General features: G+C 38.5%; 2 protein-coding genes across 2 annotated transcripts; one reads left to right on the forward strand and one right to left on the reverse strand.

Moving 5' to 3' along the window:
- The first annotated feature begins 690 nt into the window (after window positions 1–690).
- On the forward strand, window positions 691–66,150 carry TSPAN12 (tetraspanin 12). The gene is made up of 8 exons (XM_089917466.1): window positions 691–1,400; window positions 2,366–2,501; window positions 16,558–16,640; window positions 18,312–18,447; window positions 38,762–38,836; window positions 42,452–42,559; window positions 47,050–47,193; window positions 64,570–66,150. Exons 2-8 carry the CDS (start codon window positions 2,436–2,438, stop codon window positions 64,873–64,875), a joined length of 918 nt encoding a protein of 305 aa, XP_089773592.1. The 5' UTR covers window positions 691–1,400; window positions 2,366–2,435; the 3' UTR covers window positions 64,876–66,150.
- Window positions 66,151–98,266: 32,116 nt separating this feature from the next.
- LOC111179169 (A-type voltage-gated potassium channel KCND2) lies at window positions 98,267–111,616 on the reverse strand. The gene is made up of 6 exons (XM_089917078.1): window positions 111,546–111,616; window positions 110,053–110,215; window positions 104,453–104,548; window positions 103,277–103,369; window positions 100,108–100,355; window positions 98,267–98,444 (listed from the first exon to the last, which is right to left on the reverse strand). Exons 1-6 carry the CDS (start codon window positions 111,614–111,616, stop codon window positions 98,267–98,269), a joined length of 849 nt encoding a protein of 282 aa, XP_089773204.1.
- Between the last annotated feature and the right edge of the window lie 32,563 nt (window positions 111,617–144,179).

The following is a 144,179-nucleotide window of genomic DNA, read 5'->3' on the forward strand; positions in this document are numbered from 1 at the left end:
TTGGAGTTGATGGCTTTCGTGCTCTTTGGAGCTTGCTGCCTTACACACAGCTTAGTGACTTGCTTGCCAAGACTTTTCCTCCCATAACCCAGGACACTCAAGTTCTCTTTAGGTCTTAATTTTACTTCTCTCCACATGAGAGTGTGTGTTTCTTCGTCACCCTGGTCTTGTAGCAACTGACTCTAGATAGGCGGTGATGGACACAGGACTCCATTTTATTCCCCACCCCCCAAGGAAATTTAAGGAGGACTCCTATTATTAGGTTTTCTCAAAGATGTTTATATTTCAAGTAATTCACATTTGTTAGTGAAGTTTTATTTGCCACACAATGCACACAGAAGTAGTCATAAATGTGGACTATCACAAGGCATAAAACATCAAAATTCCACCATATTTTATGTCTGAAATTTCTTACTTTCAAAAGGGAAGGTACTTTTAGAAGTATAGTCTCCTACTATGAATACTTCCTGAATTTTGTTTAAAAAATTCAAAACCCATTACCATATACACAATTCAAGATAAATTACCCTGTTAAAGCTCAAACAATCCTATTGGGAGAAAATTTTTGAAACTTTGCATTACTTGTGAAAGAGTTAAACATGTTCTTCCTATTCTGGCCGTCAGATCTCCACATGTCTACCCTGGGGTGTAAGTAAATGCTATTAGTGCACCATGGAAGTGGGAAAGAACTGTTTTTTTTTAAATCAGGGAGGGCAACAAAGAAATAAGAAGGAGCACAGGGCACCATGTTAGTGACAAATCGCAGGAGGTGGTTCTAGAAAGGTTGTGAAAACTAGTTTCTCATTGCAGGAATCGGGTTGGGCCACTCCTTCACCCCCCTTCTCAAACACAAATATTTTCATATAATAAAAGCCTGTTCCCTATGGTTATAACCCAGCCTCCCCTCCTCCGACACCACCATTTTTAAGGGGCTTGCTGCACGGACTTCTCCAAAGTCCCTAGGTTTTTTCTCCCTCTGGCCCTTGTAGAGGTGAGGCGTCCCTTCGGGGACTCACGCCGCGTGAGGGGACCAGAAACACCCATTAGGATCCAACCCGGGCAGCCGGCGGCCCGAGCATGCGCTGAGAGTTCGTGCAGCTGGCCCTGGCTGCCGCCGCTGCCTCGTCCGGACTTGGCGAGGACTTGGGAGGGACAGCGGCGCTGGGAGGTGGCTTAGCAGAGACTTTCCAGCAACTGCTGCCCAGGACTTTTTTTTTCCCCCTTTTCCCAGGAGGCGGCGACGGCGGCGGCGGGGGGAGAGGAAGAGAAGGAAGCTTCTCCAGTTTGAGTCAATGCAGCCCTGCGGCTTTCCAGGAGGAGCGTCGCTGCCCCGATGAGCCCCCGCAGTGCGTCCCCGACTGTCCCCCGGCGGGATCGGGGCGCGGAGCCCAGCGCCGACGGTGAGTGGCCGCGCGTCTCTCGTCCTTCCTGCCCGCTGTCCCGCCAGCCCGCCGGCGGCGGCTGCCCCCGGCGCTGTGTGCTAAACTACTTAGAGTGCTGGCTTCGGGGCTCCCCGCCGCCGGCGCTTCCCCGCGCGCCCTGCCGGGGGCGCGCGCCCGGGTGGCGGGGCGGCTGACCGCGCTCGGCTTTGTGCTCCTCGGGCGGCTGGGCGAGCCGGGTCGCGGCCGGGGCCGGGGCCGGGGGAGGGGGACGTGAATGACTAACCCGGCGTCTGCACAGCTGCACCGGCCCTAATTCCCGTGCGCCCCTCCCCGCTCCCCGCCCGCCGCCCCCGGCTAATCCATCATTCCGGGGCCCAAACATCATTTCTCGTGTTCTCCCGGAGAAACCCTAGTCGCCGGGCGGAATCCCAGCTCAGCGCTGCGCCCCCTCCAGTGCCCCGCGTTCACACCCGAGCTGCGGGATGGCGAAGGGGGTTCGGAGGTGGGGTGCCCAGGAACTGTCCCAGTGAGAGGAACACTCTCACCTTCGGTGTCGCCCGCGGCGTCTGTGACATCTCCGGGGGGGGGTGGCGGGAGTGTGGTTTCCAGCCTTCGGGACAGTTCGGAGCAGAGCTCTCCCCGAGGAGGGGCGTGGACTGAGGGAGGTTTTAAAGAGCGTCTCATCAGAATTCAGAGGACACCGCCGCGTGTCCCCTGAGAACCCGAGTTTACTGCGCGCCTTCGTTCATCCGGGGAGACAATCTTTTCTCTTCCCAGCAGGTGTTATCTGAAGCCTGTTTGGAACTTTGGGGAGTTTAGGTTACTATTATAACTTTAACAAATGATTTTCGATGAAGCGATGTCTCGAATGAACTAGGCTTCGGACCAGACCTGCACCCAGCTGAGGGCTGGCAGAGGAGGGATGGGCTGGGGGTGAGGAGCGCGGTGGTGAGAAGTCCCCTGTTATCCCCCGCCCTCTGCAGATCGCTGCTGTTTTGCCCGTGGGGGTAGGATGTGGTGAAAGGATGGGGCTTCTCCCTCCCGGGGCTCACAATGGCCAGAGAAGATTCTGTGAAGTGTTTGCGCTGCCTGCTCTACGCGCTCAATCTGCTCTTTTGGGTAAGTCAAGCAGTCCACTGCACCAACAGGTGGGGACGGCTGGACTCGGTTTCCTATAGCCACCACATAATGCGCCAAAGGGCATGGCTAAGCATTAATTAATTACATGGGATCACACCCTCTATTTTTCAGAGAAGTAAATTTTGACCTTAAAATGCCTTTGATCTAGCTCAAGTTCCATTTGTAATTAGAAAAAAGAAATCCACCGCTGGATACTAGTGGCAGTAAAATTAGACTTGAAGTTAATCTGGGGATATAAATAAATGCACGTGCTTGTGCTTGTAGATAAGAAAATTTTGACACACTACTTAGGGAACTGCTTGTTTTCAGGAATTTCAGATAACTGTGCAAGCCATAAATTGTTTCCTTACGTCATCCTATAAAATCTGGTGGGGGCAGAAGTCTTACTATGTTTCTGTAGGAATTCATACCCAGATATCCTATCAAAACACTAAGTAGATTTTTCTGGGAGATTCCATATAGTCTGAAAAGGTGGTTTCCGTGTAACTATTTCTAAGTTGGCAAAGCTTTAAGGAATTTTGTGTATGCTTTTGGAAAATCCCATAACCATTTAAGGAAATAAAATACATAAAATTTAACAAGCTCATGGAAATCTTTATGCCCTGTGAGTTTGTGACTTTTTATGCATTGCACCCAGGCATAAATTTTCATTAAGTGTTATTAATAATCACATTGTTATTTACAAAACTTTTGAGGAAACTCTAAAAATTTAAACGTTGAATGTTGCTTCAGGAAGCTGTCCTGCTTAAGCAGTTAGTTTTTTTCCCCCAAATTTGTGTTCTATTAATAATTTATATTCAAAACATTCTGTTACAGTTTTTAATGAGTAATTTATTTATTTGGCTGACTAGCTGGCATTTACCAGCTTTTTTTTTGTAGGGTTATGACATGTGGTCTCTAGAGAATGACATTTTGGTTGAACTACTCCTTATGGATGGCTCCATTTTAAGGAGACAAATTAAGCCTTACGTCAGGAAGTAATCTGAAAGCTATCTAAACTGGCAACTTTTTTTCTCAACATGAAACTTAAAGCATTGAGTTGTTATATTCACCACTTGGAAATATAAAATACCTAACTGATCTTATTGCAGTTTTTAATTCTAAAAATGTACAAATTAAATGTACATTTAATTTAAATGTACAAACTTAATTTAATTAAGGTCATTAAATTACCTGCTTAGCTATAGGGTATTAAGATTTTGAACTTTGTTCCTTTAAAATGTGTGATAATTGTCACTTCTGTTTATTAGTTTTTCACTTTTCTACTTTATTGTTTTTAATTACAGAATCATCACATTTTTATAACTAAAAGGGGATTTAAGATGATCTGGTCGAACTTCCTTACTTTGGGAATGAGAAAACTAAGTGTAGGTTAGTGACGGGAAGCCAAAGGTCAGATGGCCCAATGGTGACAGTGCCGGGAGCAGAACTCAGCTTTCTTGCCCCTAGACAGTGCCTTAACATGGACGATTACTGTGTTCGAACCTTGGAATTACTAGGACTTTTTTTGTGCAACATAGAATAATGTTTTGGAAATTTTCTCAATAACTTGTATTATGTGTGTGTGTGGAGGGGAACCCAAATCACTTAACAAAAATATTACTCTTCTGAGTAATGACATTTGCTTAAAAATGCCTATTCCTTAAACTCCTCCAGGGCTCTTTGTGTCCCCAAAGAATGTAAAATGTTATTTCTTTGTTGTTATCCTGTGCTTCAACACTCTCACTTTCTGTGTGTTCTGATTTATTAAAATTGCTTCCCCCTTTCTCCAGCCCTCCTCTTCTCCAAATATCATCTCCCCACCAACAAAATAATCCGAGTTTACTGCCTACTCAGCATCCCTCTGTATTTTTCTTTATTTTATTATTATTATTTTTTTTTTTTTTATTTTGCTGTACGCGGGCCTCTCACTGTTGTGGCCTCTCCCGTTGCGGAGCACAGGCTCCGGACGCGCAGGCTCAGCGGCCATGGCTCACAGGGCCAACCGCTCCGCGGCATGTGGGATCCTCCTGGACTGGGGCACGAACCCGTGTCCCCTGCATCGGCAGGTGGACTCTCAACCACTGCGCCACCAGGGAAGGCCTATTTTTCTTTATTTCATACAAAGATGTATTTACTCATACCTGTCCACGTATACCCATTCATGTACATTCATATAGACATTCATGACATTTTTCGTTAGGTTGTTTTTCTCATTTGGTTAGAGTTGCAGGAGCGGGATTGCTATGTCAGAGGATATGTAATGATGACAACAAAATAGCGAACATTTATGTAGTTCTTACTATGTTTGCCAGGCACGTTTAAGTGTCTCAGTTTCCTATTCTGCAAAATAGGAATGGTAGTTCCTATTTTTTAGAGTATTTTAGAGTTGTTGGGGGATTAGACTCAATATATGTGAAGTGCTTGAACAGTGGCACTTAATAAGCACTATCTATGTCGTAGCGGTAGCAATAGTAGCTGTAGTACCCGCAGTCGTTACTACTACTAAAATAATGATGCTCACGAATAGTTTACTGTAATAAGTAGATTACCAGGAGATGGATTGATGAGTCAAAGGAATCCTTGTAGTAGTAATGGTTATTGTTGTGATTAATACTGCTACTATTGCTACCACTCCTCCATTCCTTTGACCCAGTAATCCTGTCCTGGGAATCTATCCCCTAGAAATAGAAGCACCAATATACCTCATTATATGTACATCATATACATATAATGTTGCTGCCATCTTATGAAACTTTAAAATTTTTACCAATCTAAGAGGTTTAAAGTGTTATTTCACTGTTACTTTATTCTTTACCTCCCCCACTATCACTGAGCTTGAGCATCACTTTATATAAACAAATTTTTATATTTTTTTGGTAGAATTTTTCTCTAGAATTTTATATAATCTTTTTTTATTCTTCTGTTCTTTTAAAGCACCTGCCTTTCTTGTCTTGATTAAGGTTTCTTTTTCTTTGAGATTATTTTATAAAATTAAAATATCTGTCAGGAGTTTTTTGGAATTATATGAAATGTATATGCTAACTTTGGGGACATTGGTGTTATTCTTTCAATGTTAAAGCAGTGTTTGCATATCCTATATTTCCTTACTTGTGCCTCACACATTCCTGGGCATCCTTACACTACTCTTTCATCTAATTCTCATTTTCCGCCTGGAAAATGGCGGGTGGTGGTAAAGAGAAGTTACTCAGTGAAGCTCATTAACTTGCCAGTAAGTAGCAGAACAGGGATTCAAAGTCCAATTTTTTTTTCTCTAAGTGCGGCAGAAGTTGTACTATTGGAAACGGTGCTGAATTTATTTGCAGCAGAGAAATAAACATCTTCAGTAGGAAGGGATTAGCTGTCCACCTGCTCATTCCAAGTCCCCTAGAGCAGTGCTTCTCAAACCTCCACGTGCATACAGATCACCTGGGCATCTCGTTAAAATGCAAATTCTGATTCAGTATGTCTGGGGCTGGGCCTGAGAGTCTGCATTTCTCAAAAGCCCTTCTGTGACACTGTTGCTGCTGGTCTGAGTGCCCCATCTGGAGGAGCAAGGCTTTAGTCCTTGCTTTTAGTTCTCATTGGAATTAGAAGGAGAACAAACTAGTGTGGCGTGAACCTGAGCTCATCCTGAGTGTGGAGAGGGCGACTGTACTGGCCTCTAGTTTTGTGGGATTGAGATACCTGCACTCATTAATTGCAGGATCAAAAGCTGTATCCTTTTACTCTTCTCCTAGCATCCGAAATAGACTTTTTCTTATCTATTTCTACTATACTGGTACCCTCTCCCCTTCTCTACCCAACAAAGATTTTAGGGAAAGAAAAATAAATCTTATTTGGAAAAACACTGAGGACTTATACAATTTTGTTTTTCTGTTCTGGGAGTTGAATATCAAACAGTGATTTTTTTTTTTTCAGTAAAAACGTGTATCTTGCATATTTAATTTTTTTAAGTGGGAGGTATAGACCTGTCTAAGAGGAAACAATCCACAGAATATTCAAGATCACAGATGCACTGCATTCTTTCATTGCTGTGGATCCAGTCACCTTGATTTGCCATCTGTTGAAGTGGCTCTTTCACTTGTAAAGAAGCATGATCCCAGTTCAGCTCTACTGGGGCTGGCAGACAGATACTGGACCTTCGAGGTTTGTCATGAGTTTTGTGGATTTGTAATGGAAAAAGGCACATGAGACACAGTGCACGTGAGTAAACTGCCCTGAGAGCTCTTTGGAGACCATGATTCACATTCTGGCCACGATAGAGCAAGGAAATGGGTTATTTTTACTTCAAATGTATCACACTTACTTTTTAAATGCCATAGTATTTCATAAATGAAAGCTTTCCTCCATTTTAAAGACAACTTCTGTGGCTTTATGATGTGAGTGTTTGCCATTCTTAGATGATAATTTTCTGCTGATGGAAAAATGGATACATATGGTTCTTTTTGGAAATTCTTGAAATTGGTGAACACTTAACATTCATCACGTTTGTTTATTATTTTCTAAAAGTATAATATCCCACCTGTAGTTTTAAACTCTCTTTTCTCACCAGCAGATAAGAGCCATTGTCTTTCACTTACCATTACCAAAGAGTAGCAAGAGAGAGGAACTACCCTCGGCAAAATATGAAAAGAAGCTTATAAAAGAAAGCCTAAAAAGCAGACAGGAAATCTGGTTCACACTTTTGGGACATATGCAAGCTAGATGAAGAAAACAGAAGACTCAATGTTCTGTTTCTTTTTCTCCGGTTTTCTATAGTGAACCTTAGGTGTCTGACTCCCGTAGACCCTGAAGAGATTCTTGGCAAGTGGGTATTTGCATTCACACAGCATTTATATACTCATGTTAAAATACTACTTTTTAAATTGTTGCTCTCCACCCCCCCCACAATTTTGTACTATGAAAGGCATTCCAGTTTACTTTAACTCTTCCTAAGGAATAAAGGAGAGCCCTTCGAGAAATGTTAGTGCTTTTTAAAAATAAACATTAAATAAGCTTTAGTCTCAGGGGCAAAGCTAATACACTTTTCTTAATGCGGTTGGCTCAGCTGAGCAAAGACAGGCCACTGCATGCTTCTTAAGGAAGCATTTCGAGAAGGAGAAGGGCGTGGAGGCTTCCTTGGGGCCCAGCTTTGCTGCCAACTGGACTCACAGGCCCCTCAGGCATCGTTCCCCACTCAGAACAGTCACAGGCTGGGCCATTGGACTGCACAGAAACTACGGTGTAGAATGAGGCCTTTCACCCTTCTTTTGCCTGCATTGCCTATAGGGTGACCAGATCATTTATTGTGGAAATCAGGACAATTTTGAGAGTGAAGTTATAAGGGGTTGTCTCTATTAATAATGATGACAGGACAACAGAGGCTTAAAGTGGAACCATCCTGGTCAGAGCCGGATGTATGGTCACCCTGTCTGCAGGACAACACGATCTATAAAAACTATTAGTCAGCACAGCTCCAAGGTGCTATTGATTTATTCATCCTTAATTAGTAGATGTTCGTGCTTAAATGATACCCACAAGGAATCTTCGGAACTTGTTTCAGCCATCATTTACAGTGCCCGTGCTTTCAGGCAAATAGTCTGATCTGTTTGCTTTTTTCTGCTGCTCCCGGCTCCCCCCCCCCAGACCCCCAGAAGGGAAGCTGGTTGAGGCATGAACTGATTAAAAGGTGGATGGGAGCAGGCTTGGGAACTGAGACAGACATGTTCCTGGGAAGTACTTGCCTTGGGCTGCTAGCCTCCAAATTATCAAAAATTGATTTACCGGGCTTCCTTGGTGGCGCAGTGGTTGAGAGTCCGCCCGCCGATGCAGGGGACACGGGTCCGTGCCCCGGTCCGGGAAGATCCCACATGCCGCGGAGCGGCTGGACCCGTGAGCCATGGCCGCTGAGCCTGCGTGTCCGGAGCCTGTGCTCCGCAACGGGAGAGGGCACGACAGTGAGAGGCCTGCGTACCGCAAAAAAACAAAAAACATTGATTTACCTTTACATTTTAATAAATAATAATTGGAATCCTTTTGTTTTTAAGAAAAAAAGGGAATTTTAAAAGCATCTAGTTCAATTTTTCCATTTTCATCATGAGCGAAAAGAGTTTCTAAAAGTTTGAATTACTCGTCCAAGTTCTCTGTAGAGACAGAAATGTAACTAAGTTCCTGGTCTCTCTTCCACATTCTGCTCTTTGCTAACAGATTTGACATAAAAAGAAAAGTTTAGGTGGCTGGCTTTAGACATCTGTCTGCCTTGAGCAGAAATGATTAGTGTTACTGTCACCTTATATAAGACTATATATTATATATGCCAGACAGTTGAAGGATGTAAATGTCTATTTTTTGACTGCAACCTTACTTCCTGGAAACTATAGGTATACATTTCATAATAAATTCTGATATAGGAAACAACTTGATTCTTGTTATTTTTTTTACATGATTAAATTCAAGCAAAACCAGAATAGATCTGCAACACAGCAAATTTCATTTTTATAAATATTTGTTGAGAGCTAGCATTTTCTGAACGTTTTTTGCAAGACAGAAGGTGGCAGAGGTCCTGCCAAGTAGTATATTAAATATATTTCTCTAAAGTAATCTTTGTGTTATTTTCTAAATATTTCCTTGAACTACAGATAATATTTTGCAATACTGGAGAAGATGTAAGGAGCTATAAACCTAGTTACATGTGATAACTACAGTGTCCTAATAATTTAATCATCATGAATGACAGTTGAAGAATTATTTTATTTTAATTTGGAAAGTTAGTAGAAAATACCATTATTTGTATGGAGTCCTGAATTGGTTGCATAATTTGTCCTTCTAGATTTAATAGCATTAGGATTAGTTATTGAAGTGACCTTGTCTCATTTTAGCTTAGTTCCTTGCTATAGCATGCACTGTATTTGTTGTTACTGTTATTATTTTCTCAACAGTAAGTAAAATCACTCTTTGAGAATTGAACTGTTCTCAGCCATTTAATGCGGCTAGAAATAAGGTCATAATAAAAAGCAGTGTATTTTCAGAATTGCTTGTTTACTGCGAGATAAAGCTTTGTGTTGATATTATTTATTTCTACTGATGTTCTCTGCACAGCTACAATGCTTCGGTGACTACAGTGAAAAAAACAGCGGGGCTAAGTAGAATGCAACATTTGTAGTTTAAAAGACTTTTGAGAACACTTAAGCCAGCTTCTGACCTGATATATAAATTTTTCATCATGTAATTCAGCAAGCATCTCTCTACTGGAAAACTTCCAGTGATAGAAAGCTCAGTTCTACTTAAAGCATCTCCTCATTTTGCTAAAGTTCTCCAATAGTTAGCTTATCTGGCAAGTTGAAATCATCTTTCTTTAATTATTTTCTCATTCATTCATCTAATATGTATCAGGTCTTACTACTGGGCCTGGTACTCTACTGTGAGATGGGGCTAGAGGCAGTGGTCTGTGTCCTCTAGTGGAATGAGATGGGTGGGTAAAAATAGGAGACGGTAGATAACTGCTCTGTGAAGTCTAGACAAGAGTGTTGACTCTGGGTAAGGAGGGAGCTGGGAGGAAAACTTTACATTCTAGCTGATGTTTGAGCTGGTCTTTAAGGATAAGGTTGCTCTGCTCATGATATGGAAAGGCTGGGGCAGGATTGCATTCCAGGCAGAGGGAACTGCATGGGCAAAGCCATAGGTTTGGGAGGTCTGTGTGGTGCATATCAGAGAAGCACAAGCAGGACTTTTGTCATCCAAGGACAGAATGTGTGTGGGAAGGAGTTGGCAGGAAATAAGTTGAAGAGATAGGTCAAAGGGTGACTGAAGAGGGCCTGTGTGTCCTGCTGTAGAGTTTAAACTTATTCTCTAAGAGAGAGTTGGGGGAAGTGGAAGTGAGAGATGGGGAGGGGCAGCTATTAGAGCTTTATAAGCAGAATCGCTCGATCTGTGTTTTATAAAGCTAACTGAAGGGTGAATTTGAGGTGGAATCTGTGAGCTGGAGAGTTGTATTATAAGGTGATTATAATTGCCTGGCAAGAGACTGAGGGCTTGAACTAGCCAGAATGGCAGGAAAGGGGGAAGAATTTATCAGGTGTGTTGCAGGAACAATCCGTTGGACTTGAAAGCAATTAGATGTAGGACTGAGGAAGAGGGAGAGGTTCAGGCTGCTTGCCAAGGTGCCAGTGGATGTGACTGAAGCATTGATTATACCATATACCGAGACAGGAAAAACAGCGGGAGGGACACACAGGTTTCGAGAAGAATGAAAATGAGTTCAGTTTTAGAGATGTCAAAAATAAGAATGGCTATGGAAGTCCAATAGACAGTTCTATCCAGAGCGGCCTTTCCCGTCCATTTGTTAGACCTTCAAATATCCGAAGATTACATCTATGAACTGATTTAAGAGTTGTCTCCTAAACTGAGAAAGGTTAAGAGAAAGGCCTGAGGTCAAAAGGAATAGGTAACATGTATAAGATAGTAACAGGGAATATGCGTAAGAATCCTACGCTTTTTTCATCCTGTGAATGCTCTATGAAGTTGGACTTGCTATTATAACATTTTATATAGGAGGAAACTGAAGCTTAGGAAAGATTAAATGACATACCTGAAGTCATATAGATGAAAAGGAGCAGAGCTGGAATTCAAATTCAAACCAAGCCTTTTTTTTTTTTTTTTTTTTTTTGCGGTACGCGGGCCTCCCACTGCTGCGGCCTCTCCTGCTGCGGAGCACAGGCTCCGGACGCGCAGGCTCAGCGGCCATGGCCCACGGGCCCAGTCGCTCCGCGGCATGTGGGATCCTCCCGGACCGGGGCACGAACCCGCTTCCCCCGCATCGGCAGGCGGACTCCCAACCACTGCGCCACCAGGGAAGCCCAAACCAAGGCTTTTTGATACAATGGCTTCTTATGGTCATTGTGGTCAAGACCATATGCCTCACGATGACCTCTAAGACCATGTGCTCTGACCCCTGCCTGGCTTTCCATTCTTGCTCCCTGCCGGTTTCCCTTCCTTGCACATATCATGCTGCCTTCCACCCCGGGGCCTTTGCTGTTCTTTCTGACTGGAATGTTATTTTCAACCTCCCTTTCCCTAATGAACTTGATAATTATCTTTCAGATCTTAGCTGTCTGGAGAAGTCCCCTTGACCCCATGGAATAGGTCAGTCACCCCAAAAGGATTTTGTTTTAATATTTATTATTTTTTTTAAATTGATTTATTTATTTGGCTGAGCTGGGTCTTAGTTGCAGCACGCGGGGTCTTCATGGCATGTGTGGGATCTTCGTTGTGGCATGCGGGATCTTTTAGTTGCATCATAAGGGATCTAGTTCCCTGACCAGGGATAGAACCTGGGCCCCCTGCATTGGGAGCATGGAGTCTTAGCCACTGGACCACCAGGGAAGTCCCCCAAAAGAAGTTCTTACAGCAACTTGTATTATTCCTTCCTAGTACTTATTACACTTTGCAGTTACACATTTGTGTCTCTGATGAGTTGACTAACATGTGATCTCTTCACTTAGTAAATTTCATCATAGAATCGAGCTGGTGCCTGTTATTGCCGATTAGTATATATCTCTAGCACATTGCACAGTACCTGACAAAGAGCAGCTGATCGATACATATTTTTTGAAAGAAAGAATAACTTTCTTTTCAGAAACCCATGGGTTTTCAGAATCCATGCTCTTAACTGTTTTACAGTACTAGAAATGTTTTGGAATATGCCGTTTTAAAAAATGACATTTTTGTTATGAATGGAAGTACTGTGTATATAATGACAACCACTGATACTATATCATGCAAAATGAAGAATCTGATAATTTATTGATAGCTGTCTTAGAGCTATGATATTGAAAATTGGCTAAACAGCCTGCGAGAAATTAAAGGATGGAGAAATCAAGATCGGTTATTATTTCGAAGAATGATAAAGAGAGGGGAGAATTATTTATAACTGCAAAAGAATTAAGGTAATTAAATAAAATGGCACATTAGTAGACTTTCCCGTTCCCCTGAAACATATAAGGTATTTGAAGACCCACATATAGCCAAGTAGAGGGAGACCACTTAGCCTCAGATTTAATCAAGCAGTCCATGGTCCCCTGCTAGCCCTGTGTGTTGTAATAGGTACTGTGATTATTGAGGTTTGGTAAGATCGACAGATCAGGAGACAGCTGCCATTGAAAAGATAGTCCATTACACTCACAGATCCTAAGAGATAGAGTACAGGTCTCCTCATGGTGGGGTCCATAGCGAGGCAGGGAGAGAGGGAGACTGAGCAAGTGCTTTCATTGGGGCTTCTTCAAGGAGGAACTGGCAAGGCAGGATAAGTAGGTTTTGCCTAGTTTGAATAATTTCAGCAGCCTCTGTCCCTAGTTGTCTGGCATCTGGACCTTGCGGTGACTCGGGCATGTGTAGGGTGGCCTGGAATGAGAGAGCTCAATAAAGGGGTGGTTGGGAGTGTGGGCTCCGGATTGGTTGGTTTGTATTTGAAAATGAAAACTGTGGGCCCTGAAGAAGGACTTCTCACAAGGGCGGGTGGAAGGTGGCCAAGGCAAGGTGACTCAGGCATATTATCAGTTTGTCCAGACCAAGGTGTGTCCAGCATAAGCATGTAGAACAGATGTTAAAGCATCAAGTTTACGAAGCTAGAAGCATGTTTAATACACTGTGGCTGATCCACTGGGTAACTTTTATGAGGTTTACAATCTGTTCTTCATTCCCAACAGGAATGAGGATAGTAATAAGTGGCCTAATTCTCCTCTGAACTGTGATCCCAGGGTTCTTAACCTGTTTTAAGCCATTGAGCCCTGAGCCCTCGTTCAGCAAAGAAAGTAGTTCAGACATTCAGACTGAGCCTGACCCCTACAGAGGACCTCCCCCTGCAACCCCACCCCTCCCTTGTTTTAAGATGCTATGCAGGTGCATCTCCTCGCTGTTTGGGGAATATAAGGCTCGTTTCTAAACTTGGAAGGCATTTAGTGACTAACCCTGAAGCTTCAAAGATGAAGGCCTGGATTTGAATCCAGCCCTGCCATTTAGAATCTGCAAGACCTTGAACAGGTTACTTCACTTTTCCGTGCTTCATGTCACTTTTTACAGTCTGTCATTATCTGGTTTACATATTTATTCCTTGTGTTCTGTAAGAAGCCCCACAAAGGCTGACATCTTGCTTCTTTTATGCATTATTGGGTCTGTGACTCTAGCACAGACAGTACAAGGCAGATGGTTGGGGCTGAGTAAATGCAGTAGTTCCCCTTATCCTCGCTTTCACTTTCTGTAGTTTCAGTTACCCACGGTCAACAGTGTTCCAAAAATATAAAATGGAAAATTCCAGAAATCAACAATTCATAAGTTTTATATTGTGTGCGGTTCTGAGAAGCGTGATGAAACCTCCCACTGTCAGGCCCAGGATGTGAATCATCCCTTTGTCCACTGTATCCAAGGTGTAGATGCTACCCGCCCATTATTATAGAAAAAAACATTAGTATATATAGGGTTTGGTACTCTCTAAGGTTTCAGGCATCCAGTGGGGTTCTTGGAAAATATCCCCCTCGTATAAGGCGGGGATCTACTATATTTGCAACTGGATGAAAGATGCGTGAATTCGCTAGCTGCTTTTCCAAGCAGGTGGCCATGCTTCACTGTACAAGAGGTCACAGGGCTCCACGTGCTCTGCTGACCTAGGAGCCCTTATCCAGAAAGCATGTTTACAGCCACTCCTTGAGTCAGTAAAGACTCATTCCTATCTTGTATGTTCATTATTTCAGCATTTACAGAAAACCTGTAACATAATGGTAATCAATGTTCATTAAGATGCCAGAAATTATTAAAAATCAAATTAAGCTGAAATTCATTATACTGCACTTAAGAAGATAAGTATAAGGCACAATTTGAGAAAAATTTCCATCAAAATAGGAAAGGCCTTCAGAACTTAGGGTTAACCTTCAGCTTTTAGAAAAGCCTCCCAGGAAGACTCATTTTGAATGTGTTCTAGATAGTTGCTGTTTAAAAAAAAATCTTTTTTAAAATTATGGACAATTAAAAACATACAGAAGTAGAAAGCATAGTATAATTAATCCCCAGTTACCAACACAGCCTCCACTTCTCACTTAACCCCCATGCATCGTGATTGTTCATTAAACCATTCAGCATGTATCTGTAAAAGGTAAGGATTCTTAAAAAAATATAATACTATTGTCATATCTAAAATAATAAACAATAATTTATTTTATGATATCAATGTTTTTTATTTTATTTATTTTTTTATACAGCAAGTTCTTATTAGTTATCTATTTTATACATATTAGTGTATATATGTCAATCCCAATCTCCCAATTCATTCCACCACCCCCTCCCCACCGCTTTCCTCCCTTGGTGTCCATATGTTTGTTCTCAACATCTGTGTCTATTTCTGCCTTGCAAACCGGTTCATCTGTACCATTTTTCTAGATTCCACATATATGCATTAATATATGATATTTGTTTTTCTCTTTCTGACTTACTTCACTCTGTATGACAGTCTCTAGGTCCATCCACATCTCTACAAATGACCCATTTTTGTTCCTTTTTATGTCTGAGTAATATTCCATTGTATATATGTACCACATCTTCTTTATCCATTCGTCTGTCAATGGGCATTTAGGCTGCTTCCATGACCTGGCTATTGTAAATATTTTCAAATATCCAATATCGCCAGTCTTCTCATAAATGGCTCTTTGTGGTTGGTTCATTTAAATCAGGATCCAAACCAAGATCCTGACATTGCCTTGGACAATCTCTTAAATCTCTTTTAATTTATAACAGTTTCTCCTTCCTTCTTTTTGTTCCACCTGCCAGCTTTTTAAATTGAAGAAACCAGATCATTTGTTCTGTAAAATTTCTTATATTCTTGATTTTGTTGATTGCATCTGTATGGTGACATTTAACAAGTTTAAATCTGTTCCCTGTATTTCCTATAAACTGATAGAGCTGGAGGCTTGATTAGATTCAGGTTTGACTTTTTGGTTAAATTAACCTCAAAGGTATCTCTGAGTACTTCTGATTGCATCATTTTGGGGACATTATTATATCCAGTTGCCTCTTTTTATGATACTAAGATTGATCAGGGCATCTGGTATTTTATGTCAACCTTATCTCTCCATTCTAAAAGTCCCCATCAGCCTTTCACTTAATGCAGTAGTTCTCAGCCCTTACTACCCATTAGAATATCTGTGGAGCCTTTATCCACTTTTGATGCCCAGACCCCACTTCCAAGAATTGATTCAGGGTGGATCTGGGCTCAGTAATTTTTTTAAGAGTCCTGGTTGATTCTGATGTACAGACAGGACTGAGAGCCACTGACTTGATAATTTTGGCAGTCGTTGAGGATCTTTGCCAAGAGAGCCATTATTTCAGAAAAGATTATCCAATAGTAACATTCTGTCATGCTTTCTGTACTTATTAGCAGACATTCTCCCATTAAAAACTTTCATTAAGTCTTTGGTTCTTTTCTTTAGTTCGTATAGGAAAGATTGGATAAATATTGGATTCTTATCAGTTTTCTGAATAATGAGTTGAATATCCAACATCCTCCAAAGCTGGCTAATGAGTTTTGTTTAACTATTATTGTGAATTCATAGATTTTAGCATATTGGATGTTTTAAACCGTTGCATTTATTATTATTATTATGACTATTATTTTCACGCTCAAATTGTTTAACTTTAGCCAGTGGAAGTCCTTTGAGGTTAGCTCCTGTGATGTTTTTGGACAACATCAGTAGTATTTGATTGCTCCCTTGCTTTTACATATGGCGTGTTTTAGGCTTATGTTGTACATTGGATAATTCAGTTGTTCTGTACAATTCCTGTCCTGAACTACCGTATCTAACAGTTCCGCTGTCTGTATACTGTTTAGTGACATTCTATTTAGCAGCTGTGACATGATCACAAAACAGAATGGCAGATATTTGTAGTAATAGTAAATTTCAACAGGTGGTAAATGGTAATTAGGAAAAAACATAATGATTATGTAAATAAAATCCTTAATTTTTTATTATGAGTCCTGCAGAGCATGGTGCATAAATCCTTCGTCACCAGTCTGTATTTTTTTTCCCCCCAGTTAATGTCCATCAGCGTGTTGGCAGTTTCCGCTTGGATGAGGGACTACCTAAATAATGTTCTGACTTTAACTGCAGAAACAAGGTAGGTTTTATGATTAATGATTGATTTTTAGGGCTTCCCTGGTGGCGCAGCTGTTGAGAGTCCGCCTGCCGATGCAGGGGACAGGGGTTCGTGCCCCGGTCTGGGAAAATCCCACATGCCGCGGAGCGGCTAGCTTCGTGAGCCGTGGCTGCTGAGCCTGCGCGTCCGGAGCCTGTGCTCCACAACGGGAGAGGCCACAACAGTGAGAGGCCTACGTACCGCAAAAAAAAAAAAAAAAAAAAAGATTGATTTCTTTCATCAGGGTTTCCTCAGACACTAGTTTCTAAGTAACATTGCCTTAGGGTGTTTAGACGGTAGTGCTCATCCACGATCGTTTGGAAAGTTTTTCCTGCCCATGGCAACACTTGCATTTTCTAGCATCTCATTAAGGTGTGCCACTGGTTCTAGAGGACACTTCTGGTTATGGTAATACCGCTCGCCTGTCCTTCTGACAGTGTGCCAGCCGTGTCATATTTGTGTATAAAGGACGACACAGCTACTTTTCCTTAAGAAAATGATCGCCAACTTCTTCTTGCCTTCATATTCCTGAGCTAATGAAAACCAAACCCCAAATGTCATTTTCTTACCCAGTTTCAAGGATTGACTCACTAACATCTCAAAGGGCAAATTACTTAACTTCTCTGAGCCTCAGTTTCTTCATTTCTGAATGGGGATTGTATTAAATACCACTCTGAATTTTCCTAAGGACTAACTGTGATACATTTCTATAAAGTCCTTAACACGATGGAGCTTAGTAAGCACTTTGTAATGGTCGTTTTTTGTTATCTTAATTATTACTCGTACTGTTATGGCTCTAGTTAATAATTTTTTCATAGTCTTAGCAGAAAGCATTTTCCTCCCTTCCTTTTAATTCAGACCAATTTCCCTTCCCTAGCAGTGTTTCACATCTTTGGGAAAGGTCATTTGTTGGGGAGAAAGTGCACACTGCCTATGGAGTCCCAGACCAGAGAAGAGTAGGGGGAGTCTTCTCGGTTAAGAAATGTTGAAAAGGGTTTTCCTGGTGGCACGGTGGTTAAGAATCCGCCTGCCAGTGCAGGGGCATGGGTTTGAGCCCTGGTCCAGGAAGATCCCACATGCCACAGAGCAACTAAGCCTGTGTGCCACAACTACGGAAGCCCACACACCTATAGCCTGTGCTCCGCAACAAGAGAAGCCACCAAAATGAGAAGCCACCAAAATGAGAAGCCCGTGCACCGCAACGAAGAGTAGTCCCTGTTTGCCGCAACTAGAGAAAGCCCGTGCGCAACAACAAAGACCCAGTGCAGCCAAAAATAAATAAATAGATAAATAAATAAATAAATTTATAAACAAAAAAAGAAATAGTGAAAAGTCTCATGTGGTTTCCTCAGGTTAAGGCTTCAGAGCTAATATTAGATCGACTTTTTACTGACAACCTCTATCTTATATTTTAAATGAGCTGAGGTAGGAAGGCTACCACTTGTATAAAAAACTAAACCAAACAAGACAAAAAATAAAACAAGCAAGCAAATTGGTGATTGTTCAGTGATTCTGAAATAGAAATCCAGTCTTCAGCTTTGAGGCATGATGATTTAAAGATTATTAACACAAGTCAGTTGTGTCTTGTACTATGTCTTGGGTGCATTTTGGTTATATTTTATTTATAATATGACATTATTGTTCTTCTTTCAGGGTAGAGGAGGCTGTCATCTTGACTTATTTTCCTGTGGTTCATCCGGTCATGATTGCTGTTTGCTGTTTCCTGATCATCGTGGGGATGTTAGGATACTGTGGAACAGTAAAAAGAAATCTCTTGCTTCTTGCATGGGTACGGTGTTTATATCTATTCTTTATTGTGGTTAAAAAGACCAACCAGTAATGTATAATTGGTTCATCAGTGCACAAGATTACATGCTTAGGGAACTGTGATAGCGGTTCCCTAATCTGTGCTCATTGTTCAACATCCTGTGAGAAGGGAAGCGTTCTTTCCATGAGAGACGATTTCAGTACAAGTATTTGCTGTACTCAGAAGATGAGGTGCGGAAATATGTACACTATTTAATTATTTCACTCAGGCAATGTGTTGACATTTTCATTTGAAAGTACAAATTTTTTCTAGTGTCACAGGCCTTATTACCACTCCAACAGGCCCCTCGGGACTAGAACTGAGACGTCATAATGGAACTCTGTTTCTTTCTCTCTTTTCTTGTTTTAAGCAAACCCGCCACTTAAACCCATGTGGAAATTCAGGTGGTGAGGTAGCAAACAAACATCATAATCCTGGCACTGCCTTTACATAGGTTAATGGATATGAGTCTCAGTTTCTATAGTTTTAGTGTTTTGTTTTTTTAAAAATTCTGGAACAGTTGGACTAAATTACTTCTTAAATTCCCTTCAGCACTCAAGCTCTATGATTCCAAAATCTATGATTATGCCTTTAATTCAAAAATTAGCAAACCCTCTTTTAACATTAAAAACTTGAGTCAATTAAAAATACAGTTTACAGATAGAGTTTTGAAGCTCATTGATTGTATAAAATATTATATGTTAACGGCCCCAGGGGGTTGAGGCTGCTAACATGTAATTGCAGACATATCAGATTCCTAAAAAGTAATTCATTGAGTATATTCCTTTCTTTGCCGTAGTTCTCAATGGTATCTGTGCACTCATTTCTTGTAGGGAACTTAAAAAAAGGTTTTTTTATGGTGTGCTGATAAGCTGGATATCTGAGCAGAAAAAAAGCCCTGATTTGTAGCATTTGAAGATTTCTGTGATGTAAATACTCCCAGCATGGTCGATTTCAGGCTACCAACTTGCCATTACTGAATGCAGGGCTGGGGAGAGATGAGCACAGATTGGCTCTCAGGAGACAGCTCCCGCACGCCAGGGCTTGACTAGCTCCCGTCCCAAGCCCATTAAAACAGACTCTTAGTGTGAAGCTGAACTAAAGCTTTGCATTTCACAAGAACAACCCGTGTTAATGTATTACTTGGCTTCGTGGAGGATAACTCATTAGGTCCATGATTGGAAAACAGAAAATGCTGCAGAGAAAGGGGACATGCCCATTGCCTCACTTCTGTTCACTTTGGTATACAATGCTTTTGACTGTATTTTATTTATAATATGTCATTAATTTTCTTCTCTCAGGGGAGAGGAGGTGGAAGGGTTTGGAACCTATGTTGCAATTCAAGAAATTTGGACAATAATTTAAACAAACTAAAGTACTTACTTTATATGAAACTTACAGTTTAAGGGATGGATAAGGTATTGAAACTCAAAAAAAAACCCTCAGAATCCTTTTTTAAAACCACAATCTTACAACGATGTCCTATGTATACAACCAATTTAAATATAGCTGCTGTTCTTCCTCCTCCCAACTGGTATGATTCTGGATGGTCCCTGGACTGTAGAGGTGGGGTGGGGTAGGATAGCGTATTTCATGGAACTTCAAAGACTTTTAGGAACATATTTTGAAAACCATTTACGCATTCCATTAGATCGCTTGAATGCAAGTAAAACAATTTGACAAATAACGAGGTAATTTGGGCTCTCCTTGGGGCAGGATGAGTCATAGAGACTTGTGCATGGGAGCTAGTTTGTGATGTTGGAAAGAACCTTATGCTGCACAGGTGACGTGGAGGACTGAGGTTCTAAGGGCCAGAAACTTGTTCATTCATTCATTCTTCAAACATTTATGGAGAATATAGGCACTATTAGCCTTTGCCATCAGACCAGTGTATACACAGTGGATAGGCAATTTCACTACTGTCTGACAAGACCTCTAATAAGATTTACTCTGAGTACTGAGGCTAGAGAAGAGCTCCAAGCTCAGTCCCAAGGGGTCAGCCTCTCCTCCAGGAGGATGACTGGCGTAGATTGATCCTGCTTTATCCCATCCCGCCCCTTTTGGTGGATGTACTCTTGTCCACAAAGCAGCTTTTGGTGCATTGCTGTTCCACATGTCCCTGGCTGCCGTCAGCTCTTGGTTGTTCCTTCCTGTTGACTATCTGTGGCAGTTTATTCCCCATTCCCATCGGGCTGCCTGTCTCCTCTTAGCAAGTTCCTAGATGTTACTCTGTCTAAACCCAGCACAGCCTTTCCTTTGCTTGAAGAATGATTTGTGGTCTCAGCTCCCAATTACCTGTTGCTCGTAACTGATCTGCATCTGATCTGCTTCTCAGGCAGTTTTTTCTCTGCCTTTCTTTCCATAGCCTCCTTCTCTAAACAGTTGTCAAATCCTGTAGGTTCTAGTTTTACAATCTCAGGATCCCGTCCCTTCTTTTCTTATTTGGAATGCCCAGGTTCAGGCTCTCCTGACTTTTTTTATTTTACTTATTTTTAAATTTTTGGCTACGTTGAGTCTTCGTTGCTGCACACAGGCTTTCTCTAGTTGCCGTGAGTGGGGGCTACTCTTCATTGCAGTGCGCAAGGTTCTCATCGCAGTGGCTTCTCTTGTTGCGGAGCACGAGCTCTAGGTGCGCGGGCTTCAGCAGTTATGGCTCGCGGGTTCCAGAGCGCAGGCTCAGTAGTTGTTACACACGGGCTTAGTTGCTCTGCGGCATGTGGGATCTTCCTGGACCAGGGATTGAACCCGTGTCCCCGGCACTGGCAGGCGGATTCTTAACCATTGTGCCACCAGGGAGGTCCCTCTCCTGACTTCTTGCTGAAACAGTGCAGAGCCCCCTAACTAAACTTCCTGCCTCTGTTGTCTCCTAATTTACCCCAAACCAGTACTCCCCGTTAATACAATGCAACAGTGATCACATTACTCCTCTGTTCCGAAACCTTGAAAGACTTCTGGTTGGGTAATGAAGTGTTTAGAGACACTTCAATCTTGCAACAAGCTCTTCTGCAATCAAACCTTCATCTGCCATTTTTAGCTCTCTTACCTACTTCATTTTCTGACTGTTCTTTCCTGCTCTTACTCCTGCTGTCCCTTAGCTGGGAATTTCTTCTTAATGCTTTTGTTTCAGTACTACCAGCACATTACAATTTGCCTGAAATACTACCTCCTGAAATTGTAATAATGACAAAGATGATGATGATAATCAAAGTAGTTAACATTTCTCATGTGTTGACAAACTGTAATGCTTTCAGATTCATAGAGGTTTAAATGAAATTTTTATATGAAGGGCTTTACATTAATTAATCAATTTCGAGACAGATACTATAATTATTCCCATAATATAGATGAGGAAAGGAAGCACAGGTTGGCTCAGTGATTTGCCTGTTTGCATAGCTAGTAAATGGAGTATATGGTATTCAGATCATCACAGTCTAGTTCGAACAACATGTTTGCAACAACTTCACTATTTTACTCTGTAATTGCTGCCTTTTCTTAAATGCTTAAGTATCTTAGTATTATATAATTATTAATACTTAGTATATCTTAAGGATTAGGCATCTCACATTGTATAAAACATTTTCCCTATGATCTTTCATTTTAAACTCAACAACAATCATCTAAGAGAGATGACTACAAATGAGGTTCAGAGAGGTTCAGTAATATGTCCAAGGTCACTCAGCACTAGCAGGTAAAGCTTTGATTCAGACCTCTGTGTTTCTGACTGCCAAGCCCATTCTCATTGGGCCTTTACCGATGTCTCCAACAGATATGTCTCAACTTTTGAAGTCCAGTGCGTTTCTCCTATTATAAATTTCCCTTTTTTTATAACCAGCCCAAACTGCCGGACTACAAACAACTTGATAATATGAACCATTCATCTTGCCTATTGCTTTAATAACTTTTTATGAAATCGAGTAATAGACAGGAAATTAAAACAGTGTGAGTCGAAGTGGCCAGCACATCAGATAGGGAGGATGGTGTCTGGAAGGCAGTGAAGAGGGTGAGATTTTAAGGGAGGAGCCTGGCTGTTACATAGGTTTTGACAACAGTGGCCTGTTAAAGGGGTGAGCACTAACGCAGGATATGACAGGATGTTAGGTCTTTGGCAAATATTTGCAACGAAACTCACGTGATTTCTTCCTTTATGTCCTTTAGCTTTTTTTTTTTGTGGTATGCGGGCCTCTTATCCTTTAGCTTTTTATCCTAATTTTTTTTTTTTTTACTTAGGAGTTTCCTTAATTTTGGATGCAAATGTTTAAATAAGCCCAATGCATTCAATCCAACTTGTCCATTTCCTTGTACTCAAAATTGTGCTTCACTTTTAAGACCTGTAAAACCAGATTAGAGAAAAAGGCTTTTTTTTTTTTTTTTAAAAAAAAAAAAGACCACCAGTATCTCTGAGAGCTGCCACAGCTCTTGAATGATTACTAAGAAAAGGTCTGGCAACTGGGCTATGGTGCTGTTTAAGCAAAAGTCAAAATGCCATTATTCATCAGACTGATCAAGAAAAAGTGAGAGAGGCTCAAAACAGATCTTTATAACCGACCTGCCTTCCCACGCTCACCCCTCCAACAAAACAACTGCAGGCTAAGAGACCACCTGTAGGAAAACATTTCTGGTGAACCTTGGTCATGAAGTCGACCCTTTTATTGAATTATAGATGCAGATTGCTAAAACACCCTAATTTAAGTTTCCTAAATAAACTACAGGACATCCAATAAAACTTGTATTTCAGATAGATGACAAATAATAGTTTCGTATAAGTTTGTCCCATGCAATATTTAGGATATACATCTACTAAAACATTATTTTTTGTCTGAAACTCAGATATAAATGAGCATCTTGTATTTTTACTTGCTGAATTTGGCAACCCTACTCTAACCAGATTTGTTCTTAATAAGTATGAAACTGTCACAGAACAGCAACTTTTATATACATATAGGAGGATATTACAAGTAATTAAATTCTAATTATATTGGGAAAACAAGCCAAAATGAATAGGAAGATAAGCTTGAATGTGCCATGACTTTCAAAGTAATTTCGGTAACAGAAATTCCTTTTCTCTTTACAAGAGAAATTAAAGCTAAATGGAAATTCGTTTCAAGCTTTAGATGGGTACTTCCCAAGGCTTTTAGCTGTAGACTAAATGAAATTCATTTGTTATTGCAGTTCTACCTTGCTATTAACAGAGGCATTAGGAAAGCAGTGCCAGCTCAGGGGGAATGTAAACAGATTGAACAGACATGTTTACAATATCGACAACAGCTGAATGTCACCGTCAGGAGATCGTCATTTGTCAGAGAGTAATATATGCTCAGAGAGTATATATTGTCAGAGAGTAATATATGCTCGGCTGTCAGCAAACCACAACTTGTCAGCCACTGGTCAGAAATTAAGTTGCCTGCGCCTTACATGTTTAAGATCAGTACCTTGTATTTAAAAGGGAAGGTTTTCTTTTCTTTTTTTTCACTTTTATTATCCCAGAGAATTTGCACATAGCTAGTGATTGTGTGGAAGCACTTTTAAAGCTTTCTTAAAATATCCAGTGGTTGAACCAGATTTGAAATGATTCTCTTAAGAGAAATCAAGTACGTTTTTAATGGCCATGGAGAAATTAACCATCCTCAGTTTTCTGTTATTTAAAATCATAATGCAAAACAGGAATATCTTTAAATAGTAGTTAATTTTCTACTAACTCTGTTTAAGTCTTTCTTTTAAGTAGTTATACATTTAATACTTATACAGCTCCTTATAACCCATTAAGTTAAAATTAAATTATTAAGTTAAATATCTTTATTATTTGCTATTTATAGTTTTGGTTGATAGCCTAGCACCTTTATTTCTAAATCAAAGTCCATCATATCATTGATTGCATGTTCAGCATCTACCCAGAGTTTCACTCTGTTTTCTCAGAAAACACTTATAGCAACTTTATATGGTTAGACTTATTTTACACCTGAGGGGAAGTAGGATGCCTGAAGATACACACTGCTAGCTTATTTCATTAGCATTCAGATTCAACTTATGCTCTGTGTCTATACGTGTTTCATTCCAACACCCAGTGACTGGAATACATTTAATTAATTACTGGCACTATTTCTATAAAACTTAAATATGCTTCATCTGTAATCCAAGGTATTCAGTAGTCATTCAACTTTTAAAAATATAATCTTTTAATGTCCTTATTAAGGAAGGAACTCTAAAAATTCGACCATCATTCTCCCTTATCCTGTCCAAGAATCAAACAACTTCTCTTTCCCTTTCTGCCCTCTGTCCTTCCCCTCTCTTTCCTTTTTCCCTCTGTAAACATATACTGAGTACTCAGTCTGTGATAGACATGAGATACAAAGATGAAATGGGCGACTGCAAAGAAAATATCACAGCATGATACAGTATTAAGGTTATAAATAAATTAGTGTGGGAACCCTGAACAAGGAGCGGTTGGAGATTTCCAGTAGGTTTGGCAGGAGAGTCTTTATTTGAGCTGGATGTTGAAAATGTGTAAGAGTTTTCTGGTGGAGGAGGGAAGCCACATGAAGAGTATGTGCAAAGATACAGAAGAGTGAAAGAACATGGCAAGTTTAGGCAAAACTTAGAAGTTCCGTGTAACTATGGTGTCAGTGAAAAGCGCATGAAGTAGTCCAACCATGAAGGTCTTTGTAGGAGAGTCTGATGTTATCCCTTGGACTATAGAGAGTCAATGGGTGTTTCCAGCATTTAATGAAATGGTAACATTAAGGGCTGGAGGCATTGGGAAGGCTGGTTAGTGGTTATACCCTAGTCTTTGGAAGCCATGCACGGGGTCTAGACTAAGACTAGAGTTTGAGGACTGAGTGGAAGGCAGCTGAATTCGGCAGACTTTGCTGAGATAGAATTTTTGCACATGATAGTAATGTTTGTATTACTTGACATGAGGAAACGGGGTATTATTCAATATGTATGCGTTTTTCATCTAATAGAAACATATCCCTTCAATATATGCATTTTATTTTGACATGTTAACTAGAATTCTTTTAGAGCTATAGCTTTAAAATTTAGTTGTTAAACTCACAAAAATTTCAATCAGAGGAAACTGAAGATGATGTAGGCATTTCTGCATCCGGAGGCTCAGCTTGCACATCTCGGTTTTGTATGCACACAAAGCCCAGGACAGAGTTCCATTAACCTTTCTGTTTCTTCAGTGATGTTGGTTTGACTGTCTCTAATTATACCCCAGAAAAGCACACAAGCAGACGTCTCTAAAAGGAAATGTCATGATATTCATGCCCTTAGTGGTGGGTCTTTGTGACAGGATCTTGAGTGTTCTTTGGACTTTTTGCTTCCTTTAGGGTTTGAAGTATGAATGGCTCAAGGTTTTGTATTTCTGACTTTGGTATAATTTAGGTATACTCTGTCATGGTACGCATTTTAAGCTTTGTTATATATTGTTTCTTATTATATATATTTGCGATAGCTTTGGTTAAATATAAGCCATATAAATCTATACCCATTGATTTGGTGAATATCCCTAGTCTGTTCAGAGTTCAGTGACAGATATTTCTCAGGCAGCACGTGCTCTGAAGGGGTGATTCTACTGTGGATGCTGGTTACAGGTTCAGCAAATGCTACCTTGAGGTTAATTCAGCAATTGTGTAGAGTTTTTGCTTTCACATCTGGGTCCAACACCTATTGACTTCCTTTGGCCAAGGTAAAACAGTAGCTATTCATTCAAAATCATATCAGTGTCTAGATGACTCAGGAAACAGAGTTAAATCAATAGACAAGCAAATGACACATGTAGAAGACGAGAGAATTAAGTCGCTTAAGCTATAATGAGGAAAGTAGCTTTCAGAAAACCTGTATAGAAAAATGATGTTGAATATTTACTTAATATGCAATATCTGATGAATTTGATGACTAAATAATAGCTTATGAATTAAAGGTTTTTTTCATGAAATTTCCTAAATTAAAAACACCTACTTTTTCAGAATTGTGATCCATATATTTCCCCCTTTATTCATAGCAGGGATTTTTTTTTTTTTGGCCTCGCTGCGTGGCATGTGGGATCTTAGTTCCCTGACCAGGGATTGAACCTGTGCCCCCTGCAGTGGAAGCATGGAGTCTTAACCACTGGACCAACAGGGAAGTCCCCATTTCCCCCTTTATTCAGATAAAGGGTTATTACAGGCTCCAATTATGTGCTCAGATTAAGATGAATCTTCTCAGCTCACATGACAGAAACACTAATTTAAATTTTATTTAAAATGTATAAACACTGTAGTTGTATCACTTAGTATTCCTCTTAAGCACTATATTTGAATTATTCAGAAATAAGTGATTATCCCTGAACTTTCTTTAGGTTACCATTATTTTAGTTTTAAATCTTTAAAATTTGGAATCTACAAATTTCCGCAATATGGTTACAACCATGAAGACATTTTAGAAACATCTTTAAGAAAGTTGGAATTTTATTAGATGATACGTGCCAATGTAAGAATTGTTGCTAGTTAAGTAAAAATATGAATCTTTTCAGTGCCTCTTCTAGGAAACAAGCATTTAAAATATTATAAATTTTCAGGTTCTGTGCAGGGTTTACACAGCCGAGTTGAAGACACAGACTGATAACTTTTAACAAGTTTGCCTTTTGTAATTAAAATATTTTAATTCTAAAAGTTCTCTTTTGTGTTATTAAAGTACTTTAAAAGAACTGTAAGGAACAATAGATAGCCTTGTTCTACCAAGAGCATTTAATAAAATGACATGAGGAATCATTTGAACTGAGATCTGAGGGGGAGGGCAGAATTTGGGTGGCTGGTGATTCATGGGCAGAGGTGGGAGAAGGGCCTTTGCAGGGGAAGCAAGGGACTTTGAGGAATTGAAAGGCTAGTGGAGGGAGCAGTTGTGAAAAGACTCAGAAGCTCATGGAGTGCTTGGCAAAGGACATGTGTAGGTCATTGGATAGACGTGTGCCAGTCTTACAAGGCTGAGACTTGGCTGTGTGACCTAGGGCCAAATTATGGAGATGTCTTGAATATATCTTGTGCACATACTCTGCAGTGTGAAGTTTTGGGAGCTGCAGAGTGATGGGATATCTCTTTTGCTACATAACCCAGGAAGCAGTGTCTGTTCTTGCTTTCTTCTGGGCCTTTTTCTCATTTACCTGGGAGAAGATAGCTACCTGATCCTGCCATTCTGGGCTAAGGGGGCTTCACATTTAGAGAACCCTTTTTAATGATGGAAGAGAGAATGGAAGACGTATTTTATTCTAACAATGTGCCTTTACTGATGAAGGAATAAAGGTTTTCAGGTGGGGCAGTCTAGCTAATGCTTTAGAATTTTTTTCCCAGATGTACATTGTAAACAAAATTTTATTAATCTGGATGTATTTAATTCAGGTTTAATAGCAAAATTATAGTTAGTAAGCTAAAGTAGGCACCAGGAAACTGGGTGTGGGGCTAGGATGCCCTTAGGGAGACCAGCCAGCCAAGGGCTCTTGTGGAATGGTTAGAACGGCAGTTCTTTGGAATGCTGCCACAACTTCCCAGGCTCAGGGGAAAAAAACGTTCCATAAACAATTGACTAGTAGCAGAGGATTGTTGTAGAACCGCTTAACTTGTTTGAGAACAAACTTTTTAAGCATGTTAGAAGCACTTACCTACAGATAATGGATATGCTCCTTTCAAATCATCATTAATCTGTTTATAAAAGCAGGTCTTTAAGGATCTGCTTATCAATTTTCAATATTCTTATAGCTAAAATATTTGTTGTAACAAGCAAGCATTTCTCTAAAATTGATCTGTAATTCATGCTATTTAATTCAAATTGTTCCTTCTACCAATTAGACTGAATTACTGATGTTTGGGCAACTTTGGTGACAATTTAGTGATTTTATCATTATTCACATATGGTTTTCTTTCTTTGAACATTAAGCATGACTGTGGATCAGCTTGTGTTCTTCTACTTTATTATTTTAAAAAAGAAAATACATATTTTTGGTTCAGGAAGAAAGTGTTTTTGCTGGAATAGATTTATCAAGAAGAAAAAAAAGAATGAACCTCTTCACTTATAATAAATATTTGTATTCGTGGATTTATAAAATTTAATGGAAAGATTTCCCTTTAATACTCTTTTAACAAATAGGTTTGAGGTTTTTCTGGAGAATGTACAAAGGTAAGTTAAAATGTATATCTTGTCTGAAAATAAAGGTAAAACAAAAGAAAGTGATTTAGAAGATACTTTCACAAATATAGTTATAGAATGATTCAAAAGTTATTGCAGATATTAAAGTATGAATTCCCTTCCTACCTAATAAAATCCTTTAAAATTTCCAATTTCCTAATCTGTTGTCTTGTAAATGATGTTGTCCTAAAGACGCCGGTGGTAATGAACTCACTCCTCTTGTGTTTGTGAGGTATCTGGCCGCGTTTGCGTCTGAGAGGCATGAGTTGGATCAAAATTGAGTCTGGTGTTCTTTGACTGTGTTGCTTAGGGTACTTCCTCTGTACTTTCCTGCCGAGGTTCTGGTGATGGGGACTCCTGTCTTGCGTTCTGAGGAATAGCCCAGTAACACATAGAAACAACCTCTTCCGAGACCAGAAACACCCTGTAAATCTTTTGCAATGGGGCCGAGCATGCAGACTTTAGCTGACCTGGCTTACAAAGCAACAGAAGCTTTATACGTGGTGACCTGTCTAGCGTGTCCAGTTGCTTTATTGCCTTACCCTTCACGTGTTACCTGTCACAATATACATCTCTGCCCCCGAGAACCCGTGGCCCCTGGCTAAGTCCCTCTGATGTTGACATAATACGTTTCTCTGTCTCAGAGTTTGAACAGCGTGTGAAGTAAAAGCTTATTAATCTGAACTTCACCAACATCTTTGATAGAGAAACTAGCTCAACAAATTACCAGTGTAAATAAATTGGAAAAGGGGAGTAAATTAAGATACATTATTACAAAGATGCTTCTATGTATTTATTCAAATGTAAGCATGAACAAAGGACCACAGCATACCGATACTTTCTTACTTTAGCTCACCTTTCTGCATGGGCTCAGGAATGCCAAGACTTTGTTTCTTCAAAAACTGGTTTATAGTTCTAGCTTTTTCTAAATTAGACTGAACTCATCTCATTTATAATTCTTAAATGAAAGGAAATTTAATGCTGCCTTTTCTTGGAAAATTTTGTAAAGACACACAGAACATGATGAATAGTTGGCCTTCAGAAAGTACCAAGCCTGTGTCTGCTATGACATCGTTTTGAGACTTGGCTAAAACAGAGGCTTTGTGTGGACGTGTGTTCTAAGCACAAGTGCTCTTGGACTGTTAGTAGTTTAGTCCCGGTGGATTCTTAACAGAATGTCAGCCGTTCCATTATCTTGTACAAATATTTGGCACTGGAATTCTCTTATTTACTAACTTTAAGTAATATAATATTTTTAAACCTCCAATCACTGGGAAAGGAAAAATAAACAACTGACATAGAGATACTTAGCACTGAAAGCTTGCAGAGTTTAGCATTTGACAGGGTAGAGACTGGAGTTTATCATTTATCATTTAGTGAATGCAGGCCTTTCATCAAACTTTTTGTTTATTAAAAGAGTTGGTTATGTAGCACGTAGGTAGGAGTCAAAAGGCACCGTGTTTTGAAAATATTCAAATGTCCAGTAAAGTATGTTATATTTTGAAATAGTTTTTATTTGTGGAGAGGTGAGTCTCAGGTTGTATTAATGTTCCAAGATAAGCAAATCTGACTTTTGTGGTTTTAAATTATGTTGAATGTTACTTATGAGAAAACAATCTGAGTTTTTAGTTATGAATTAAGAGACTAGCAGATTAAAATAACTTTTACAGTGTTTATACTTTTTACTTCTCACCCAGTGAAATATATTCTCACTGAGGAGGTTCTGTGATATGTGGTTTATTATCTGCTTTGCTCACACAGAGAAATTTATATATGTAAGTGTTTCGTGGAAGACATTACAATTTTGTGTTAATGTAAAAATTCTTTTCCAGTTGGCATTTATACAGGAAAACAGTTTGGAGAATAACTGTTTTGTCTATTTATCGTAGGTTGGATATAGGATTTTTTGTTTCCTTTAGATAGTATATATCGCAGAGTCCTCTATCCATAAGACTGGATATGATGAGGATAAGTTTTATATCAATAGAACATAGTTCCTATTAAAAAGCTCTTAGTAATTGAAAGTATCTTTTCCTATACTTCTCAACTGCTTATAAAGTTTAATATTCTCAATAAATTGATTGGCTTTGTTAGGGCAGATTGCTTTCTTCTTTTCATTAGATTGATAGAAGTTAGAAAGGAAAAATTTTAAATAAATCTATTTTCCCCAAAGTGAAAATTATTTGAAATATTTTGTACAAAACAAACATTACTTTCTTTGAAATTTTATTAAATCAATTATTAACAGTACATAAGTAATACTTATTTCATTTATTAGTGTTTTTATGAAAGTTCAATTTAATGAACTGTTAAGCACTCATTGGCTATATGACATTATATTTCATTATGAAAATTGTAAGATATGAATAAGAACAAAAGTTAATTTTACTATTAACTTTAAAAGAAGCTGATCTGACTGATTTAATGTAAGGTCAAAACATAAAAAGAGCTGGAATTACTGAGATAAAGTGTCAAGGAATTTGATATAGTAGTTAAAGCAGCATTTGTGCCTTTAATTAGGCATTATTTGGAGGAGGGAAAAAGGAATTTTTTTGCCATCCTTAAAATTTTGATATTACTGGTAGTCTTTTTTTGTTTTTTTCCCTACTGGAAAAGGTCAGAGATGGGAATGTAGGTGTTTTAATTCAAAGACAAGAAAGGTTTTGTAAATACCTGTGTGAACATGTACTTGTGTGCATTTGTGTTCAGTAGTGGGGGAGTCTATAGATGATGGATCGTGAGGTATTGCTAACACCACTGCCAACATCCGTGATATAATAGGTACTATGTGCCAGCCACTATTGTATGTGCTTTATGTGTATTGGATCATTAAATTCTCCCAACTATACTATAAGGTTGCCACGATTGTTATCTCCACTTTATAGATGACGACACGGAGACACAGAAAGGTTAAGTGATTTGCCCAACTACGAAGTGGTAGAGCTGGGATCTGAATCCAGGAACTATGCGCTGACAAACTTAGTGTTCTGTTGCCTCTCAATGTACCTAGCTCCATTTTCTCTTTTCAAACATACAGCTAATGATATTTTTGTAATATGTTTTGGGGAATAACTTACACAATGTATATATATACCTTTGACCTAATAAATGTACATACATACATTTGCACATACACATATATACCTATAAGAATACTTGATTTTTACATACTTTTTATATACTTTTAATTTTGTATACTCACAATACTTGATTATATATACAAACACGTGTGTTTCTTGAGCAAATAAACTAAATCCAAGCCTCCCTCCTTGAACGAAATTGCCCATAACATAGAGTTCTAAACTTCAAAATTTTGTGACTGAAGTGAATTCTCCAAGTTGGAAAATAATCCAGCTCACATTGATTTGAGCAGACTGCCTGTGTAGTTTTATGAGCAATATTGCAAGAGACATTCAAATTTCCAAATAGGGTCTAGTGAAAGAGACCTCTGGGGTGGGGGTGGGGGGCGGGTCTGTAAATCACATTTAAATACAAACTTTTTGCATTTTGTTACGGAATCCCTATTTCCAGCTACTGAAGGTACATTTAGGAAAAGGATGACAGCACCTGAGTATAAGTTTCCAATTGCCACCCCCTCCTTTACTCCCAATAACCATGAAGTGTAATTGGGCTACTTATAACTTTCAGCCTTTTTGAATAACCTCTTCTGTGTAAAACATATAAAATCCTCCAGCTACCAGCGTCTTCCTCTTGATTGTCGAGTCTTCGGGGCAGGGCTATTGTTTGTTTTAATTTTATTTTTACTTTTATCAGAGTGCTTCATACACAAAATGTAGAGTAAATTTAATTCCAAAATACTTCTTATGAAAAATAGTAGTCCTCTACCTTTATCATTTTCCACTGCTAAGAAAGAGGCAACTGCTTTCAATTTTTGTTTTTTGCAGATTCCCTTGGAATTTACTTCCATATCTCTAAATCACATATTTATCTAACTCTTCTCATTCTTTTAGTTTTAAGCCCTATCCATTGACGTCTGTGCAAGATCAGGAACTGGTATCTTTTCCTGCCCTCAGTGCCGCACCACCCTCCAGCCCCTCCCCATGCATACTTCCTCTCTCAGCTCGACACAGATATATTATCATTTTGGTTAGAACAGTGTTTACATGCTCATGACTATGTAAATGTTATTCACAGATGGGCCAGGTAAATTACCAGGTTTACTTTTTTCTTTCTGGAATAATACTTTGGGTTTTTTTTTTTTTGGAATTCGTAAGTCTCCTTGTTTTCTATGTTTTTCTGTCTAAATCAACTCTAAACTTCCCCTGATGTACGTTTTCTCTTCATATATTCAAATACTTGGGGTATTCTATCGATGTTTTTTTTTTTTTTTAAGAAATCTCTCAGCACGTTCTAGACCCACTCCAGTCTAGACTGCTGAAGTTGCTGCCGTCACGCGATATCCCCTTTACTACCATTCTGAGATTTCCTTTGCCTCCCTTTTGTTTTAGATCCCTTGTTTCCTGGAATCCAAGTCATTGTCCTACTCTGTTTAGTCTCTCATTTGAGGTCGCATATCTTCCAGTAGTTTCCTGAAAAACATACATAGGAAATACATTTTTTAAAAAGCCTGCATGCCTAAAAATGGCTTTAAATACCCTTACAGGTTAATTCCTTTTTTTAAAAAAATTTAATCTTATTGGAGTATAGTTGATTTACAATGTTGTGTTCGTTTCAGGTGTACAGCAAAGTGATTCCTTTCTACATATACATATATTCATTCTTTTTCAGATTCTTTTCTCATGCAGGTTATCACAGAATATTGAGTAGAGTTCCCTGTGCTATACAGTAAGTCCTTGTTGGTTATCCATCTTATATATAAGTAGTGTATTTATTTTTGAATTTTATTTTATTTCTTTATTTTTTATACAGCAGGTTCTTATTAGTTATCTATTTTATACATATTAGCGTATATATGTGTATGTTAATCTCAAGCTCCTGATTTACCCCTTCACCCCACATTTCCCGTTGGGCAGCCATAAGCTTGTTTTCAATATCTGCAAGTCTGTTTCTGTTTTCTAAATAAGTTCATTTGTGTCGTTTCTTAAAAATTAGATTCCGCATAGGAGTGATATCATACATGTCTTTCTCTGTCTGACTTAACTTCACTTAGTAAGATAATCTCCGGGTCCATCCATGTTAATTCTAATGGCTATAGAGTTATAGGTTGGAAATCATTTTTTTTCCTCAGAATTTTGAAGACATCCTCCTGCTGCCTCTAGCTTCCAATATTTTATTGAGAAATCCAATGCTCTTTTGGTTTTGAACCTCTGCGGAAAAGGTATTTAAATTTGAACTCCAATTCTGTTTCCCATATTCTGCTTTATCCTCGACTATACCTAGTGTCCCCAGCCCTGAGACTGTTTTACTGGTTCCACAGAATAACCCCTAACTTCTTTACTGGTAGGGGTGGATAGTACCCAGCTACGTAGTGTAGGGGAGGGGACCTGAGGGCTCTAACTTCTTCCTAAACAAGTTTTCAACAAATCATCCTTTTTTTAGCCCTACTTTCATCCACTTCTGCAAGTATCCAGGGCTTCCAGCACCTAAGCATTTGGAGGGACTCTGTATGTGAATCAGGTTGTTCCCTACTTTCTCCACTACCGATTAAGCATTCAGCTTTTGGGGGACTGCTGAGAAATTTGCTACTCAACTGTTTGTTTTGTACCTTCCCAAATATACTTGCTATTGTCTTCTTTCCCTTTTCCTTTATCTCTGGGTTTATGTCTTTTAAAATATCCCTTTATTGTTTTAGTGAAACTTCAACAGGGAGAAGGGATAAGGGCGTGTGTTTAATCTACTTTCTTTAGTGGGAGATCCTGGGGAGTGGGGGAGGTGTCAGGGAAGCAGCTCATTTTTATAAATGAATGTTTCTTTCAGAAAAGACCTCCTGGAGATTTTATTCTTTTGTCTGTACACATATAATGAGATGAAATAATCTTTAATACGGGAAATGAATCCCCCTTATTTCTACTGGAGGATGCATTGACTCACAAGTCACCAAGGGTTAAATAGGAAGGTGGGATTTCATGCCTTTACGTTCCTCCTCAAATACATCCAGGGGACAAAGGGACTAGTTAAACTGTGCCATTCTTGCCATTCTGTGGCCAACGCTTTATTTAAAATAACAGACGAATTGATTTCAGTATTTTTAAAAAAGAATTTGGTTTCCCACCCTCCACGCCCTTCCTGCCCTCGTTTCCTAATAAAGATCTTTTGAAAAATACCAGCTATTTTCTCACTGGACAGGGATTTTACTAAAGATTTTACCAAATAACTTGTGGGTTTAGAAGACTCTTTAGAGTGAGTGACACTAACAGTCTTTAGGAGGAAATGAACAGTTTTACTTGTTGTCATCCTCCAGTCATAGTTACATCCATTCAAGAAATATTCACTGAGTACATGTTCTATGCCAGGCAGTATGTTAAGTATTTAAAACATAATATCTCTTGTACTCATGGAGTTTATATTCTAATAGATACTACAATATGGTTAATAGTGGCTACCCTTTAGGTAATGCTTCCTGTGGGACAGCACTCTACCTGGTTGAATCCTTAGTGCAACACTGCAAGGTAATTTTAACACTCTCATTTGACAGATGAGGAAATTGAGGCTTAGTGGTTTGCTCAAGGTCATCCAACTGGTATGTAAAGGAGCCAGAATCTGAAGCCAGGTCTATTTTATTTCAAAGCTCATGTTCTTCCATTTGTATAGTTGAAAAAAGTCAACAAAGCAATTTCACCTACAGTGTTTTATCTAACCTTCTGTTATCTAAATCAGTAAGGACACTCATTTCTGAACTGAAAGGTAATTATTCTCGGCTTGAGAGATTTGGTGAAAAAAAATCACTAATTAATTGCATCATTTTGAGGGTATATCTTATTATCAGCTTGCCTTACTTGATGCAGTTTTTGCATGAACATATATTTAGGGATAAAACTTATTCATAGAACACAAATTTTAGTTTAATTACAGTAGAAGAACTTAGCTGTTTTAAGAAAGTCTGTATCAACTAATTTTTAAAGCAAATAAAATAGTTTGTTAATGCAAATAATTGCATTCTAAGTCCCTTGTATAAACACTTTCTCAGGCTTTATTTATTTAAAATGTTCAGTTGATAGTAGCTCAGGAAAGATGGGGAGAGTCTGCATATGGTTCCTTAACTATGTAAATTGTCTTATATGTTTAAAGGCACACTGGACTATCATACTATAATCCTCCAGAAAGACACACAGTAAAACAGAGAGGCAATGTAGTACAGAAATGTGTAAGCAAAGTCAAGGGGAGTCAAATGTTAACAAGAAACTCAGAGCTCAAATTAGTCAGAGAAATTCAGGGAAACCTGAAATTGGTTTTTTCAGTTGGTAAGCTGATCATTATTTCCACTGACATTTATTAAATACCTGCTGTGTGACAGGTCCTGCTTCGGCACTGGGAATAAAATAATGTTTACGAACAAGATCCCTGCCAGCCAGAACCGATGGTCTGACAGGTTAGTGAGCGCAGTGAATTGTGGGTGAGGCAGCCGACTGGTTTAAAAGCTGAAGCCTCTGAAGCTTGATACACAGGAGACAGAGATACCCTGACACACAAGGGGAAGGAGAAGGGTAAAATGGTAAAGAACAAGAGATGAGATACTGGAAAACAATGATGAAGAAGAAACTGCGGCACACTGTAGGGAATGAAGGTCAAATCCAGGAAGAAAGGGCAAGTCCATATTGAATTGTATTTCACAAATGAGTTCAGAATTGCATTTGTATAATGCTTTACAAATTCAAAATTTTAAATTTTCCGAAACAATTTCCCATGTGTCAAATCAGCCTAGATGATAACAGTGAAGAAGACTTTATTTTTATCTTCATCAGACAGATGAGCAAACTGAAGTCAGGGCAGTTTAATGATTTTCCAGAGATCACAGTGTGTTACTTCAGTCGGCTGACTCCAAATTCAGAGCTCTTTCCACTGTTCTAGGACAGCACTCATGGAGGAGAGGGGTGAGTTGCCCTGCAGACTAGCTTGGTACAGACCATCTCAGCAAACCACGTGTGTTGGGAAAGTAAGGACTTGACAGACACATACTGACGTCATTAGGAGAGATATACACGTGTTTCAATAATGCTGAGGACAGCAGACGGTTTTGTAGTGAAATGTGATATGTATGTACCCTACCTGCCATAACAGAGCTCAACGGGAGTTGTTGCTTAATTCTTCGCTGGCTTTGTTTTATTTAAACTGTGGATTAACACCAAGTTTTATAGATGCCTCACTCAGATCCAGCTCTTAAACTAGTGACTGAGTGATTCTCTGTGCAGTGATCAACACGAGGGTGACTAGGACTCAGAGCTCCCTGAAAAAGAAAATGTAGGCGTAGGGCTTCCCTGGTGGCGCAGTGGTTGAGGGTCCGCCTGCTGATGCAGGGGACACGGGTTCGTGCCCCGGTCCGGGAAGATCCCACATGCCGCGGAGCGGCTGAGCCTATGTGTCCGGAGCCTGTGCTCCGCAACGGGAGAGGCCACAACAGTGAGAGCCCCGCGTACTGCACAAAAAAAAAAAAAAAAAAAAAAATGGAGGCCTTTCCTGATCACCCAGTCCAAGGCAGCTCCCAGTCTCTTTCCACTGTATCACTCTGCTTTTTTTTTAATTTTTTTTATTGAAATATAGTTGATTTACAGTGTTGTGTTAGTTTCAGGTGTACAGCAAAGTGATTCAGTTATACATATATATGTATATATAGCTATCCTTTTTCAGATTCTTTTCCCTTATAGGTTATTGCAAAATATTGAGTAGAGTTCCCTGTGCTATATAGTAGGTCCTTGTTGGTTATCTATTTTATATATAGTAGTATGTATATTTTAACTCCAAACTCCTAATTTATCCCTCCCTCCCTTTCCTCTTTGGTACCCATATGTTTGTTTTCTATGTCTCTAAGTCTAGTTCTGTTTTGCAAATAAGTTCATTTGTATCATTTTTTTTTTAGAATCCACATATAAGCATATGATATTTGTCTTTAGACAAATGCTTCACTTCTGACTTACTTCACTTAGTATGATAATCTCTAGGTCCACTCATGTTGCTGCAAGTGTAATTATTTCATTCTCTTTTGTGGCTAATGTTCCATTGTATTATATATCACATTTCTTTATCCATTTATCTGTTGATGGCAGGTTAGGTTACTTCCATGTCTTGGCTGTTGTAAATAGTACTGCTATGAACTTTGGGGTGCATGTACCATTTCAAATTATGGTTTTCTCCAGATATGTGCCCAGGAATGGGATTGCAGGATCATATGGCAACTCTATTTTTAGTTTTTGAAGGAGCCTCCATACTGCTCTCCATAGTGGCTGCACCAATTTACATTCCCACAACAGTGTAGGAGGGTTCCTTTTTCTCCACACCACATTCTGCTTTGCTTTCATATATTCTTATCTATTCATATATTATGTAAAAAAAATGTATTGAGCCCCTACTTTGTGACAAGGAACACGGTAAATTTCTGCCCTTGATAGAGCTGTCATTCCAGTGAAGAGGAATAATCGATAATCATCACTACCCGAGCCTTCCACCCTGACTGGCACCATAAATGGAGCGGAGGATTCATGACAGCAGTGGAGTTGTTTTAATTCTGCTGGAATTAGTGAACTTTCAGAGAACCTATTCTTTCTCACCCTTTTACTGTTTACTTCTGTAAAGTGACCTCCGCAACTGGAGAAGTGGCAAGGAAGAGCACAAAGAACATGGCTGCAGTGGTCCCTTTAGGGCTCCAAAATTTATTTTATTATGCACGTTCTTGAGCAAGTCCTATTGTATACTTTTCACATTAATTTCTTCATTTGTAAAATGAGGTAGTCTTATCCATTGAGTGAATTAATTATGAAAGCATTTGATAAATGAAGCACCATCCAAACGACCCACTTAGGTGAGTATTGAATGCCGTCTGCCAATGTCTCAAAATTTGCTGAAATTTTCCCCATCTGCTCCCAAGGGAGGGAGCTTCTTGAACATGTGCCTCCGTTTTCTTGTCCTTTGAATAAACAACACTGAATAATATTTAGCTTGTCTCTGATGACCATATTTTACTTTGATTCTATCCTAATAGCATTCATTTTCTGTTCTTCTACAGTATTTTGGAAGTTTACTTGTCATTTTCTGTGTAGAACTGGCTTGTGGTGTTTGGACATATGAGCAGGAAATTATGGTGAGTTCAAAATGGAATATAACCACAGTCTGAAACAATATTCGTTCAGCCTTTTAAATCAGATACTCTGGAGTTGTTAGGCACATGACTATTAATTTGAATGTTCATGCTATCTGGTAACAATGAATACTCCCAATACTTCTGAAATGTAGCATTTTCTTTTCTGTGTCTAAAGCATAGTTCCAAAGCATAATTTGTAATTTTTCATTTCCTCTATTCCTATATATATCTTTAATTCCACAGATTGCTTAAACATGGATATAATAGACTGAAAATTATATATGTTCTAAAATAATTTTACCATCTTCTGAGTGTATAATAGGAAATATTCACATTTGCAACAGGACTTGAGAAAAGTTGAAAATCTACATGAAAACCTTATAAAATGCTGACTGCAGCTGTACACTGATGGCTAGGAAACATGTACCTTCTGTTTGCAGCAAGCCAAACCATCTTCCAAATTAAGAAGTGTGTGTTAGAATGAATGAGAATAAGAGTTTCTTAACCTTAAGATTTTACCAGTCATGTTCGGTATACCACTCACACTTCAGCTCTGCTCTATTGGGCATTATTACTTATTTAATGTTTGCTCACTTCATTGGTGAAAATTGGTGCATTGATTATCAATGAGGTTGAGCACCTTTGCATGTCTGTGAAGTCTGGCTGTTTTTGTGGTGGCAGGTCAGATTCTTCCACTGTGAGCTTTGTAGAGTAATCCTGTTTCAGGAAGATGATGTTTTTTTTCCCCCAACATGTAGTCTTTGGACTGTCTACAGCAGGAGTCCACCAGGGTGATTCTTTAAAATGCACATTATAGGGCTCTAGGCCAAAGCTGCTAGATCGGAATAGAGGAAAAGGCAGCGACTGAGTATTTGCATTTGTGGCAAGTTCCCCAGGTCAGTCTTCAACATTTTAAAATTTAAGAGCTCTTAAGAAGCGAAGCAGATTCTTTTTTTTTTAATTTAATTTTATTTATTTTTTATACAGCAGGTTCTTATTAGTTATCTATTTTATACATAGTAGTGTATATATGTCAATCAAAATCTCCCAATTCATCACATCACCACCACCCATGAAGCAGATTCTTTTACATTTGTTTCTGAGAGGCATTTTGGCAGTTGTGTAAGAAAATTGAAGACATCTCTGCTACTGATGCAGTTATTAAAGATTCTATGGTAAATCTGCTCCTGTACTGTGACACTGTTTTGAATGCTAAGTGGTAATTACAGACTAGTGGGTACTCTACATGCTTCAATCTACATGTAAACGATGCTTTGGCACTGCTACACAGCTGAACCCCTCTGAAAACACTCATGCTTTCAATGTGTGACAACTCTCAGTAAGAAGAGAGAATTTCTGGTTATTTTTTTCTCTATTAAAAATTGAAAAGTCAGGGCAGGTTCTAACTAGTTTAATATAAAGTTAAACACTATCTTCAAAACAAAATCTCCTCTTACAATAGGAATGCTCTTGTTGTCTTTGAGAATCATATTTTCACACCATCCCTAGAAACTTGGTATATTAAGGGAATGAAAAAGTGATTGATTCCAGGGACCCAGTTTTGGTGTCTTACTAATTTTTTCTAATTTCAAAAAACACATGGATCTCCTTAACATTCAAGCAATGAGTAGTAAATTGTATAATTAATTCTTGATCTCCTCATCTCAGCTTTTGTGTTCTTTTTGGTAATTAAAAGGTTTTTAAAAATGAGTTTACTTTCTAGTGGATTTAAAAAAATGGCTTGAACAGTGTTTATATCATACTAATATTTGATAAATTTCCTAAATTATAACAAGTTTGAAATGAATTAATTTAAGGTATTTGAAAGGAAATATTTTGACTCTAGTATAATTCTAAGGAACTTGAGGAAACAGAAAGGAATTGATACTTTTTAGATACTTGCTTCTATTCTGTGAAGGGGCCATCTGCAAGTATTTTTTTAGTATCACAATGGTACTAGATGGGTGCACACTGCCGTGCCCGCTGAAGGCATACATCACTGTTTTGCTTGTGTAAATCTTCCCCCATTAAGTCACCAGGATAAAACAAGGGCTGTTTAAAAGTGAAATGTGGAAAGTAGTCCTTTAGGAAAAACGTTTGTCAGAATTTTTTTTTTTTTATTATTGCCTTTGCACTAATAGCAACGTGAATGAAAAGTGCCGTTAAAGTTTATGAGCTGCGAAATTTTGCAGAACCCAGACTTTGTATAGAATGGGCTTTGTGCTCTTCTCTGTTCCATACAAGGAGCCAATACATGTGTGTTTTCCTTTATGGCCAGAGCACTGTATTTTGTGCCCGAACCTCAGTGACCGCCTGTGTTTCTTGCTATATTTGGTTTCAGATCAATTGTGGTCACAAGTGGGAAACAACTTATATTTATTTTGGAAAATAACTTAAAAATAAGACTGTTCTAATAACCAAATCAAGAGATTGGGCATCAGGCAGCCTATTTTCCCATTATTTCTGTTTTTTGTATACATGTTCACCTCCCATTCATCATTCCTTCTCTAGATGAAATCTGTCAATCATGTTAACTGTTTCAGATTATAAATTTCTAGAGAGTTTATTTCACTTCTATTTATTTTATGTTCAAAAGGATATGAGATAATAAGAATTTATAGTGCATAGCTTGAACTTTGGTTAGTTCTCTGAACTTTGTTGGAACCAGATGAACACACAGTATACCCAGTCAGCCCATTATTTAGGGAACAAAGTTGTGTGCCCAGGTGTTGGGGCGTTTTCTTTTGTATTGTACATTTCCAAGTAATAAAAAAGAAAATTAACAAAGGAACAAAATGAAGACTTTCTGTGGCCAGGAATTTTTAAACTACTATTGATATTGCTTTTTTTTTTTTTTTGCGGTACGCGGGCCTCTCACTGATGTGGTCTCTCCCGTTGTGGAGCACAGGCTCCGGACGCGCAGGCCCAGCGGCCATGGCTCACGGGCCCAGCCGCTCCGTGGCATGTGGGATCTTCCCGGACCGGGGCACGAACCTGTGTCCCCTGCATGGGCAGGCGGACTCTCAATCACTGCGCCACCAGGGAAGCCCTAAAATCCACTTTTTGAAAAGTTTACAGACTTATTCTAGAGTGAGGCTTGGCTTGAGCTGAACTCTTTCCCTTAATTCTTCTCCCTTTATTTTAGTACCATAGTCTGCAGTCACTTCAAAGAACCATTTCATAGCATTACGAACTCAAATGAAAAGGCATTTTGCAGCAGGGACCACTTGTTATGAGGAGCTCAGGTGTATCTACAGAACATATAGGTGTATCTACAGAACATACAGCTTTACTTGTTGTGATTTCCTTGAACTTGATATCGGCATTAAGTGATTTCACATTATTTTGCTTAATATGAAGTACTTCCTCATTTAGTACAAAAATCTACAAGTAGAGATTGTTTGATAAGTATTTAATAACGCTGAGCTTAATTTAAGCCACAAACAAATACAAATTTAAGGCAGTGTTTGGCAATGGCAGTACATTCCAAGTAAGTGTGAGTATGTGGGTGAGTCTATGAGTGATTGTGTTTGTGTGAATCTGTGAATGTATGTGTGTCTGAATGTGGCTGTTTGCGCGTTACAGTTGTTGATACTTTGTCTTTTCTATCGCTAGGTTCCAGTACAGTGGTCAGACATGGTCACTTTGAAAGCCAGAATGACAAATTATGGCTTACCGAGATACCGCTGGCTTACTCATGCTTGGAATTTTTTTCAGAGAGAGGTAAGTGCTACCTTTTCTGAGGTAGAGGGTATGGAATAAATGGCACACTTTCAAAACAAGTGTTCAAAGCTTTGGCTTTGGTCATTTTCCCTGTGCTGAAAAGTTAAGCCGATGATTCAGTTACCACTGGTGTAATTTTTTATTGAGAAATACTTTAAGTAGCTCTATGCCCTGCTTTTCTTCCACCATTTCCGCTTCATTTCCCACGGTTCACATATATTTTAGAATCTTTTAAAAGCCCTTTTGCTAAAGTAAATTTTCCTTTTTTAATGAGAATTCCTTGATAATTACCCAAGCTCTATTTGAATGGATAATTTTTCATGATTTTTAGAGCTATCTGTAATTTAAACATCATTTGAAAATTTAAAATAATGGGTCTTATTTGGAAATTAGGACTCAGCATATCATTAAAAGCACGAACTTTCTAGTCAGAATGACCTTCGTTCAAATTCTGGCTCTGCTGCTTACTATTACATGAGCTTCTGTAATTTACTTAACTTCCTTAAGCTTCAGTCTCCTCATCTATAAAATGGGGATAATAAAAGTACCTATCTCCTCCAGGTGCTGAGAAGATTAAATGGGATCATAAGTTATTGTTAACAATAACATTACAAAGTTAAGTGCTTTTAGCTTTTCTTACCTACCTTCCATATAGCACTGCATCCCATTATCCTCTCAGACAGGGACTATATTTAGATGTTTAAAATCTGGTGACTTGAAGTTAACCATTGATTCAAACTAAGTTCTTCTCCCAAGCAGTTTCCTTGCGATTGGAGTGACATTCCCAGATGACCAAGTCTATCTCTTTCTTTTACTGGCATTTAAAGCTGGGCTCCAAAGCATTTGAGAATCAGGGTCTTGCACAATAGATGTCCTGCTCCCTGCTCAGTTACTCTGTCTTGGATACAGGCAGAGGTTCAAGTCCAGGATAATCTCCAAATCTGGCTCTTTGTGTCACAGTTGTTGAGATGGTGAAAATTATCACTGCAGCACAGATTTCCTGTTTATTTAACTGCTTCCTGACTTTGTTTGTTTACTCTTCATTTGTACTAAAAACAACGTGAAGGGAAAATAAGTGAAGCGTTAGGGAATTTATAATAAGCTGTGTTCAGCTACTACCCGGAGTGGAAGCTTCCTAGAGCTCTTTATTTTCTGACAATTGTGATGTGGACCATGATAATCCAGGTCAAAAAACAAAATGAGTTTTTTTCTAATGGTACAAAGAGGGCGCCACCCTAGGTAGATAATGTACAGCGCTACAAATGATAGCACACATATTTTTAGATTTGTTGTATGGTAAGTTCCCTCCTTTACATCATAGGCTTATTTCACTCCAGAGGAGGTGGTGAAGACCTCCGGGCCTCCTGAAAGAGTTTTTAAAAGCCCCTTGTATTAGTTTGCTAGGGCTGCGGCCATAACAAAGTACCACAGGCTGGGTGGCTTAAACAACAGAAATTTATTGTCTCACAACTCTGGAGGCTGGAAGTCTGAGATCAAGGCATCGGCAGGATTGCTTTTTTCCTGAGGCCTCTCTCCTGGGCTTGTAGACAGCCGAAGTCATCTCCCTGTGTCTTCACGTCATCTTCCCTCTGTGTCTGTGTCTAAATTTCCTCTTCTTACAAGGGCATAGGTCAGATGGGATTAGGACCACCCTTATGACCTTATTTTAATGCCTTCTGTAAAGACCTTCCCAAATATGGTCACATTCTGGAGGTTAGAACCTCACCGTGAATTTTGGTGGTGGGGCGGAAGGACACAATTCAGCTAACCACCTTCTCCCAAAATAAATTGTAGAGCAACCTTGTCAGGCTGCAGTTTTCCTGACTCCTCATTCGGTGCAGGTCTGGGCATGTACTTCACTTTAGTGGACTCTCACTTAAGCCCTAGTGATGTTTATTTAATACCTTTAAAAAAACTGATGCTAAAAACTGTATTTATTTATTGATTCTAACATAGAGGTTGGAGTATAGGCTTGAGAACAAACAGACTCCACCGCTGGCTGGTCTGTGATCTTGGCAACTTACTTGTCCTATTCCTTAGAGCCTCAGGTTCTGCTTATGTAAAATGGTGGTGGAATTTTCCGGTTTGACAGCATGTTAGAAGAGTGGCCCCATCTCACAATGTGGCTCTAAAAGAGGCAGCAAGACTCCAAGGAGATGTAGACCATAGTCATGTGTGGCTTAAGAATGGGTTTGCTTAAGGGAGTTTCCAGGAAAATTTTCGGTATCAATTCAGTATCTTCTATTGATGAAGAAAAACAACCATGTAAAAAGCAACAATATCTCAGTGACTTATTAAAATAAAAAAAAGCATCTGGCACAGAACATGCTATGCATAAGTTATTTGGAAAAGTCATTTGTGTGGAGCACCTCACTTCCTGAGAAGGCCAGATAAATGGGCTGTTCTATTGTGGACAGAGTGAGCATGTTCCAAGAACTGTCCTCCTGTCAGCAACAAAGAAGAACACATGACATTAGGAAATGAGAAGTAGGTTTCTTCTGCGTACAAGGATTTAAAAAGACTGACTTGGAAAGGTCGTAGTTTATGATTTTTAGAAAGTGGTCATTTTACTACATGTATTTTTTATGGATACTCAATGACTTACGTAAAATACATGATGTTAACTTATGTTTGACTTAATTGGTGATGTTTGTGGTATATTTGTGGATTTTAGGACAAATTTATAAGAGGGAAATACTAAAATTATTTTTAAAGTTTCTTGGAAAATTTTAGTATTACTCATAGCATCAGTATTTCATCATTTATAGTACTCAGGATGATTTTTTTCTCTTTATTTATTTATTTTTATTTTTTAACATCTTTATTGGAGTATAATTGCTTTACAATGGTGTGTTAGTTTCTGCTTTATAACAAAGTGAATCAGTTATACATATACATATGTTCCCATATCTCTTCCCTCTTGCATCTCCCTCCCTCCCACCCTCCCTATCCCACCCCTCTAGGTGGTCACAAAGCACCAAGCTGATCTCCCTGTGCTATGCGGCTACTTCCCACTAGCTATCTATTTTACGTTTGGTAGTGTATATATGTCCATGCCACTCTCTCACTTCGTCTCAGCTTACCCTTCCCTCTCCCCGTATCCTCAAGTCCATTCTCTAGTAGGTCTCTTTATTCCCGTCTTGCCCCTAGGTTCTTCATGACCATTTTTTTTTTTTCTCTTTAAAAATTAGATATTAGGCTTCCCTGGTGGTGCAGTGGTTGAGAGTCCGCCTGCCGATGCAGGGGACACGGGTTCGTGCCCTGGTCCGGGAAGATCCCACATGCCGCGGAGCGGCTGGGCCCGTGAGCTGTGGCTGCAGAGCCTGTGCATCTGGAGCCTGTGCTCCGCAGCGGGAGAGGCCGCAACAGTGAGAGGCCCACGTATCACAAAAAAAAAAAAAAAAAATTAGATATTTAAGCAAGTGAAAAAATGTAAAATGATTTTTTGTATTTCCTTGTTTCATTTTACGTAAGAAATTCAGAATTCTTTAAAGTTTATTTTAGTTGAAATTTTGAAATGGTGGATTGTGATATTTTACAATACAGTGTTAATCCTGAGCACAGGTTGATTTGTTGGGCTACATAATTTTCAAAGCCAGTCACTCCTGGCAAAATTCTTCTCCGTGACTGCCTGTACATAACCCTTGTTTCTGACTATATGGAAGAGTAACTGCCCTCCACCCAAGGACAGAAAGTTTTCATAGTTAATTACTCTGAATCTAATCTACATATGTCCTTAAGCAGGATTTCTAAACTTTGACCAGAGAAGGTTTTTGTTAACAGTTGGTGAAATGAGACTAAAAAGAAACAAAGACAACATAGTTTGTCTTAAATCCAACTTTATTGACACTAAAGACACATCATTTCTTCTGAGATTATGGTGATAGAATATGACAGTTTTTTTCAAGATTCTCACTCAATTGAATAAAAATTTGATGACCAAACCTATGTTTCCATCTCAGAAATTTTTGGAAATTTTCTGGTTAATGAATCGAGTTGGGTAATCTCTGTGATGTGGGCTGTTGGCCAAAAATCTCTCTACAGAGATTGCGGAAAGTTTTAATATAATATTTGAATTTGTTAAGCAGTTAAGTTGGTAACTAGGCAATATGCAAATAGATTGATCAACTATTCCCTAGTAGCTAGAGGTTTAATGTTAAATGTAAGATTTCAGCTATTTGTTTTGTTAGTGTGTATTAACTTTGCTGCTATATGATCACTTGTAGAGGATTTTACATTTGGGGGGAGGTAAGACTCAGTCATGCCTGATCTGTCTTCATGTGTTACGGGCATTATTGTTCAGAATTGTTCCATTATGGAGTCCTCTATTACATTTCTGTTGTCAACATAAAATGTGCACATATCATTAGGCGATGACAGAAGTGACTTTAGCTCTGGGTGCAAATATTTAAGAAATCTAACGTTCAGTCTCCCATAAGTTAAGAAAATATTTTTGTTGTTTCTGAGCCTGACCAGTCATTCTTTTGCAGTTCAAGTGCTGTGGCGTTGTCTATTTCACCGACTGGCTGGAAATGACAGAAATGGACTGGCCCCCAGATTCCTGTTGTGTTAGGGAATTCCCAGGATGTTCCAAACAGGCCCACCAGGAAGATCTCAGTGACCTTTATCAAGAGGTAAGGCCATATGTCATTAACTTATCATGGAAGTAAAGAATCAACAGCATGCCAATGCAATTTTCCTCTTCTGTCTAAATATGAGGGACCCGAAAATTGTTTTCCTCTGAAATGTGGAGAAAGAAGACAAAGCTAAAAGTTAATATGAAAATCTGAATACTAATCACATTTTAACAAAGGAAATTTGGAAAGACTAGGCTTTAGAATTAATTGGATTTTGAACTGTATTGTCTGGAACCAAGCTCTATCGCCACTTCCTAAGAGCGCTTGAAAAACAGACATGCAGAGTGTGTGACTAACTCCGGACACTGGGGAAGACAAGGTTTGTAGCTCTTGAGCAGAATGTGTATTTAGGGCTTCCATATAGACTAAAACATGGGGGCGGGGGATGGACAAAAAACCCCAAAAAAACAAAACCCAAAAAACCCCCCCAAAACCCTTCTACTCTCCAGAGAAAACGCTGTCCTCAACTCTTCAGGTCCCCCTGCTGGCTAATGTCAGTGATGTTAGTTTTAGCTGATTTAATGAAGTTAGATGCTCAGTGGGATTAAAGTCAGTTATCAAGTGGCTAAGAAACTTGCATATTTATGTTTTCCGGGAGAATTCATCAGAATCATCTGTTATTCCTTTGTTAGCAGAAGCTTTCCTATTCCTTCATCTTTAATGGTGATTTTCAAACTTTGTTAGCAGAGAAATCCTATTTTCAAATTAAAATCTAGAACTACACCATTCCGGTATAGTAGCCAATAGCTACAAGTGGCTATTTCAATTAAAACAAAATAAAATAAAAATTACGTTTCCTCAGTTGCACTAGCCACATTTTAAGGGCTCAACAGCCGCTTGGGACTAGCAGTTCCTGTGTAGGCCAACACAGATATAAGACAGTTCCATCTTTATAGAAGCTTTCATTGTAGTCTTGGTCTAGAATGGAAGCTCAAAATGTGAATCAGGTGGAAGGGAAGCTGCTCAGGCTGATGGGCTGGGATCATTTCCCAGATACATCACCAGTCAAGTATCTGGGTACCACAAATCATATTAACATAAAGTAACAATTTATATCATTCATAATATAATACACACATACACACACACACACATCTGATTTTCCCTAGAAGTACTGTCATTGTTCAAAACATCTTTTAGGCTGTCTGCCAAAGTCAGTTGTAGAGATGCTCGAAAATCAGTTTTATTAATTTATAGTGTAAATTAATGAATTTGAAAATGATGCTGGATTACCCACACAAATGTTTCATTTCATTCATGTCTTAGAGATGAATAACTTTTGACTGTTAAAAAGTTCATCTTAGAGGACAAGCCTTTGCCACATTTAAGGATACCCAAAATGAAGTGCTTTGGCCTCTGAAGGCAGGCCACAAAGAGGAGTGCCAAATATCTTTAAGAGATTCAGAATTGTGTTAGTCTTTCTAGGACAGGAAAGTACCACAAAGTGAGTAACTTAAACAACAGATATTTATTGTCTCACAGTTCTAAAGGCTGTAAGTCTGAGATCAAGGTGTCAGCAAGGTTGGTTCCTTCTGAGGCGTATGAGGAAGAATCTATGCCTGTGCCTCTCCCTCAGCTTCTGGCGGTTTGTTGGGAATCATTGGTGTTCCTTGGCTTGTAGAAGCATCACCCAGATCTCTGCCTTTGTCTTTACAGGCCATTCTCCCTGTTTGCATCTGTCTCCAAATTTCCCTTTTTCATAAGGACACCAGTCGTATTAGACTAGGGGCCCACCCTTCTCCGGTATGACCTCATCTTAACTAATTATATCTGCAAGGATTCTATTTCCAAATAAGATCACGTTCTGAGGTACTGGAGATTAGGGACTTAACATATGAATTTAGAGGGGATGAAATTTATCTCATAACAAGAATTGTTGAAGCAACTGAATAACTCAGGTGTTTACGTTAAAAGATAATCAAAATACTTATAGTCGTGCCTCACACTACTGGGAAGTGTTGTGTTTGGATGTTATCATTTTAAACATATTATGCTTAGTAGCATTTTGGCTTTGAATGAAAAGGAATATACAAGATATTGTATATTAAACGAAGAATTATTGAGTCAGTGTCTCTGAGTTCCTCAGTGATTATGTTACATTTTTTTTTCTGAGTGAAAGGTAAATATTGGTTGGTGTCTGTAGTAGGGATGGTCACCTAACAAGTTCACCAGTTAAAGTCCTATTGATTTCATAAAACAGGAAATCAAGCTTAATATTTCTAAGATAGTATTAGGTGCAGATGTAATTGTGGATATTCAAATACATAACTTACCACTAGGCTTTAAAAATCAGATGATTACAAACAGACATTTATTTATTAAGATGTAAGGCCCAGGGAGAGCCTCCTCCTGGGATAATAAACCATTTTGCAGAAAAATCCAAAACCAAAATACCCCAGAGGATTACAGTATAGATGTAAGTGTTGACATGTGAATTGAAACCTATCCACTTTCCTCGTGTGAACTTAATCCATTTGTTAGTTTTTAGGAGTAGCAAGTCAATATGGGGAATTATTGGGCTACATATGTAATAATTTCTACTTTCTTTAGTGATCAACACCGGTAACATGATTATAACCAATATTGATCCTGAGAATGACAAAACATGAATGAATTTACCATATCTTCCCACAAAGTCTGAGTATGGACAGATTCACTTCAGTTTTATTATTTAGTTGAAAGGCAGTCAATTAAACATTTAATAAAATTTTTTTGTGTACAAATGCAATTCGCTTTTGCTAGTAGTATTCATAATGAGACACTTTAATTTCAGGATGTCTAGAATTGCTTGTTACATGAATTTTAAGATTAAAAGAAACCACACTATTGTGCAAGTGCAAATTGATGCCCGTGTTATTTTAAAAGTTTTCTCATATTTTCATCAAAAGACTTCGGAAAGCAAGCTGACATTATCAGTGACGAGACGTTCTTTAGACAGACTTCCAGCAGAGACAGAGGTTCATTATATGAGAGTAATCTGCTTTTGCATTTTACAGTTAATAACAGATGCTGTTATTGGTAACATAGTGCATAATTATATGCATAGTTGACTTACAAAAGTAGCTTTATGGCAAAAGTACAATTAAATCCATCATTAAAAATAAGACTTAATTCCACTCTGCCCAGGAGAACATACGTTTCCTCGTTGCAGTGTGCCCAGAGATCATCCACCTGAAAGATGAGGGGTCTGAAAGTGTGAACAAGTGAGGGACAGCTGTTGGTATTTGGGAAATTTATTCTGAAGTAGCAAGTACTGAAAGGAGATATTTTAGAGGTCTTCAAAGTTCATCATTCCGAACAGGAACTAGACTTATTCATTGTTGCTCCAAGGGCCAGAAGTTACAGGAAGGAAATTTTGAATCAATAGACGGAAAACCTTGCTCATCAAAATCCGTCCAGTTGTGAGAAAGGTTCTCTTGTAAAGTCGTGAGTGTCTCATCACTAAAAATATTAAAGTCAAGGTCAGATAACTATGTCATTGGTGGGTAGAATGGATTTTTAAATTAAGAGTGAATCTGGACTAGATGAACTTCGAGGTCCCTTTTATCTTTCATATTCTGTAAGCTTAGAGATAAGAACTGACTTTCTTCCTGTAGTCTTTCTTCAGTAGTCTGAAATCAAGGAAATAAATCATTCTCAACCATCTGGTGGCCTGCATGGTCCCTGACCCATATGTCATATTTTATGACATATTTGAAATCTGTGAAAAATGACAGAGCGGAAATATAGCAACAATCGCACATTTTAAAAACATTTCCATCAGTGGTATTGTTGGGTTTGGCACACAGCCCCTCAAATATCCATAATGAGCTATCCACTTGTATAAAAGTATAGATTTAAAAGTATAGATTGTATAAAATCTTGTATAAAAGTATAGATTTAAAAACCTATAAAACTATCTCTGACCCTCAATTTGGTTCTATCCCATTCATTCATTCAAACAGTTTTGAGTGCCTCCTGGGTTCCAAGTGCTATTGTGAACGCTGAAGATACCATGGAAAATGTTTCAGACAAAAAACTCTCCTCCAGTATAACTTATGTTCTAGTTAGGGATATAGACATTTAACAAGAAAAAAACAGCAATAAAAAATCATTTCGGGTGGCGGTAAGCACTTTGAAGACTCTGAACAGGGTCATGTGCTAAAGAATGGCTTTATTGGTGAGGGAATTATTTAAGATAGGATGTTTAGGAACAGGCTGTCTTAGGAGGTGGCATTTGAACCGAGACCAGTTGGTGAGAAGGATCCAGCCATGCAAAGATCCATTGAAGAGTATTTTTTTAGCCTAGGGAACTGCAGTGTAAAAGCCCCCCTGGAGGTGGCCTGGACCAATGATTCCTGACTGCTTCCTACCCTGCAATTTGGGACCGTTTGTGTAACCACACTGTCTAAATAGTGGGTGTGAGACTTGGCTTCAGCAAAACCTCAGACTCAGAGTTTAAGTTGGTAAAATACAAGACTGAGATGCGTCTTTTCCTTCTTTCACCTGCCGAGTTTTCCATCATATCAGTTACTAAAGTTCTAGACTTGATTGGAGAATAAGACGAGAGAGAGAATAAAGAAGGCTGGTAGAAAAAAAGTTTTGGTAGAACAGGGACTTCTAACCCCTTGCCCATGGACCTGTGTTCTTGGATGGGCTTCAAGAGAAAAGTGGTATTGTTGAAATTGTTTTTGATATTTTATATGCATTTTTCAGTGAGTAGGATCTATAGCTTTCATCAGCTTTTCTTGGGGCTCCATACCTAAAAGTGTGAAGAACCACAGTTGTAGGGAATAGTTGCAGTGTTTGCTCTCAGATAGGAAAGGAAGAAAAAAACACCTCCTCAAAGAAACTGAAATGGCATTTTCCTCCTCTGTATGCCACCTCAAGAAAAATAAATGGATGTAAACAAGCTCACAACAGGCCCTACTTCAAATGGACCAACTCAAAATGTAAAACCAAGAGGGAGAGAGTCAAGTAAAATATACTTCCAAAACCACATTTCTTTGTTTTGTAGTTAGGAGAAAAACTACTGTTAAAAGAGATTGACTGCTTCTTCAGAATAGTTATTCACAGAGGTTATGTAAGGGCCGGACAGAAAGATGGTTTCTACGAAGCTGTGTGCCTTTGGGACACTTTTTCTTTGGACGCTTAGTCTTGATATGTTCCATGGCGTATTGGGTTTGAATATCAAATACTCTTAATAATTTCCTTTGCGGCAAATGATTTTGCTCCACGCCATTTCCGCCTCTTTAGAAGGTTGTTTATTTCTTTTCTGAGTAACAGAAAACCTCTACATAAAATAAAGAAATGGAAGAGGGCAGGGGTATGAATGTGAAGGGGAGGTGATCTTTCTGAGTCCTGACTTACCAGATGAAGAACCCAGATGGTGATGGTGTGTATAGGTCTCCAATGCTCACAGATAGTAAATGGACATGCAGGGGTGCTCCCCCAGGTTAAAGCTGGGGGCAGCTCATGGTGACCATGTGGGATGGCTTGTCTGAGGTTTTTATTCTCTCAGCTGTGTATTAACCTTTCTGTGAGCTGAGAGTTAAAAATTCAGCCCTCACCCAGACTGGAGGTCCTTCCTCACCCATCTCCTTTGCATGCTGCTGTCCTTGGCAAATGAAATTTGTTTTATAATCCAGGTACAATTTTGGGGGGAAGTATCTCAGCTCTCAACACATTTTATTAACACTCTTCCCCTGTCATCATCTTTGTTAGAATTAGAAAGGTGAGTCAGTACTATATGTCTGCTTTGACTAATAGAAACAACTTTTATTTTATAATTTTCACACACAACATCCTACACGTAGAAATATTATCTCAGCACTTCTGAGCCAGAGGAATAAACATGACAGAGTACTGTGGGTGCAAAAGGACATGGTGGGGAAATGGGGGTGTGGCCTTATGGCAATCTCTACCTGGTTGTGGGATGGATTATTTTTCTCCCAGGGAATCCAGCTCTTAAGCTGCTAGTGAGATTCTTCTTGGGACCAAGTAAATTTCCACACCCCAAACAAAATTAGGGGCAAGTGTTGAAAGAGAAGCCCAAGGCAGGAAGCAAGAGGTAACAGCTTAGGCCCCTGGCCAGGTACCATCCAGTTGCACTGATGTGAGGTTGATCACATCTGCATAGAAATGATCCTCGCATCAGTGGCTAAAAGAAGAGGTAGGAATGAGATGATCTTGATTGGGACACAGGAAGGAGCCTGACACTGGGTGGGCAGTCCTTCATTGCCACTGTCTTTGCGACTGAGATGTGCAGTGAGAGCCCACAGAGCGGGTAGTAGTTCACCGGGCCTCCAATCTGAAAGCTAAGCAGGTGTTAGCCAGTTGCAGAAATCATTTGGGGGGTATGGGGCCCAAAAGGGCATTTCAGGCAGAGGCAATGGTGCAGAGTTGGAGCTGGAAGCAAGACAGCACAGCGGGAGCACAGGCGTGAGGAGGGCTGGACAGGGCAGACGCTGGCTTATGAAGAGCCCTGTATATCCTGCTAGCGCATGCATTTTATCCTGAAGTCTGTGAGTAGTTGCCGAATGAAGTGACGAACAGGTTCACAAATTTGAGACATTGTTAGGAAAGTAAAACTGAGAACAGAGTTGTCATGGGATTCTGATTTATTAATAATGAAGCTCTATTCTCAGATAAACACACAAAGAATCTCCTGCCCAGATAGTGAAGCATAGGCAGCTTTCAAGCCCAGTGGTTATTTAGATGGAATATACCTAAGAAGTTCCATTCTCAGTTTTCTTTTGTATAAAGGCAAAGACCCTCCCTCGTGCCTCTCTGCTGACTTCATTATCTCCTCCGTAACTGCTGGCAGGGATCAGGTTGACTCGGACTTGGGGTGATATCTGTTTTATCATCTGAAGCCCTGTAGGACGAGTTTGGTCTTGGTGGAGGGGGGATGAATCCCTTTTATATTCAAGCTTCACTTGATCTAATCAGGCCTTGAACTATTCTGCCAGTTTTGCTTCAGGTATACAAATGCCTTCTTCTTTTCTTTCATTCTCTTTCTCAACATAGTTCAGTTGTGAGCTTCCTGTTACCTATTCAGTATTCAAGCAACTTTTCCTCTTGTGCTTTATTAGTAGAGACTTGCAAACTTTGCCTTTAGAAGGTACCGATATGAAAGCCATTATAGTGTTTTGACCTGAAAAAGTACTGCACAAAGTAACAATTTTAGATATGTGCTTAAAAAATCATTAGGTCATTGGGCTTCCCTGGTGGCGCAGTGGTTGAGAGTCCACCTGCCGATGCAGGGAACCGGGTTCGTGCCCCGGTCCGGGAAGATCCCACATGCCGCGGAGTGGCTGGGCCCGTGAGCCATGGCCGCTGAGCCTGCGCATCCGGAGCCTGTGCTCCGCAATGAGGGAGGCCCGCGTACCGCAAAAAAAAAAAAAAAATCATTAGGTCGGCATTGTGGAGCAGAAGTTGAGGTGAGAATTGGGTCTTGACGGGGGGAAATCAGGTGGGAGACTGTGCAGGTAATTCACTGTGAGGGATTGTAAGGGCTGGAATTCAGGTGTGCCACTGAGGAGGGCAAGGAGATGAATATGAAAGATATTTAAGAGGGAGAATGAACTGAATGATGATTGGGGTGGGTGTGGGGAGTGAGTGACAGGGAAGGTGCAAGGACAAGGACACCTGACATTGACTTGGACCCTAGAGAGATGAGAAAGCTGTTCATTGAGGAGAGTGATAGGATTTGATTAGTTCCATTTTGAAAATGCTGGGTTTAAGGTTCCTGTCAAGTCCTCCATGTGCAGAAACCCAGTAGAAAGTATGAAGCTCAGGAGACGGAACTCAGCCAGAGATCTGGGATTTGTGTGCACTAATTAGGAAAGTGCTGACTCCAGATACAGTGGCTTGGATGAGGTAGGACTCGTATTTCTCTCTCATGCACCACTCAGCTGGTCCAGGCTGCCAGGCAGCCCTGCTGCACAAGTTCACCCAGGGACCCAGGGGTGAGATAGCATCACCTTTTATGACACCTGTCTTCCAAAGTTGCCCCTGTTTTCCTCCAGTTCCAGTCAATCGGGAGGAGGAGGAAGTAGGAAGGAGAACGTCCAGTGCATGAAGCTCTGCCCTCAGCTCCTCTGCTCACATTCTCTTGGCTCACATGTCTGTGCTTAGCTGCAAGGGAAGCTGGGAAATGTGGTCTCTGGCTAGGAGGCTGTGTTCCCCTAGAAAATGCTACCTACCGTGCAGAGTAGAGAACAGCCTAGAGCAGGTGGGGGGACTGTCAGTTTACAGGTGTTATCAGTGTGTATGAGGCAATACATGCACAGGAGGAGGTAAGACCACACAAAGAGATGGCGTAAGGTATGCAGCAGAGGACAGAAGTTGGGAAATGGAAACCCATAAGGGCAGTGGAGAAGGCACCTATTGTAGGTAGAGAAGAAATGGAAAGCAGTGTCCTGAAAGTCAAAGAAGGAGAGGATTCTAAGAATGAGTTTTCCTTAGTGAGGAAACGTGGTTCAGATGTTAAGGCTAGGTTCCAAAACTAGACTCTTTGGGTTAAACCTTCCCTCTACTCCTTATTAGCTGTGTGACCTGGGGCAAGTTTTAAACCTCTCTGTGCTTCATTTTTATTACCTGTAAAGTGAGGATAACCAGAGTACCCATCTCAAGTTGTTTGGTGAGTGAATTAGCATGTTTACAACCCTTAGAATAGTGCGGGTTTGTAGTATCTACTACAGTAATAGCTGAGAGTCAAAGTAAATTAGGGATTGAAAAGTACACATTGGATTTTTCAAATAGGAGACACATACACAACTCTGTGAGCAAGCATTTTATATACATTACATCATTTCAGCCCTAAAACATTTCTGTGAAGGTACAGTATTATTATTTCCATTTTACAGATGAGAAATGTGGGGCACAAAGAGGCTCGGTGACCTAGTCCAATTTCATAGAGCTAGTAAGTGTCTAAACTCAGATCTATTTGATTCCAAAGCCCATACTTGAGTTAGGCACTAAAATTTCAAGATGTGGAGTACATGGTGAGGAGAAGGCTGAGTGTTTATAGATTTTTTTTCACTTCCAAACCTCAATTTTCTTGTCTATTAAATGAGATAATAATAGTACCTACCTCATTATGGTTTTATAAAAATAAATAGAGCTACTTAAGAAACCCTTAGCAAACCACTAGGCACATAATAAACAAAAATCTTCAATGCGTGGTGGTAGCTAATGACAATAACAGGAACTTGTTAACATATTTATTAGAGTAAATAGAAAAATTAGTGATCTATGATTAGATTTTTAACTAACCAAATTGCCCAGAATTTTGCTAGTAATACAGGAAAATACTCATTTTCTAGTTCTATTTGTGTTGGTTGAAGGTAGAATTTAGGTCAGAGTTTTGGGGACTTCATGTGGTTTCCCACTTGTGCTTGTTTTCACACCTTCCCACGTCTTAAGGACAAATATTTAGGGGACAGAAGGGCCCAGTGAGAGACGTCTGATGAGGGCTTTGTACATGTTCTGCTCAGTGAGACAGGGAATGCCTGCCCCTGGACCTCACCTCCCTAGGGAGAATACCACCTTCTGAGTTTGCTGAAGCTAGTTTCTTTATAACCACATATCTGGTGAAAATGATAAATGTTCAATAAACACAGTCATCTCAACTTGAGGATTGTGCTTCTCTAATGGGCAACTTGTGAGGATTAAATGAGATGTGAGGGCCTGCTGTTTTTTCAGATACATGAAGACTTTTTCTACTGCATGTCCTATGTATGGGTTTGGCTAACTTTATTCTTAAGAGAACAGAAAATCCTGTAGTAAATTTTATTACTTGCTGTTGAATTTTATTTTTTAAGGAAGGATTTATTTCCCTGCAGAGCTTATGATTATCAGTGGAGAACTTTTGTTCCAACCTCTTTAAAGCTCATGAACTCATGAACTGCTATCACTCAGCTTTCAATTTTAAAATAAATAGGTCTGAATATTATATATTTGTACCTGGTAATTAACACGTCGTTTCAAACTTGGGAGTTATGTTTATTATGAAAAATCAACAACAGGAATATCAATACTGGCATGTATTGGCACCTAGATTTTATTTATACTTTATCTTCATAAGCACATTAGAGGTCTGCCTAATTTTTTGATGTGGCTTGTGAATATTGAGTACCGAAAAGCCACGGGGGTTCTTCTAATTTTAGAAACTCATTTTGGAGACAGATCAGAGAATAATTTCAAGTGTATAATTTCCTCAAGTGAAATGAGGCATCCTGACATGCCTTCAAATAGATTCCAGGAAATATGGGGTTTAGTGATTTTTCTCTGATAAAAAGGTAGTGTTGTTATTTACAGTCGACCAGAATTTTAATATTGCAGCAAGTAAAGTAGACTAGCTAACTTGTCTTATTCATACCTTTGAATTATCTGAGGTTATTAATGTGGCTTTATCTAGGAAGAAAACATATTCAGGATAAATCACCTCAGAGTATTTTATTTTGAGAAAAGCAAATAAATGCAATTCTGTTCCTTCCTATTTTGAATAAAAAAACCTTTGTGAAATGGAATGCAGTTTTGAACTCTAACATTTCTATTTCCCCTTTTGACCCACTCAACAGAAATGTTTGTTTATGCAACTAAATATCTATGAACAGTACAATAGATTACAGAGACATATTTCCATTTTTTCTTCTCTAGACTTAGTGTCTTGCTTTTCAACAAAAACTTCCGAGTTTACACTGAAAAAGTGTAAACCTTATGCGTGATTATTTGACTGGCTCAGAATAAGCTCACAACTTGTGTTCAGACTGAATTACTTCAAAGAGGGTGATGCAGAATGGACAGTAAACCCTGGAGCTGCTTCTACGAAGAATTTAAAGAGTGGCTGAGGCAGACAATTATTTTATACACAGAAATCTGGAAAAATACTGTCTTCTCAGGAAGAGGAATATTCTTTTGGAAAGTTAATCCTTAACTTTAAGTAATTGTGTAAATAGTTCATTGGAATTCAGCATGATACCTAGTATGCTGCAAGTTTCTACAATGCCTCCTAAGTTACCAAAGAAATATCAAATTGTGTGCCATGTAGAGAGATTTGTGCTTTTATTTATATATTTATACTTTGTATCTGTTTTTATTAAAGGATTTAATGCAACATACAACAAAAGGATACAATGGATGAATAATACAAATAAGTAGCATTGGATAAGATAAATAAGTACTAGGGATGTAATGTACCACGTGATTAATATAATTAACGCTGCTGTGTGCTATGTATGAAAGTTGTGACGAGAGTAATCCTAAGGGTTCTCATCACAAGGAAAAAATGTTTCCTCTTTTTCTTTTATTTTGTATCTATATGAGATGATGGATGCTCACTAAACTTATTGTGATAATCATTTCATGATATATGTAAATCAAATTATTATGCTGTACACCCTAAACTTATACAGTGCTGTGTGTCAATTATAGCTTGATAAAACTGGAAGGGAAAGCTACATAAATAGCAATGGAAAGTCAGGATTAAGGAAAGAGTAGCTAGATATGCTTAATGTGAAGGCAAATGGGATAACTGTGGTTGACTTTCGTATTTGCCCCTGAGCTTTCTGAAAGCCCAGGTGAAATGACACATAATCACCTGTACCATTTTAATGTTTGGAGGGCAAGTATTCTAATTTTTCAAAGGGAGCAAAATCCAAAAGTATTTTTTTCAAGTGGGATTTTATATCTACTACTCTAAGTTATCTAGGAAAATATCTTCAATATTATTTTTCACAAATTTTGTAGAGAAATTTCTTATGGTGTTCTTCAGTAACATTAAAATACGCTTCAGTGGAAAATAATATGCAGGGGCACAGGTTAATACATTGCAGCGTGGCAGAATTTGGTGGTCTGATTTGACATTTGGATACAATTTAGAGTACCTAGAGACATCAATTGATTTCATTTATTTTAAATAATCTGTAGATAACACCTCTTTCTGAGGACTTCCTGATAGAGAATAATAAAATATAATGTAATGAATTCCGATAACAAACCTAGTACTAAACTAAATACTAAAATTCTGTCTTGTTTGGGGGTTATCTTTGTAAACTAAATGAGGAAGTAATAAGACTGACTTATTTATAAAAACTGAGGAGTCTCACTAGAACCTTTGCTTTGAATAAACGACCCTTGCCCACCTCAACAGGGAGACAATCTTCGGGCCCAGCGATCTCTAAGGAGGCCAGGTCCTGACCGAGCAATATTGATACAATCCCATGTCCACTCTTCTGGTGGAACTGAAAAGCTTTTTTCACTGGCATCCAAACCCATTCACAACAGACTGGATTGTCTTAATATTTCATTGCATTTTCTAGTTTTTTAGAGTTAGAAATCAGTTTTATTTTCAAAGGAACATTGACAAAATCAACACCATCCAGAAAGAAATCATCAGGATGATGAAGTGTCTATATTTGGAAAACATGACAGAGCTATAGGAATATTTAGCCTAGGGAAGCGAGTGGTTAAAGGGAAAGTGATGATACTTCAAATATGGCTCTCTACCTTATGGAAAACAAGTCACAAGAGCAGAATTAGGACTACTGCATCCTTATTAGGAAGACAGTTTTCAACAGGGAAATGCTTGTTAAGAATTAGTGTTGTCCACGTGTGGAAAGGGCTGTCTAGTGGAGCAGGGAGTCCTTTTCTTTAGAAGAGCTTTTTTTTTTTTGATGGCTTTTGTGTGTGTGTGTGTGTGTGTGTGTGTGTGTGTGTGCCATACATTTTTGTTTCTTTGCATGTGTTATAATTCTTGTTGTTGTTGATAACTGGACATTTAAAATAATATAATGTGGCAACTTTGGAAATCAGATTCTCCCCCCTCCCCAAAGTTTGTTGTTTGTGTTTGTTCATTAATTACTTTTCTGAACTAATTCTGTAAAGTCTGTACTCGCTGTCCTGTGTGGCCACTGAAATCTTGGCTCACTCAGCTTAGTGGTCACTTAATGAATGAACTGAAGTTTCCTTTAGATACCTAGAACCAGTAAGTCTCCCAGCCTTTGCCAAGGGTGTACAGAGCCTCAAGGTTAACCAGAAGTGAGATCTTAAGGCCTTTTTAGGTCTTTCCTGAGCTTGTGCACAGCCCTGGGCTTGAGCAGAGCTCTACTCACATGTGTAACTTTCTAGATCCCCACAAATATGTTAGAGCTCTGCCAAACCCCCTATGGATTTCACATTCTCCAGTTTTTCCTTTTAAACTTTTGACTAGCCCATTGTGTGCAACTGTTATCCACTACCTCAGGCAGCCTCAGTGTTGAACAGTTACCTCTAAATGCTTTTGACAACTATTCCCAGGGGAAAAGGCTGTCGCCCTGGTTGAGCTGCAAGTCGAGTCAAATAAAGACAGCCTTGCAAGTGAGCTCTTCCAGGGAACCACCAGATAGGACAAATAATGACAATTCTCTGAGAATGGGGCTTTGAAGGAGCTCCAACCCTATTCTGTTGCCTTTGGTGGCTGCCAGACCACGGGTTTTTACCATAATCGTCGGCTGTTGGTTTTCAAGGCTCCTGCAGAGCTGGGGAGGGGAGATGGGAATAAGGCAAATTAAAATGCCACAAAGCTTTTTGTTCTTACTGAGGTGCAGGTGCTTTTCTTGAATAAATGCTCCCCAGATTGCTGCAAGTGTTTGGTTAATATCCAGAGTTCTAAAAAAGTTGATTCTCAGAATTTTTGCTAGTGCTTTCATTGTTTACGTAGGGGAGAGACTATTTCATTGTTTATGTAGGGGAGAGACTATTCAGAGACTATTCTCTGCCCGTTTTGTGGATGGCACTGTAGAAGTGCTTTTTAGCCATATTTTTACAAGTTAGAAAGTTGAATTATTGACTTCCAAGTTCCCCTCCCACTCTAGAACATTCGGTGTTATCTAATATATCACATTCCCAAACCATCCTAGTGATATTATTTACTGTACCTTTTTTTTTGGGTAAATGTGATTGTTTAAAATAAAATTGAAAGAGACTTTACCTGATGCTAAAATATGAAACACAGTAGACTGTAGCTAGTTATCAATCTCTGCTTTGTTTTAGTCACAGATTAAAAAAAAATATTACCTTTTCTGCACATTCAGCTTAGAGTGAATTAGTCTAAAGGGGTGGGAGATCTTATACCAATAGGAAGAACTATATGGGTAAAATTTAAGCACCAGGGACTACTGAAAAGGTGGAAATCAAACAATAATTGACTTACAGCATTTCACAGGGTTGAATCATTAGCATATGTATTTCGTGAGTAGTTTAGCTTTAATTGTGGAATTTATTTTTATTACCAACATATTGGTATGTGCATGCTGATTCTTTATCCATTAAAGAACCAACTCTGTAATAAATACTGAAAACATAGTTAAGGAATCAACTAAACAATGCAAAGCCATTTTATATCAATTTCTTTAAAGACGGATTTGATGATCTGGTGCTGCATTACTTAGCAATGATGTTAAATGATAAGTTAATATAAATTAATTTCCCAAATGTCTGAAGCTAAACCCTTTTAATTAAGTATTTTGGGTTGTCTCTTTTCAAACCATGTTAAAGATTTCTCTGCTTCATGACGAGGCTCATGATCCATCATCTCAGTGGCAAAAATCATTTTGGATAGTTACATCGCTGTCTTGAGAAACAGTGACCGCCACCTTGGCTCTTGTGGGCAAGGACTGTTCATTAATACTCGGCGGTGACACAGTGCTGTGCTTTTGGTACTTTATACTCTAAAAAGGTGTTGTACTCCTTCTTGTCCATTAATACCTGCTTTTCATAGATTTTGCCTCTCTTTTAATTTGTGCTTTCTGATCTTCTGTGGGCTGACGTACCAGTTACATCTGATTCCTACTGAGCTCTTACCATATGTGAGATCACATTCTAAATGTTTAAATGTGCTTGTTCATTGAATTCTCCCAACATCCCAAGCAGGTAGGCACTATTATCATTCATGTTTTCAGATGAGAAAACTGAAGCACAGAGAGATTAAGTAATATTCCCAAAGTCACATAGTTTATAAGTAGCAGAGGAGGGATCTGAATTCACAATTCTGACTCTGCAGATCAGGATCTATATGGTGTCCTGTAAGGATGCTTGCTGGAATTACACATAAGCATAAGAGTGAATGGGGTCTGATAGACTACCTGAGTGGAACTCTTTGAAAAATATTTGAATTTCGGAGATTGTGACATCTATTTTGGTTTCCCACAGTGTGTGTGTGTGTGTGTGTGTGTGTGTGCGCGCGCGTGCGCGCATGTGCGTGTGCACCCATGCACACACGTGTGTGTGTATTAAATAGGTATGAAGACCAGAGAAGTGATTTTATTAAACCAGTGTTAAGTAGTATTAATTATAAATATTTTAACTTCCTTTTTGGTGAAACTGATGAAACTTTACTAATGTTTTGCTGTTAATTTGCATTACATAGTATACCAAAAAGGTAGTTATTGAAATGGGTGTGTGACTAATTCTACATGATTTTTATTTCTTGAGAGTAATGGCTTATTAGGGTACACTTACTGACCAGTGTCTTTGGAAATCTAAGAATTACATATTATTCATTCCTCTCCTCCAGTATAATGCACAAATTAGCAACTGATTCAATAGTCTTGCTTTCCTTGATTTAGTTACTTATGGAATCTGGGGAATAAAACAAGAAGGCAGTTATTTTAATAATTATCAGTTTCCTTTTATTCATGTGACTGCCTCAGCAGGGTAAGCACTGAGTCACTTTTACCCCAAACTCAGAATAAAAGCTTGAAAAAGTCGAGTTCTTGTTGGGAGATAATTTTCCATCGGTCTCTTGCATTTCTGTGTGTCTTACAAGTAGAGACACTGGCTGCCTTTGTTCTGGACTGTCTTTTCAAGGGTGTTTGCATAGAAAAGAGCCTTGAAGATAGACGGTGTCTCCCTTCAGAGAAGAGGGCAGGTTTGTTTACTGTCTAGTATAATGAAGATAATGTCTCTCTCCAATATGAGGGGCAGGTGCACTTACTGCCCATTATAAAATATTAGGGCTCCCTAAGCTTGGGGTTCCTTTCCCATAATGTAATCCTCTGTGTGTGCAGGCATCATCTGGCCTTCTTCTTGTTGCCCTTGGGACATGAGGAACTGGCATGTACCCTGGCTATTGCTATTGCTATAAGTAATAAAGCCCTTTGTCTCGTCTTCTGCAGCATCCATGAAACTGTGGCAGGCTAATTTGTTATCATCCAAATAGAGAAAAATCTCAGAATCTTCAAAGTTCGTGAATTTTATAATTTTAACTTTTTCTAGATTTTTCACTTTAATTTAGAATCAGCTTCCCTTTTGAAGGGTGAATTATCTTTTTTATGCTGTGGGCTCACTAGAGACAGGGCAAGTAGCCTATGCATTGGTCACCTAATATGTAACTTATGACAATTGTTAGACCCATTCTACCTTCTTTTCTTTGCTTCCTCCTGCCCCCCATTTTCCTCAGTTATGGCTCTTCTTTCTCTTACTTTTTTTCCCCTCCTCTCCTCTTCTTTCAGAATTCTCTTCTATATCTACCATAGGCACTCCTTAGCCTTTGTAGTTAAAACTAAGCACAAACAGAAACCTTGCTAATCTTTTGAAGTCAGCTGTCTCTAGCCTGAAGGGGAGATTTCAAACCCCTACCTGGTAGAATTAAAACTTGATGTCATGATAGAAATTCCCCCATGTGTACTTCTGCTACAGGCAGTGGACAGAAGTGTGTGCACACACGTGCAGTAGGAGGAAGGCAACAGATTGATTTCCATTCACTGGCAAGTTTCAGCAACAGACTGGGGAAACATTCTTGATCTTTAAGGAAAAATCTCTGACCAAATGAGCCGTAATCAAACAGTGAATACAAATAATAATAATAATGACACATTATTTTCAAAAATTTCAGATCGGTCTGTATCAGGGGGTCAGCCATCTATATGGCCTAAACCCCAAATCTGGCCTACTGTCTTTTTATCTGTGAAGTTTCATTGGAACCCAGGCTCATCCATCCATTTACATACTGTCTATAGCTGTGTCCTGTTACAGTGGCAGAGACAAGTGATAGCAGTAGAGACCGTGTGACCTGCACAGCCTAAACGATTTTCTGTCTGGCCCTTTACAAAAAGAAGTTTGCCAAGCCCTGCTCTAGATGTTGTATTTTATACCAGTCTCAATTTCAGATTGTGGGGAAGCCAGCAGAAGGAGTAGACTCTTCAGAATCACATGGGCAGGCTTTTCAAAGAGTGCACACCTCTATCTCTCCTCCAGCTGCTCATAGGGGTTCCCTGTTGAGAGTCACTGTCTCCAAGTTTATAACTCAAGTCATTTGGTTCCACTAACTGATACAGATGACTTGCTTTCACTATTTTGACCCACTGTAACACATCCAAAGTAACATTGACTGTGTTATTTCTTTTACAGGGTTGTGGGAAGAAGATGTATTCTTTTTTGAGAGGAACCAAACAACTGCAGGTGCTCAGGTTTCTGGGGATCTCCATTGGAGTGACACAGATCCTGGCCATGATTCTCACCATTACTCTCCTCTGGGCTCTCTACTATGATAGAAGGGAGCCTGGGACAGACCAAATGACGGCCCTGAAGAATGACACCACTCAGCATCTGCCTTGCCACTCAGTGGAACTGTTGAAACCAAGCCTGTCAAGGATCTTTGAACACACATCCATGGCAAACAGCTTCAACACACACTTTGAGATGGAGGAATTATAAAGACTGTCAAAGAAGAAAACCACAAATTTATTTTATTGGACTTGTGAATTTTTTGAGCACACACTTAACTGTTTCAGAAGTGTGTAGAAATAAAAATGTTGCCATAAAAGGATACCCAAGCACATAATGTTCCAGCCTTTAAAAGAAAGTGGGAAAAGTATATATATTATAAGGCACCACCTGGACAATAGTTGATGCCCTTTATAATGCTGAGGACTGATCTAATACCCACTTTATAGCCTGTGTAAGATTTTTACTGGACACAGTTATGCTTTGAGGTTTATGCTTTGGCATAGTTCGACCAGCATTTCTGCATCCATGTAAATGAGCCATGCTATTGTGGGATTGGAGCTACAGTAAATTTGATTCACTTCCATAAGCTTGCTAGTATATAAAGTTCCAAATAACTGCTAACATAGGAAGTTAGACAGTACTAATGACTTTTATTACTTGATATATTCTTTTGAGGGTAAATAGGCTATACATAAGTACACTCTGAAGATTGGTGACTACCTAAACGTGATTTTTGCTGGTTAATAAAAATATTCTTACTACTTACAAGAGCAAACTTAAACATTGTCTTAAATTGATCAGGGATATATGTGTATATGAGTCTGTGTTAAGTCTGTATAATTCAGTAGATTTCAGTTCTTATAACTTTAAGCATAACAATTGTGAAATGGATACATTTGTCCTGTATAGAAGCATTGTTTTTAACCTTCCCTGTTAATAGAGCTTTAAAATTCTGTCTTGGGTTTATATTACATACATAACTATTAATTTAAATACTTAACCACTAATTTTGAAAAATGACTAGTGTGATACAAAGGAATCATTATAATTCAGAATGTAGCCTGGTCTCTAGGAAGTATTAAAAAAAAGTTTACATATAACTTAGTTCATTCAGCAAAGACCTGGATATTATCTTTCTGCCAAACTGAGACTCTTTTTGACACTAAACACTTTGTAAAGGAACTTATCTTTGCTTTCTCCAAACAAGAAGTGGCAGTCTCCAAGTCTCAATATAATTCTACGGAGAATAGTTTTCCTTTTCCCCAGCAAAAAGTTGAGAGAATCATAAAAATAAGTGACAATTTAGCTAGAGATTTTCTTTGCCTTATTTCACTGATTAAGATACTATGGTGAATTACACAGATTATTAAATTTTTTATAAGAGTAAACTATATTTATTTGAAATGGGAAAAGTGCATTTTACTGTATTTTGTGTATTATGTTTATTTCTCAGAAAATGGAAAGAAAATTAAAACGTGTCAATAAATATTTTCTAAAGAGTAAAAATTTGTGTCTAATTTTTATACATTGTAAGCACTTTCACCGTTCAAAAATATTAGCAAGGGGAAAAATATGAGAAGAAATGATTGAATAAAGTAATAATAACTATTTCCAAAATCCAAAAGTAATCTATAAGAGTATGTGCCTTGGGCTTCCCTGGTGGCGCAGTGGTTGAGAGTCCACCTGCCGATGCAGGGGACACGGGTTCGTGCCCCGGCCTGGGAGGACCCTACATGCCGCGGAGTGGCTAGGCCCGTGAGCCATGGCCGCTGAGCCTGCGCGTCCGCAACCTGTGCTCTGCAACGGGAGAGGCCACAACAGTGAGAGACCCGCGTACAGAAAAAAAAGAGTATGTGCCTTCACTGAGAAATGACAAAAAAGTGCCCATTTACACTTCAAGTTTGGTTTTTGAGTTGATTGATAATGTAGCTGTCTGATACAATATAAACATATGCCCATTTAGGTCAATTTATATTCTCAATGTTTTCATATCCCAGTTTCTTAAAGTAATTTTTAAAAGAAAATGAGTCTAAGGAATACAATATTTGAAATCAACTGCTAGATTTCATCTCTTCCATAATTTAAATAAAAATTGAGTAGATAACTTGCTCAGTCAGAACCAAAAGCATCTCTTTTTCTAATTTCCTTAACAACTCAACTTCCCATAATTTTGCTAAAATGCCCAAGTAATTGACAGCTGTGAGTATTATTTGAATTATTTGAATAATTAGTCAACTTTGGCTGCTTCTCTTTTGACATATAGTCACAGAAAGAACAAGCATATATTGTATTGAGCTCAGTTAAAAAAAAAAAAAGCCCAAATTATAAATAATGTCTACATTTAAAAATTTTTATTTTATTTATTTTTTATACAGCAGATTCTTATTAGTTATCTATTTTATACATATTAGTGTATATATGTCAATCCCAATCTCCCAATTCATCCACACACCCCCCACCGCTTTCCCCCCTTGGTGTTCATACATTTGTCCTCTACATCTGTGTCTCAATTTCTGCCTTGCAAACCGGTTCATCTGTACCATTTTTCTAGATTCCACATATATGCGTTAATATACAGTATTTGGTTTTCTCTTTCTGACTTACTTCACTCTGTATGACAGTCTCTAGGTTCATCCATGTCTCTACAAATGACCCAATTTTGTTCCTTTTTACGGCTGAGTAATATTCCATTGTATATATGTACCACATCTTCTTTATCCATTCATCTGTCGATGGGCATTTAGTTTGCTTCCATGACCCGACTATTGTAAATAGTGCTGCAGCGAACATTGGGGTGCATGTGTCTTTTAGAATTATGGTTTTCTCTGGGTATACGCCCAGTAGTGGGATTGCTGGGTCGTCTGGTAGTTCTATTTTTAGTTTTTTAAGGAACCTCCGTACTGTTCTGCATAGTGGCTGTATCAGTTTACATTCCCACCAACAGTGCAAGAGGGTTCCCTTTTCTCCACACCCTCTCCAGCAATTGTTGTTTGTAGATTTTCTGGTGTTGCCTATAAATTTCTACATTTTTGATATATTACCCGACTTAATACTGTCTAAAACAGTTAACATTAATTTAGACAACCATCTCATACATTTATACGCTCGCTTAATGGGAACAAATGACATTTATAGCAGTGGACTACAAAGGCCTCTTATAGTATCAGTGCACCTGGAATAATAAAACTTCAAGGGACTTTAAAAAGTGTCTTTAATATAGTAGAGTTGAGGGAATTCACTTTTTGGGTACGTTGCAAACAAATAACTGTTTCTTTGATACTTTTAAAAGCTTTCTTTTGTAAAAATCACCATTTCTTAAAGTAATAAATTATTTTCAGACTGGTGAGAATAATTGACTCAGTCAATTCAAAGGGCCTTTGGAGATTCAGAGATGACAACAGGAGACGGTGTTTGTCCTCTAGCACTGTAAAATCTGATTGAGAGACACTCGTGCTATCCACCGATGAGATTAGTATAGGAACACTCAGCCTAGGAATATGAGATGGAGGACAGTGGAATGAAGGTAGCTACATCGAGGAGACCTGAGTCAGGAAGAGCTTAGCTAGCTTGTGCAGAGTATTCCATGAGCCACTGACTCTGAGATTAAAAAGTTACATTATTTGGGGAGCAGGGCCTGCCATTCAATGTGGTTAGACAGAGCATAGAAGGCTTGAAGAGATATCATGGGAAAGGAAATGAGTGAAATTTGGCTTTGGGGACTTTGTTCTGTAAATTCAATGGTGAGTCATTGAAGTATTTTCAGAAAGGGAAGTGATTTGTGTTTCTGCAATTTAACTGGATTAGCCAAGTGAGAAGCTGGGGGCAGGGGCACAGGTACATCCATTACACAGCTCTTCAGGGTGGGCCATCCTTTGACTAGTCTAGGTAAGGAGCACTCTGGAGTTGCAGGACATTGGATCTTCTGGAGGGGGACTGGCTAGATCGCTGTTGCTGTGGTCCGGGAGAGAGACGAATCCTCACTAGGGCAGCACAAGTCAAAAACACAGTGCAGAGCACAGATGAATCCACAAAAAATGATAGCAGATCGATCTTGGGGAGTGTGAGATGAGAAGCGAAAGAACTGAAATGTCTAGATTTTGTACCTGGGAAATTGGCGATGGCATTAACGTGGACAGAAGACGGGAGGGGGAGTGGGTGTGTGGGAGGGTAATTAATTTGGTTTGGGGCATGCTGGGTTGGACCTGCCTGCAGGACGTGCAGACGGAGGTGTGTACAGGCGGCTGTAAATTCCAGTCTGGAGCTCAGGAGACTTCACTGCCGAGCCTGAGAATTTTTATGCATTGCTTTCAGATCTCAGGAAGCCTGACAGAAAGTGGGCTGAGAACCAAATCTTACATGAGGGGAATCTTAAGCAGCATGCTACAAGAGCTTCTTTTCGTCTCAACTCCCACAACTGGAGGTGAGTCAAGGGAGGTAAAGAGAAATGAATACACCACTGAAACTTCTGTGGCAGAAGGAACCTCCTCCTTTAGAAAGCATATTGCCAACTGCCATGTTGCCTCACCCGAGGCCCCTTCCTATCATCCCATGATTTACAAGTGGATTTGTCTTTCCTATTAACTGAGTTATTTTCTCACGTCCGAGCACCTCCTAGAACCACAATGGGAGAGTGTTTGGTATCATCTTGGAAGCTCATTTATTTTCTATTGTAATGTGTGATTACAACCATTCTTTTTTTTTTTTTTTTTTGCGATACGCGGGCCTCTCACTGTTGTGGCCTCTCCTCTCCCGTTGCAGAGCACAGGCTCCGGATGCACAGGCTCAGCAGCCATGGCTCACGGGCCCAGCATGTGGGATCTTCCCGGACCGGGGCATGAACCCGTGTCCCCTGCAACGGCAGGCGGACTCTCAACCACTGCGCCACCAGGGAAGCCCTACAACCATTCTTTATCTCTTGCATTCAGGGTGCCTACTAGGTGCCAGGCCAGAGGGTGCTAGGTGTTTTCCACATTTTTTTCTATGTTCTTCACAACTTTTTTTTGCAATCTATAGGCATCATTAACCTCATTTTACAAATGAAAAAGAGGGACTTGGAGAGACTGAGGAAGTATATTTAACTAGTGAGTGGGCTCAATCTTCCTCCCTCTCCGTTTTGTGATCCGGCATCTTCACCAGCCTGTGGGGAAGCTCAGCTCATGCCTTACATAGAAAAGCCAGATCCTCCCACATGTGAATCAATATTTCCAGGGCAAATTTGTCTCCAAATTCTGCTACTTCTTCCCTCAAAATGAGTCTTTTGTCTATTAATTTCATTCTTCCCACTATTTCCCCAGAACAAGTCTAAACGATCTAAAGGTTTGTTTGAAGTCATAAATTGTTCTCCCTACCTCTTGTCTCCTCCTATTGACCTATTTTGCACACACAGCCAACTTAAGGTCTTTAATAAATTTTATTGAGGTTATATATATATATACACATATATATAACCTATTTTAAGTATTAGTTTTGACAAATATATATATATATATATACTCATAACCAAAACCACAATCAAGATATAGCACATTTCATCATCTCAAAAAGTTCCATCATGCCCCTTTGCTATAAATTCTTCCAATCCCCACCTCTAGCCCCAGGCAACACTGACCTGCTATATGTTACTCAAATTAATTCTTGTAAAACACAATTTTTAGCAAGTCACTCCCTTACTCAGACTCTTCCAGGGGTTCCCTGTTTTAACTAAGACAGAGCTTCTCAATTTGTTAGTGTAGAAGTCATTTCTATAACACTCCGGGTACATGAAGGTCGGAGGTGACTGGCCAGCCTAGGTCTTGCCTGGCTAAGGGAGGACTACAGGGAAGCAATAGTTCAGCACACAGGGTTGGCTGTAATATACAGTGACTTACACGACATAGAAGTGACTTTATATTTAATAAAACATACGTGTGTGAGTAGCCCAAGTCTTGGTTGCCTAAGGGTGTCAAGGACTCAGAGTCCTCTCTGGCTACTCGGCTGTGCCACGGCGCTCTCATTCACCTGGTCTCAGGTGGCACACTCTACTTTCACAGTTCAGGCAGCAGGCTGGAGAAAAGTGGAATGTGAAAGGGGAAGAGGCATGTCTCTTCCCTTTGAGGACATACCCAGAAGCAGAAGCATACACGGCTTTCATTCACATCTCATAGGTGGAGGGGTGAGTGGGAAATAGTCTTTGTTCCAGATACCCATGTAACCCGTTAAACCAGGAAATTGGATGACAATAGAAAGAGGGGAAAGTGGGTATTTGTGTCAACCAGCAATCTCTTCTGCATTCCTAATTACCTGCAGGATAAAATCTTCCACTTGAACTTATTCTTCCAAACCTATACCCTAAAACTTTCCCACTTGTCACTATACACTGCCAGATGAGCCACCCTGGTTCACTCATTGCCTCTATCATCCCACACATCCCGTGCCTCCTTGATTTTGCTTGCATTGTGGTGCTTCCCTGACATGCCTTCATCTCCACAAGTTTACCTGGCACTCAACCTTTTAGGTCCTAGCTCAGCAGCTACTTCCTATGTGAAGCTTTCCTCTACCACTTCACCCCACACCAATCTGTCCTCCTCTGAGCTCAGTATTTATTTGTTGCTAGTCTGGTCCTTGCATTTTCTATTTTATATTATTTTTCATTTATAGTATTAGTATTTTATCTTTATACATCTGGTCTCTCTTGAGAGAAAATATTATGCCATTTCATATCCCACTCAGCATTTTGCATAAGCCTAGACAGTGTTTCTTATGTATGTTATAAATCTATTCACTGTGTATACGACTTAATATATGCATGAATTGTGAGTTGGTTAAATGAATCAAAAGCTATTGTCCAAAATGATTCCAAGAAGGAGGAACTGCTCTAAAGGAGGTCATCTGTTCTTGAGTGAGATAGGACACTGGGTTATCAAAGGCTAAGTACTTTTTAGCTATAAATGGATGTAGATTGGATATGCAGAATGCATTTAGAGCTTGGCCAAGTCTTATAAATGTCTGAGTGAACTATTAAATTGTACCTGTGGCCTAATAATATAATAGTGTCTTCGATTTATAAAATGCTTTTATGCCTAACCCGCAATCCTTGAACTTTTAAATCTACATTTGTTTAACCGGGTGTGTGCAGAGTAAAAGCTGAGTACACCTCCCTGAAGAAATCTCTGGAGAGTTGGAGATTGGAGTAGATCACTACTAACGTTGCAATTTCCATGCATATTCCAGGAAGTAACTTTAAAAAACTATGTGGTATCGAAAACATTTTTGCTGAGTGGGTCAAAGTGTTTCATTTATTCTTCTCGTAATTCCAAGGAAGTCAGTTTTATAATAAAGGTAAAGTAAGTATGGATCAGCAATGTTAAGGAACATGCCCAGAATTATATTGGGTTGGCCAAAAAGTTTGTCTGGGTAAGATGTTACGGAAAAACCTGAACGACATTTTTGGCCAACCCAATATGACCAGTAAGTGATTGTTGAGATTTTAACAGGTTTGTTTAAATTCAGAGTCCATGCTGTTAACTACTTTACAAGAGAGCTATTGTATTAACAAATTTCCTAAATTATTTTTACTTTCTTGGTCATGACATATTGTCAGTTTAATATATTGCTGAATTTTACTAACTTGTAGTTATTCCTGATTTTCTGTGTATATTCAAAAGTTATACTCATTTGTTTCGTATATGTGTGACATATTCATTTTTTAAAAATTTTAATTTACTTTTGGCTGCATTGGGTCTTCAATGCTGTGCACAGACTTTCTTTAGTTGCATCAAGTGGGGGCTACTCTTTGTTGTGGTGTGTGGGCTTCTCATTGTGGTGGCTTCTCTTGTTGCAGAGCATGAACCTTAGCTCGCAGACTTCAGTAGTTGTGGCACGGGGGCTCAGTAGTTGTGGCTTGCAGGCTGTAGAGCACAGACTCAGTAGCTGTGGTACACGGGCTTAGTTGCTCCGCGGCATGTGGGACCTTCCTGGACCAGGGATCGAACCCATGTCCCCTACATTGGCAGGCGGATTCTTAACCACTGCACCACCAGGGAAGTCCTGACACATTCTTTTTTGATAGATATTATCTAAAGGACAAGCTAGAGTCCTTTAAACGTATTTAATTAAAATTTTAGTTTAGTTTAAAAATTTGGAAGGTATACACACTGTCTTTGTTTCTATAAGAAAGGAGATTCTTTAGTCTAACCCTATCAACATTAAGAGTGCAAAATAAGACTTCCACTTCCAGCCAAGATAGAATAACAGGGACCAAATTTACCCTCCTGCCTGAAATAAATAACAATAATGAAATATTTGAAACACGGTTTTTAAAACACTGGACATCAAGCAATAAAGGATAGTGATCTATAAGAGACTGGTAACAAATGAGGTGAGTCCTGTGGTTTTCCCATCTCGTTGCCTTGAGAGAGCTTCCAAGATGTGGTGAAAGAAGGGAGAATCTAAGTAGAGCCTAGAGAAGTCCATAATGAGAAAAGGTGGAGCTCAGAATACCAGGAGACCAGGGCAGTAAGAGTGTGGAGGACAGGGTGGTGGAAGAGGGAGATGCACAAACAAAAAGCTCAGTGGATATGTAGACTGTCCCCTTTGAGTGTTCAGAAGAGTACTGCTTAGCATATTCAAAAGAATTAGAGTAAATGGTGCCTGGTGCCCACATAGGACTGGGAATTGTGCTGTTTCACCAGCAGACTAGAAAGCCTCATAATTCACAGGGAAGTGGGTGGAGTGCTCAGAAAGTCTCACCTCAGTAGTGGAGAATAATTAGCCTTCGAATAAATATGACTCTACTGGCACCAAACACAGCAAAAAGTAAGACCCTGGATTATCATATTATTTCCACATAATATAACTACATCTAAAACAAAGCTCAAGAATATTTAAGGAAATATAAACGTTTCCTTGCTGGAGCACTCAACAAGGGAACATTCATAAAATCTGATATTCAATCAAAGATTATCAGCTAAAAAGCAAGAAAATGTGACCCTTGATGAGGAGAAAAACATAAACTGAAATAGATCCAGAATATATGTTAAAGTTAGCAAAGATATTAAAAGAAAAATTATTGTGGTAGTCCATGTGTTAAAAAATTACGTAGAGCTAGGGAAGTTATTTTTAATAAAGACAAATTTATAGAGATGAAAACTATAAAGTGTGACATGAAAGATATGCTGGCTAGAACTAACAGCAGATTAGCCACTGCAGAAGAAAAGACTAATGCATTTCAAGACATAGCAATATAAATTACACCAAAAGGAAGCCAGAGATAGGGAAAAAAAATCAAAAACAGTGAAAAGTGCATCATCGAGCTGTGACCGGTTCAAATGGTCTAACATACATGTAACTGGCATCCTCAAAGGAAAGGGGCAAAAGCAGGATTTGAAGAAATAATGTTAGAAAAATTCCCAAGTTTGATTTTAAAAGATCCAAGAATATCAAAGGACCCCAATCTTAATATTCAACCAAAACATGAAAAAAACTACACCAAGGCACAGTATAATCAATTTGCTCAAAACCAGTGATACATAGGGAATCTTGAAAGGAGCCAGAGGTAAACAGTCTTATGTAGAGAAGAACAAGCATCAGCATGACGGTCAAGTTCTTGACAAAACAATGTATGCAAGATGGCAGTGGAACAATATCTGGTGTTGAAAGAAAACATCATCAAACTAGAACTCTCTACCCATACAAAGTATCTTTTCAATGGTGATAAAATGAAGACTTTTTCAGACATACAAAAGCTGAAAAAATCCATTGCCTGAAGACCATACTACAAGAAATGTCAAAGGATAATAGAGGGCCTACTGCATGAGTAAATATATAAGAACTTTTTTTTATCATTACATTTTATCATTACGTGTGTGTCCACAAGAAAAAGAAATAAAAGGAATCCAGACTCTATTTGCTGACCACATGATTGTCTCTGTAGAAAATCCAATGGAATCTACAGAAGAACTACTAGAACTAATAAGCAATTTTAGTAAGTAATAAGCAATTTTAGTAAGTAATACTTACTAAAATCCAATGGAATCTACAGAAGAACTACTAGAACTAATAAGCAATTTTAGTAAGTAATAAGCAATTTTAGTAAGAATGCAAAATACAAAGTCAATATGAAAAACTAAATTGTTTTCTATATACTACATACAGAAATTGAAATTTACAAGTACCATTTACAATTACATTAAAATACTAAAAGTTAAAGATATTTCTTGGAATAAAAAAAGATGTGAAAGACCTATACATTGAAAACTATAAAACATTTCTGAGAGAAATTAAGGAATACCTAAGGAAATGAAGATATATAGCACGTTCATGAATCAGAAGACATTATTATTGTTAAGACGATAATTTGCCCTCAATTGATCTCTTGATTCAATATAATCTCCATCAATATCCTAGAAGGTGTTTTTGTAGAAACTGACAAGCTAATTCTCAAATTCATATGAAAATGCAAAAGAATTAAAATATTTTTTAAAAGTTGAAGCATAAGAACAAAGTTCGAGGATGAATACTACCGGATTTCAAAAAATATTATAATGCTATTAAGACTATGTGGTACCCATGTCAAAACAGACAAATAGAGCAATGAAACAGAATGAAAAGTCCAGAAATAAACCCTACATATAAGAACAGCTAATTTCTGACAAAAGTGCAAAGGCAATTCAGTGGCAAAGTGCAAAGGCAATTTAGTGGTAAAAGGATGGTCCTTCCTTTCAACAAATAGCACTGAAAAATTTAGATATCCATACACAGAAACAAAAAAACCTCCCCCCAACCCTGCAACTTTGTTCCATACCTCAGACCATGAACAGAAGTAATTCAAAATTGATCACAAACATAAATATACAACTAAAACAATACTTCTACAAGAAAAATATAGAAAAAATTCATAACCCCAGATCAGGCAATTTCTTAGATACGGTACCAAAGTATATTCCTTTTCCTATTGTGTACCTATGGATATTCAAAACAATATCGGTAATAATCAAAAGAATTATTCTGAGTGAAAGAGGCCAAACTATAAATAGTGCATACTATGAGATTCAATTTATATAAAACTCTAGAAAATGCAGATTAATCTGTAGTGACAAAAGCAGATCGGTGGTTGCTTTTGAGAGGATATGGAGGGAGGGAATAAAAATGGGCACGAGGAAACTGTCATGGGGATGCTAGGAAATTTAGGAGGTGTCTTAAGCTCTGACAGTGTTTGAACGCCATTTCCCATAGGCTAGGTCTCTACTGGCCTGTTTGGACTGTGGTTCACTTCTTACCTTTCTCCTACTTGAACTGGATGTTCTCAGTCCTGCCCTGAGTTTTGCTGACATTTTTTTTGTTAACCATCTGAGCAATTTATGAACCCTAGTGTCTAGTCATTAATAGTTTATTAGAACTTTGCATAATTTCTCCTGCTTTACTTCAAGGTAATTTTGCCTGGACAGAGCTGAATAAATCAAATGTTGAGCCTGCTCTTAAGCTTGGTCAGGACCTTGCAATGATTCAGCGACAAGCTAGGCAATCAGATGCAGCATCTCTTCCATTCCTCAGGGATTTCATTATGCTCCGGCCCAGAACATTTCTATGGTGCTCTCAGAATATATTCTTTTTCTTATTCTTAAAAGAAGGTTTAACAGAAATAGGCCTATAAATAAAGATCTTTGATTGATCTAGTAAAGAAAGACAGAAAGCATCTGTTACCTACTGAGGAAGGAGAAAGTTCCCCCTGTTTTAGAATTCATTGTTTAAATGCTTGTCAAAGGTCAGGGTCCTGTAGCTCGAACAGTTACAGGGGAAAAAATAGATGCATTTTCCAGAATTAAAAATTAAGCCTTGGTCTATTACCTTTTATATATTATGGACTAAGTGTGTAAGAATTTTAACTGCCCTTGTGTTGTTAAGTTCTCCACACATGCATAGCTTAGAAATCTATTTCCCTCTGGAAAGCTGTGCTCTGGCAAAATTGAAGAAAATTGCTGTGATGAAGGTATAATGTGCTATTATTCTGCTTGAGGTTCAGTATGAATCAATCTGACAATCAGATGTCTAATGATGGTTCCTAATTTCCTTCTATTCTCTCCTTGTTTTCTTTGGAATTCATCTTCTCATTTTTCTCTTGCCAAGTTTGAGACCAATTCAATTCATTTAGTGAGATCCATTGAACATCTGCTATGTAGAATAAGTTGCTCTGGACACTGTGAAGATCAGAAAAACAAAATAAGTTATAATCCCTGCCTCAAGGAACGCACAGTTTAAGTGAGAGATAGGCAAATGGACATGGAATAGTTAACCAGTGCCTGGTACAGTTCCTGGCAACTGAAGGTACTCATTAATGTGTGAACTGAATTAAAAACACTGAAAAATAGTGTAAGGCTAAATGCAAAGCGTGTGGTACAGATACAGGATTTCAGAAATAGCAAGACATCAAAGTAGGCTGAAGTTTTGGCGCATCATGGAAAAATTGTACTTGTGATGAGGCAAATTGTAATGAGAAAAAAATGAGAAGGATATTTCAGGTTAGGGTCATTATAAGGAAATCAAAGAGATGGGTGTTAGCATCGTGTGTGTCCACAGCAGAGAGAAGCCCTTTATGACTGGAGAAGATAAAAACACAGAAGTAGGTTGGGGTCAGATAATGGAGGGCCTTGTACAAATTTTGGACTGTATTCTGAAGATTCTGTGGACATGGAGAACCCCACATGGGTATTTATCAGCAGAACCTTATTTTTGAAATCTGCATTTATATAGCATGGAGGATAGATGGAAAGAAAAGTACTCTGAAGGGTGGGAAAACTGAATGTAGAAATATAGAAACTGGGTAATGACATCTTGCAGTATTATGTGTCCAGCATCGTTGAGAAAAAGAAACCAGTCATGGAAAGTAGAAAACAATGAAACTCACAAATTGTGAAGAAGAAATAAAATTTGACTTCCTGACATGCAAGTCAAAAATTCAGGAGAATACAGTCCCAGAGACAGAAGAGAAAACTCGAAGGTGGAACTGATGCAAAAAAGATTTTGTTTTGGATTCAAGTTTGAGATTGTCATGGCAAAGTCAGGATGATACAGGTTCTTAAAGGAGAAGCTCCAATTAGAGATAGATGTTTATTAGTGATGAGCTTAGAGCCTTGGAAAGAATTGGATTATTTTCTGTCAACTCAGCAGCGTCTCTGTTTCCTCATTCTCCTCTGTTTCATAGGAAATAAGTCTGGAGATCATTCCTCAAAATGTCCTTTTTATATGGCTTCTGGGTAGATTATTCCAATGAGAGCTATTTTTATGATGTTCAGAAAGCTCAGTCTTCACTTATTCCTGTGGCAGCTGTAGTCTGACTTCTCACTGGTGGCCTCATTGCTGCAAGCAATCACTTCTAGACTTCTGGTCACCTTCTGGCCTTACTTCTGCTTCCTCTAGCTCTCAAATTGGGTACGCTTCTAATTCCCTGTCTTAAATCCTTTTCTACTTAATATTTCTGGACTGGAGTCCTCTTTCCTCATAAATTCTGACACAAAAGCACACTCCATGTGAGGAGATTATGAGCAATGACAGAGACTGAGCAGTATTTGTGTGTGTGTTGGAGAAGCACAACCAGTGAAAGACACAGAGAAGCAATGGTCAGGAAGTTAAGAAAAATCTACAAACAATAAATACTGGAGAGGGTGTGGAGAAAAGGGAACCCTCTTGCACTGTTTGTGGGAATATGAATTGGTACAGCCACTATGGAGAACAGTATGGAGGTTCCTTAACAAACTACAAATAGAACTACCATATGACCCAGCAATCCCACTACTGGGCGTATACCCTGAGAAAACCAAAATTCAAAAAGAGTCATGTACCACAATGTTCATTGCAGCTCTATTTACAATAGCCCGGAGATGGAAACAACCTAAGTGCCCATCATCGGATGAATGGATAAAGAAGATGTGGCATATATATACAATGGAATATTACTCAGCCATAAAAAGAAACAAAATTGAGCTATTTGTAATGAGGTGGATAGACCTAGAGTCTGTCATACAGAGTGAAGTAAGTCAGAAAGAGAAAGACAAATACCGTATGCTAACACATATATATGGAATTTAAGAAAAAAAAATGTCATGAAGAGCCTAGGGGTAAGACAGGAATAAAGACACAGATCTACTAGAGAATGGACTTGAGGATATGGGGAGGGGGAAGTGTAAGCTGTGACAAAGCGAGAGAGAGGCATGGACATATATACACTACCAAACGTAAGGTAGATAGCTAGTGGGAAGCAGCCGCATAGCACAGGGAGATCAGCTCGGTGCTTTGTGATTGCCTGGAGGGGTGGGACAGGGAGGGTGGAAGGGAGGGAGACGCAAGAGGGAAGAGATATGGGAACATATGTATATGTATAACTGATTCACTTTGTTATAAAGCAGAAACTAACACACCATTGTAAAGCAATTATACCCCAATAAAGATGTTTAAAAAAATACTTAAAAAAATGAGCATATCTTGTAAGAGAGGCTACTTGAGGGAAAATTGTGAGGAGAGATGTGATTTTTTTTTTTTTTAATCAGGTAAAGGGAAAAAGTAAAGAAAAGGGATTTCACGCTGAGAAAATGGTGTCATATTTGTCAAGGTGAAGGACAACTTGCAGGAATTCAGTTTCCCTGTATTAGTATTCCCACACGTTTAATTACAGGGTTAATGAGAATGATATTACCAAAATAGCAGGCCAACATAATGTTTGGTTGGACAAACAGATGATCAAGATCCCTGGAACTTGATTACCACAGAGAAGCCAGAGTCTTCAAAGCCCTGAATTAAGAAATGGAATCTATAGTACTACCCTGCCATATAAAAGCAAACTGCTTCTTTGGTCTTTACTAAGTGGTCTAGAGAAAAAGCATTTAGCAGATTTAATATCAACATGCTATTAATCACATTTTGACCCACAGTGCAAGAGGCAACACTACTTGATTATGAAAGTCCACGTAAGTCTACAAGATCCATGTGTCTTTGGCATAGACCATGTAGGTGAATTAAATGGAGAGGACATTATCAAATTTGATGGTGGCACTCATCTCTGACATATTATTGGTGATTTTTGAAGGGAGGGGGCTATTCCAACCACTGTCATTTGATCCTTCCTGCTTTACAGTCCTTACTCCTTGGATCAAAGAGCTACAGTGGATATATTTTCTGTTGTTGAAGCATGATTTACATTCAGAAGCTGCATAGGTAACACAGGTGAGTTCACACACCCACCTGGTCCACTGTGAGATGGACTCTGACTTTTGCATTCCTTTCTCTGCATTATAACCCATTTAATGTAGATCACTGACTTCCATAAGTCCCTTCTCTGAGTACTGGGATGCATAGGATCTCCCCAGATTAGTGTTAGCTCAGAGCCAGTTCAATAATCTCTGAAGAGTCTGGTATTCCTCTTTCTCCAGTGCACAGCCACACTAGTAAATGACTGCAGGTACCTTTGGGAAACTCAAGGAAGAAGATTTACACAACTTTCTTGTGGTAGTGTGGCAAGGGGGATCCTTAAGGGAATCTGGTTCTCCTTTCATTATGGGGCCACATTTACAAACTGGCTCAAATCTGCGAACTGAGTAACAAATTGTGATTCTCCATGGCGTCAGCAAAAGTCAAGACTCTGCTCACAAGAATTAAAGATTAAAAATGTTTTTCTTATATTATACAGTGTCCAAATATATTTGTTCTAGGAACACCAAAGATCTCTATGGGTTAAACTATTTTGATTACTGCTCTCTAATCCTGCTGCCCATGTGGATCGTCACCTCCAGCTGTCCCTTAAGACTGTGAATCAGGGAGCCCGTTTCAGAGGGAGCATCTCTCAACATCATCGCTGGCTTAAAGCACCCTGAGCTTTTTAGGATGTTGATCCTTTCCTTACCAGTATATTTTTCCATGCATTGGTAAATGTAGTATTTTCTGAACACTCCCTTGCACTACACTTATTGGGTTGGTGAAAGGGACACACATGACAAATTCACTCCAAATTCCTGCTTCCCTAAGCATTTGAATGTGTCCATCTACAATATACCAAAGACATTCTGGCATCTCAACTTCATTTAATTTGTGTGTGTGTGTGTGTGTGTGTGTGTGTGTGTGTATATATATGTAGAAAAACTATTGATATGTAAAGGGACAGTGTAACTTACAAATCGCAGGTAAGGTTTGTGCCTGAAAAGGGAAGGAGGAAATTGGAATCTGAAATGCTTCACCTGTCATTTTATGCTTCATTTCTTCAAAATATCTGAACCAAACAAGGCAAAACATTAACATTTGTTGGGTCTTAGTGTTGAGAACACAAGTGTTTGTTTATTCTTCCTATTTTTCAGTGTTTTAAAAATATTTTCTATTAAAAATATTCTAAAATCTCAAACAATCAAGATGAAGCCAACGGATGCAAGTAAACATGTTTGTAGCACAGATCACATCACAGGGGTTTTGGAAAAGTGATTCTTAAAATAAAGGCCCTTAAAAAGAATTGATTACAAAAAATTAACTTCTAAGGAGACAAAGACAAAAATAGATGAAATTTATGTTCTACTTTAAAATTTTTTATGAAGAGACGCTAATTCTCCATGTTTCTTTGATTAGCTAGATGGATCAATCTTGCCATTATGATGGTTTTATTCATTCATTCTTGGAGATCAGCAGTTTCCCCTAGGAATGCCCTTTTCCTTTATATTAAAGGTTAGGAAAGGAAGAAGCTAATAAAAAAGAAAAATTGAAGTCCAACGCCACAGTTATCTCAATAACCAAGCATGAGCACATATATTTTGCTTATACACATTTCAGCTCAAAGTGTGGGTTTTATGTGTAAGTGGCCTTTAATACAATCATCTACTTACCACTGACTGCTATGATTACTATGATTCTTTTTGATGATTTTAACAGAGAGAAATGGGAGTAGAAACTGATGCTGAAAACTCTAGTTAACCCGACTCGGAACCAACAGCCCTTCCCTGAGATTTTCTGTGTCTTTAATTCGATAAAAATAGCTCAGACCAAGAATTATCAAAGAGGAGAAAGAACAAAGCTTCTAATAATCATTCATAAAAGAAAAATAGAAGAATAGCTGAATCAGGTTTATGAAGCTACATGGAGACATTTCGGTAGAAATGTGTGCTTTGGAGTAAAATGTGCTGAGCTCATACAATATATGAACAATTTGAAAGAGGAAATTCAGTGTCACCTGAATAAATGTATTCTATCCTCAAACAAACCACTGACCTCTTATCAGCTATTTCTATCAACACACCACTAACAGAGGGAGTAGACAGGATCGTCCTAAAACCTTGTCATTTGAAAGGGCTTTGCACACATTTTATTTTATTTAACCCTCTCATCTCTCTGTGGGATGGGCAGAAGTTCATTTCAGAGATGTACACATTGAGGCGCAAAGGCTGGATACATTTCCCAGGTCTCACAGCCGGGTGGTGGTAGAGCCTGGGCTTCTGGGTTTTTCCTTTCCATCTCCCCGACTCTTCATTCTCCTTACTCTTTCCGTGTTTTCTTGGTCTTGACTTTCCAATTTTAGGGAGATTGGGAAATGTTTAAAGCAATTCCTTTTGGGAATCCTTTATGAAACACAGTATATTGACCCTATGGGGTTGTGTTTCATCACCAGAAATACTGATTCGGGTAGGTAGTACTTTGACCAAAAATAGCTGAAGGTGGAAGAGGTTGCCCACACATGGATCCATGCCCACACATGGATAAAAGATGCTATCAATTCTGGTCTCTCCAAATACGCTTAGCAGATATGATTTTTTTTTTCTCTTCAGAGTAAAGCAGTAAGAACAGTAGAGGGGAAGCTTATTACACACAGTTACACAGCATTTTCTGTCTTCTATGCTGAGGAATTAGTTAACTATTGTTTCCTAACATATTAAGCACAAAACTCAGTGGCTTAGTTACCGAAGGGGAAAATGGGGGAGGGATAAATTAGGGGTTTGGGATTAACATATACACACTACTACATACAAAATAGTTAACCAACAAGGACCTACTATATAGCACAGGGAACTCTACTCAATATTTTGTAATAACCTATAGGGGGAAAGAATCTGAAAAAGAATATATATAAAACTGAATCACTTTGCAGAAACTAAAACAAGATTGTAAATCAACTATACCTCAATTTTTAAAAAAACGTAGTGGCTTAAAACAACAAATATTTATTATCTCACAATTTCTGAGAGCTGCTCAACTGGGTGGGTCTAACTCAGGGTGTCTCATGAAGACGTTGGATGACAAAGCAGTTATTTGGAGGTTCGACTGGGAACAAAGTATCTAATTCCAAGTAGGTTTACTTAAATGACTGGCAAGTTGAGACCAGCCGTCCACTGTCCTGTCTACGTTGGTCACCTAACAGCACAGCAGCCAGCTTGCTTCAGGGCAAGCGATCTGAGAGAGAGTGAGAATGAGTAAGAAAACTCACCCAGGATGAAACTCTCATCCTTCACTGAGAGTTTCTTCTACTTTCTTTGCTGCCCCTCCTTCTCTGTTTGCCTTCAAATGTTGGACGGTCCCCAGCTACTTTCCGTGCACGCTCACCTTCCCAACATCCTCTAGTACCATGCTCCAAACCCCATCCCTATTCTCAAAATTCTTATGTTTCTATCTTCAGCCCTGACCTCTCCTGGTAGTTCAGGTTTTATATATCCAGCTGCTCCTTCACATTTCCACAATGATCACAAGAGTTTAAATGTACCATGGCTAACAGAACTCTTGCTTTCAGAGTTCTCTCCCAGCCTCCCCGTTTTCAGTAAATCCACCCAGTTGTTTAAGCTTTTCCCTGTCTCATGTCTAATCCCTCAGCAAGTCCTGTCAGCACTTTCTTCAGGGTCTTTCCTGGATCTACCACCTTCTCCATCTCCACTGGTCCTACTCTAGTCTGAGATAGCTCTCTTCTCATCTGGACCACTGCAATTGCCTCCTAAGAGGTTTCCCTGCTTCTTCTCTGATCCTTGTAAGTATTCTCCAGAGTCCAGCCACGGTGGTATTTTGAAAATAAAATCAGTTCTTGTCACGCCTGCATTTAAAACTCTTAAAATGGCTTTCTATTCCACTTAGAATGATAAACCCAAACTGTTTGTTCTGACTTAGAATTTTCTACATTTTCTTGTCTCTGCCTACTAGCCAGCCACACGGGTCTTCACCATACACAGTACATACACCATACACCATACACATACACAGGTATGTCAGCATACACTGTGGGCACCTGTATCTGTGTTTGTGTGTGTTTGTGTGTATATGCGTGTTTGTGTGCATGCTCTGTGGGTGTGTATAATGTATGTGTATCTCGATATGTTAGTGTGTGTCTGGGAATGCGTCTTAGTGTGTGTCTGAGTATATGTACATGTATGTCTGTGTGTGTGTGCGCCTTCACATGTGTATGTGGTGTGTCTGGTGTATACAGGGCCATCTTGATTGCTAGGCAGATTAGGCAGAATAGACGGCTCCCCTGAGAAAACTCAGGGATCACAGATATCTTCTCTCTCAATATTAATATTTCTCTAGAGATACATTAAGTTTAAGTGGTTTCTTTTCAATTGCAAATATCCTGGGAGTTGCATCTATCATCTGTATCTTCTTGTGAGTTATGATTAATTAGACTGTGTTCCACCCAGCACTTGCTGACAACAGCCAGAGGTAAGACTGAGTGCAGGGGTCTCAGAAAAGGAGACCCAGGAACCCTTGGGTGGTGGGTGAGTGGTTTGCTGACTCAGGTGACATCTCCTGAATTATCTCCCTGGGTCACAGGGATTCCTTCTCATCTGTAGAACTGGGCAACTCTGGCGAATGAAAGAGAGCACAGAGAAGGAATATAGAAAAAAAAAAGAACAATGAAAATTCAGTTGTTCCCCAATTTTGCTGAGTGCTATCCGTGCCTGGTATGGTTTTGTCCTTCAGAGACTTCTGGGTGCTCTTTAGAAAGTCATTCCTCCTTTTATTCAGAACAATGGAAGGACAAGCTTGTTCCCACGAGACACAGCAATTCCTTGGGGTCCACAAGAAGAGGACAGCAAGGGAGCATTTTCCGTCACTATTCCATGTCTGTCACACATGGGCACCCAGGGAAACTTTCAGAGAGGTGCCCGTTGGTGCCCCAGAGGAAGCCGTCCTGCTCCGATCCAGGGCCTTGTCCTTCCCTTTCCTCACTCTTTACATTTCTCCTCTCTTTCCTGCAACCTCAACCTTTATTTTTCTATCTACTAGATATTTCTTACCAAGACTGGAACATGTATTATATCCATTTAAGCTGATAAAATTAAAAAAACACCTCCTTTTACCCCATGTTCCTCTTAGAGATCAACTTCCAAAATAAGTCTTTATGACTGTAGATTGTATTTTTTGCTTTGTCTTTTAGAGGTGGATATTAAAAGTAATAATACTGAATAGAGACCAGAGTTTTCATCCTAAGTGCTTCCTTGACAATTAGGCTTTTGATGGGTATGAAACCTGATTTGCTATTTTTCATTGATGGAGAGAGAAACTTTATGGCGGTGTGTCCAATGAAGTCTAATTTTGGTATGTAATTGTTTCCCAAAAATTTGACCTAAAGAATCTACAGTCTTTTCAAATACAATCCTTTCAAAATATATAATACTTGGTGATATCTAACTTTATTAGGCAGAGGTCCCATGTAATCTGTTTCCTTGCCAAAGGTTTTTTAAAAGGTAGATTGTCAATTTAGCCTCTTCTAAACATAAGAGAAGTACAGACTCCCCGTTTACATTGAAATTGAATAAAAAAATAAAGTTTATACATTAAAAAAAAAAATTTCTTCATCTCTGAGCTGTGCTTTGGAGCCAAGCAGTTCCAGAATGTTTTCTCCAGTTCGAGTCTCTAAAGCAGTCTACGTTTTGCTCTCACCACGTCACATCATGTACTTTTGTTCAGTTCAGTGATGCCCAATGTGATGCCAGATCGCCCAAACGCTTTCTCCTCTTACCTTCCTAGACATTCCAGCAGTATTCAGTGAGTTGAGCCTTCTTTTCTTCTTGAAATCCCTCTACACTCAGCCAGCTTCCTCCTGTCTCTCAGGCTGCACTTTCTCAGACTACTTTGTAGCTCCTCCTGGATCATTCCAGGGATCCCTCTCTTATTCTACACTTTGTTCCATCCCCTTGAATTTAAATACCTCCTCTGTGATGTTGATTCCCCAGTGAATAACTCTGCAGCGAATCCTCTTTTGTGTCGTGTACTCTGCTATCTGACTGCTTACTTAAAGACCAAAGAGAGATCTCTGGAGTTGTTCCGGCTTCAGAGTCGGAGTCAGAAAGCTGGGGTTCAATCCCAATCTCGCAATTTATTTGCTGTGTGACTCTGCGTAAGTCTGCGACAGTTCTGTGCCTCTGCTTTTTTGTCTATATATACTTTATAGGGCTTTTCTGATGATAAATAAATAAATACATTTAAAGCACTTAAAAACTGTGCCTGGCATATAGTAAACATTTAATAATATTTTCCAATTCTCCTTGACTGCTATTATTTCTACTGCTCCTTACATGATTCATAACATGGTCAAAGCAAAACTCCTGATTGTCTCAGCAAATGACACTTTCTTCCACTCAGCTACTTGAATCACAAGTTGACAGCTTTCTTAGAATTTTCTCTTGCTGACACCAGTTATTTCCAAGTCTCCTTGACTTTTTTTTAGAAATTTTTTTTTGATGTGGACCATTTTTTTTAAAGTCTTTATTGAATTTGTTACAATATTGCTTCTGTTTTGGTTTTTTGGCCTGGAGGCATGTGGGATCTTAGCTCCCCAACCAGGGATCGAACCCGCATCCCCTGCACTGGAAGGCGAAGTCTTAAGCACTGGACGACCAGGGAAGTCCCAGGTCTCTTTGACATTAACTCCAGAATGTTCCTTAAGTCGTCCAGTTCTCTGAGACACCACTCTAAATCAGCCACACCTCGTGTCTCACTTGAGTTACTGAAATGGGTTCCTAATTGGTCTTCCTGCTTCTTTCCTGCCCTCTTCTCCGAATGATTCCTCAGCACACAGCAACTAGAGTGAGCTGTGAAAAGCACAAATTGGATCCTGTCACTCTTCTGCTGAGAATTCTTCATGATTTCCCATTGGATGGAGGACAAAATCCAAAATCCTTAAGTGGAAGGGCCTATAAATTCAGACATGTCTTCTGCCATGTCCACTTGCCAGCCTGTGTTCACTCCCCCTGTCACTCACTGTGGCTCACCCACACAGCCCTTCTAACAGGTTTTCAAATGTTTCAAGAGCTTTACTCTCTTGTGCATTTCAAGTTTGCTTCTAGGGACTGCCTGGAATGTTTTTCTCCCCTTTTTTGGATAATTCCCACTTCTCTCTTTTGAGCCCTAGTAGATATGTCCTCAAAGAGAACTTTTCTGGACCTTGAATCTTAACAATTTGCAATTATATATTATCTGTGTCTTTATTTGCTTAATGATAGTCTTTTCAACTAGATGCAAACACTGTGATGATGGGAATCGTATTTGTCTTGTCTGTTGTTTTATTTCAAGCGTCTAGCAGAGCAGTGCTTAATCAGTATCTGTTGAATTAATGAAGTGAAGGAATGAACTGTGGCTGATGCAAGTACTTCTTCATTTCAGGGAGGAAAACACAATGCAGAGATAAGCAAGTCACAAGTTGTTCCTAGATCTGTTGCCTTTAAGTGATGAAATCCAGAATTGTGTGTTACATGCAGATTTGATACTATGTAATTTTACTGTTAACAAAAGGAGAGGCTCTGCTGGAGGGGGGACGTGCATGGGCTTTGTAGCCGACCTGGGTTTAGTTCCATCTTAATCATTCACTGGTGCTGTGGCCCAGGCCTAGTTAGTTTCCTCGCTTGGAAAATGTTTTTCCTAACTCCAACTCCAAAGCTGTTGCAGAGAGTTGAAAGGAAGTGAATGGCTCACGTTGCTGGCTTCATGAATAAATATTAGCTGTCATTTTCACTGAAAGACCTTTATTTTGGCACTTAACTATGAAAGGGAAAGAAATAGGAACCAAGAATGATAAACTGTTGATTTCTTTAAAATACCCAGAAAAATTTCACTCCCGGATCATATAAAGGCCTGAAATAACAGGTAGTAGAAGGGAAATATTAAAACTCATGAATTTTACTGAAATCAAATAGATAGGTTCTTGGGGCATCCCTGGTGGCGCAGTGGTTGGGAGTCCGCCTGCCGATGCAGGGGACACGGGTTCGTGCCCCGGTCCGGGAAGATCCCACGTGCTGCGGAGCGGCTGGGCCCGTGAGCCATGGCCGCTGAGCCTGCGCATCCGGAGCCTGTGCTCCGCAACGGGAGAGGCCACAACAGTGAGAGGCCCGCGTACTGCACAAAAAAAAAAAAAAAAAAAGTAGATAGGCTCTTTACATTCCCAAGGCAAATGTATGTGTGCTTCCTAGGCCTGGAATGTTCTGTGCATGTCTGGCTCCTCCTTCTGCAGGTCTCACATGCCTTTTCCTACAGGCCATTTCTTCAACACCATGTTAAGTATCCCCCAACTCCTCCCCACACCACCATTGCCTTACTGATATGAGCACTTTATACTTTTTTCCTGGTATGTCACTATGAACTTAGGTTGCTTAATTATCTATATATGTCTGCCTATGTTGGGTGCAAGTCAATGAGTAGACTATAAATACTGAAAGGTAGCAGGACATGCCACCCCAGGATATGACTGTAAGAGTTTAGGACTTGCCACCCCAAGATATGCTGCTTTGGTATATTGATTATTTGGCACTATAGGCACTTGAAATACAGCAAAGGCAGGGACAGGTGTTCTCTGAACTGCCCTTATCTGCATAAAGATAGAGCCTCCAAAAGCAACTCAATTGTCATCATTTCTCCTCCCCGGGCATTTCTTCAACCAGTGGGGACTGAGTCTTGTCACAGAAGAGGAGACTAGAAGTCTGCCCCACATCCAGACACACTTTGTCATAAATGATCACCACTTCCATCTATTCTTCAAAGGGCCCATTTATCTTTCCTAAAAATCGTCTACTGTCCCCTAAGAGGCCTACATCCCACTCCCCGCTTTCCCTATTAAGATGGTATTTAATCCTGAATTCTAGGCCACTTAGGGGGTTTACTCATTTTCTCTGAGTATCTCACATATATACATGAGGTATACTGTTAAGAAACATCTTTATTTTTCTTTGCTTGCTTTTCTCTTGTTAGTCTATGTTTTGTTACAAGGCGTCTCAGCCAGGAACTCAGAAGGGTAGAGGGAAATGATTTTTCCTTCCCTACGATACCAACAAGAACAGGGTCTTGTCATTGTTTTATCCCAGCACCCAACACGCTGCCTGGAATGTACAATGTGCTCACAAAGAAAATGAATGAATAGAATGGTTACCTCTATAGCCTGAGAGTCATTATGCCCCTTTGCAGAACTGTTTTTGTCACAGCTGAAGTATAATGCAAGAATCATTCCTTAAAAAACCCACTTCTTTGTTAGAAAATCTCTTGTAATTTATATAATTTGAAGCTATGGCCATTAAACTATACATTAAGGGGGCTTCACACAACTTTCTTGAGTTGCCTCTTCACTGCTTAATATTCAGGATGCATTAACATTCCCTTTGAGTGAGGGGACTTTTCTTCCTTCCTCTGGGTGTGTCCACAGTTCTCCACAGTGTCATATACAATGACTAACGTGGACTGGAGAATGTGGGCATGTGTGTACATCTGTGAACCTTATAAATTATAAAGCCCAGAGAAAGTGGCTTAGCCCCTTGAAAAGTAGGAAGAATAAGGGAGGAGCTCATAGATACTTTTTTTTTTTTTTTGCGGTATGCGGGCCTCTCACTGCCGTGCCCTCTCCCGTTGCGGAGCACAGGCCTCGGGTGCGCAGGCTCAGCGGCCATGGCTCACGGGCCCAGTCGCTCCGCGGAATGTGGGATCTTCCCAGACCGGGGCACGAACCCGTGTGCCCTGCATTGGCAGGCGGACTTTCAACCACTGCGCCACCAGGGAAGCCCATGATACATTTTGAAAACAAGAATTTGAAGTTCTTAGTGTCCTTTTTAATTTCATGGTAATACAATAGAAGGATACTTTGCTTTTCACAATCTCAATATCAGACATAATTACTTAAAGTTTAAAATAAATTTAGCTAAGAAATGAATTAAAAAATTAAAAAAAACCTATCTGTTGCTTTACTTTAAAGTAACCTAAAAAGGGACAGATTCTCAATACATTTGCAAGTTAATAAGCAATGAGTTTCTCTTTTTCATGTGTATGCTCAAAATCACTGCTATCTTATTTTTTCCCTGTTCTAGCTAACCTGCAGTTTCAGGCATTCTATGCATTGAAGCTTTAGAAAAAGGACAATGTTGTTTGGTAATCCTAAGAATGTTTCTTTGATTGTTCTTTTCAGGAAGATTCATTTAAAAAGCCTAGACATTACTACATTATAATTTCTACAATCAACAGAGAAAAAAACACCTGAAGAAATGATTACTGTCAAGAAAGTTTCCTTCCACATTTCAGTAAAATACATCAGGTAGTAAAATAAATGGAACTCCACATTCTGCCTGTGTGTGTGTGTGTGTGTGTGTGTGTGTGTGTGTTCACTCTCTCCCTCCCACATTTTCTCTCCTGAGTTTTATCTGAGACATAAAAGATTTCGTAAGAAAACCACTACATAAATTGATTAAAAATAGAAATGTATATACAAGAAATTTCCTAATATTTTCATATTAATATTTTATTTATTTATTTTTTTTGCGGTACGCGGGCCTCTCACTGTTGTGGCCTCTCCTGTTGAGGAGCACAGGCTCCGGACACGCAGGCTCAGCGGCCATGGCTCACGGGCCCAGCCGCTCCGTGGCATGGGGGATCTTCCCGGACCGGTGCACGAACCCGTGTCCCCTGCATCGGCAGGCAGACTCTCAACCACTGCACCACCAGGGAAGGCCCTAATATTTTATATTACATGTTTCTATTATGAGAAATGCACTGGATGCTTAAGTTAACTTATTTGTTTGACTTTCCCTTATATTGTGAAAAACTGTTGAGGCTGTGCTCTAAAGTGTATTTTGGTCGTTGAATATATTTTTCTCTGTTATGAGAAGAAATAACATAATTTTTCTCTGTTAGGAGAAAGGAAGCACAGCTAATTAAAAATGAACAATAGCCATTCTGAAGTTCATTTGTATTTAAATTTTGACTATGGTCAGGGATTATTACAGAAACATATTTAATCAGAATCAGAGACACTCAGACACCATAAACTGAAGTATTTATAACCTCACTTCTTGACTTACGGCCTTAACATTATTCTCCTAAATTGAGTTTATTATAATCATTTTATCATTCACTCTAAATTTCGGTTGAGATACTTATTATAACTTGAGGCTATAGATGATGGGGGAAATGTCTTGAATTAATTTCAAATAATCCTACATAATTGATAGTCTATATCTAATAGTAAATAACTGCAGTGTAATTGAACTAAATTCTCAGAATCTTTGCCAATGACCTGAATTCTAGGTAAGATAGTGAAAGAAACTGACATGACATTGAATTCTTCTGGTCTTTCAAACTCTATATCTTCCAAACCATATACAGTTTCAGTTTCCTTCAGTCACCCATGGCCCCATTTCTTTCTTAGTCTCTCATTAGTGGGCTCGCGCACACTTGGATGAATAAATGCATTTTGTTTTAGATACTAGTGGAGCTGTCTGATACTATATTTATGTCTCTTTTTCAAAATATAGCTTGATTTTTATATTTGAGTTTACCTGCTATATATTCCTACTTTGGAAAAAACAGAAATGAGAATTTTTATCCTTCTGTAAGACAATTTGGAGAAATTTTACTATTTCATGGAAGCAAATTTTTATAATTTATCATCATGTTCAGTAGGATTTGAAAATCATAGGCCATGTGTAATATTAATATTTCTATACTTTTCTTTTTAATAATAATTGCACCTTAATTTTTCATGTAAAGAAAGTTTTGGACACAACATTGATACTCCCAATGAGTAATATGTTTACCTTTTGAGAAATAGGAAAGAAAAGATTGAAGTGGAAGGTAAAAATAAATTATTAATAGGCCAGTATTATTTTGGAACATAAAACATGCAAATGATGAAACCCAAAGAAGTTTTATGACAAACAGTTATATCCCAGGTACCATTTTAAAAGGTACATTAAATTTTCTACAGTTCAACATAAATCAAATGTCCGTGTTTACACCTTTCCTAAAGCTTTCTATTTTACTAGGAGAAAATAAAAGCTATCAACTACCTACAGAAAAAGTTTGGAATTCTTTGTGAGGATGGAAAAATCCAAAAATATTTTTAATCGTATCATATTAACTTGGGATACTGATTTATGCCATCACTTCGCCTATCTGAATATTTCTGTGCCTTATTTTGTATGTGGTATTAAATGCCAATAGGCATTTCATTATCGTCCTCCAGAATTTTTGTCTGCAGGAATTTGAGGAAGATACAAAAGATAATGAAGGGTGGGAATTGTGGTTTTGACTTTAATGCTGAAATGTTCTGTTATTATAAGCCTCTAGGGTGTGGACTATGGGCCAATTAGATGCTGCACATGTAACTACAGCCCTGATCAACAACCTTGAGAATTTTGGCAAGCCTTGCTCAAGAAGGGGAGTGAGCAAGAGATGATGTATGCTCTAACACATAATTCTCTCTGTTCCTGAAAAATTAACTCAGTATGTTTGCTATGCTGATACGTAGTTGTTAGAAAATCTTTGTCAACTAGGACAGCACTATATTTCCCAGCTAGGTTCCATTTTTATTTTAATTCACCAATAGTCAATCAGGAATATTTACTAATAGCACATTTTTCAAGATAAGAAAAAAAGAAAATGGAAAGAAAAATTGATCGTCTTTGATAACGACATTGTAACCATTAGAGCAGGGATATAATTAGACTTCCTCCTACCTCCCATTTAAAAAAATTTCTCTTTTACTCTAGGAAAAGAAATAGCATCAATATTTCTACAAAATAGAACTCTGTGATTTAGTTTAAAATTTTATATTATTTGAATTAGGAAAACCCAGACCCATCCATTTTCAGTGTTAAAGTTTTCTCAACCAGAATGTGGCCAATACAGAGCTTAGATTAATACATGTAATTAATGGATTGATGTATGGAAAGTGATCAGCACAGTGACTGGCATATAGTTAGGACTAAATAAAAATTATCAGTCATTATTATTGTTATCTTTTCATGGTTGTTATAATCATTGTTACTTAGTGCCCATTTTGAATCTACAGAAGAAAGAACCTGTATATTGAAAAGAATGAATTAGAATTTTTCCTCTATGGTTTGTACATTCATTTCTTACGAGGTTGGCTGAGAATAAAAATAAAGCACGTTAAGTCCAGATTAAGCCCTATGTAATATTGTGTGTGACATTTTTACTTTTGAAATTTTTATATCCAGTGCCTCTGATAAGGAAATCTAACAGATTCATCAGCCCAAGGTCAAGGTCCATGCTTTGGCTCTTTTAGCTCTCCCATTTCTCAGTATCAGTTCCTTACTCTGCTATTTTAGGGTTTCATTCTCTGTTGTACAGGGAGCTTGGGAGATCTCTGAGCAATTTATCAATGTTTAAATATTAGAAACTGATAATAGGTTAAGATAAATACCTTTTGGTGTTGTAATGTGTAGCTCTAACAAAGAAATTAACTTGATCAAACCAAAAAAAATGTTGGATTGTCAATTAGAATCAAAACCCAAGGATGCTGCGCTATCACCTTGTAGCCCTTTTTTTCTAGGGTTTTCTTTTTTTCTTTCCTTCTAGGGTTCCTCCAAATCTCTGTCTACATCTTTGGTCCCACCCTTTAATACCCTTCTTCAGCCAGCCCCATGTTTTGGAGCTAACATAGACCGCCTTGGCCCAACTTTTTGGTGAGTGCCACTAATTATGAACTTCCCTTTCTTTCTAGACTTACTGCTCTGTTGTGCCATTCTCGCACACACCTCAGTGGGAACAGTCAGATGAACTAATTTGAGGTGTGGTGTTAGGATTCACGGCAGCACTGTGTGGTACTCTTCCTGTAAAACTGTTTTAATAGCTTTCTTCACATCTTTTGAAACTATGGTAGGAAGAGCAGAGTGGATACTTGGAAAAGGCTGTGTTTTTACAATGCTCAAATCATTAACGTGAAGTTCTGCCTCCTTTTCTGTGTGCTTTGTCTTGTCTTGCTTTCCGTTCTTTAGAAATACTCATGCGCTCTTATTCCGCTCCCCCTCCCCCCCATAGAAAGAGGACCATAGCCTACAGAACGAGGATTTTAATGACATGATGGGGAGATTTTAGAAAGTACTTCAAAGAACACCATCTGACGTAAACTCTGTTGAAGAGATATCTTCAGGAGATTAAGTAAGAAAATGACTGTCAATATGACAGAAGGGAGGATACCTGTCATGTAGGATTCTGAATAGCAAAGTGAAGCAAAGAGCACTCCAAGCTGTTTTCCCCTACGTAAGTCCTTGAGGAGGATTTGGTCTGGACTCCTGAATGCTATTTCCCCAGCACCTATCACGATCTCTAGTCCATCCTATGCACTCAGTAACGAGAGTTATAAATAGAATGAACATTAGTTACTTATTGGATTTCCATAGAAAAACCAGAAAGGAAAATGATTAGGGGAAGAGGGAGAATAATCTAGTAAAAGAATGATTAGTGCTTGAAGAGAAATAAGGGAAAAGATAAGGTGGGCAGTAAAGAACACAGGATTAGAAGGTACATTATGGATCTGATATTATTTCCTCTAAAAGCTTTTTGCAATATATATATATATTATAATTGTCTTAAGCAAATGTGGTGTTCAAAAGTCACAATTCCTTATAAGTACAAAATCTTACTTTTTGGAGACTGTTTTACCACCCTAAACACAGCCAGCTCAGGTGGATAATTTAATAATTCAAAAAATTACAGTCGCCTACATGATTGTGTTGACAGTTCTGATGAAGTTTACACAGTGCCGACCAATAACCATTCTTGTACCTGTGAGTTAATCAAACACTTCCCTAGGGAAGAGGAGTTGGCTTTCTTATAAAACTCAGAGGAGTCATCTATCAAGAACCCTTTTTATTCTCTTGAGCAATGTTGTCGGCAGTCATTGATATAACTCCCTGGAGGCTATTTTCAGGTCAACTCTATAACTAAGTTGAAGGAATAGGGAGGTGTGTTGAACCTTTTTAATGCAAGATTGGCATCTCAATAAATCAAGGACTGTAAAGGAAAATAATTAATAAGAAAAAAATGGAGACTATCCACTCAAGAGACTCACTAGTTATCACTAGTTAAAAGCACCCTCTGTACTAACTAAATGACTTACTCTTTCTCCTTCTTCTAATAATCTCTTAACATTTTCTTGCTTTTGGTCCCCTGTTGAAGATAAACCATCAGTATGTGTATATTTAAAAAAAAAGAATAAAAAATCTGTGTGTTTGTGTATAAATATCACACACACACACACACACACACACACACACACACAGCTAGACAAATAAATCGCCTGTTTCCATAGATAGAAAAGAGTCTTTGACTAAGAATCTAATTGGGTTCTGACCAAAGTTACTACCCCAGAGCTTCTCCTTGCTTAACTCAAGCAGTGGTGATCAAGAAGTGTATAAGTTTCAGGTATCAGCCTTACTTCTCTCTGGTCGACACTGTGCAAGAGGCAAGCGGCGTTTAGGGAACAGGCTAATAACTGTGGGTCACACATTGTAGAAAGCATTCTACTTGAAAATATCGTATATAAAAAACAACTGATTTTAACCCGACTATCTTTTTTTAAAACCAGTAAAACCTTGCAATACACTTTACATTATCATAGTTAGTAGCTATGGAGGTGTAGTTGCCAAGATATTTTCAAAAATGACTATTTAAAGCAGTGGCACTCTTTCATCTTTAAATGATATTAACTTCTCTATTGAAGTCTCTGCCTAAATTCCCGTTGTTGGCAGAAAATTATTATCTCCACCATTTAGAGTAGATTTGTGTCACACACGATCGATGGATTCTTTGAGTTTGTCCATGTTACAGGCTTCTCCAAAATATGTATGAAGAGTGTAGTACACCCTAGATTTTGGAAAGGAAGTCAGTCTACAAAAAACAGGGCAACAGTCAACCATGTCCTGTTCAAGCATGCACATGTTTTATTTAAGTATTTTCCAAAGGTCTATTTTTTCCAGCATAATGCAGATATTATGCTATCCTTTGAAATAAGATATACGAATTTCAAACAAAATTGTCAAAAACAATGACTTGGTTACTCCATATGGCACACAGAAATAATTACATTTCACTTACAATACAGATGCACTTAACACAGTCATCAATAGTCATTCACCACCAACACAGTATATTTTTAAATCACCTAAAACACCAAAAAATTTTTTTCTTTTCTGAAAGTCTAAAGAAATTAATAGTTTTGGATAAATGATAAGTTGAAAAGGAGGCAGAATTGCAACAGAAATAATCTAAATGCATTTTTAAATGTAATATTAAGAACATGAAAATAGAACTTTTCCTTGGGAATCAAAAGACCTAAGTATTCCTGATTGAGTTTTCTTTAGCCTACTTTTTAAAAAGTTTTTCAACAAATGCCATCAAAGAAGGTTTCACTCTATATTTGCTCTAGAAGCATAAAGTGACATGAGGCAGGTGTTAATATAATTATTAATATTCACGCTTCAGGAAGATTAGTAACTTTTAAAAAGACATACTAGGAATAAAGCTAGTTCTTCCCGTGAGATAGTAGAGTTTATCTGACTTTCACTCAGCAAGTGTTTATAAATCTACTGTGTGCTCAGCATTGTTCTGGAAGCTAGTCTAGAAAGGGGAAGCAAGAATTTCTGGCTTTACTTGAAAATGGTTGGATTATTTCCTCTTCATGATAAATTATGATAAGCATTTAAAAATCTCTATAGTAGAGGGATAATTATTAACGCTTTCCATGTATTGAAGCTAAACTTATTCCTTACAGTGGTGGTTTGGAATGAACAAAACTTTTCACTGGACATAAAACTTTTTTACACTGTCACGTGCAGACATGTCTGCTGATATATTTTAAAGGTGAAAAGGTATCAAGACTTTTCAGTTAAATGTACATAGAGCTCAATTTTGCATCATCAAACTCCTGTCCTCCTGATTTAGAGGAGAAAATTGCTCCTTGCAATATGCAGGAACCTTTCTGAGACAAATCTGTGCTGTCTTCCCCAGTGGCGTAGAAAGCAGGCTTTCAACAAATATTGCTGCATAAAGCACTCCAGTTTATCTCTGCATTTCAATTCACGCTAGTTATTCTCAAAATGTATTCGAGATCTAAAGCAAAATAAATAATACATCAAGTGAGATTCTGGGATCACTGATCCTGTGATGCTAATCCCAGCCAATTCTTTTCATGAAACATACATTGATATATCCAGTATCTGGGCTTTTCCATAACAGCAAAAAGGTTAGAGATAATTCATAGATGTCAACTCCTTTTTTTCCTGATTTTTGACAAGGGGATTGACGACGATGATAATCTACTTATAAGACAACTTGTTGGAGAATACAAAAGTAGGAAAGTCCTTTGAACTACAAAACGTTAGTCCAGCCGCTGATGATAAATCCAATAGAAAGGTGCTATAGAAATACAGGAACAAATAATGCACTGTCACAGGAATACAGTGGACCAAAGAATATTACAGAAAAACATTTACGGCACAAGGGTTTTGGGTTAAAAAGTTATCTAAAACCTGGCGACACGAGAAGTTTTTCTATGGAATGTGGCTCTTACTGTATCTAAGAAGATCTGGAAATACAACAACAGAAAATCCTGATTCCTGATACAACAGGTGTACAATGAATTATTGCAGTTGTAACAGTATCTAGGTGCAAGGTAAAACAATAATTAATACTGAACTAGCTGAACACTTTAGATTTACTAGTGAGCATCCCCATGAGAAATACTGCAGTTCTAAAAGGAGTTTATTTGCACAGCCCACCATGGAACATGAACAGTCAGCTTGTTGTAAGTTACACAGAAATTCCCTCTTTCTACAATTATAGTTTATCATGCCGATTCTGAAGACAACGTAAGGAAACTGAGATCACGGCTCCAAAGAATTCTAGCATGCATTGTGATGGTTTCCTTCAGTCAATACAAACGTGTTGTATGAGGTTTTTTCTTTTTAATGTGTAATAATAATCTTCATCATAGCCAATGTTCATGGTTTTAACAGGAAAAATTTTTATCAAAATGTTTTCCGTATTTTTTTGTTTTGCATTCAACTGGAACATTATGTTCAAAGATTTATTTTATTTATTTTATTAAAAAAGAGTTCTGGTCATAAGAAGCATCAATAGGTGGCATTTCATTGTGCTCATTCACAAAGTCAAAGGGCCACAGACTATTTCTCAGTTTGACAGGTTAGACTCCATCTAGAAATGCCATTTGGTGGTTTTATTTCCATCTTCAAGTTTGGAAACTTTGTCTTTGTTTCACTACCAACCTCCTTGCTTTGTCGATTTCATCTGCGAAACGTTTATTGTTTCTTCTTTCTTCCACATTGGGATTCTTTCCACAGCCAGGGCTCATATTCTCTTGGACCTGATTCCAATTGTCTTACAGAGCAGACACTCTGACAATGTTGCCTCCTGAGTACTCAGGAGACTCTGGCCTGTCATCTCCTTCGGGGGTGGTTACTGGAGGTGTTGGGATGCTTATTATTGCTGTAGTCACATAAGGTTGTTCACAGTTTAGTTTAACACACTCTTCCATTTTGGCATTTAAACTGGATCGGCTGGTGAGGAAAACATAGATTTAAGAAAGTGAGTTGTTTACTTAAAATTTTCTTTCCAATAACGGAGGAATACATGTTTTCATGTTTATAAGTAACATTTTAAATGGCTAAGAACAATCACCAAGATTAAAAAAAATGAAACACCAAACCTTAAGATAAATTAACGTGAACGTTAGGGCATTAACATCGAACAAATGTCTAAAAGCCAGCTGAATCTGGTTCAATCAGTGTTTCTCAAAGTGTTTTCTACAAAAATGCAGAGCAGGTCAGTTTTGGAAAGCCTAAGTTGAGCAAAGTAAAATAGTTTTCTTTAAGACAGGACCTCTGAGAGGTTTGAGATACCATCATGAAAGGGACATGCCCTGTGGATAAACCTCAATTCTTTTGCCCACAGAATCTCTTTACTACCTTGTCTCTTTGGGATATATGAGGCCCTTAAGGCTCTCAACTTAGTGACAGCCAAATATTAAGAACTCAAGTTAGTCATTACTAATACTTAAACATTTTCCCAAGTGGTATTCTTGCATGAGTTATATACTCTGTGTAGGGAGGGGGAAAGAGGAGGGTAGGAGTAAGGAGGGTAGACATAGGAGCTTTAAACTACTTTTTTTCCCATAGAAAACTTAATTAAAATGTTTGTCCTAAGATTTTCTTTATAAACACTTCTTCATTTTCTACTTTGTTTTGGAATAAATGTAAAACAAGATATAGGTAGAATATCTTAGAGACAGAAATCTTTCATTGCTCCAACATTTAATATTGGAGCAAGGAAATAATAATGGAATAATAATATTCCATTTAATCCCAGAGACATCTGGTTTTTTTCCACAAAGACTGTTGGATGCCAACAAAGAAGTAGCACTGAATTAATAGATTGTTAATCTGAAAAGATAAGCTTTTTAATTTGAAGAACAAAGGAAAATTCTTTGGACAGAAATTGATCTTTATAATGATTTATCTAGTTGAAATGTACTATTGATACTTATTATTACACATGTATGATTTTGGTCAAAACAAGTAGCACGTAAACAGAAGCAAAGGGAAAATACCAATAGAAAAATTTCACTTAAATTGTCCACAAACTCACCAGAGGTAAACAATTTCAGCATTTTGCTTATCTTTTTTTGATATTGGATTGAGTTTTGTGTTTGTTGAGGCCCCAAATACCTTTATGATCAAAATTGCATACTGATTCAAAAGATTCCTTTGGGCATAGTTTTATTTTTCACTGTGACATTAACTATGTTGAATATTTTTGGGTGCTGTTGAATACCTTTCAATCATATCAATGTCAATTTAATTTGTCTCTTTTGCTTGTGTTGACTATCATTTCAGGCCATGTGTGTTGACTTAGGGGACTCCTGAGTGTAGAGGTATCTGCTCAAGAAAAAGTTGTGAGGTTGAAGAGGTAAGAATACATTTGTGTGTGCCTGACCTTCTTATCTTCTTTCTATTCTTTTAGTAATGATTCAGCTACACCTTTGACTCTTAGTGAATATTACAGTAGATTAATTTTCCTACTTGTTTCAGACCAGTTTTGTCTCTTTCTAGACCCAAGGAACTAGGATTTAATTGCCACAGAGGTGGCAACATGACAGTAGGTGGAGATGTGCTCTGAGAAGCAGCACAGGTGTGTTAACGCACACAGATTAATCTCAGGTACCTGTTAGATAGCGGGGTTCTCTCCACACATCTAATCTGAATCGTGCTGAGTTCTTGCACACTGCCTCGGTGGCTTCCTGATATGTTGGCGTTTGGAATGCGGAAAGTTTTTTTGTGTCGTCTTGAACAGCAAGTGCTGGTGATGCCTTGTTGTGAAGAGACAGAGGGACTGTGACTTGAAGGACGATTAACTGTTGCAACTTCCATGCAGCTTTCTTCAAAGACTTGTTCATCCACAAACTCGTGATTCTGTTCCATAGTGGTAAGAAATGTGAAGAGAGCACAGGAACACATTTTAACTTAAAAAAATGTATTTATTGTTTTTCCTGAAGTACGGTTGACTTACAGTATTATCACATTTTACCTCTGAAAAAAAGATTTGAATAGTTTTCTTTTTAGAAATGAAATATGCCCACGTACATTTACACTATCTTATGGGTAAAAAAATATCATTTTCATGATAATTAGAATCTCAAAGCTTCTTGTTGGCTTTTGTGTGAAAATAATATCTCTCTAGTTAGACCCTGAGATTGATATACACAGACTGATTCAGTATCCGTTTATAGACTAACTTTACCTTGAAATATCATTTATTAAGTTAAATATAAAATCTGGAAGTTATCAACTAAATATTAGAAACCCTCAAAAATGAATATAGATAATACCCGTGGGGAATGTGTAAATTCACATGTACTTTATTTTTAAACAAATTGACAGGCTGAAGTTATGAGAAAGAGACTATTTTAATAGAATGTTCCAAGTTAGATTGTCTGTTATATATTAGCAAATATTTTCACATGGGATTGAAAATATTTTTTAATTAGAAAATGAGATAACTAAGACAATTCCCATTCCTTTAGATGCTCCTCTAAAATTCCCAGTATATAGAAAAATATGACTTATTAAGTAAGTAAAATAAGACTTATTCAATAAGTAAAATAAATTTATCAGAATGCATCACTTTATATTTGACCCAGAAGGGGTTAGCACTGAACTTTTGAGGTCTCCATTCTTATCTTTGTGATACATCACTGGCTGGACCCATGATCTCTGTCTATGTTCCTCTAGCCCAGAAGCCAACAGTGATGGACATCATCTCACATACCACACCTTAGTGAAACACAGTGTAAAACCTGCTTTTAAAATATTTAATAAAAATTGCTTCCTAAATTGCCTATGCCATACTTTTACCTCAGAAACATAAGGGAAAACATTTTTGGTCTGAACTACTAAGAATATCTTCAATTACTATTTTTTTTCTTTGTGTGGGTGGGAATAGTCTTATAATAGAAGGCTTTGTCCATGCCAAATTTCACTTAATCATCTCTCATCCTAAAATATTAGTAAAACAACTGAAGGAATTTACTGGCTAATAGGAAAAATATTGTTTTAGTTACTCATTTTGCCATTTCTTTGCTGAGATAAGCATTTTTTTTTTGAGATAATCATTTTGAAGTAAATGAAATTTAACATTCTGTTTAGAGTCCAGAGGATAATATGATCAGCTGAGACAGAATTTCATGTTAAATGTTAAATTTTATAGAAAAAAATACAGCTCACAAAGGAGTCACAATCTGTTTTCTTCTATTACAATGCACATTTCACATATATAATACAAGTCATAAGGCATGACATTCTAATTTATCTCATCAGTGATTGAAAGGGAAGAAGTCATTCTGTGGCTGGTTAACGTATATTTTTGTAGGTAGCTCAATTTAAACTAAATTAATTAGTATTGAATAATTTTTGATTAAAAAAGCCCTAAAAGGTAAAATAGTCAAAAAATGGAAACAGAAAGAAAAAGATAGGGATACATACATTTGATTATTGTTATCATTTAACTTTCAAAGAGTTATCCTAATAAAGTATAGATCTTTATTTAAGATACTAATATAATCTGTTCAAAGCCCTCAAATAATTTTCCATTTATTACGAGATAAAGATCAAAATTCTTTACGTGCCTCCAAAACACAAGGTTATCTGGCCACTGCCTTCCTCTCCTCCTCTACTTGTGCCATGGTACCCTCTTTCCTCTGACCACCCTCAAGTTCTTTTACTTCCTCTTAGGCCAAGTTCCAGTCTTCCTCAGGTGCTTACATCAACTTTTAGCCCCTTCATTTCTTTGCCTAACTAACTCATAATGGTCCTGTGGTTCTTAACTCAAGTTCCACCAGGAAGCTTTGCCTGATCTGGTACCCTCTGGCTCCACCCTCTTTGCCCTCAGTCCACTGGGGCCCCATTTTTGCTTCCCCTGCTAGTTGTCCTTCTCCAGTAACATCCATGTTTTGTCCCAAACCTGCAGGCTCAAGGGGGGGGCAGAGGCCATACCTGACTTCATGGTGTATCTTGGGTCTGGCTCACTGTCCGGCACATAATAGGCAAGTAATACATGTTGGTTGAAAGACTATATAAGTATATGAATAAGTGGATGGACAGTATGTCAGAATTGAGAATACAAATATGTGTCTCTGGTGAGTGAACAAGCAGACTTGATTCAAATACGGTGAAAGTTTTATTCTGCTCTGTGGTCACAGACTATGATCCCTTTTGACAAGCTAGCTAGAAAACAGATGCCTTTGTTAAAGAGGCGGTCCAACTGGGAGCTTACAAGTGGAGAAATGCAGACTGAATCCTCAGCCCCAAGGGGTATGCCAGTAATTAAATGCGTCATTTTCTTATGAGAACAGATAGTTTTTATTATCAATCTCTGTTTATTATACCTGTGAATGAAAGAAATGCTTATATTCAGTTATTCTCTATTTTGTTATTGCTGTTGCTAGTCCCTTTATCCAGATGTCAGGAACACTTAAACTTCATTATTTTTATTTCTGTTTAATCAGCATTTTAAGAATCAGGAGAAGATATTCTATAGGACTTGCAGTCAGCTATTGGAAGACAGCTTTCCATCTGCATTAAACTGATATTTTAGCCTAGGGTTAAGATTACCACTAAGGATAAAAACATTTTAATAAGTCTCTAAAATACTTTCTAAGTTGAAATGTCACTACAGTCTTTCAAAGTAATTTCAATTACTGTGGATTTTTTTGGTTTTCAGTATATTTTGCAGTAATGCAGATGGTGAAATTGTGCTTGGATGCATTAAATATTCACAAAAACCAATGGGACTACTGTCTGAGTTGCAGGGGCAGCCAGTCCTGCCTTTTCCTTACCGTGGTTTTTTCCAGGCAGTGAAGCAGGTGGTGGTGCTGGGTTTCAAAGCTGGAGCCGGATTTGCTAACAAAGGCTTGCTCATCCTCAGAGGACTGTTAACAGGGAGAAGACAGAAGGGTTTTCTATTTTATTTGCAAACAATGAGAACCTCAGCCACATATTTCCACAGAGAGATCTGGCCTATTTCCTGAGATTAAATGGCGGCATTTAAAAAATTTTTTTAACTAAAATGGATCAAATGTAGAGTTGCTTTTGAGTTTGATAATCAGCATTTACGTTTTCATCAAATTAGCGGTCTGGCCTTTTAGACTTGCCTCCATGAGTTGAAACTTTAATTTTCTTTTACTCATTCATCTCCCAGCTACCTTTGAAAGCCTGGGATAATAATATTTAATCTAGTACTTAGATAATCCTGAAACCACCTTCATGCTTACGTACACAAAAGCTATTACGTAAGTAAAGATGACTGGAATCCTAAAAATTAAAAGAGAGTTTTGAGGTAAAAGTAAAGTTTCTCAAATTATATTTCATACCATGTGAACTTTATAACACAGAATGGTGTTCCCTCTTCAGTAAGAAGTAAAACAAGACAGATGTCAACTCTCCCGCCGCCGCATCGCCACTCAAATGAACTTTAAGGAGTGTACATAATTTTGAAATTAAAAAAAAAAACCACCTAGGTATTTGAGTCGTTGAGAATTTTTGACTTTTCCCAAGTTTCTGTGAGATAGTGCAGAAATATTGCCCAACCATGAATGGGAATCATGATTCACTGGCAATATTTCGTAGCCCAGCTTCTAGCCTCCAGCCAGTAAGGTCCAGGGCGACAGGCATGGAATTGGCTATTTATCCAAGGAGTCCTGGTTTGTTTTTGTGCAAATATGGTATTATAAACCATAATCTGTATACTAAACATACACAGTCATTGTATTCCGCCTGGGATGCCATTGTTAGAAAACAATTTTCGTGGATAGTTCTAGTAAAGACACGTTTCTTTCCTCTTAAAAAAAAAAGAGAAAAGATGGTACAGGGTGAGGTTATTAAAAGATGACACCTTTGTTGTTTCATAGCCATTTTCGCAACTACCCACAATAAAATTATATGGTTAAGTAGAACTAAATCAATATTGCACCAATAATTTGAACATTAAAGGAAACGAAATGCTTGACTCGTACCTGCAGTTGGTTACTGAGTAAGCCATTCCGTTTGCTCTGCATGTAAGCGTTTGCACTTCCGCTTTTAGCTGCCCGGATCCTGGCCAGTCTGGCTTTCTGTAAGAGAAGAAGCAGCAATGTCCTATTAAGATCTATGACTGGATTTCTTAAAACACTGAGTGCATTCTTATATAATCCTACTGTCGGCACACATATTTTTAAAAGCATGCCAGCTTCTCACATGTAACTACTGAATAGTAAACTTTCACCATTGAAGTGCTCTATTTTAGTTAACGTTTATCAGTGAGATTGATGAACTACTTTGGAGTTGGGTTATACGTTTAAGAATTGTAATTAAGTCTTTACAGTAAGATCACGTTATTTCAGTGTTGTTTCTGTCAATTGTATCAAGAGAAAAATAGCAGCACGGCTTATATTTTCACTTATCCCAATCTGAGTAACTTAATGAAATGAAGACCCAGCAAACCAACAGCCAACTTCTTTTCATTTAAACTAATGTTCTTTTAAATTTAGTAACTAAGTTCCAGGAACCTACTGCCTTTCTTTTTTTTCTTTCCTCCTCTCTTCCCTACCCCTCCCCTCCCCTCTCTATTTCTTACCTGCCTCCCTCCCGCTCTCCTTCCTTCCTTCCTCTCTCCCTTCCTTCAGTCCTTCCTTTAAAGAAAACTATTCAGTTGTATCTGCATCCTCAAATATCAAATTCTGTTTTTGCAATTCTTTTGTTAAATTGGCCAGTGTAGACGCTGTACAACATGGGCTCTCTAAAAAAAAAAAAAAATTTACCACTACCCTAAATTTATCCACTTTGCCTACTGGTTGGACTTCTGATATTCTGTTCTACTTTAAAACTGCTGTTGTATATCTGCCCCAGACTGTCATGGTATGAGTTTGGTTTTCATTTCCTGGGAAGCACTATTTTGGTGACCATTCTGTTCGTGTGACACATATAACGAGTGTATGTAAGGAAGAAACTGGAGTGGCTTGGGTAAGAACTTACTTGTAATGACTCTGTCTTTTCCCTTTCTAAACAACCCTGAGGGAGACTATCTCAGTCTCTAGCCCTGGAATCCTCTTTTTAATAAAACAATTTTAATTATCTAGATTTTTTAAATGGAGAATGAATATATACATATGACAAAAATTTTGAGACTACAATAGTACATGAAAAACAAGTAAGTCTCTCTGGACTTACCTACTCCTGTTCTTCAGAGTCAACCACTGGCAATATTTCTAGAGAATCTTACCAGAAATATTCTAGACATAAAAAAGCAAATATATATTCCTATGTATATACGCATACATTTTTACTCGGGAGAATATGCTGCACGCTCTTCCGGACTCAGCTGTTTTCATTTAGTGCAACTGGGACTCCTCCCATATCTACATAAAGCCACCTCATTTATTTACGGTTGTGTAATATGCCACTGTAGGAATGAGAAGCATCATTTAGCTAGCAGGCCAACCACAATTAATTTTTAAGGCATTTTTTGCTACTACAAGAAATGTTGCCTGCTTGGAACATCATGATGAGCCGATCTGCAAGACGAATTTCTAGAAGCAGCATTATTCCTGGATCAAAGGGTGTGTGTGTTTGTTTTGTTTGATAGGTTTTACCAAACTTCCCTCCACAGTTGTACCAAGGTGCCCTTTTACCCACACCCACAGCATTTGACAGTAGCACCGAGATGTTGGAAGCTCTCAGAATAGCATTAAGATATCATCTGGCTTCAACCCCATCCCTTCTCTCTTCCTCTGTGAATTTCTTCTTCGTGTGTGCTGATTCCAGGTTAAAATAAAACTGTACATAGATCATATTTATAAGTGATGGGAAAAATAGACAAATTTCACTCTTGGTTGGCACGATAGTGTTTAGATGACTCAAAATACTGAGACAGTACTAGAGAATGAAGTTGGAAGGTAGAAAATGCTTAACTTCAAGCTGTATGGTGCAGCCAGGATTTCAGTACAGACTCAATAAAACAACGGGAAGTGACAAGCACATTTGGAAATGACTTAGAATTGACGTAATAATTCAGAAATAAGTAATATAAATATACATTTGGTTTCCAGAAAGGGGTATTGTTGAAACTTCAGTCCTAAAGTCTCACTGGGCTCCTGGAACATTCAATGTTCCAGCAAATATATATTTGCCTTTTTTGGTTCCCTTCCTCCCTCAACCTTCCCCTCCTCTTTCTTTCTTTCTTTTTTTTTTTGCAACCACTGCATGTAATTATATTGCCTATATCATAGTTACTAGTCTCACCTATGTCATTCTCCAAGCATTTAGCCTCAGTATTAGGAAATATTACTTTCTTTGATAAATGAAACATGTACATTACCCAAAAATACTGTCCAACAAAGGAAAATGACATATTTTCCATAATGGAAAACCTACATATTATGGCAACAACTACCACAGAAGTAGTTCTAAGTTAGGGAAAAAGAAACAGTTGTTTTAGAGACAGAATAGCTATTTAGCTAAGTCATGTACTGTGTTAGAAAAAGAACCTCCCATCTCAGTTTCATTCACGACTTTTCTTTCATTTTACTACAGTACTATATGACTTAATTGGTTTACTTGGTCTTGTGGCACACCATGCCAAATGTCTGCTGAATGCTGGCCTTCAACCAGAATACCAGAAATAGTAGATTAAAAAATGGAAATAAGTATAAGGCACTAAAATGCGAGACATGGTAATGCTCTCAAGATATATTAAGCTTTGGCTAAGAAGATAATACTCATAAAAAGATAAAAGTCAAAATAAAGTCAAACAGAATTGCCAAATAGAGAATAGAGATAGCAAGTGACGTAAGATTTGGGAGGAAGAGAGAAATGCCTATGAGTTGGTCTGTCAAGGGGAAATTACATTGAGGACGCAGGACTTGGGACATAAGATCCAGAAATTTGAAGAGAGTAAGAAAAGAGACCAAATGTCTCCATATTCTGCCATTATATTCTGGTGCGTGTGTGTGTGTGTGTGTGTGTGCATGTGTAGAAGAGGATTTTTCTTCAGATACTGAACACTTGCTATTTTAATTGAAAAGAGCAAATGCAGATATGCAAGACTGTCTTATTTTAATTGTGTATAAGGTTTTGCTTGAGCTTGGTGCTGTCAATGGGACTAAACATAAACAATTCTGGTCTAAAAAAGCATTTTGTAATATTTATTATTCAGCTTGACTGACACTTTTACTGAATGGACATCTTGCTTGACTGAATTAGCTGGTTATTTTTGCATAACTCTGATATTTGTCAAATCACCCAGTTCCAGATAAATCGAAACTCTCTTAGCCTAACGAATGTTTATTGTTTTTTAAAAAATTTCTTGGGAAGGAAAATAGAAAATATCCCTTGGTAAGTAACTTATTTATTTCCATATCCACCTTTCTTTCTTAGATGACTATGTTCAGTTTTTGGTCACAGACTATTTACTGGACATATCACATTAGGTTATTATATTTGACTTTCTATATACTAGTAGTCACAATATTAAAATTCATTGCATTATGGCAGAAACTTAGAATACAGGAGATACTTTAAAGATAAAAAATTCATAAATCATCCTTTTCAATTTAGTGTACTTTAAAATATCATATTTATTTATCTTTACATTCTAAATTTATTTAGATAAAAAAGCTTCTAAAACATTCTAAGATTTTCTATATTGATTTGCTTGTTTCAGATGACAAAATTTAAAAAAAGAACAGATATTTTGAAGACTGGTTTATTTGAAAATCAGATTTGTACTTCGAACAGTTTTCATGCAGGTAGCTCTTTTTTTTTTTGGCATTGAGAAAATGAATGATAGGTGGCTATATTAAAGAAGTTGTTTCTAGACTGGAGATGGATGGATGCTGGAGAGCTATGCTTTTTGTAGGATTTCTGTTATTTTTAAACGATGCACTTGTGTGTACCCAGTAGAGAGACTGTAGTGTGTGGGCAGAGCCACAGCTGTGGTACATGACAAGCCCTGATGGAGGCCAACTGTGGCCAAAATTCCTCCATCTCTGCTTGTGAAAGTGTGCCCTGCCTGAGACTACAACTGCCCAGAGGGTGCCTTGTTTATTGGATTATCAGTTTTATTTATTACTATTCTCTATAATAATTAGTTAAAGGCTTGATACTTGTCCAAAAATGGGGGAATTCCATAAAGCAAGAAACTACAAGGCTAAAAGAGTGATTCTTTGCTAAAGGAAGCAGACCTCTGACAATGGATGTCAACGAATCCTGGAAATCTAGCACCATAGCCTTAAGGAAACTGTAAAAGAGATTTCCATAATTATTTTTAAGTAACAAGGGCCCTGACTCTCAAGGTGATTATTTTGACAAAGAATGGGGAGGGGAAGTGTGCTAACATTTAGTCAGTTTTTCTTTTTTTTAACATCTTTATTGGAGTATAATTGCTTTACAATGGTGTGTTAGTTTCTGCTGTATAACAAAGTGAATCAGCTATACATGTACATATATCCCCATATCCCCTCCCTCTTGTAGTCAGTTTTTCTGAGAGGCATCTATCTTAGTGTTCAAGTGTATGAACCTGGAAGCCAGATCCCTTGGACTGAGTGAGAGTTCTCCAATTTTTTAGGTATGCAACCTTAGAATTTCTCAAATCCTGGGTAGTTTAGAATTCTCATCTACGAAATAGGAATAATAATGGTAACTAACATCTAGACTTGTTGAGAAGACTATATAAATTATTTTTTAAAAAAAACATCAAACCAATACCTGGCACATAGGAAGCCACCAGTAAATGTTAAATCTTGTTAACACTATGACATGCTTATATACATTTATATATATTTACATATAATCTTAATCTTATTGTGATGTAGGTATTGTTTTCCTGCTTTCACAAAGGAGTATGCAACCTGTTTACTCTGAGATTTTTAGTTCATTGATGTGAAGTTCAGAGAAACAGTAAACTGCTGGGCCAAAAATAAAACTCAGCTACTAATGATCAAATTTCTCCTACTTCCTGTGTCAACTATGTTGGATATCCGAGACCTATTTCGGTGCCCTTTAATAGCCCCTGTCTACTGGAAGCGGCTTGATCCCTGATGGACAGAGACTAGATGAATCAGATCAAGAAATCTGATTCTCATAAAATTTGCCAAGAATCTATCTTTGGTTTTACTACTATCATTAGCGCTGTTCACCAAATATTTCTTTCCTTTTGTCTCTGGTTGCACAGGAGGATTGTCTTTCCCTGCCTGTTTTGAAGTTACACACGGCTATGTGACTTACTTTGGTTAAGGCAGTAGAGATGGAAGTGATTTGGCCCACTTCCAGGAGGAGGTTTTAGGAGTCAGTGTGTGATTCATCATGTCCTTTCACACCCTGCCGGAATGATTGCAGATGCACACTGTCAAGATGGAGTTTCTATCACCAGACCAATCTGTAGCATGATGAAGAAATACTCCTTGTTGCTTTAAGCCACTAAGATATTAAGGTTCTTTTTTACTATAGTATAATTTAGCTTGTGCTGACTGATGCAACTATTGACCAAATCCAGAACACTGAATAGCCAGTAGGGGATTTTAAAGCTTACTATACAAAATGCGAGACACTAAATCGTGGTTGCACAGAACTGAATACACACCTTTTGTGCTCTCCGTTTGTCTGCTCGTTGATTTTGGTGGTAGATTCGACTGAAGTTGGATACAATCACTGGGACAGGCAGAGCAATGACCAAGACCCCGCTCAGCGAACAGATGGATCCGAAAATCTTCCCTGCTATGGTTTTTGGTACCATGTCACCATACCTTGGGTTAGAGAAAAAAATAATATTAAGTCATAGAAAGTTATTTCTATCTGCTACAAATAGTTTTCAGCTTTAACTCAAATGATTTTTTTGGACCAATGTATCTCTACTTCATGGCTAAAATATACATGGCTTAAGACTTCAATAAACTAGACATTATGAATATCTGAGTATAAAAATTACCTTTCAACTTTGCAGAAATTGACTCTAACACTTACAAATTGCTTTGATCGGAAAATATTTTAAGCCAGATGATGTAATGAGAACTGTTTAATTTGTCCTTTATATCACATGGCACTTTTCTTTACATTTACTTATAGTCAACATTTCCATGCTGAATGTTATAGTCTAGATAACACTCTTTTCCACTTAATTTTTTTCAACATTGGACTGGTTATGAAATTTAAATAGAAGAAGTGGTACATCACATTCCTGTCATCAGATATAATATCTTAAAAAAGTGAACTTTCCAAGGTCCCATTAACCTTCACTTGTGAAATCCAATGGCCATTTCGCCATGATGATCTTACTCAATCTCTTATTTGTATTTGATTTGTTTTCTCTCTCCTTAAAATACTTTCTGTTGGCTTCAACGTTAGCAAATTTCCTTAGTGGCCTTCTACCTCATTGGTTGCTTCTTCTCCATCTTCTTTTCTGGCTCCTTTCCCTTATCTGATTTCCAAATTTTGGAGTAATTTAGGTCTCAGCCTCTTATCTTCTCCGTATAAACCCTCTTCCTATGTGATTTTATCCAGTCCCATAGCTTAGAACTATCTACATGCTGCCGATACACTAATTTACATCGACACCCTGATGTCTATCTTGAAAATCAGACAGTGGGTTCTGCTCTGATTATTCCTACCGCTAGATGTTTAAGAACCAATTAAGACTTAAATTAGCCAAAAAGGAACTCTTATTTCCCTAGCTTCCTCCAGCCCCCTCAAATCTGTTCCTCTCATCGTCTACCACCTCTAATTAAACGGAACCACAAACCACCCAGTTGCTCATATATCAACACAGAAAGAGCCACCCATCTTTCGTCCCTGCATCTCATTTCTCAGCTAGTCTTGCTGCCTCTGACCAAACCAAACTATATTCCATCCGGGTTTCTTTCCTCAACCTCCATTTTACAATAATCTAAGCCATCATCATCGCTTCCCAGAGCCATGGATATTGCTTCTTACTTGAACTTTCGTTTCTACATTTACCTCGTTAGAATTCATACCAATATAACAGCCAGAGTTATAGCTTTTAACATGGAGATTGGGCTCTTGCTACTTTGCTTAAACTTTCTAATAAACCTGAAACTAAAATAAATCCAAACTCCTCACTCTTGTCTCCACCGGCTTACATCCTTTAGTCTCTGGCTATATTTCACGCCATCTTCCACCAGGCTCCCCATCCTCTGGCCACACTGGCCATCTGAATTTCTATCACATGTGCAGCCCCTAGATCATCATTATTCAGGATGAAACTTCATTGTCTCCATTCCAGAAGGTATTTTCTGGCCATCTTCCCCTTAGTGGTATTCTTTTCCCCCAGTCTTTCTCTATAACACCTTCCCATTTGACTATCTTCACGGTACTTATTAACACATGAAACTTCCTAATTTGTTCACGTGTTTATTCTTTAGCTCCCCACATGCCCTGCTGACATGAGAATATAACCTTGATAAAGCTGGAGCTGTTCTATTTTGTATCTCACTAGCACAAAGCAAGTTCTTAATAAATATTAGTTAAATGAATATATTTTCTCTACCTTATTGACATAGAGTTCTTCTAAGAGTTCATTCCTGGAGAGGGGGTCAAGGAGGAGGTCTTTTTTAATTGAAATATAAGTGACATATAACATTATATTAGTTTCAGGTGGACAACATATCGATTTGATATATGCATTTTTAATTGAGATATAAGTGACATATAACATTCTATTAGTTTCAAGAAGATCTTCTGATCATAGTATTGCAGAAGTTGCCCAGCTGCACCTCTGGAGCTCCAGCTACTCCCTGCTTGCTTCAGGGCTCCAGGGTGCTCAGCGCACTGAGAGTTTAGTCCTTAGAAACAGGGCACAGATATTGGAATCCAGACTTAGGGAGTTTGACAGTACCTGGGGATACACTGTATCTTGAAGGGCGATCTAGGAAACGATCATTCTCATTAACATTGTTTTCTGCGGGAACACATTTATATGTCAATATGGAGATGGAAGGTGCAGAAGAACTGGCCCAGGGAAGGCTGCTGAGAGCGGCAGCAGGTTGTACTGACTAGCACTTCACTGTGACCCCGTTCCAGGCTCTAGTCCTCTGCTTTGAAGGCTCAGTGACTCATTCTTGTCAGTGTTTGATCAGCAGTTGAGCTAATTCACTGTAACTAAAATTCCCACACGGTTCTGGCATCAGAACGACAGTATTAATTTACAGTAAAAGAAAAAAAACAACCCAAGAACTGGAATGCTGCATCCATATGAAACAGGGTCTCTTTCCATAGTCCATCGGGGAAGCTAAATCATAATCTGAAGATTATGTTAGTGAGGAAACAGTCAAAACCAAAGGAAATTACAAGGTGAGCGTAAAAGGCTTGAGGTCCTTCTTACCATAAGGATAGGCCAGTGGAAGATCAACTTTTTATACAACGCTGCGCACATGAGCCAATTACCATGTTCACCACAGTTCATGAGTGCCCGGCGATAATTTATAAATATCTTCTTTCCTTTTGCACTGACTATGCATGAGCTCTGAAGAAATCTATAACACACATACTCCCCATATGTACATGCATGCTTAAAAACAGCTTTTCAAAAAGGAGATTTGATTTTAACGTTTAACAGTTAGGATCTAGAAAGTGTCTCTCAAAAAGGAAAGTAAATAAAACTCAACTATTTGTTATAGCCAGAGAAGATAAGCATGAAGTCCATGTATCGATAATTAAAGTAAACCTTTTAAAATAAATTGAAATAGCTAAATGAATCCATCATATAGTTTTTCCTGCCTCTTTCTAAGAGATTTTTTTAAATTACTATTTATTAACTACTTTTTGTATTTTAGGCTCACTATGTCATCCAGTGGGCAAGGTCAGCATACTTGTGATTATTAGAAAAAATTAAGGGCTAAACCGAACCCAAAGTTCAGTAAGACTTTAAGAAGAGAGATTGGTAAACTCAGATGGCAGGTGATGGTGGTGATAGGGAGGGGGGTAATCATGCCCTTAGAAAGGCCACGCCTAAAAGAAGAAGGGAGAAAACAGATTCTGAGGGATTCAGTCAAAGGGATTCTGGGCCAACTGATAAAGCAAGTTTCCCTGAGAAAGCAATTTTTGATGAGGTGCCTGGAATTCAACTAGAAAAATAATCACTGTAAATCCTTTTTGAATATAAACAGAGATTATAATTTGAATAAAGCAGAAACTGAACTCATTACTCAGAGGGGGGGGGGGGAATGGGTAAAATGAAATATCTCGTTCGTGTTGTAACAAAAGGGGAGAAAGTAAGGATATAAACCAGCTTGCTGAAAGGCAGCAAATTCCCATCTAGAAGGATCCATAAGGGGAAAGAGATAACAGATACAAAAGGGGTGGTTTAATGTCATATAGCCATGCTGATCTGCATCAAATACAGTTATATCTGTTATTTACCTTTGTCATGTTTGTTTTGTAATCCAAATTTCCTTCACAATCTAGAAAGTGAACACTTGAGATGACTGACCAGTACCGCAATGGTTACGGTGGGAAGAGGCAGTCAGAGCACAGTGCTCATTGGTGGGAATATCTCTCATCTTTCTACTCTTGGGTGGAAAGACAGGTCTTTCACACATTACAGGAAATTAGGATGGTAGCCAAAGCTGAGGGAGATGGTGAAAGTACAAGGGAGCGGAACCAGCAGGATATTAAGGTAGTCCAGGCTGCCCTGTGATTACTCATGCAAGGACAGCCCAAGGCTTGGCTGATTGCAAAGGAGTACCTGCTGCCCCCTTCCATACACCCCTTGGTACTGAATCTACTACCCTCTCTGGTCTTCTCCTTGGCCCCCTGTCCTTATTAAGATTAAACTGCTGTTGATATTTGTAATAGTTGAAGCACATTTCATTCATTTGACTCTGTTGGAGAATCATGGAAAATGTACAGTGAGATTTGTATCTGTTCTTACATTGCCCGTTTGGTCTCTCTTCTCACTTGGGAATGACCTTGAGAATCGAAATGGGTAATTTTTACCTGCAAACTTGTAACTGAGCACAGAATCTGCTAGGGATGGGAAATAGCTCTCTGGCAAACCAGGTGCTTTCCTTTGTTCAGCAAAGGATCTTTTAACTAGTATTCAAACTCCAACTCGTAGCAAGAAGCAAAATAGCCTTACAGACCTCAGGAATCATATCTCTGAAATTCAGTGGAGGAAAGGCGTAGCATAGAAAACTTCATAATGCGAAGTGACACTTATCGTGGCCAAATGATCATTTTAAAGTTTACGTATTGCCTACAGTACTGCCATCTTTTAATGATTATTCTTATCCTAGGCAACTCGTTTGCCGGTTGGTATTTTATTTTTTATTTATCATATAAAAACACACCTCACTTTTCCCAACTCCTTATTCTTAAGTTTATGCTAAGCCCAGCAGTATTATATATTCTATTCTTGTTTTCTTCAGAATTTAATATTATGCCTCAAGTCGTCAAAAATCCATTTTCCAAAAAGAGTTACACTAGAAAATTACGTAGATGTGGTTTTGTTTCCACAGAGACATCTTTTTCTATATTTAAATGAAATTGATTCAAAGAGTATGAGGGGCCTCTAAAGTCAAATAAGATAAATCTTGAATTCTTAAAATTTAGAAGAAAACAGTAGAGAGGATAGCATGATATAAAAGAAAAACTACCAATTAGTTTTACGTTATGAAAAATGAGTAGACTTGAGCTTTGTTAATCGAAGGGAAGCTTTCCCCATACTTCTACTTTCCTCTGCTTCTTCTAACTTTTCCTTCTTTCTCCCACATTCACCATATAGAGTCACTCTAGTTTCTTTCTGCTCCTTTTTCACCCTGAACATCTGCCAAACTTTATGTTTATTGCTCCCTTTCTTCCTTACATCAGTTAAAAGGTACAATATGGAGGTGTCATTCACATAAAAATGTTAATTCTAAATGTGTACTTACTGCCCCAAAATACTTGGTTAAAATTACATATTTTGCCATGTGTTAAAGATCATATTGAGTGGAGGACCAATTTCTCAAGAAGAGTTTCAATTGTTGATTCTAGAAGATTTTAATCTCTAATATTATCCAAAAGTTTCATGCTAAGTACTTGAATTCTGGCATGCATTCAATGCCCAAAAGTGGTAAATCTGGTTATTTCAGACAATCAGATAGAATGAATATATCATCTATCTATCAATCTATCTATCTTCCCAATTTATCAAGTAATACTGAAATAGGATAGAAAGTCTAAATAATTTTTAAGCATAATACGGTGTAAACCAAATTTTACTAGTATCTACTCAAATTTTCCATTTTTGGCATGTCTCCAGAAATCATATGGCTAAAAACATTTAGATCTCCAAAGGAGAACAATTCCCTTGACTGCTTTAACACAGTGTGAACACAATACTTCTAGCTTCTTAGTCCTATTCATACAGTTCTATTTTTTCTTCTCTTTTTATTTGAAGAGTATAAACGTAGGCTCATTGGATAAAGGAGAAATGTTATATAAGGCAAACCTCCCCAGCTAAGGCATGACTTTCCATCTGTGAAACTATTTCCCATGGATACCAAGAAAGAAAACAAAACCCAGGAATTTTATGAATAATTATAAAGGTAGAAAAGATCTTCATATAACAGGAAGGAAATGCTGATTTGAAAATAAACCTTGATGCTTACTGTAATTCAATCTCTTGCTCTCCCTTTTTCTTTTTTACAATGAAAAAGTCTTAAATTGCTAGGTATAAGGGACAGAGTGAATGGATTCTGTGCAGTTGCACTGAAGTCCAGGACATCCTGTACGTTGTATCCAGCAGGTGCTAGTTCAATAAATACTATATTTCGGCTACTACATTAGTATTAAAAAAAACCCAACAACTTTGTATGGAACATAAATCAGGATTTGGGGGTAGAAGTATTTGAAAACTAGGTATCTGCTATGATTATGATATGTTTACATGCTCCTTCAACCCCATACACAATTCATAAGTTGAAATCCTGATGCCCCCTGTGATGATGTTAGGAGGCGGTGGGGTCCGGGGGGTGGCCTTTGGGAGATGATTAGGTCGTGAGGGTGGAGCGCTCGTGAATGGGCTTCATGCTTTTGTAAAAAGAGACCCAACAAAGCTCCCTAGCCTCTTCTGGCACGTGAAGGCACACAGTGAAGTGCCGTCTGTGAACCAGGAAATGGGCCTCACCTGCCACCACATAGCATCTGCTGGCGCCATAACCTTGGACTTCTCGGCCTCCAGGACTCTGAGAAATACATTTTTGTTGCTTATAAACTACCTCATCTGTGAAATTTTGTTATAACAGTCCAAATGGACTAAGACATCTAATTAAATAATTAGATAAAAGTAAGTGATATGTATAATAACATCCTGGTAAAAGCAATTAGCTGATTGTGTGTTTGTGTGTGTGTGTGTGTGTGTGTGTGTGTGTATTTTAATTACTGATTTTGCGTTTGAATGTTTCTCCTAGACCTGACTGCTAGTCAGAGAAGTCTGAGAAATAATTTCTTCTGACGTGGAAGCTGGATCACTTCTCAACTAATAATTCTACCCCTTAGGGTCTCAGTAGCTATGTTATTCATGAATTTTTCTGCCATCAACTTAGTGTTCTAGAAGGATCACAGTTTGATGGATAATTTTTATAGTAGCTGCAATGTGTGCAAATAGCAAACAGCTTTTTTAAAAGTGTTGCTATATGACACCTGCTTATGGTACAGAACTTGTTTGCTAGAGGGGCCTTGGTATTACTTTGACACGGTAAAATCAATGTTTGCCTAAAAAGCTGCCTTGAGTTTGTTTCCACCTCTTTTCCTGCAGGATCAGTCACTATACTATCCTAGCTGTGTGGAAAATTTGACCATTGTTTTTGATTATCTAACATATATAGTTATTTAGAGTATTCTCTGTCTTCTCCTGTTTCTTTAAATCTAAACCAAATTTTGAGCTAATTTTTTTTTTTTGTGGTACGCGGGCCTCTCACTGTTGTGGCCTCTCCCGTTGCGGAGCACAGGCTCCGGACGCGCAGGCCCAGCGGCCATGGCTCACGGGCCCAGCCGCTCTGCGGCACGTGGGATCCTCCCGGACGGGGGCACGAACCCGTGTCCCCTGCATCGGCAGGCAGACTCTCAACCACTGCGCCACCAGGGAAAGGCCCTTGAACTAATTTTTTTAAGTGTATTTTTTGGTTTTACTTTTTCCACTGTTCACAACATTAATAATCTTAGCATCTACTAAATGAAAGGGGCAGCTAGAGTAAGCCCTTATTCCCATAATTAGAGGTTCCTAGCCAGGAGTCCATGGATTCTTAAGGAATTCATGAGTAAAATTCAGGTGGGTCAGGGAACTCTATGATAGTTTGTCTTCACAGGCATTTTCCTGAAGGTTGTCAGACCTTTTATAAAATTATTGAAAGTGTAATATTCAAAATAATGTTTAAAATGTATAGTTTGAATAGTTAAGGACATATCACTTCGTCAGTATAAACAGTTTGAACACACTGCACAAAGGAAATGCTGTGAAAATCCCAGCATTATTTTACAACTGCAGAAATACCAAATGCCCACTAGGGGGCATAAAAACCTAAATGAAAGTTTGGAAATCAGCATCTCTTGGTTTTCACAAGCTGAGGGAGAGAGAGAGAGAACTATTTCCAGTAAATTGCCTGTACGGATCCCTTATCTTTGCCTACACACATTCAATATTTAGGCTATATTTTGGGCATCTTATTCCTCTGGAAAGCTGAACAGGACAAAACCTCACCAATGTCATACATTATCTATGTTTAGGGTGTTTCCAAAAAGAGGGAACAGAATTCTGACAGCATTGTCTACTTCTTGTAGAAAGATACATACATTTCTGTAATGTGAAATATCACTGAAGCATTATTTTCAGTAAGGAGCCCTTTAACCAAGGCTTTTAGTGTCAAAAATTAGGGGGAATTAAAGGACTGGGTTTGTGTATAGAAAAGGGGAAAACTGAGGAAAGGACAGATTCTTTTGGCACATTTACTCCCATTTGTACACTAAACTCTCAAAACAAGATTTCAGGCGCTCACTAACTGTTCCTCCAGCTTGTGCCCTTTTCAAACACAAATTCTTTTCTGTCTTCTATTTTTTCTCTTGATTTTAGCCTATTAAATGATCGAATGAGACTTTAAAGGCTGCAAATAAACCATACGACCCTGACCCAATACCCTAATAAAAACTTTTTACCCAAATAAATATCATCAGTAAAAACCTTTATAGTCTTCTTTAAAGAATGCGTTATTTTCAAAGTATTCTTGTCAGAGCCCCCATTCTCACATTTACTTTATTCTTCGTTTTTAAAAAAGTTATGAAAATATATGTACAATTGATTATTGTGAGGCATGCATATTAAAAACAAAACAACCCTGGAGCTGGCTTTCCCAGCTGTGGGACCACCGGAAATACTTTCCCTTGCTCTTGGATCCTAGTCTTTGTTGCCTGAAGCTATCCTTTCACCCTCACATATCTTAGAGTCTGATCATGTCATTCTCTTGCATGAAAGCCTTCATTGTCTCTCCATCACCTGCAGGAAAAAGCTCCAGCTTCTTAGCATGATTCACACAGCTCTTCATGACTTGGCCCCCAGCTTCCACTGCTCACCCCCATACCCCTCATGCTCTAACTGGAGCAAAAAACTTTCTATTACTGAAATGTACTACATCCCTCCATTCCTCTATGTCTTTGTATACACTTTTGTTCTAGAATACTCTCGTCTGCATAAATCGTTTGGGTGAACTAATTTACTGTGACAAAGATCAGGCATCAGTTCTTTATTTATTTATTTTTTAAAGGCATTGGTTCTTATTTGAAGAACCTCTTGACAATTTTCTCTCTGTCCAGTAAGAGTAAAGCCTCCTTCTTCAATGCCTCCCATGCTGCTTGCAACTAACAGCACAATTAATTTTCTTACAGGTCTTTTTTTTTTTTTGAGGTACGCGGGCCTCTCACTGTTGTGGCCTCTCCGGGCGGAGCACAGGCTCCGGACGCTCAGGCTCAGCGGCCATGGCTCACGGGCCCAGCCGCTCCGTGGCATGTGGGATCTTCCCGGACCGGGGCACGAACCCGTGTCCCCTGCATCGGCAGGCGGACTCTCAACCACTGCGCCACCAGGGAAGCCCTTACAGGTCTTTTTTCTCCGACTAAACTAGGAGGTCCAGGAGGTCAAGGATCACGTCACCATTATAAACCCAAGTCTAGCACACACCTTGTCCAAGTGCTGAGCAAATAGTTGAAACTCAATAAATGTTTACTGCTTAAATAAATCCTGCAGGGAGAGGTTTGATGGTAAACAATAAATATGGGAGGGAGTGAAGGAGAGTACACATCTCCTGCTCTTTTTCTCTTGATCAGATTTCCTTTTCTTCTCCATGCCCAGCACCATCTCATCTCCTCAATTTGTCTAAATTCCTCTTCGGATACTTAGATGATATGCCCAGAATAACCCAGTTCTACACTGTCAATTAACCTTACTTTTTATACCCAGAGAAATTATTTTTAACCTACATGATTTAAAATGAACAGAGAAGCCAAGAGACCTGACACTTTTCAGTTCTAACCGGCTTTCCATTGTCACATGCTTAACCAACATGTATCCGGCCGGAATTTCAAAATACAAATCCCTTCAAATTTGACAGGTTTCGCAATCCTCAAGTGCCCAACAATTTGAACACATATGACTCATGCTTCTCTGAATCTCACATATCATCCTGGGAAATGGCTAAGTCCTTCCACATCTCTCTCGTCTTCTCGAGGATGCTGCTAATATTAGATAGTGAGCATCAGCAATTCTCTGAAAATGTCATTGTTTGGTACCCATTTTTCTTAACAAGGTCCTTTCTGGTTATGCCCTGGGAGTATATTGGAGGAGATATGCTTATCTTCCACCAGAAGAAAGTTAATCCATCTAGCAAGTCAAGGTCCCTGCAAATACCTGGTCATCTTGGCTCTGGGCTGATGGCACCAATTTCCATATTTTGGTGTGTTCAGGTTTTGCATCCCAAGGGGTTTCATCTTCAACGGTCAGAGCTGCTCTCACACTGGGAACTTTCTTCAGTTACCTGCTGCAGCTGTCCTTTGAAAGGTAACTCTGTGGGAGGAAGCTCCCCACTGTTCCTGGTTCTAAGTCACTGCTGCTGCACTGCGGGCTGTCACCCAGGGAGCCAAATCCCAGTGCCATTTTGACAGTTCTGCTCGTAAGTCTGTTTTCTTATAACCAGCCACTGATCTCCTCTGCTAACACCACCAAAATTATTCATTGTTTACAATGCATTCAGACCCTGAAGTGCCTTTACCACTGGAAGAAGGAGGAGTTGGTGCCCAGGATCTTGCCTGCAGCACCAGTCTTACAGGAGAATTCAGTTGGGCTAAATAAAAGCATGAAGTGGAGATGTTTATCATGAAAGTTTTAATTTTTTTTTCCACCTGAGTTTACACAGTCTAAAAACCTGTTAGCTGTTATAGGCCTCATGAGACCTTTAAGATGTCTTCAAGTATTTACCTATTTTATTTTGAACTGTACTTTAAAAATTACTTACGGATTATCCAGTAATGACCTAACACATCTCGTTTCTAATTCCACCCAGGAAGGCTTGATAATTTTGCCTCCTATTACCTACTCTTTAAATTTTACAAAAAGGAACGCACGCAATTCTAATTGTACTGGAGATAAGACTTGCTTGTCTTGCAGGCAATTAGGTTCTGATTTAGCAGCAGCAGTGTCTGAGGGAGAAGGTGGTGCAGCAAACACAAGTTGTGTCATTTCTGTAGATCTAGAGGCTGTGAAGTCCAAGGTCAAGATGCTGACACATTTAGTGTCTGGTGAGAACCCACCTCCTAGTTCACTGATGGCTGTCCTTTTGCATGTCCTCACATGGCAGCAGGAAGGAGGGAGCTATTTGGGGACACTAATCCTACGCATGAGGGCTCCACCCTCATGACCTAATCACCTCCCAAAGGCCCCACCTCCAAATACCACCACAGTGAGTGTTAGGATTTAACATATGAATTTGGGGGGGCACATTCTGTCTATAGCATGATCTAGTGGCAGTTCCATGAATGGCCTGGCTCCCCTCACTCAGTTGACCATCCTGGGCAGGTGCTGGGCTCCTCCTGTCTTGTAGTGAAGGTGAGAATCCAGTTTGGAGCTCACTAGCACCGAACAGTTTCTCATGAGGCATACAGCCAGGTCAGATGTCTGCCTTGTAACCTCCCTATCTATGCATCATTCTGCCCAGTCACTGACCAGGAAAGTCACTTCTTTCCCGTTAAAAATTCCAAAATTCTTTAAGCAAAAATAATTTAATATGATTATGCCTCATGCAAATAGTCACAGCTGTTTAAATATAATAGGAAGTGAGATTGGAGAAGCTGTGATTTAACCTCCCAAAGACAGCCAGGCATTTCCACTAAAATTCTGGTCTTCAATTTAACCTAGAAAGTTTCTATATCCTTAAACAAACTTTGTTTTTGATGAGAATCCAAGGGCCTATATTTACATTAAAGATGCTTTTGGAGGACAATTCTATTCTGTTCAGTGTGAGACAAAGTTATTTTCTAAAATTGAATGAAGATACTATATTCATTTTGTGTTTAGATTCTTTCACCTCTTCTTAGGAGATTAAAGCATTGATTGAATGATCATTTTTTCTATTACCTATGTAAGTTAAGGCATATCCTGAAAAAACATAAATGAAGAGGGTCTTAAATAAATACATGTCTCTACCTCTATAGTCCTAACTGGTCAGATTCCTATATGAAAATTCTCCTGTGATAGGATCTAGCTTCAAAAATTTACAATGAAACAAAAAGGTGCACCTGTTAAAACATAAACCAACTAAAAAGAAACTTCTATAAAACATTATTTTCCTGAAGTTTTATTTTAAGGAAAAAGAGGAAACAAATTATGTAAAAATAAGTTGAAACTAGAAATTAAAATTTAAAAAAATTCCAGAATATATCTCACATTCCAAGCACACTAATACTTTCTTACATCTTTTTGTATGTTCCTATGTACTTAATTTTTCTGGAAATGAGGTTAGATTATAGGCACAATACCTTACTTTTAAAATAGTATTGTTTGTATTCAAGGTCTAAGCAGGAAAACAGAAAGGACCTCAAGTATTTACAACAGAATGGACTTAATGAAGGGAATTCTTTTTGGGGGTGGGGGGGGCGGGGCGGAGGTGGATTTGCTGAGACAGGAGTGGAGTCTAACCCAGGGGGTCACAGCAGCTGGAAGGCATTCCACCATGAGGTTGCAGGGGCAAAGGAGAAGGAAGCTTGCTGAGCTCAAGGGCAGAGACCCTGATGGAAGTTGGGTCCTTACCAGGCCTTGGAGAAGGAAGAAGAGCCACTGAAAAGGGTTAACTGCTGCCTTAGAAGATGCAGAGAGGGAAACCTGGTTCCTCCTCCATCCCCTTCCAATCTCCCTTTGGCCTGCCTGGCAAAAAATCAGATCACAAGCCAGCCTGGGAAATGCAGACCACTAGGGTGTAGCTAGTAAAAGGCATGATCCAACTGGAACCCAGGGCTTTTTCCCCCCAAAGCAGGTCTCTGCCCACTTCACCACAGCTCACTGCTAAGGTCCGTTCTGATTCCAAGATGTTATGACCCAGACGCAGAAGCTGTTATTTGGTTGATTGACTCCAGAGCTCCCCTAAAAAGCAGCAAATTACATTTTACCAGAATTAGAATCCTGGTAGTGAGACTGATAGGAACTCTCTGGGTAGCAGTGCCATGTGTCATGCCATCTTATTTTTGGAAACATCACAAGCACATCAGGCTTCCTACCCTAAGGACTAAGGGACAGTTGGACCTTCTTCTAGGGCAGGCTTGAGGTATTTCAGTTTCTATCAAATATGTGTGTTTCAATCCATCGTAAATTGAGAATAAGCTGAAGAACCAAAATATCTGTTTTGACGGAGTGAGAAAAAAAATGCCAAACATAAAGCAATCTTATAAAGATGTCCAATTAGATCAGATGATTGGAAAATGTTCTACTTGTATGAAATTGGGCACAATGTGTAATAAAAGCTGGTCCCTTGTGGCTTCCAAGGCTTGTGGTAAGTGCTGACAAGAGGCTCTTAATTAGAATAAATCATTTCAGAGTTGTATCCTTCAACAGATCATTGAGAATGCCATTAGTAATAAATTAAAGCATATTTGAAGGGCAGGTGAATAGATGTGAAACCAAATTACTTTCCAAAATGAACAGAGTTCCACAATTAGTTTAGTTGCTTGTCAGCCTGTTTGTTGCAGAAGTATCTGCTTTGGTTGTTGTTATTTTTGTTGTTGTTTTTTATTCTAGTAATGAAAGTCTATAGCTAAACATGTCAGAGCCTAGCTGTTAGTTATAAATTTAAGTACAGAAAATATATTCTTATGTTTAAAGGAAAATATAAGATTGTGGATGAGGGTTTTGGCAATAAAATAATAAACGATGTCTGCTTTAAATTAAAAAGTACATAGTGGTCCCCTAATAGATGTCAATAACATGGAAAGCTGGAATACTCTTAAAATTTGACAACTTGATGTTTCTACCACTAATGAGAGTTTATAATAACCGTTTATTTACGGCTATAGAGTAAAGCCTTTACAACACAGGACCTTAACCTCTAAAAGCAGTCACTATGTGATCAATGGTGCTTGATTTTTCACTATGAGAAAATGAGGCTGAAACCTGAAACGGCAGAAGTAACATTTCTTGAAATATTCCTTGAAACATTTGCTTGTGGTTTTATACATACAAATAAAATTGTCTGCTTGGATAAAAGCACTTGAAGTGCTTTTTACTTAAAGTAGTGAACTTCCACATATAAAAAAGAAAAAATAAGTTAAAGTAAATGAAAAAAGCTAAAAGCAAATATTCCTCTTAAATACATTTTCTTCCTTTCTTTTCTCTCTCCCTTTCTTACTCAAAAATTTATCTAGTTCCTATAGTGAGTGAGGTACTTCGATACTGATAATAAATTCAACACTTGGTTTTTTTTTCTTCCCCAAAGATCTCACAGTTAAGGAAGGAAGTTAGAGCAATAAACAAATAATTGAGCTCTCATTATCTCAGGTGTCTAAATACTTATGTATATTTTCTCTTACCTTCAAGATGCCTAAGGTTATTGTTTGCATTGAGCTCTATCTGATCTAACTTCTGCTGGAAACATGTTAATTATCTTGTTTAGACCTCTACTATTCACACTAAGGAGGAATGCCCCAATGGTTTACCCTCTTCAACCCTAAGTGAATCTCCTTTCCTCATTCTCAATTGTTTCTGAACTATTTTTAAATGAGAGGTAAATAATGTCATTAGGTTGCCTATGTTGTTCCTAACATGCTCATTCAGAGCACTCTTTCTGTAAAGGGCAAGATGGTGATATTTTAGGCTTTGCAGGACATATGGCTTCTGTCACAACTACTCAACTTTGCTGTTGTAGTGCAAAAACAGGCCTAGATAATCCGTAAATGAATGAGGGTAACTATAATCCAATAAAAATTTGTGCCCATAAATAAATAAAAACTTTATTTATGGGCCCTGCAATTTGAATTTCATATAATTCTATGTGTCAAGAGATATTCTTCTTCTTTTGATTTTCTTCCCCTAACCATTTAAATATGTAAATGCTCTCCTAAAGTCCCAAGTGGTACAAAAACAGGAGATGGGTTGTACTGGACGTGTGGGTCGTATTTTATCAACCTCTGACTTAGAGGGGCCATTCTTTGTGTAATCAACTCACTGCGGAAAGGTTAAGTGTTGTTTTCCTGTAGAAGAGTTTGAAACCATTCAACTAAATGTTTCCTCAATACTGCTAGACATATTTCTTCAAACATTTTGTAATTTTTTTTTTTTTTTCCGCGGGCCTCTCACTGTTGTGGCCTCTCCCGTTGCAGAGCAGAGGCTCCGGACGCGCAGGCTCAGCGGCCATGGCTCACGGGCCCAGCCGCCCCGCGGCATGTGGGATTCTCCCAGACCGGGGCACGAACCTGCGTCCCCTGCATCGGCAGGCGGACTCCCAACCGCTGCGCCACCAGGGAAGCCCCCATTTTGTAATTTTTGGCTCTAAAAATGTACCTTGTGGAGGGAAGAGAGTAGCGGAACCTCTGTATCCCAGCTCATCTGCCCCTTTCCCATCACAACCCCCTCCATCACTACTGGTGTCAATGAGTGTAAAGCAGATGAAAGGGGAAACAGGTTGTTGGCTTGCTGTCTACTCTTTCTTTTCTTTCTTGGCCGCACAGCATGGCTTGTGGGATCCTAGTTCCCCGACTAGGGATTGAACCTGGGTCCATGGCAATGAAAGCCCAAGTCTTAACCACTGGACTGCCAGGGAATTCCTGCTGTCTACTCTTTACATAATATTGCTACAGAGGGTGGGAGGAGGATGTACTATATTCCAAAACCTCTGCTAAGTGTGGGAAGGCAGAGCTAAAAGCAGCAGTCCTTGTCCTGAGTGACTTCTAGTAGGGAGAGAGCCTGCACAGGAAATAACAAGTGACTACCACCATAATAGAAATAACTGGGGAATTCCTCGGGAGTTGAGTGTACTTGGGAAATACTTCCACAAGTATCTGGAAAGGAGGCAGATTGGAACTGAGTCTAGAAGAATAAAAAGGAGTGAGTCAAACAATCAAAAGAAAGGATACGTTGTTAAGAGGATTCCAGGCAACTCCCAGCAGCAGGGATATGGTCTTCTGAGGAGGCGGAATAAGTCCCTGCCTCTGATGATGCTGAGATACCTTCCTGACAACTTCCTGTCTCTCACGCTCTTTGAATTACTTAAATTCCAAGACGAGCAACCTATTCTGCCTAAGAATTCTTCTCTTTGCTAAAGTACAACTATTTGAGTGCTAACACATTAAGCTTTTGAACTCATTTGTATCTCTTTGGGATTAGATTTATATATCAAATTGTTTCTTGAAGGCAGATTTTAATGGGGAAAGAAAGGTTCAAAGAAGGAAATAGGGTCCAGCAATGAAGCCTGCAGCATTGAAGTCCAAACTTGGACTGTTTGAAAGTTTTACCCAGGGCTGGTTGTGTCTAGAAAAAGCTTTTTTCGTGAACTGACTTTTAAAGGGGCATTTGTTTGTCTAGCAGGAGTGAAGGGAACCAGCCATCATGCCTTAGAGACCCTGTATTGATCTTTGCAGACAAACCACTAAATAGGACTTGACTGCTACACAATGGAGGATTAATCCTCCCTTCTGCATAAGCCTACAGTGGGCATGTCAATATGCATTTATGAAACCTTGCTCTGTGCAAAGAAGAGAGCGGAGAACCCAATAAGCAAATTAACGTAGGGAAGTCAAAAAGGGAATGTAGCCAACATGTTTCATTTTTCTTCAGTGAAACTCGACTCAATGAAATCAGAAAAAAACAAGTTTTAATATAACTTCCTAACTCTATTCATGGTTTTTAATTTACATGGTTTATACACAGTTTGATGCTAATTATTTTATCACTTAGAAGGAATAAGATGTGAAAAAAATATTTTTATCACCTTAGTGAGGCTTTCTTGTTGAAACATCCCAAAGATTACAGAAGATTTGAAATAAGAATGAATCTAGGTAATTATAAGCTCCTGCTAGCCTAGAAATATAATTTTGAGTGGAATTCTGCTTAGGCTTACTAAGTGAGTAGGCAAGTAGGAAATTTATCTGAGTGAAGTCAAACAAATTTCACATCTAAAATAATATGAAGTAGTTGTTTTTTTAAACCAAATTGATTAGGTAAGATATAATTTTAACTCCCTAATCATTAATTAATGACAAAAGTCAAACAAGTACACAGGTGGTTTTCAGTAAAGACAGCAAGTAGAGAACACACAGAAAGCTACATGTTGGCTTTAATGTCAAGTCAGAGAAAATTATGGTGCCTGTGAAGAGTCATCACTACATACCTACTGAAACATGGTACCATTAATGAAAGAGGATGTGGGGTCATGGGAGTATGTGTTAATTTTAAGCTCTACGATCTTTCTCATGATATACGCGATGTGCTGTTTTAACCTCCTCCCAACTTTTCTACTCAGAAACAAATGTAATCTTGCGGTAATTGCAATTCCAGCATCCTGACATAGCAAGTAAGGGACTTTGAGGATGATTTTGATGAGTTTGTTTTAGCTGTTTTCATGCCTTTGTGTACAGAACATCCACTCTTCACATGGTGATGTCTTCTTCTGAGAGCAGGAGCATCTCACTCTCATGGGGTAATGGATCCAGATAAGAAGAGTAGCCAGCAGTTAACTGGACACAAAGAGGTAAGTGTAGCAATATTTTCTATTCTTTCATTAATTGGATATGTAAAGTACAAGTAACTTCAGAGGGGCAGAACCAACCTTGAAGATTTTCTTACTTTACCTGCTTACACAACTACCAATTTTTTTTCCCCCAAAACTAACCTTAACAACCCTAAAAAGCCCCGCATAAAACAAAACAGAGCAAAAACACAAAAAGCAGGGCTTCCCTGGTGGTGCAGTGGTTGGGAGTCCGCCTGCCGATGCAGGGGACGTGGGTTCGTGCCCCAGTCTGGGAAGATCACACATGCTGCGGAGTGGCTGGGCCCGTGAGCCATGGCCGCTGAGCCTGCGCGTCCGGAGCCTGTGCTCCGCAACGGGAGAGGCCACAACAGTGAGAGGCCTGCGTACCACAAAAAAAAAAACAAAACAAGAAAACACACACACACACAAAGCAAAAGAGAACTAACTTTGGGACAACAGAGATCACCTAACTTGGAACACTCTGCCAAATCCCTGCCATGTGTAAGCAGAGAGACATGACTCACCAACGGGACCCACCTCCACCAACCAAGATCCTCTTGAAGCAGTCAAGCTTGCTCAGTTATGAGAGTGCTCTGTCTCTAATGCTCCAGAAGGTGGATGCCAAGGAAAGCCTCAGAAATGAGTCAGAGGTCTATTTTGTATAGTTGGTCTGCACCGTCTTTGGGCTCTAAGTTCTCGATTCACCATCATTGGTTCTACTATCTCAGTAAGTCTTTAATTATCTCAAGAGCTATTTGATGTTTCCAAAAAGCTTTTCTGTGATTTAATTTCTATTTCGTTCACTTGAAATTTTTATATATGGCATTCTGCTCTCTAAAAATGGGTGCACGTTATAAACTCAGAACAAGAAGAGGAAGATGTCTCAATTCCCAAAGGTTAGGAATGGCTATCGTGATGAGCTTTTCCATTTTTATCTTCTATTTCATCATAGAACACACTCCTCCTCCCCAGGGGGAAGGTAAGTACCATAAGTATTAAATGTGAGCAAACTGGACAATACAGAAAGAATAGGCGAAATGCGTCTGAATATTGCTAAGTTCTTATGATTCCAAATTAATATACAATTCTGGAAGAAAAGAGTTCAAAGATGAGAAATAACAACCGGTAAGCTACATCAATGTGATAAGTTGTTTCCATGGATAGCTCTCTGCAGGCACAATGTTGGCTCATCCTGGGTTGTAATACAAACAAATCTATGAATTATAACTGAACACCTTTTATATGTTAATTGCATTGTGTTTATAACAACACATGTTTTTACTTACCTAATCAGATAAAAACAGTAATTTATTTCTTTGTCAGAACTCCTTTATCATCTAAAGGAAGCTTTATCTGATTAACTTTAGCTGGTAGATTAAAATTCTAGATGCTTGAACATACATTCTCAATGGACGCATGTAGGAAGGAAATGACTTTTTAGGAAGAAAACAAAAGTGAGCTTGTTTAGGAAAACTGAATGATTATAGGACTCATAATTATATATCGAACATTTGATCTTCTTGTATTCATTATCTATTAGCATTAGAGATTAAATAATAATCAATGTGCTCAAGAAAGCACTGTAATGGACCTACTACTCTCCAGATGTGAGCAAAAAGCTTTTTCATTTTATAGCTTTCCTGAAATAAGCTATTGCATAGAGGGAAATGCTTGCTGTCGAGCCAGTATTGTTACTGGGCTTTTTCGTATTTGCTATGTCTGAATTTGCTTCTGGTATTCCAGTAAAACTAAACCAAACCAAAACGAGAATAGTGTATCATCACAATCCAGACTTTCTAAAGTCCTTACCCTCACATTTTAGCTGTGCAGTTCACATAACTAATAACGTTACAACAAAACCTCCCAATGACAGCAGAGGTCAACGAGCCCCAGTTGGCACTTTAGTTTGTTTCAGGAAAAATTAGATGCATTTAAATTTCAGATTAGCAAGAGATGACAGGATCATTTGAATGAGGGTTTATTGCAGAGACACTTGTCAGAAATCATGTCCATCTCTGATGGCACATTGCCAAGATTTGTAACCTGCATGGATTTTACTAAAAAAAAAAAAGTGTCTACTGTTACTCGTTATCAAACACTAGCATATTATGCCTCTTATTACTCTTTCCCAGTTGATGGCATTTTATTTGAAGCAACAAGATTGGAGATATCTCATTTTAATCTTGACAAGACAGGGAGTCAGAGCTGCTGTGGTCAGGTTCAGCCCTGTCTCCTAGCAGACTTGTGGACGTAGAGTGAATAATCTAACCTCTCTGAGACTGTTTGATTATCTGCGATATGTGGGGATGAGCATATTCACTCTTGCTGCTTCCCAATTTGTGATGGGGGGTTATTACTCTAAACCATCTCATCCAGGGGGACTCTGCTGTTAGAGATGAGTTGGTGCGTTTCGTAAATCATATTTATACAAAGTTCATAACCCCATCACTGGGTAGGTATTATTATTTACCCTTATTTTACAGATAAAGGAAAGAAGGCTTAAGGGGGCTAAGTAACCGCAGGGACAATCACAGGAGAAGCAAGAAGGGCCTAGGTGGGCCTGAACTCACATTCTTCAAGGGGCTTGCATGTGGTCTTTTTCCCTTTTTTACAAATGATGCTTTGCCTGCAGATGACATGCATGCTAGTCAATGGCAGAGCTGAAATCTGACCCCAGGTATTCTGGAACTTGCAGGTGGAATCAATGTCTTTCAAGAAGCAAATGGGGGCAGATCCTGAATCCGTTCAGGAAATTTAGGTTCAGCCATCACTTCAGGGACCTGTAGCTGGTTTTTGAACTTCCAATTTTAGAGGACTATTTCTTTTAGTTTCCTTCTATTTTAAAATCAAATAAAATTTATTTTCTCAGGTGGAAATGTATTGCACTTTTCATTATGGACTTCTGTTTGCTCTCCTATCTAATATTCTTTCGTTCATTTATATTCTTCCTAGACCATAAAGCTAAGTTAAAAAAATAGATTTCAGAAATCCAAAATTCAAAGGAAAACCACAAAACTGAAGTTTTCAAAAGCTAAAGAGGCTCCACGGATGCAAGTACAAATTAGACCCACCGTACTAAAGAGAGAGCGCTTTCTGTCTCAGTCCTTTTAAGATCCATGTTGACAAAAAGTAGAGCAAGAAGCCCCAGTTCTGCCTGATCTCATCAACTGTTAACCATTTAAATTGGGAGGAAGCACCTGAGACATCAGCTATCAACTCTAGAGCATAAATACTCAGTCTTCTTCATTTTCCTTAAGCTTATTTAGAGTCTTTATTACACAATCAGCTCTTTTACTGTCCACTTTAGCTGGTGTATTTTTATTGTTTCATTTCTTGTGTTGCCTGATTATAGCCTGAAACTCAATAGAGTTAATTGTGCTCCTAACTTTAAAAACAGACCTTGGTGAACCTGCATATTAAAATGAACCAAAATAAAAAATGAACTCACACTGAAAAGTCTGTTATGAATTGCTTTTGCCCAGAAACCAAAGCCTCAAGGAATAGAACCAGAATATTCTCTGAACTAAAGCTGAACAGAACTTGTATAAAACACAAAAACCATTTAAAATCTTTCACTTATCCCTAAAGAAATACAAAGAAGTTGTGTCAAATCCTCAGTGACAAGAAAGGCTATTTAATTTAGGGAACCCTATTGGGTCCCTTTTGCTGGCATGACCCTCTCCCACGGCCTATCTGGCTCTAGTTGCTTTCATAAGAAAAACACAATTTCCTTCATTATAGGCCTTTGGTATTTCTTAAATTAAGTTTGGAAAAGAACATCTTCATAGCTAACAGACACTGCACTGTTTTAGGCTTCCTGGTAAAGTAAATGCAAGTCATTCAAATACAGTGTTAAATTCATTGCTTTACATATACTGACCTTCGGCTTTATTGAATAAAGAATAAATGTTATACAGCATGTGGAATATAAGCTTACAGATCTAAATGTACATAGGCACTATACTGATGAAATCAGTATTTTTGAATCCTTAATCAAATGCTAAAATCAATATCTTCTTTTTTTTTTTTTTTGCAGTACACGGGCCTTTCACTGCTGTGGCCCGTTGCGGAGCACAGGCTCCGGACGCGCAGGCTCAGCGGCCATGGCCCACGGGCCCAGCCGCTCCGTGGCATGTGGGATCTTCCCGGACCGGGGCACGAACCCGTGTCCCCCGCATCGGCAGGCGGACTCCCAACCACTGCACCACCAGGGAAGCCCTAAAATCAGTATCTTTGATGAGAGGATGTGACATCTCTCAGACAACTGATGATTTCTTTATAATTTTTATGTAAGCATTTGTATGTTATATACAATATATAAAAAAGTATATAAATGTAATATATAATCTACATTTTATATTTTTGTATCATATATATGAACCAGGAAATATTTAGTACAAAATTTTCTAATTGTAGTGTTGTTTAAGGAACTATACTGTGTATTTATATCTTCAGATAAGTAGTGGCAGAAAAGCAGAAAATATGTAAGCAACAGTGTCGACAGCCTAAAAACGTACAGAAGAACATAGCTAACTGCCTAATGTGAATTAAAAAATCAGACCAAGGGGCGAAAAGTGTACAATAGCTCTAGTTTGGTAAAAGCATACAGAGATTATCATTATTGTATCTCTTGCTTTAGTGAGCGTAGTGAGAATGGATCAGGTAGGAATGCATGTTCTGCCAGCCCTGAGTGAAAATCCTACTGCTGCCATGTAGCCTGTGTGTGAATTCCTTAACCTTGACGAGACTAAGTTTTCTTACCTGTCAAACAGAGCTGAAAACCTCAGTTAGTTAATTTTCTTGATACAGTCTAAGTACCAACCTTAGAATGACTCCTTACGCCAAGACAGTCACAAGTTATGATGATAAATAAGAAAACTTGTGTTTGGTATGGTTACCAGACCATTTGCCCTCAGAACTGGGGTTCATGTCAGGAGAAACTGGGGGAAAATGCAAAATCAACCCAGGCTCAAAGAACTGAGATGATAGTTGACCTCCTTTATGACTATCTCTCTTTTCAAAGGGGCTGAAGTGTACAACGTCCTCCTGGCTAAAATATTTGCAATTGCATTATTGTATAATTTAACTTTTATTCAATTTTAATAATGAGACAGAGGAGAAAATATTGCTTCACTAAATTCCCTGCTCCCCACTCAGATTTGAATATTTAATAGCTCAGTCAATGGCAAAGCAATTATAAATGTCTGCAAATAAAAATAATTCCTTATTCCTGGTGTGCAAACATATGTACGTGCCTTCCTTATCAGTTACAATAGAAGTTTGAAAAGAGACTTGGGAACAATTTGTCATTCTTTCTTGTCCTCACAGTGTATTGAAATTAGGGATCTTCACCTTATTATAATTTGATTCATTACTGTGAATTTGAAGTGTGATTAAACCATCAGGTACAAAGCAGCAACACACAGTAGATACAGACAGCGCACAGGGCTGGCTCCATGGGTGTGTGACGTTGCATTTACACACGGCCACGTGCTCACAAAGGCCCCCTGCTGGGTTTAACGTTCTGCTGCTGCCGTCCTGAAATTCTTAATAATTCTATCTTTGATGTTGTGTTTTGTAAGTGCAATCCTGTGGGACGACAGAGCACACACAAGAGCGGGGGAGATGCACACAGCATGGGCATCTGCTGTTCCTTGCTGCTCTATTTGCATATAACACGTCCCTTGAGCACAGAATCCTAGTGGATCCACACTAGGTGGGAGTTCAGCAAGACTCAAAGCAAGTACAAGATGAGTGTTACATCCCCGCCTGCGGAAGTGGGGAGTGCTCACAGCCCTGAAAAGTCACGCTTTCCTCTTGAAGCAGAATGTGGTTCAAACACAGAAAGAAGAAATGGCATTCTAAGAACTGTGAACAAGAACTTCTACCACATCCCTTTTTCCTCCTGTTTTTTTGCCGACCACTTAGGCTGAAAAGGATGACCTAGAAGGAAAGGGGAAAGATAGGGCAACGGTAGGAATCCAAAACTTTTCCTTTCAGCCTTTCCTCACTCATCAGCAAGCCAAAGGTTGACAATGTTGGTGTAATGGGAGCTAATCATTGAAGGTACATAAAAACAACTGAGTTAGTTTTGTGCAGCGTTTCCATTATTCTTATAAAACCAAAATACACATGTGTATTTGCGTTATGAAATGCGGACTGTGTAATTTTGGTGTTTCTGTATAGAAGGGGAATATTCACATTTGCATTTAACTCTGATATTGCCCAATGTAAAGATGAACTATAAAATTTACGGTAATAATTTAAAGTTGTAAGTTTTCTTTCTTTAGAACCCCGTTAAGTAGCAAATAAAAATTATGACAAGTGAAGGGAAACTGTGGAAGAAGGGATAAAACTTTCCGTTTTAACACTTTTAAGGGACTTTATTTCATGCTTTTTGAACAGGGGCTCGCATTTTTATTCTGCGCTCAGTTCTGCGAATTACGTAGCCTAGCTGGCGTGAACAGGGTAAAACAGTGGTTAAGTCCAAAGGCTTTGAAGCCACCCAGAGCTAGATCTAAATCATGTTCTGCCACTTAGCCATGGCCTCATTTTTCTAAGCTTCAGTTTTCTCATCACTTAATTATTTAATCAACCTATATTTATTGAGCTTACTGGGTATACTGTGAGGTACACAAGTGAGTTTCTTTACCTTCATAGAGCTTACATGGTAAAGAGGAAGACAGAAATTCAACCGATAAACAAAAAATAAGTGCATAATTACACATTAAGATAAGGGCTATGAAGAAAGACAAGGATATTTTGAAAAAGAAAATCGGGGAGGGTGTTGAGACCTAATTTATTTTGGGTAGTGAAATACTTAAGTTGAGACATAGAAGATGAGTAGGAGATAACTGGGAAAAGAGTTGGGCAAGGGAAGACATGAAAATACCTAACTCATAAGGCATCTGTGAATATTGATACACATGAAAAATATTAGGACAGTCCTGGCAATAGTACACAGTGAACACAAGATAACTTTATTATTATTAGAAGACTTATACTAGTCGGTCTAGAAGGTGATTTTTAGCCTTATCCTCACTATCCATTCACATTAGGCAATGTGTGTATAAATATTTTTCTAGAAAGTTCCTTATCAGCGTAGTCACTCATTTAATGATATTTAGCTGAACTTTAAGTATGGAATGGGATTCCATTCTGTTAATTCTCTCTCCTTGGCAAAGCTCTTTCTTATACACACATATCAATTTCTAATGAATTTACTCGGAAGGCCCGTAGTTCATGGTCTGAATCTATATGTTGTCTGACTCAGTTTTGTTTCACTGCATTGTGATAGCATGCTTCCCTTTGGGCATAAGAGCATTTCAATTAAAGAAAGCTAGTGAAGGCCTTTCCTTCCTGTCTTTAGTTTTCTTTTACTTGTCATTGATTTTAGCAACTGTCATGAAAATAAGAAAAAAAAGTGTCTTTCTTCTCTTTGAGTTGTCACTTTTGTCTCTCCCTTTCTGCCAGTCACGGAATTAGCGTCTCCCTTATGCCTCTTTTATCGGAAAACAGGCTCTGTGTCATCTTCCCTGATGGAATCCCAGGTCTGAGGTCAAGTTAGCTAGTTTCTTGCCAAAGCAGAAACATCTGGGAAAGGCTGGCAAGTGTAGAACTATCCCTGGGCAAAATACTGTGATAGGTGACGGTGGTATTTGCTGTCACTTTGCCCCCTCATCACTAGCTCTCTTACAGTCTTCTTTCCTTTATCACCCTGAGCCCTCAAGCTGGTGGAGCAGTATCCTACTGCAGCCTGCCTTGTCCCTCAGCAGCATCCTGAGTGCTTGACAACCCCTTGTTCACCCCAACCAGAGGCAGATAACAAAGCATGAACTTCAGGGCTCTGAGAAGTGTCCTATCAATGTGTTCACAGTGTCAAGTCTATATTTGTTTAATTTTCCAGAGTAAGTTATTGTACCCACTATAGACTGGTGCTGCTGTCTCTTTCTACTTGTACTTTACCGTCTTCATATTTCCCCTTTGGTCAGAAAGTGTTGGAGCACTTTGGGATCTAGCTAAAGGATTAAGTTGAGCATACATGTAGTTTGAGTTTAGTGGGCTACATTTATGTGATTCATAGCCACTTCCATGAATAGTTACTATTGTCATAGCTGTCCTGGTGTAGGAATTATTTCCAGAAATACACATACCACCCTCTGTGCCAGTCTCCCTGTACTTGACCCAAAGGCACAGGGCTGGAATCTGTATCAATATAGAAATGTGTTCTACATCATCTGGCAATGGAAATAGGTGGGTTTCTTCTAGACTGTCCAGAAGCTAGTCTGAGGAAAAGTCTTCCAATCATTAGATGTGTAAAGTGGTAAGCAAAATATTAAGTTCTCATTAATGTTAAGTTAAAAGACAAGTTTTCTCCTGTCAGGGATAGAATTGATAATTGAAGGTACACTGCATCATACACTTTTAATGGGAATTTTAAAGTAGAATTGTACTTAGTTACATTTCTAGAAAGACAGAATTCTTGCCTTTTTAGGAAACAAACCTTTAATAGTACTACAAACTACAAATATGTCTGTTTTATGCACCCCAGCTATCAGTTAAATAGAAACCAAATTTTGATCAACTATGCTATAGCACAGACTGAATTCTGCTTAATTCTCTATGTAGAAAATACTACAAATACTATTCTTATGCAAAGAGGTGAGCAACAAGTATGCGACCTAAAAATGTAAGGCAAAAGTATTATAAATGTGTGGTAAACAGTTAATTCATAGAAATATTTCCTGGATTTTGTGACATTTATGTTACTATTCAACTTTCTTAAAATGTATAATCTGCTGTATTTTCATAATTCTAAATAAATATTTTTCTATGAAATTTTGCATTCATTTTGCATGTTTTGTCTTAAAGAGTCCTCAAAACTATATAAGCTTCAGGCCCCCTAAAAGCTGTTACCATCCTCATTTCAACCCTATACATCTTAATCATCAGAAAAGTAATGTTACGGTGGCAAGCATTTTCCGTTACCCTTAGTACAATTTTATGGTGGGGTACTAGCCTCTGTTATATACCCGTTCCAAAGGGTCTTCTAATCTAACTTTATAAAATGAACAGTGAACTGCACAATCCCACCCTCTGGATTTACACTCTGGTCCACAGCTGTAAGTGAAATAGAAGTTAGTCAATAAGGAACCCTTTATGGGGATAAGAGAGACAGAAGGGGATTCCAGGGAGCTGTGTAGACTAGGGTTGGAATGGATAAAGAGAGAAGAGAGAAACTGAGCAATACATCATGTGAGCAGAGAGAAAGGGGAGAGAGCAAGACCTTTATTTCTTTTCAAGTCCTCATTCCAACATGCTCTGTCTTGAGATCCATGGATCTCTCTGTAACGTTATAACATCCCTGCTTCACATCTCTCATTTATTGGGATTTGAATGACTCTCTGTTCCTGGCAGGGGAAAAAGGTCCTGAAAAATCATCCTTCTCAATGAATTTGCATTTTACTGGAGGACTCTGAAAAATAATAGTTATGATTAATTGAATGCCACCGAATTATTGAATACCGACACCATCTCTAATCTTCACAATGTTCCCAGCAGGTAGCTATCATCGACATTTTAAAAGTGAGAAAATGACCTCGAGCAGATGAGTAACTTGCTAAATAAAGATCATGTAACTGGAAAGCAAAGCTGGGCTGGAACTCACCTTTGTCTGACTCTAAACTGCGTTCTATCTGTTACACCACACTACCTACCCGTGTCTAAAGCCAAAGGAAGTAATTTCTGCTGATGAAATTTTATGTGACTTTGAACACATGACTGTTGGATGTTGGAAGCCATAGAGATCATCCAATTAAGTCCCTCATTTTTACATTAAGGTCATTGACATCTTACAAGGGATGCAGATCAAAGTTCCCGAATAAGTGTTGGAGCAGAGCCAAGAACTTGGGTCTCCTGGTTTCCTTCCATTAAAATTTACTTATTCTGATAATGTACAAGAATCCCAGACATAGCCCAATACTCCTTGAATAAAAACTATTTACCTTTGGTAAATTCACATCTAATACTTCACAGTTTTATTCCAAAAGAATAGATTAATAGGCAATATTCAAGAAGTTTAAATATGAATTCCTTTAAAAAGCGATTTAAATTTTATTCCACATGTTCATTAATTTTAAAGGATTTACACTTTATGTCATCTAGATTATTTAAAAACTAGAAAAAATGACAGTAATACTTGCTATCAGTAGCACCTGCTGTGTTTTACATATATTATTTCTAATCCATGCATAATGTAGTATGATATATATAGGGACAATGAAACTTAGATAAATTAACTGACAAATGGCCACCCAAATGATAAGGGCCAGAATAGGATTTAACCCAGATCTTGGTTGACTACAAATAGTAAATATTTTACCAATTTTGTTGAAGTTAATATACATAAGATTCAAAATGTGGGCATTTAGACATGGCTTATGTTATGCCCTTATTATTTTGTGCTTCTTTTCTTGCTATCTGTGAAATGATTATGGCTTGCCATTGAAATCAACAGTCTGGTTAATAGTTTTTAAATATTCCTTGAACAGAAACCTTGGTATATAAATACTCAAGACTGTGAATTTTCTCACTGAGAAGGAATAGCCTTTGAAGAAAAAATACATTATAAGAAAAACAGCGTACCTGACCAGGGCTTTAAGATTTAAGAATCATTTCTGTATTTCAAACTGAAGTTCAAGCATTTAGAAGATTTATTTAAGTCCCTAGGAAAAAAACATCTTGGGAATTCTACTATCCTGAATAATGCATCATCCAAAAATAAACCGGAATTTATTATGAAATTCTGCTATTTTAGAAGTGCCTTTTTCTACAAATTGCTACTTGGCTATGGTTGATTACACTGATATTGATTTTTGTTCTTCTCGAATAAACAGATAGAGGTCATGAAAGGTAATATTCTTTACCTAGACTTTTTCATTCAGGGTTCTATTAGAAGGAATGTAGACAGGACTGGATAGTATTCGGCCAATAGCCATTATTATGTGAGGTGAAATGAATATAAATTTAGCAGAGTGCCTTGCATACCCTAAAAGCTCAGTAAGTTAGCTATTGCTATTTTTATTATTGGCTATAGAAAGATGCCAGGGAAACCATCAGTGATGTGGATGGCTCCCTAAAATGAACACAGCATTTTGTCAAATGTTTCACGAGACATCCAAGTGTGCTAGGCCAGTGGTGAAATAAAGCTGCTTTGCGTAGCTACAAGATGGGATTTCTGGGTTTGGTTTGCTCCTGGCTTTTTGCCATCCATGTCAGAGCCCTTGTCGATTGCTGTGGAAATTTGATCTGACCTGCTGATGTGACGCTGCTGACACCACAGTGCGGCCAGTGCCACCTGCAATGTATCAGCACTTTTCTGGCTGCAAGTTCCACATACCTCTAACGAATACCCGATTTCTCACTCTGGGGATGCACTTTCTTTTCTCCTTCTTGAACTTAGGCCCCCAATTTAGGGCTGTGTGATAACTGTTCTTCTGAATGTTACAGTCAATGAACGGCCTCACGTCATTTTCCACTTATAGCCAACCGAAAGAAAAAATTGGCAACCAAACACTCTGTCAGCATAGCCACATTGCTCCCAATAATTTTAACTGTAAAGGGTGAAAAAAATCAGTTCAGTAGCCAGGTAATTATTCTCCACTAGGGTTCACCACCTTTGAAAGGCAGTTTGCCAAGGTCCTGAATATCACCATCTGAAGGGTGATGGCTAAATGCTGACTCCTGTCATGAAGCAGTAAGAATGGAAGAACACTGGCCTTGGATAGTTCCTAAAGGAAGTTACTGATGAGGGGTAGAGGCAGCTATCATTTTGGTGTTAATAGGCAGTTGGTGGCAGTGATGGTTGTATCCAGCTCATGTTCCAGTGAAAAGTGGCATGTGTGAAAATTTGACCCATGGTCAGATATTTTTTCTCTTTGACAGCAGCCATTCCAGAATTTCTCAATAATGCCAACTTAGCCCCCCGTCACTGGACCAATTAGGACATCTAGATTCCACATTCCACATCTGAGACCAAGTTTTCCACTCTTTTCCTGGATATATTAGAATTGTGTAAACTGAGCCAAGACAAGAATAATCAAAAAGTGAACTAATATAACTTTCCATGCAAATGACTTAGGAAGAGGAGCTCTCCTTTAGAACACGACCAATTAGCCATCCTGATTTCCATCCTAAATTCACCTAGTGTCTACTTCACTTCTTGTCTCCTTCCCTGCTGGGCAGGGAGGGAGCTCCGGAAGCTTTTAATTTTCATTGTGAGTGGAACTGTGTGGCAGAAATTTCTATAAAGTCAATATAGCTAGTATACATTTTCCTTAGTAATAGAACTAGAACCCAAATTTTTACAATTGAAGTATAGTTGATTTACAATGTTGTGTTAGTTTCTGGTGTACAGCAAAGTGATTCATTGCATATATATATATATATATATGTATATATTCTTTTTCATATTCTTTTCCATTATGTTTTATTACAGGATTCTGAATATAGTTCCCTGTGCCATACAGTACACCTTGTTGTTTATCTGTTTTATATATAGTAGTTTGTACCTGCTAATCCCAAACTCCTAATTTATCTCCCCCCAACCCCACTTTCCCCTTTGGTAACCATAAGTTTGTCTTCTATGTCTCTGAGTCTGTTTCTGTTTTGTAAATAAGTTCACTTGTATCATATTTTAGATTGCACATATAACTGATATCATATGATATTTGTCTTTCTCTTTCTGACTTACTTCACTTAGTATGATAATCTCTAAGTCCATCCATGTTGCTGCAAATTGCATTATTCCACTCTTTTTTATGTCTGAGTTTTCCACTTTACATATATAGTACATCTTCTTAATCCATTCACCTGTCAATGGACATTTAGGTTGCTTCCATGTCTTGGCTATTGTAAATAGTGCTGCTATGAACATTGGGGTGCATGTATCTTTTTGAATTTGAAGCGTTTTCTCCAAATATAGGCCCAGGAGTGGGATTGCTGGATCACATGGCAACTCTATTTTTAGTTTTTTAAGGAACCTCCATACTGTTTTCCATAGTGGCTGCACCAATTTACATTCCCACCTACAATGAAGGAGGCTAGAACCCTAATTTTTTTGGCTATGCATTACAGCCATTCAACTAGGTACTAATTCAGCTAGGTATTACCATGTGACTAAGTGCTGGGCAGTGAAATAAATGCAGATATGTTGGAAAGAACTCTGGGGGAATTTTCCTTCAAAAGGAAAGGGAATATCTATATTTTTCCCCTTTCTACCTTCTACTGCCTGAAACATAAATGAAATAGATGGAACTCCAGCAGCCCTTTTCGGCCATGAGGACAAGGCCACATCTTAAGGGTAAGATGTGATCTAGAAGGAGACTGTGTCTCTCTAGACTTTGTGGAGTCACTGTATCAGCCTTCTATGTCCTACCTTTATTCTTCTTATATGTAAGGGTCAAAGGTACTTCTATCTTGTTTAAGTTACCTGGTCAAAATGAATCTTGATACAGATCATAATGGACACTACAGAAGGTTTTTTTTTTTAACATTGCATTTATTAGCTATTGTCTTCCCCTCTATGACTCTGCACAACCCTATGTACTTTCGTGTTTACTAAATATTTAATGAGCAAATGAATCTTAACCATCATAGGATAGTTTTGTGCTACATCTGCAGAACTGAAAACATTGATTTCAAAATTTGTTTGCTTCATTAACGACCTTGCCAACTTGATTAAAATTGTTGTCAACTTTTGAAAAATTAATTTTTTTGTTCTTTAAGTGCTCAAAAGTTTGCATGTTGACAAGGGCCATAATGTATTAATTATGATTTATGTCATGGTTGTAAGATCATATCTAAATGGAATATTGACTTCAAACAAAAAAAAACCTAAGAGATAGCTTATTTATCATGTCATAATTTCATATCATGGCCATAAATAAAAATGTGGCTTTGTAAATTGAACAGGCTATCACTCTGGGATCATGTCCCCCACTGCTTCCACAAGGCACAGTCCTACTTAATGGGAAAGAGTTAATATGGATACAGATAACTTTGTGAGTGTCCTTTTTAAAAGACTTTTTAAAGAAAAGTGATCTTTTCTCAAGTGTAATTAGCCTTCTATCAATTAGCCTTATATCAATTAATTATATGTAATTAGCCTTATCAATATCATATGAATCTTCTCCCTTTCTACTGGCTCATTATTTGCAGTAAATATACATGAACAAAAAAAAAAAACAAAAAAACAACAAACACTTCTCACCACTCAGTGAGACACTAAAGGACCATTTACTTTAGTGTCCTTTCCTTTAGAGATAAACTTCATGAAAGATTAGTGTAAACTCACTCTCTATCCTCACTTTGATGAGACTTTACTAATGTAATTTGTCTTGATCAACCTTTAGCATTTGCCACTCTTTTTAACATTATCCCTGAAGCTCCCTTAACTCTCAGCTTCTGTGGGAGTTCTTGTCCTGAATCTCCCAATTTAGCAGCCACCCCTTACTCTCATTCGCTGTGTCTTTTCTCCCACCATGCTTAAAACATTGTTTTTCTTAGTATTCTTTCTTGAGTTTTTTTCTCTCTCACTTCACATGCCACCTATTTTCTGATGACTCATAATTGTACATTCTATTTCCTGAAATTTAGAGTTGTATTTCTGTAATCCTTAAAAAAAATCTACAAACCTAAGGCTCATCTCACCCACCTAAATGTCAAGCTGCTGCCTCTACCCTCTCCAACAGTGTTTTCTCTTTTGGGTGATGACATCCTTATTTTCCTTCTCTATTCCTCTTTGCCTTGGAAAACTCATTCATCCTTTAAGATTAATTTCAAGTTTCATTTCTGCCTGGAAATGTTCCTGACCTTAACGGGGGATTTTCCCTCTCAGGTGCTCCTGAGGTGTTCTTTGCCCCATAACACCAAGGTCTTACTTCTGTTTAATATTTTCACTCTGTTGTATTATTAAATTACTTATAAATCATTCTCACTCCGCTTGTAGCTCCTTTTGAGCTGGGCTTCAGGTTGTTTATCTCTGTCTTTGGGATCTGCTACAGTGATTCACACAAATGAACTCAAGGAATCCTTTTGAATAAATGAGTGAATGTTTCCTTAACCTTTGCAAATAGAGCCATAGTTTGGATACATTATTCACGGATTTTATCCGTTTTTCATTTGCTAGACTTTAATCATCTCCTATCTCAACTCGTCTTTTTTCATAAGTAAATTCCTATTAAGTTTACAGACTTTTTTTCACCTTAAAGAAATACCTAAGTGTATAGGAAAGAACTACAGAATAATCATAGTAGTATTTTCTTGTTTCCCTATCTCTTTTGAACCCAAAACAGAACTGTTTTCTTGGTGGTGAGGGAGAAATACATGTCAGATTCTGGTACCAAATTCCTTTTATACGGTAATTGTGATTAGAAACCTGACCTACTTATTGGGTCTGACACTAGGATTTATTCTAAATTTAGTCAATTAATCTACAGCCTGGCTCCAGTAGGTACTCACTAAATAGCTGTTGAGTGATTTTATGCACAAATGACTTCATCCATTATTTCAAGTTGAGATAGCATGTGGACTAGCTCATAACTCATGGTAGTCACGAATAGCTGACATTTACTGAGGGCACAAAATGTGCCAGGCTCTGTTTCTTACTGTTTTATATGTATTATCCCATTTAATCCTCATAACAACCTTATAAGGTAGGTAATGAAGAAGATGATGATAATGGTGATGATTATCATTTAACAAATTGGGAAACTGAGTCACAGAGAGGTTAAGGAAATTGTCTAGAATATCACCACTAGCAGGCAGTAGACCTGAAAGTTAAGTCCAGCAGTCTGGCTACAGCCTGCATGCTCTTAAGTAACCTGCAATAGGTGCTCTGTGATAAACAAAGGGACTCTCCATATACTTTTAAAGTAAATTTATATAGACAAATATGCTTGCCTAAAATATGAGGGTTATGGGTAACCTAAAGAATTATTCCTTGACCTTTTATCAGAGTATAAATATAGTGATATTTAAAAATCCACAACCACAATTGGGTGCACTATAAACAAAAGCCCTTTATTATTTTCTAAAATGTCCAGTAATTTTATTTGAGAGCAGTTGATACACGATGTTAAATATATTTCTTCAGTCTCAGGCCCTGCTGACTATATTTTACTGTTTAGTGGCAGGCTACTTCCACTTTAACTATATTTCACAACTTTGTTGATTGCTGTTCTTACCATTATCCTGTCATTAGCCTCTCAGCTTCTACTTTTCATTTTCTTGCAGTGGGTCCGTGAGGGTAAATCTATTGCTTCCTTACTCTTTTGCATTTTACATGCTTTCACGTTTTTATGAAACCTCTCTAAAGGATAATCTGTATATCACCACATGCATGACTTACATATTAGAGTATATAGGAAAAATTTATACTCTGCAAAAGCTGTTAAAACCTGTTTAGCATATCAGACTAGGAACTCTTTATTATGAGGTATCT

This window comes from Delphinapterus leucas, chromosome 9 (assembly GCF_059928025.1).
Source record: "Delphinapterus leucas isolate spDelLeu-1000000601 "Yukka" chromosome 9, BTC_Dleu_Yukka2, whole genome shotgun sequence".
Taxonomy (NCBI): domain Eukaryota; kingdom Metazoa; phylum Chordata; class Mammalia; order Artiodactyla; family Monodontidae; genus Delphinapterus; species Delphinapterus leucas.

Excerpts from the sequence above, each read along its gene's own strand:
- TSPAN12 (XM_089917466.1), top strand. The coding sequence starts at position 2,436 with ATGGCCAGAGAAGATTCTGTGAAGTGTTTGCGCTGCCTGCTCTACGCG. Across the intron at positions 38,837-42,451 it reads CATATGAGCAGGAAATTATG|GTTCCAGTACAGTGGTCAGA; the intron begins GTGAGTTCAAAA and ends TTCTATCGCTAG. Across the intron at positions 42,560-47,049 it reads GGAATTTTTTTCAGAGAGAG|TTCAAGTGCTGTGGCGTTGT; the intron begins GTAAGTGCTACC and ends ATTCTTTTGCAG.
- LOC111179169 (XM_089917078.1), bottom strand. The coding sequence starts at position 111,616 with ATGGGGAGCCTGGTGGAAGATGGCGTGAAATATAGCCAGAGACTAAAG. Across the intron at positions 110,216-111,545 it reads GTAAGCCGGTGGAGACAAGA|GTATGGTGACATGGTACCAA; the intron begins GTGAGGAGTTTG and ends CTCTAACCCAAG. Across the intron at positions 104,549-110,052 it reads ACAAACGGAGAGCACAAAAG|AAAGCCAGACTGGCCAGGAT; the intron begins GTGTGTATTCAG and ends CTTCTCTTACAG.